Source organism: Myotis nattereri (genome assembly GCF_964212035.1).
Source record: "Myotis nattereri genome assembly, chromosome: 2".
Taxonomy (NCBI): domain Eukaryota; kingdom Metazoa; phylum Chordata; class Mammalia; order Chiroptera; family Vespertilionidae; genus Myotis; species Myotis nattereri.
In genome coordinates, this window is record NC_138076.1 from 211316763 (window position 1) to 211421313 (window position 104551).

General features: G+C 42.3%; 2 protein-coding genes across 2 annotated transcripts; both read left to right on the forward strand.

The window, feature by feature from the left end:
* Positions 1 to 512: 512 nt before the first annotated feature.
* EP300 (EP300 lysine acetyltransferase) lies at positions 513 to 70644 on the forward strand. Its single transcript, XM_081082546.1, has 31 exons — positions 513 to 1017; positions 17405 to 18024; positions 26705 to 26881; positions 28228 to 28489; positions 29329 to 29442; positions 30725 to 30970; positions 32856 to 32949; positions 33524 to 33661; positions 35704 to 35821; positions 36487 to 36661; positions 40749 to 40826; positions 41253 to 41362; positions 42908 to 43045; positions 43877 to 44314; positions 45770 to 45949; positions 46185 to 46329; positions 48320 to 48438; positions 50124 to 50363; positions 50782 to 50870; positions 52407 to 52487; positions 54519 to 54575; positions 55134 to 55211; positions 57605 to 57672; positions 58745 to 58895; positions 59014 to 59160; positions 59765 to 59878; positions 60916 to 61081; positions 62270 to 62434; positions 63630 to 63791; positions 67200 to 67481; positions 68317 to 70644. The coding sequence occupies exons 1-31, from the start codon at positions 924 to 926 to the stop codon at positions 70510 to 70512; spliced, it is 7242 nt and encodes a 2413-aa protein (XP_080938672.1). The 5' UTR covers positions 513 to 923; the 3' UTR covers positions 70513 to 70644.
* Positions 70645 to 77453: 6809 nt separating this feature from the next.
* On the forward strand, positions 77454 to 78583 carry LOC308514710 (actin-related protein 2/3 complex subunit 1A-like; the record flags this gene model as incomplete). The annotated part of the gene is given in 2 exon segments (XM_081084984.1): positions 77454 to 77474; positions 77477 to 78583. Coding segments are annotated over 2 exon segments (1080 nt in total). The 3' UTR covers positions 78536 to 78583.
* Between the last annotated feature and the right edge of the window lie 25968 nt (positions 78584 to 104551).

Consider the following 104551-nt stretch of genomic DNA (forward strand, 5'->3'; position numbering starts at 1 on the left):
GCCGGCGTCGACGCCTAGGGGGGACCATTACATAACCCCGCGCCCCGCGGCGCCTTCCCCGCCGCCGAGGGCGGCCCCGAGCGGAGCCCGGGGGGCGGGCGCTCCCGGCACCTGGCCCCGGGGGTGGGGGCCGGAGCGGCGGCCGTATTTATCTTCCGCGGGCGCGGAGGGCGAAGGAGAGCGCGGAGCGAGCGGAGGCTGCCTGCGCCACCGCCGTCGCCGGCCTCCTCGGTGGCTCGGCGTCCGCTCGGGCGGCGGCGCTGTTCGGCTCGGCCCTCTGGTCGGGGAGCTGCGCGCCCGGCGTCCTGGCCGCGCCTCCGCCGCGCGATGTGAGTCGGCGGCGCCAGCCTGGCTCTCGGCTCGGGCGAGCTCCGTGGGGCCATTAGGAGCCGGTGCGGCGGCAGGAGAGTCGGGAGGGTGGGGGCGCAGGTCCGGGAGGGGGCACCGGGAGGAGGTGAGTGTGCCTCGTCGCCTCCTCCTCTCCCCCCCTTTCGCCCCCGCCTCCTGGTGGCGATGAGAAGGAGGAGGACAGCGCCGAGGAGGAAGAGGCTGATGGCGGCGGCGGAGCTCCGAGGGACCTCGGCTCGGCGGGGACCGGCCGCGGCGGGCCGGGGACTGCGCCGCTAGAGCCGCGAGTCGTCGGGAATCGGCCGCGGCGGAGCCGCTCGGCGGATCGGTGTGCGCCCTCCTCCGGGCCTGCGCCAGGCCCGGCCCCTCGCACTTGCCCTTACCTTTCTGTCGGGTCCGCATCCCTTCCCAGCCACCGCGGCCCGGCAGCGAGAAAAAGGAACTTCCCCCAACCCCCCTCGGGGGCCGGCGGAGCCCCCCGAGCCCACCCCGGAGAGCGGGGCGGGGACCCCCTCCGAAGAAGAGATTTCCCCGGGATTCTCGTTTTCTCGCCTGGATCTCCGAAAGAATTAAAAATGGCCGAGAATGTGGTGGAACCGGGGCCGCCTTCAGCCAAGCGGCCTAAACTCTCATCTCCGGCCCTCTCGGCGTCGGCCAGCGATGGCACAGGTTAGTCCCGGAGCCTCGCCTTGCACGTTCCCTTTCATCTTTTCGGCTCCGTGCACCCTTATTCTTCTCTCTGTGTGTGTTTTCCCCCTTTTCTTTCTCCTCTTAGTTCTCTCTCTCTCTCTCTCGATTAATTTTAAAGGTGTTTGAATGAGCTGGTCGAAGACGTCCAGTCGCCCAACCATTTTCTTGGCTTCCTAATACATTCGTTGCAACATTATGTCATATCGGTGTGTGTTCTGGAATTGCTATAGAGATGGCCTTTATTATTGCTCCCGTGCTCTTTAATTTTGGAAATGCCAATGCATTTGTGTGTAAAGGTTTTTTATACAATTTCACTTTTTTAATTTTGTTGGTGGCAAATGAGGAATTGCAAATCTTTCCTCCTTGGTTTCTCTTACTCTGTTTCCACTACTTTTCACTCTTCCTTTTCAGTATTTTCGTTGCACAACATTTTCTGTTGAGAAGGAGGGTGTAAAAAAAAAAATAAATCTTTGTTTTATTTATTTATGTGTATGTGTTCCAGGATTTCAGGTTTGACGTGAGGTTTAACGTCAAATGTGAAATTTGGTTTGAATTATTTTACCTACCATTCTTAGCTTTTTTTTTTTTTTTTTGCTTTTTTTTTTGGCTTTAAGAGTCAATATGGAGCGCAGTTCATTTTACATCTTCCATTCTTTGGCTTAGGACCGAAATATCTGAAACTCTGCGTTTTCAAGTTGGGAGAGAGAGGGATATTTTATTTGCAGTTTGTAGTCACTTTCTCTTTGGGGTGGGGAAGAAAAGAGATAACTGATTTTGTGGAGTGAGTTACTTGGAAATCAAGATAAGAAATGGAAAGAGTCCCAATTGTGGACTGCAAACATGAATTGATCGAACATGTTTGAAATGTGCATTAGGCTTAGCATCTGCGCGTTTTTACCTTTTTATGCTTTAAACATATTTGGAGATTTCTGTTTAAAAAGCTCTACGAATTCTTTACTTCACTCAGTTGTGGACTAGCCCTTTCTCAAGAGATAATTCAGGGAGACTTTCTTCCATCATTCCTTCCTTGCAGTTAGTTTGGTGCTATCCTGGTGGCCACCGACCTTTTTTGCTGTCATAGTTGTTTGAGGTGCCAGGATAATGAAGAGGAAGAATGGCCACCTGACAGTCCACAAGATGTTCCCCCTTCCCAGGAGCATCTCTCAGCTCCCCAAGAACAGGCTCAGCGTCATCCCTCCATCCACCAGTGAGAGTGCTTAATGGAGTTAAATGGACCCTTTGAATTTGTAGAGAACTTCTAAGCACGTTTCTAAGTAGGCTTCATTTTAAAGGGTGAAAATGTAAGGAGACAGCAAATGCTTTCGTTTCTTTTGCTTTTATATGAAAGATAACCTGCACAATTTAAGGATTTTTGCAGAGTTCCTCTACTTTTGCAGAGTTCCCATTACTTCAGGATTGTAACATTGGCAATGCATGAACTTTGATCTGTCCTTATTCCTGTCGTCTTCAGGGATTTTTCTTAACCTGTCTTTTTTTCTCAACTCATGCACATAAATATTGTATTCCTTTGCACTTATTAAAGTCACTCAGAAATTCTTATAGATTACTATTAGACATGTTTTCACGTATATATTTTTGGATTGTTTCTTTAATTTTTGTGTAATGTGGTAATGGATTTTACATTTGAGTTAGCCAGTGACTTGGGACATTTTAGAAAAAAACTTCTTTTCTATGCATTATTTTGATGTCTCCTTATTTGAGCAGCTTAGTCTTGGAGTAATGCAAGGCCTGAAAAGAAGGCTCTGCTCAACTTCCAAACACCTCTGTTCAGTTGCACTACTGCGTTCTCCATACTTGATCTGTGTAGTTGGTAACTTCAGCTAACTCATTCTGGGATAGTGTTTCACATGTCTGTTACACAGAAACTATTTTGCTACTTGATATATCTTTGAATAGTTGAGTCCTAAATGTATCAAGTGGGTTTTTATAATAAAAAAACTCTCAACATGGAGATTAACTCAGTCTTGGTACTTGTTTATTTTTGTTAGCTTTCTCTAAATTTTATTGTGAAGGTTGGTTCCCACCCACCCCCCAAACACCCCAAGTCCCCCAATTAAGATTCTGTTCCAAGATTTTTTTTGTTCATTTTTAAAATCTTAATAGTCTGGGTTTTGTTTTGTGTTTTTGTTACTGTTGTAGGGGTGGGGAGGCAAGTGTCAAGAAAATACTGTCCCCCTGTGAACTTTAAGTTGGTTCCCATTACATTTTTATTTTTTTTGTCCACTAGTGTGTAGTATAAGTTTGCAGGCAACTTCTAACAGAGATACTTCACTTTTAACAACTTTAAAATTTCAAACTTGTAACTTCTACATTTTGAGTTCTGAGTTGTCACCTAGATATTTTATAAATGTGAAAGCAAGTTGTTCCTTATACTTGGTTGTGAATTTTATCCAGAGCTGGTCAAAATGATGCCATAATTCTAGACCTCAGAAACTTTTTTTTTCTCTTAATAGTATTAAGTAGAACTACCAAGAGTTTGCTTGTGCCAGTTTTATAGGACGGAAGACTAGAATCTAATTGGGTTGACATTCGAAAGCATTACAAAACAAATTAGCATAGGACTGGTGCAGAATAAAAATGTGTTACTCAACGATTGTTCTAAAAAATGTCCAGGTTGATTCAAATAACTTGAATTAAGTTTTCATGTGTTGGAATGAGGAGGAAGAGATTTATTTTTTAGCTTTTGCATCTTTATGTTCCTGTTTCAATATTTGCACTTGAGTCATTAAAAGTTTTACTTTACTATGGTTAGGTCGGAACTATTTGATAAATCAAATGACTTATTCTCTCTCCTCCCCCCCCCCCCCAAAAAAAAAGATCATAAAAGCCACTTGTAAAAAAATTTTGGTACAATTATTGACAGAAAAGATAACAGGTAAGTCCTGGAAGAATTTCTTGAACCTATTTCTAATAATAACCTGAGTGATGGGAATGAGGAGGATTACATGTTGCCTTCAGTGCACACTGGACATGTTCTGTCACTGCTCTGTAAACACTTAATGCTGTATGCACTGAAAGAACAGACTCCGAAAATATGGGTGACAGCAACAGCACTAGGATCTGGCATACTAAGTAGGCAAAGATCTTTCTGGTCCCTACTGTGTACTCCCATGTCAGAATTGGCTTGAGTTTCATGCCTGTTTTTCATTTTAAAGGCACAGGACAGCTAGAATGTAAAATATACTGCATTTTAAATATATATATATATTTTTATTGATTTCAGGAAGGAAGAGAGAGAGAAGCATCAATGATGAATCATTGAGTGGCTGCTTTCTGCACACTCCACACTGGGGATTGAACCCGCAACCCAGCATGAGCCCTGACCAGAAATCAAACCATGACCTCCTGGTTCCTAGGTCGACGCTCAACCACTGAGCCATGACAGCCAGGCTAAAATATACTGCATTTTAACCACTAGAATGTACACAATAGAGAAGTGGCAAGGATTTTTTTTTTTTTTTTTTTTTTGTAGGGAGTGAGGGTGGGGGGTGGACGTAAGGGGTAGGGAGAGAGGAAGAGAGGGAGGGCCAGGGAAAAATCATTGTGAGAGAGAGAGAGAGATAGATATTAATTGGTTGCCTCTCACATGCACCCATCTGCATGCCCAGATGGAGCCTGCAACCCAGGTACGAGCCCTTGACTGGGAATAGAACCTAAGAGCCTTCCCTGCAGGGGCCAACACTCTAACCACTGAGTAACACCTGCCAGGGCGTGGCAAGGATTTTTTAAATGTCCATTTTACTTCCTCAAAATACCATTGTATATTAGTCGCTTATCATCCTAACCAATGTTTTCGGTGGAAGCCATTTCTTTTTTCAGCTCTTAAACCTGCCAGATTATGTTTTAGTTTTTACACATTAATGTTTACATTAGAGTTCTGCTTCTGGAGTTTTTCAGTTATAGCTCTTTGACCCAGTGAGATATTGCTGTTAAAATTAAAGTGCAAGACATTTTACCAAGTGCCTTGAACTCTGGCAGTTGCTTATTCTCAAAGCTTTGTAAGTTCATTTATAGGGCTTCAGGAAGGCTATCTGTGCTTGATGTGAGGTAAAGTGCCTGTTGTTAAATTGTAATGTCGTCTATGTGTTACAACATGGGTGCCCTTTCCAGCGTAAGTTCATGTTCTGTTGCAGAGGTAAGAAAGGTATTGGCATATCCAGTGAATGGATGATGGGGATGGAGGAAAGGGTTCCTGTCTTGGTTGCCTTTTGGTATTTTCTGTTCTACTTTGCTTTTCTACCTTCTCCTAGTCTAGTCTATAAAAAGGGTGAAGGGTGTGTGATTAAAACAATAAATTGAGAATTGGTGCCTAGTGTTGTTTGTAGGGGCATTAAGTGATAAATAAGAAAGGAAAAAAATAGCAAAAATGTTGCAGCTATAGTGGGAATGTAACTTCCTGGTATATTTATAAAAGTATTTCAGGAGTTAATTCTGCTAAACACCCATCAATAATGGAAAAATAAGACATGCTTCTTTAGTGGGCTTTTTTTGTTGAGATTTTAGGGTTCTCTCCTTTTAGAGTTTTTGAAGTTGAATTTTTTTAGTGTGGCTTACATTAGAAAGATTAATGAACCATGGCCAGGTAACTCAGTTGATTAGAGCAGTGGTTGCCAACTGGTGGTCCGTGAGGTCCGAAAGGTTGGCAACCCCTGGGTTAGAGCATCATCCCATATACCAAGGTTGTGTGTTCCATCCCTAGTTAGGGAACATGAAAGAATCAACCAATGAATGCAAAAGTAAGTGGAACAAGTTTCTCTTTCTCTCCCTCCCTCCCTCGCCCCCTTCCTCTCTAAAATCAATCAATAAATTTAAGAAAAGAAATTAATGAGTAAGATAAAACTTAAATTATGCCAAGTGTAAAATTTTTACAATACTGAATTTTGCCAATGATTTTTTTTTTCATGTGATGGATGGTAGTTTTGAAATTTTCATGGGAATTTTTTATTCAGTTCTCAAAAAAAGGTTTAAGAGAATAAATATTAATTGAGGTGTTAAGTCTCTTCTAAACAATTTGGATCTTACTTGCTTTTATATGTAGATCTTTTTAGATAAATGGCCAGGAAGGTAATCAGAAGCAATTTAAAGTTGAGAGAGAGAGAGAGAGAGAGAGAGAGAGAGAGAGAGAGAGAGAGAAAGAGAGAGAGAGAGAGAGAGAGAGAGAGAAATTAAAACTACTGAAAAAAAAAGTGAGTGGTTAAAAGATTGGGTTTTGAAGTCAGACTACGTACTAGAGTTCAGGTCCCAGACCTGCCTTTATTAACTAACTGTGAGCCTTAGGCCAGTTTCTTAACTTCTCTGTATTAGCTTCCTCGCCTGTAGTACCCACATTATCGTATTGTGGCAAGGAATAAGGGAGAATTCTCTTTATCATATGCTTAAGATAGTGCTTGCTGTAGCATAGTATGTGCTCATTAATTGTTAACTGTTTTTAAATTAATAAAATATGGTAGATTTTAAAAACTTTTAAGATTTATTGATTTTTATAGAGAGAGAGGAAAGGGGGGAGAGAGGAAGATTGATTTGTTGTTGCACTTTTTTATGCATTCATTGGTTGCATAAAACTTTGGCATATCAAGACGATGCTCTCTAACTAATTGAGCTACCCAGCCAGGGCAGTGGTAGACTTTTTAATGACTATATAGAGACTAGAAAAAGAAAGCCAAGTGCATGAAGTTCAGAGGGTAGTCTTAGAAGTAAGGCTTATGGTACAGAGTTAGTCTATATATCACCTACTCAGATTAAGTTTTTTGAGAATATAAGAATGTGGCAGCAGAGATTAAAATAAAAGTACTACATATACTACTGTCACATAGGATGTCTTGTTTATGTAATTGAAATTAAAAATCAAAGTTTTAAGACATAATGATAAATCAGAAAACAGATTTTCTTGGAAATGCTCACGATAATGGCTTTTTGCTAAAGAATTGTGTGGTTGAGCACTATTTTTTCTGTTACGTATTTGCTTATCTGGGTCTTAAAAGAATACTTTCTTATAAAGGAGGAAGGAAAGTAGGAGCAGTGCAGTGCTTCTCAAATTTTTTTTTACTACAAGAACTACATTTTGCGTATAAAAATAGAGACCCTGTCTTAGCAAGTGAACACATAATACCCTTACTATTTGTAATATTTGCATTTTTATTTGTAATAATTGCATTTCATAGTTGTGACCCACTATATTGAGTTCTTGCCCCTCTATTGGCTTATGACCCACAACTTGAAAAACACTGGCTTAGAAAAGTTGACAAGGTAACAGTTGTCCTGTATTGGACCAACATTTTCTCTGTTCTAGGTATTTGTCTTCAGTACAGGGAATACTCTGATAATCCAGGCAGGCAGACCCTTCCTTCCTGTAACCTATAGATAGGGGAGGAGAACAACATTCAAGTCTGATGTGACCAGCATTGTACGTACTTGGGAAGTACAGTGTATATTGGGAGAAACAGGAAGACCTAACCTGTAATTACTATTAATCTGGTGGCTGTCTTTGAGGAATTGGTGTCTGATCTTGGGATCTGAAGGATAGATATGTGGTTAGTAAGAGCGAACCAAGCTGGGAACAAGAGAGTATGGCCTGTTCAGATTCCCAAATGTCCGGAGAGATGAACAAGGGGCCAGTTATGCAGAGCTTATAATGCTTATTGGAGTTTAGACTTTCCATTTTAGCTCTTTTCTTTTCTTTTCTTTTCTTTTCTTTTTTTTTAAAAATGTGGAACACGTCACAGGATTTGCTGGACAGCCTTACGCAGGGGCCATGCAAATCTCTCTTCTCTGTATCGTTCCAATTTAGTATATGTGCTGCCGAAGCCAACACTTAGCTCTTTTAAATGAATGGAGCAGTATTGTACCTTAGATGATTGACTAAGTGAGGAATTATTTGGATAGGAAGAGGGAAAAATATGAAGCTGAGTGACCAGTGAGATGCTTGTATTAGGTAGGATTCTAGCTGTGATGAGGGTGGCCTGGATTAGAAGACAGAAAGAAGTGAAAAAGATTTGAGGGAAGGTGATGGTCAACAGAACTTAGATGTTAGGATATTGCAGTGGAGGAATCAAGAATAAGTTCCAAGTTTCACGTTAGGGTAGCTGGATTGATAAGGATGCCATTTACTAAAATAGCAAACATAGGAAAAGAAGTATTTATGTGTAGCCATGGGAGTGGGGTGGTTATGATGAGTTAAATTTTGGACCTTTTGAAGTTGTGTGATTTTCCTAAATTGAGTAGTCACTGTTTCTATTTGGTATGCCTTTCTTTTATTTCAGCCAACAAACATTTACTACTCACCAAATTTTAGGCACTCTGAATTAAAGATGAATTAAAGTGTAGTTTCTGCTCTCAAGTCCTTTAGGATGTGGTGGGGTTGGTATACATGTATACACAATTTTCCCATAAATTATACTCTGGTAAGTTTTTTAAAATAATCTGAATAAAGGCAGAGAATAGGAATTATTTCTAACAGTGTGGGTTTACTGTATTTGGGAAAAACTTTATAAAGAAATGGGGCTAGAAGAGCTTGAAGGGTAACTTTTTCATAGAAGTAGGGAAAGTTGGATATTTCAGGTGGAACGAATACAAGTGATTCTTTTTTTATTATTGAAGATGTAGTCATTGATTTGAGAGAGAGAGAGAGAGAGAGAGAGAGAGAGAGAGACATTGATAGATTGCCTCCGAGAGGGAGGGGGAGAGAGAAAGAGAGAGAGAGAATGAATTGATTGATTGATTGATTGATTGATTGCTTCTGGCACGTGCCCCAACAGGGAATTGAACTTGTAACCTAGTTATGTGCCCTGACCAGGAATGGAACGGACAACCTTTTGGTGTACAGGACAATGCTGCAACCAACTGAGCCACCCAGTCAGGGCCAAATACAAGTGGTTCTTATATGACTGGACTATAGACTGTATGGTAGAGTGTTTTTTTGTTTTGGTTATTTTTTAAAATATATATTCTTTATTGATTTTTTTACAGAGAGGAAGGGTGAGGGATAGAGAGCTAGAAACATCAATGAGAGAGAAACATCGATCAGCTGCCTCCTGCACACCCCCCTCTGGGGATGTGCCCTCAACCAAGGTACATGCCCTTGACCAGAATTGAACCCGGGACCCTTTAGTCCATAGGCTGACGCTCTATCCACTGAGCCAAACCAACCAGGGCAGTAGAGTGTTTTAGTGGGAGACAGATTGAAAAGGATGTTGGGGTCCTTTTATGAAAAAACAGGCTAAGGAATGTGACATTCATCTTACCATCAGGATAGAAATCTATGAGCCAGGGGAGTGACATGGTCAGGGAAAGTGGAGAGAAGAATTGTGGTGATGGTGTACAGAATCAGTCGCAGGAAAAGATCCTAATGGCAAGAGGACCATGGGTACGTCATTTATCTCTTGAAATGCATTTATCATTTGCTTTTGCAGTTTTTAGTAAATTGTAATTACCAAAGTGAATTTTTTTAAGATCCAAGTTTTGCCTTGGCCTGGCTGCTCAGTTGGTGGGAGTGCCATCTGGTGCACCAAAAGATTGCGGGTTCAATCCCTGGTCCAGGCGTGTAGTGAGGGCAACTCATCAATATTTCTCTCTCACATAATGTTTCTTCTCCCCCACCCCTCCTCCCCCCCATCCCTTCCTTGGGTGAGGATTTAAACATATCCTTGTGTGAGGATTAAAAAAAAATGCAAGTTTTGTTTACCAGTTGTCATAATTGTAGAATATAGCAGATAGTCCTACCAATATAGAGTTGATTATTTACAGGTTGAGTTAATAGGGTTCATATTCAATAACAAAATAGTATAATCTTAGGGAAGCCAGTGTTAGCACTAGTTACTGCAGCTATACAATGATGAATCAGTCATTTCACACTTGAGTCTTCCCTAGCAGGGGCCGTGTTCTAAGAGAACTGAGTAAGATGGGTCTTTATTTTCCCAATTGCTCTTCAACCAAAACTGTTCTGCTTTTTAATTTTATTTTTTTGTTTCCATGTAAACACTACTAAGATGATCCCGAAGGATCCTTTTGCTCTAGGTTAATAAATTTACACATTTATATGCTTTAGAATCTTTAAGAGGCATTTCATTGGTTCTTTTTTATTTTTTAATATATTTTTATTGATTTTGAGGAGGAGGGAGAGAGAGAGATAGAAACATCAATGATGAAAGAGAATCATTGATCAGCTGTCTCCTGCACATCCCTACTGGGGATTGAGTCCACAATCTGGGCATGTGCCCTGACCGAGAATCAAACTGCGGCCTCCTGGCTCATAGGTTGACACTCAATCACTGAGCCATGCCAGCTGGGTTCACTGGTTCTTAAAACAATTCCATGAGGGAGGGAGGAAGAATAAGTGTTTTACTACCACAGTTGGAACGTGACGGCTCAATGAGGTCAGCTTGAAGACGGGTTTAAATCCAGGTCTTTAGACTCCTTGAGCAGTGCCAAGTTATATACCAGTGGTTGCTGATGGCATTTAGGAATCAGAAATGCCCAGAACTTTGAGGAACAATCAAAATAGCAAAAGAGTAATGACAGTCAGTGATATCAGATTAAATAATAGGGTCTGTTTGATTGGAGGTCAAAGTATATGTGACTTTTTTTGCATAGTCTTCCAGTTTTAATCAATATAGTTAAAAGTAAATGGTTTAAAGTTGATGTAAGAGAACTTTCTATAAAGTTACTACTAGTAGCCCTGCGCACGAATCCGTGTGCCAGTAGCTCTCTGTGGGGCCTGGCTGCTCCACGCCCGCTGCCCAGAGGCCCATCCGTGGCCGGGTGCGGAACGCTTGCCTCATGACGATGCAAGCGTGTCCCCCCCACCCCCACCCCCTGGCCGCTTCATGCCTGCTGCCCAGAGGCTCTCCATGGCCAGGGTGGAACGCTTGCCTTGTCGCCATGGACACTGCCCATTCTCTCTGGGCTCCCCCCCCCCCCCCCCGGGACTGGGGGACTCGGCAGGGCAGAGAGTACTGGGTGCCGCCATCTTGTGGCTATGGGCTCTGCCATCTTTGTGACGGAGTGACCATTAATTTGCATATTACCCTTTTATTAGATAGGATAATACCCAATTAGATACAAGTAATTGTAGTATGCAGTTGTAGAATTGCTAGAAACATCTTATTCCATGAGCATATCCTAGGTGCTATAGGAAATGTAAATAATAAATGAGACCCCTATTTTTCAGATACTTATAATTTGGTAAAGAAGTAAGATGTACACAAATACTATTTAGCTGTAACAAAAGATGGAAGATACGAAGTACATAGTTGAGGTTGTAACAAAGTGAGCCATCTTGGGAATTAGGACTACTGGGACCAGTCTTTGAGTTGAAAACCTGAGTGGTAACTACAATTAGGTCTGTTGAATGTATAGGATTGCCATTAAAAAAAGAATGACCCTAAACCTTTATTTTTCAAGATCTACCAATGTAAACTCTCCTGTCTGTTTGAAAATGGAGCCTAATTGTGCAATGTGAGGTCACATGTTTTTCATAAACATAAAACAGCAACCAAGTGCATTTGCCTTTAGAATCCTTCTATATAATAAAAGGCTAATATGCAAATTGTCCCCTCAACTGGGAGTTTGACCAGGGAACAGGGCCATCCGGCCAACCGCCTATGGTCAGTCGGCCTGGACCCCACCTGTGCACAAATTTGTGCACTGGGCCTCTAGTAGGTTACATGAAAATCGTAAAGACTCTAGGGCAGCCGTGGGCAAACTACGGCCCGTGGGCGGGATCCGGCCCGTTTGAAATGAATAAAACTATTGGAAAAAAAAGACCGTACCCTTTTATGTAATGATGTTTACTTTGAATTTATATTAGTTCACACAAACACTCCATCCATGCTTTTGTTCCGGCCCTCCGGTCCAGTTTAAGAACCCATTGTGGCCCTCTAGTCAAAAGGTTTGCCCACCCCTGCTCTAGGGCCTAGAGTAAGATTTCTATATTACTGAAGTTAATTTCTCCTCAGTGAACTCTGTATATGGCTGTTCTCTACTGACATTGAGAGGACTAATAAGAATAATACAATTATTTTTAAAAAAAAATAATACAATTATTGAGGTGTTAAGAACAACGCTTGCCTCATTGAAAGTGCCTGATGAAAGTTTGCTCTTCTTATAAACCAGTCTTATTTCGTAGTAGGGTTATGATTCTATTGAATAATAATACTTCGTAACATTTTCATATTTTTAATATGTGCCAGCCAATATTTTAAATACTTCAAATATATTAACTCATTTAATCTTCACAAATATCCAATGAGTATTGAAGTAATAAGCATATGGAAGTTCTCTATCCTATTGAATTGAAATTTCCAATACATGGATTTTACTGGCCATGTAAGTATTCACAAATAACTTTCTTATTTATACAGAGTTGGAAACTAGGTTCTTCTGTATATACTTTAGAATTATCTTGTCTGGTTCCCTTAAAAACTGTAAGAATTTTTTTATTGGCACTGCATTGAATCTATTGGGGCAGAATAGATGTCTTTATGTATTACCAAAGATTTGTGCCTAGATGTTTAGGATATTATTCTATTTATTTATGTAGTCTTTACTTTCACAATTTACATATATTTTATAGTAACATATTGTTAGATTTTTTTTCTAAGTTTTCCCCATGCTATCATAAATTGTATTAAAAAAATTTTTTCTAAACATCACTGATGTACAGAAATGTAGTTTAATTTCTTTATATTTGTGGTATATTTAATCACCGTGCTAACCTCTCACTATTTCCATTTCTTTTGGATTTTCTATATTGATTTATCTCAATAAAGTTGTGTTTCTTCCTTCTCAGTTTTTTAACTTATAGTGTTTTTTTTTAATATTATTGCTTTGGCTAGATACTCTAGTACAAGATTGAATAGAAGTGGCTGTCGTGAGTATCTTTGTTTTGGTCTGATGCTAGACTACTTTTAATGTTGGTCCATTATGCATATTTGCTGTCAGATTTTAGGTTTTGGAAGAAACTTTTTATCAATTTAAAGAAGTTCCCATCACTTTCTTGATTTTTTAAAATGTGATTTGGTATTGAGTTTTATCCAGTGCCTTTCTTGTTCCACTTATTTATGCATTCATTGGTTGATTCTTGTACGTGCCCTCACCGGGGTTCGAGCCTGCAACCTTAGTGCATCGGGATGATGTTCTTCCCTAGTGAGCTACCGGGCCAGGGCCTCCAGTGCTTTTCTTACAGCCATTGAGATTCATCTTATACTTTCTTCTTCATTAATATGGTGAATGACCATCTATATACCTATAGTCTAAGGTTACATGGCAAACCTTTCCCCCTTGGATTCCTGAGATATACCAACTTGATCATGACAATACATTTTTAAGGCGCTAATGAACTTTGTTGCTTTTTTTTTTTTTTTAAGGGTTTTTGCTTCTATGTTCATGGTTTTTACTGGCCATGTATGATTTTTAGAGTAGTCTGTTTTTTTAAAGATATATTTTTATTGATTTCAGAGAGGAAGGGGAAGGGAAAGAAGAGCTAGAAACATCAATGATGAGAGAGAATCATCAATTGGCTGCCTCAGTGAGCCCACAACCAGGGCATGTGCCCTTGTCCAGAATCGAACCTGAGACCCATCAGTTTGCAGGTCGACGCTCTATCCACTGGGCCAAACCAGCCAGGGCTCTTTCTATTTTCCAGAAGTGTTTGTGTAAGATGAAGTTGTCTTTTCCTTGAAAGGTCAGGAGGACATGTCTGTAAAAACATTTAGATCTGGTGTTTTCTTTATGGAAAGACTAATAAGTGATTTATTTTCGTTAATAGTAATGGGATTATTCAGGCTCTTTATATCTCCTCCTTTTGAACTTTTTAAATGGGAAATTTCAATTCAGTAGGATAGAGAACTTGCATATGCTTATTAGTTCAAGTTACCAGTATTTTTGTGTGCCTCTCTCCCCCTCTTTTTACAACTGGTTTGAATCAGAAGTTAAACAAGGTATATCTGGTTGTTGATTCTTACTTGATAATATCTTCTCTCATTCTCTTTTTTTGCCATTGGTTTGTTGGAGAAACTGGGACATTTATCCTTTATAATTTATTTTTGATAAGGTTTGGTGAGTGTTTTATCAGGAATTCATTCATTTATGTCTCTTCAATTTTTTTTTGCATGAAGTTGATTAGTATGTTGCTTTCTCATTTTGTTTTATTTTTTCCTTAATTTTCCCAGAAGTTTATCTTTATTACTCCTTCAAAGAATCAAATTCTGGTTTGTTGATACCTTCTCAGTTATATCTCTGTCTTTCTCATGTTAATAATTAACTGCTTTTTATCTTTTTAAAAAATATGTTGCCCTAGCCGGTTTTGCTTAGTGGGTAGAGCACTGGCCTGTGGACTCAAGAGTCCCAGGTTTGATTCCGGTCAAGGGCACATGCCTGGGTTGCGGGCTTGATCCCCAGTGGGATCGAACCAGTCAGTGATTCTCTCTCATCATTGATGTTTCTATATCTCTCTCCCTTCTCCCTTCCTCTCTGAAATCAATAAAAATATATTTTTTTAAAAATGTGTGTTTTTTTTTTAGTGACAGGAAGAGATAGGGAGAGAGAGAAACATGGATTGGCTGCCTCCTGCACGCCCTCCACTGGGGATCAATTCCCCGACCTCTTGGCACAGGGTATCTTGCTCAACCAACTGAGCCACACCAGCCAGGCTGCTTTTTATCTTTGATCATCTTCCTGCTGTTCTTCTAACTTAATCATTTGGATACTTAACTTATTAATTATTAGCTTTATTTTCTAATAAAGCCTTTAAGTTTTGAAATCTAGTGTTGTTGTTACTCAGTTTCTTTTCTGATTTCCTCTTTAATTTGTCACTTAGGTATATGTATGTTTTTTTAAATTTCTAAATGGGTAGAGATTTTTATTTTTCCGTAACTGTGCAACTGTAAAAATATATTTCTTTGTATACTTCAGGGGAAAAGTAGAATGCAAAATTGCTCATAAAGTATGTATGATCCCAGTTTTGTGAGTTATGTAAGTAGAAATGATTAAGGCAGGGGTTCTCAACCTGTGGATCGCGTAGAAATGATTAAGGCAGGGGTTCTCAACCTGTGGATCGCGACCCCTTTGGGGGCCGAACGACCCTTTCACAGAGGTCGCCTAAATACATCCTACATATCAGATATTTACATTACAATTCATAACAGTAGCAAAATTACAGTTATGAAGTAGCAACGAAAATAGTTTTATGGTTGGGGGTCACCACAACATGAGGAATTGTATTACAGGGTCGAGGCATTAGGAAGGTTGAGAACCACTGGGTTAAGGTAATATATCAATATATTAAAGGTTTTTTTTGAGTAATGATATCAAAAACATTTTGAGATTTATATTTCAAAACTATTCATAAGACATCTTTTATTGCCGAAACCGGTTTGGCTCAGTGGATGGAGCATTGGCCTGCGGACTGAGGGGTCCCAGGTTCGGTTCCGGTCAAGGGCATGTGCCTGGGTTGCAGGCGTATCCCCAGTGGGAGATGTGCAGGAGGCAGCTGGTCGATGTTTCTCTCTCATCGATGTTTCTGACTCTCTGTCTCTCTCCCTTCCTCTCTGTAAAAAAAGTCAATGAAATATATTTTTTTTTTAAAAATCTTTTATTATATGTATATGTATATGTGTATATGTATATATGTGTGTGTGTGTGTGTATATATATATATATATATATATATATATGTTTTTAGAGAGGGAGAGAGAGCAGGGTAGAGGGATAGAGAGATAGACACATCGATGAGAGAGAAACATCATGATTGATCAGCTGCCTCCTGCACACCCCCCACAAGGGATTGAGCCCTCAATCCAAGCATATGCCCTGACTGGGATCGAACCGGTGGCCTCTTGGTTCCTGGCTTGACGCTCAACCGTTGAGCTACACCAACTGGGCAAGACACTTTTTATTCTTATGATGGATGGGCACATATGATTTTTCAGAAGGAACGAAATTCTGTAAAAGTCTGGACTCTAAACAAGTCCTGAGATCCTGGGACCATTTGATTCAATTAAGATATGACCAGAATGCTTAACTGTGTTGGGCATTAGGCAAGGAGTTGGTCCATAAGTGATAAGATGTGTGCTTTCTAAAAGAGAGCTACATGGGTGCAGGAGTGGGTGGGGAGGGGAGATGGCAGTGGGGAGGGGAGGGAGAGACAGACACACTATTTCAGTGCTATGATAGAGAGCTATAAGAACTGGAAGGGCACGTAAAGGAGTTGTGCTTAAAAAGCAAGATTGATTGGACCAAATAGATCATTTAAAGTGGAACCTTCTTTAAGCAATGAACTATTTTTAATGGGATAGTCAGTTGTAGAGTCAGGTATATTTAATTATTAAATACCCAGTAATGCCTATTTAATATGAAAACTACTCGGAGAATTAAAAAGGAAGAAAACTCAGCAGTAAAGAGAAAAAAAAGACAACTCAAATACCTAAATATATAAAATGAGTTAGGACTGTCAACAGGTCAACCAGGGACAGTTTTGCCCTTCCAAGAGATATTTTAGTGATACTGAGGACATTTTTGGTTGTCACAGATGGGGTATGGATACTAATGGCATTGAGAAGAGAGCGGGGATCTGTGGATTATCTTAACAATGCTCCCTTCCCTCACAACAAAGAATTATCCAGCCCAAAATGTTTAATAGTAGCAAGATTGAGAAAAACCTGGGCTAATCTCTAATTTCATCCTCTTTTTGGTGGCAGTGGGGCAGGAGTGTAGTGTGGGAGTGATTTGTGTGTTTTTCTATCCTATTCCAGCTAGATTTTGGTTAAGGAAATCTAATCTGTAGGCTGAAGTCAGGTGAAAGCAAATTCACTCAGCAGATTGAGGATCTGTTTTGTGATAGAATTTGGCAAAGAATGGTAGACAGCCCCTTGTTTCATGGAGCTCACGCTGAATGTGCTACAAATGAAGGGTCTTTTGTATCAGTTGTCTTTATTATTATAATAGTTTAAACCTTTTGTTCTGAATTCATTTGCATTTGGTAAATAATTTTAACCTCTTCTATGGAATTCTGGAATATTGTCTAACTTAATTGTACATCTTTTTTCATAACTATTAATACAAACTTTTAGCAACTCATAATGGGTGTTGTACTGAGATCTAGTCCTTTTTCCTTGGTCTTATTTAAGTACAGTTCATTAAGTGTTTAAACTTGTTGGTATAATCAAACATTCTCCTATTTTTAAATATGTAAATATCAGAAAAGGCTTTTTAGTATAACATGAAAAACCTCAATAGATAGTATTCCATAGAGTGAGGTATAAAAATGCAATGTTTATCAATAACAAAATATAAAGCAGTTTTTAATTTTGATTTTGTCTAACTATAACCATTACCTTTTCTCTTGCTTTCAGATTTTGGCTCTCTATTTGACTTGGAGCATGACTTACCAGATGAATTAATCAACTCTACAGAATTGGGACTAACCAATGGTGGTGATATTAGTCAGCTTCAGACAAGTCTTGGCATGGTACAAGATGCAGCCTCTAAACATAAACAACTGTCAGAATTGCTACGGTCTGGTAGTTCCCCTAACCTCAACATGGGGGTTGGTGGCCCAGGCCAAGGCATGGCCAGCCAGGCCCAACAGAACAGTCCTGGATTAGGTTTGATAAATAGCATGGTCAAAAGCCCAATCCCCAACATGGGAATGGGCACTAGTGGACCAAATCAGGGTCCCACACCACCATCTGCAACAGGTATGATGAACAGTCCAGTAAATCAACCTGCCATGGGAATGAACACAGGGATGAATGCTGGCATGAATCCTGGAATGTTGACTGCAGGCAATGGACAGGGGATGATGCCTAATCAAGTCATGAATGGTTCAATTGGAGCCGGCAGGGGGCGACCTAATATGCAGTACTCAAACGCAGGCATGGGAAATGCTGGCAACTTAATAACTGAGCCCCTGCAGCAAGGCTCTCCCCAGATGGGAGGACAGGCGGGACTGAGAGGCCCCCAGCCTCTTAAGGTAAGTGCAGTTTGGGTTTGTGTGCACTATCAGTATGTTTTTTAGTGTTCCAGTGTTGGAGGGAGGGGTGAGGTCAGTTCATTTATTTTTATTGTTCATATTTAATCTTCCATTGTGTAGCGTTTTCCACATATTTTTTTGCCAAGGCTCTACAAACCCTAAGCATTGTCACAAATTTTACGAAGCTCTTCTATTAAATTCAGCACAACATTTTACACAACTTATTGGTATTGTATACCTTCACAGTTTGTTCCAAATTATTGCCAGCTAATTCCTGTTCTCTCTGGCACAAGTATTAGAATATTTTCATTTTATTTCTAAACCCACTTTAGTCTTCTTAGCCTCCTTATAAAAATACAATTTGAGATAGCTGCCATTATACTGTCTTCAGGTAGACATCATTTGTTACCACTGCTTTGAATGTCCCTGGTTTTTAAGAGATATTTCTTTATTATAAGATTTTTTTTAATGTTATTTTTCCTTATTGCTTGATGGAAATTAAGGTGTATTCGTTTACTATGAAACCTTAGCTAATATTCCAGGTGTTCCAATGCCTACTGCTAGTTTTATGAATTAGAGAATGCTAAGTATGTTTTCAAAAAAAACCTTAAGATGAGTTCTCTCTATTGATTAAGACATTTTAAATACATTCTTGATGCTTATTCTGCCATATTTTTCCTGTATATTTTATTCCTTTTTCTTAAGATGGTATCACACTGTAATTGCCACTGCCTGGCATGTGTTTAGTAAATACTTGTTGAATAAAAGAGATGGCTTTGCTTGAAAGGTATTATTGGAGATTGGTAAGATTCTCACAAGGAGTCAAGAGCAGGTTTTTTCTGTAAGAGAAACAATTTTTAGCAGGCATTAGGACTTTCGTGCTCCTGAGAATCATGATGGTGAGAGCCCTAGGATTAAATTAAGACATAGGCATGAATCAGGAATATGGGATCTAGGGTCACATGTAGCTGTATGAAAGCCCTTAAAGCTTTTTTTACTACACAGTAAAGAATATTGACCTTAAACTTGGGAAGGGATTCTGTTTGGCATCCCTACCTATGCTGTAGATTCTCTGTTGCTGGCACTTTTATGTTGCTGTGTTGATGTAGTTTACCTAGCATATTTGGAGTGAAAACCAGAAACAAGAGGTAAAATATTTATTAGGCACCTCTTCTAGGTTCTAGGAACATAGTTGTGAAGAGTCCCTGCCTTCCTGATACTTACATTCCAGTGGGGAGAAGAGGGATGACAGACAGTAAATCTTCACTGATTGATCAGATATTTATCGAGTACCAGCTTTGGTGCTGAAGATAGAGCAGTGAATAAACTTATTTCATGGAACTTACTTTATAGTGTTCACATAAGATGTAAATGTATAGTATTCCAGGTAAGTGCTATGAAAAATAAAGTAAGGGTAAGGCTCATGGGGAGAATGCCTCAGTTGGGAGTTGGGCACCGTTGTATTTATAATCTAAATCACAGATTTCTTTTTCCTTTTTTAAAAGATTTTAAAAATCGATATTTGGAGAGAGAGGAAGGGAGAGGGAGAGAAAGGGAAATACTGATCGGCTGCCTCCTGCACACTCCCTAGCAGGTATTAAGCCCAGAACCTGGGCATGGCCCTGACCGTGAATTGAATCCTTCGACTTTTGGTGCATGGGATGACATTTAACTGAGCCACACTGACCAGGGCAAAATCATAGATTTCTTGCATCGCCATTGTTTGAGGAACTGGGTGTATACAATGAATAAAACAGACAAAATTCCCTGTCCTTATGGAGCTTTAATTTCACAGGAAGGAGGGATCCAAATATAAAAACTTCATTATTAAAATATTTCCTTATTTCAGCCTTGGCCAGTTGCTCAGTGGTTAGAGAGTCGGCCCAAGGTCTGAAGTATCTTGGGTTCAATTCCCAGTCAAGGGCACATACCTTGGTTGCAGGTTGGAGCCCTGGCCCTGGTCTGGGCACGTATGGGATGCAGCCAATCGACGTGCTTCTTTCACATTGATGTGCATCTCTCTCGCGTGCACTCTCTCGCTCTGTGTGTGTATTACACAAACACACACACACACACACACACACACACTAGAGGCCCAGTGCACAAAATGTGTGCATGGGTAGGGTCCCTAGGCCTGGCCAGCGATCAGGGCTAATCAGGTACCCTGCCTCCCCGCCTCCTCCTTCCCCCACTCCTTCAGTGCCCTGCCACCACCGCTGGTTGCCTGCCATGTTCCGCACTGCCCCCTGGTGGTCAGTGCATGTCATAGCGAGTGATCGAACTCCCAGTCTCCCAAACTCCTGAGGGGACAATTTGCATATTAGGCGCTATATATATATATATATATATATATATGTATATATATGTGTGTATATATATATATATATATAAGTAAATTAAATAAAAGCCTAATACGCTCAGTGTCTGGTTGTCCATTCAACCAATCAAAGCGTAATATGCTAATGATATGCTAAGGCCACTCAGCCACTTGCTATGATGTACACTGATCACAAGGGGGCAGTCGACCAGTTGCTATGATGTGCACTGAACACCAGGGGGCAGACGCTCCAACCAGTAGGTTAGCTTGCTGCTGGGGTCTGACCGATTGGGACTGAGCGAGACTGAGTGAGATGTGCCAGACATGCCCTAGAGCCCTCCCGCGATCCCTCCCCAGCTGGCCAACCTCCCCTGTCCCTCCCTGGCCCCAGTCCTGCACCGGTGGGATCCCTTGGCCAGGCCTGTGCCCTCTCATAATCCAGGACCCCTCGGGATGTCAGAGAGACGGTTTCGGCCTGATTTCACAGGCCAGGCCGAGGGACCCACTGCTGCATGAATTTGTGCACCGGGTCTCTAGTGTGTATATATATATCTTTGCCTTCCTCCCTCCGTCCCTCCCTGCTTTCCATTCTGTCTCAAAATCAATGGAGAAAATATCCTCAGGTGAGGATTAAAAGAATACATATATTTCCTTGTTTTAAATGAGTGCCCAGATTTTGAACCATACTACCTGAAGGATATGGGCTACCCCACATCCTCCTCTAAATTGAGCTGCATTTTGTGAAGCTTCTTGGTTAAATCATTTCACAAGATATTATATCTGCCTCCTAAAAAATGCTGGTGACAACAGAAATTTACAAATTTGAAAATTATTTTTGTAAATAGCTGTCCTTTGTGTATGAAAGAAGAAATGAAGTTAACTCACACAAACATCATAATGAATGGTGTGGACTGTGGAGCTACACTACCTGGGTGAAACGTGGACCATCCGCTTACATAGCAGCCTGCCGTGCCTCCGTTGTCTCATCTGTAGAACGTGAATCGTCAGTGAGGTGCAGACCACCTCAGAACTGTTGAAGAACTAAATGAATTGATAAAATAAGCTCTTTATTAGTGCAGTAGGAGGAGGAGGAGGAGGAGGAGGAAGTGCTCAGTATTATTGTAGTTGCCATTCGTGATGATTTAAAACATTTTTATGGGGTAGGAAAGAAATCAAAACTACATCATATGGTTAAGCTACAGTCTTTTAGAAGGGCAGCTGTCAGCTATAATGGAGAATAAATCGATGTACCACATGAACAGCAATTGACTAGAGCCGTGGTCGGCAACTGCAGCTCGTGAGCCACATGCGGCTCTTTGGCCCCTTGAGTGTGGCTCTTCCACAAAATACCACGTGCGGGCACACACGTACAGTGCGATTGAAACTTCGTGGCCCGTGCGCCGAAGTCGGTATTTTGTGGAAGAGCCACACTCAAGGGGCCAAAGCCGCGTGTGGCTCGCGAGCCGCAGTTTGCCGACCACTGGACTAGAGGACGTGGAAGATGCTACTAGGAGAGACTTCAGTGTGTTAATACCTACTTTTGAAGGAAAGTTTACTTTCTTTGGAACTAAGGATTATTTTAAAAGTGTTCATTAATATTCTGGAGTTTTTAGTTTTTGGTTTTTGTAGAAATAAATACAAAGTAAATCTGTCTATGAAATAGCTTATTGTGATTAAGGTGACACTCAACCACTAAGCCATACTGGCCGGGCTCAAATTATTTTTAAAGAAAGAAAAAATAGCCCTAACCGGTTTGGCTCCGTGGATAGAGCGTCGGCCTGCAGACTGAAGGGTCCCAGGTTCGATTCCGGCCAAGGGCATGTACCTTGGTTGCAGGCACATCCCCAGTAGGGAGTGTGCAGGAGGCAGCTGATCGATGTTCCTCTCTCATCGATGTTTCTGTCTATCCCTCTCCCTTCCTCTCTGTAAAAAAAAATCAATAAAATACATTTTTTTTAAAAAGAAAAAAAAAACTAACCCCCTGCATGTCCTTTCTGTTTTAGCTTCCTAGAACTGTTTGTGATTTCCTGGTCATTTGCCTTTTCAGTTTAGGTGGTTATCTGTATTGCTGTGGTCTAGGTAGGTGATGGGTAGTTGGTCATCTGATCATGTTCACTATAGAGAAGGGAACAAGAGCATATCATTACAGTGTAGCAGAAATTAAATACAGTATATTCCCTTCCAATTATATTTGGTGAGGGAGTAGTTGGGTCTGGGGTTACTTTCTAACAGGGGCTGAGGAACTCTAAAGGAGACTGTAAAACTAAAGCCTGAGTCTGTTGGTCTGAGTGACCAAAAGTGTGGGGAATGAATACTATCAACTGACTAGCAGTCAGTATATTTGAGATCAGTCTGCTAGAGAGTAAACTTGGAGTTTCTAGGTAATGCATTGTGATTGAGGAAATAAGTAATTCAAGGAACTAATTGAAACTTTGTTAGTATAGGTAGGCAAGAAAGTGACTATATGAAGGACCAGATTCTGCTGGGATGTAGTATTTGAATGAAGACAGACATTATGCTTACTAACAAGAGACATTAAGGCAGCTTATAAAGCCTCTGCATTTTATTTATGTAAATAATGGGTACTTAAAAGCATAACTTATTATCTGTTGGTGTTTTATGGCCTGTCATGCAGGTTCTGTGATAGAATGGCTTTCATTTTATGTCGAGCACAAATTTCCATGCTAATAGCAAACACAATTAAGCGAAATATAACTCCCCCAGGTGTAGGTGTGCATATTATTGGAACTGTCTATCTATATATAAAAGCCTAAGTGACCATTACGACAGAACGACCAACCAGTCGCTTTGATGCACACTGACCACCAGGGGGCAGGCACTCAACACAGGAGCTGCTCCCTGGTGGTCAGTGCGCTCCCCAGAGGGGGAGGAGCGCCGCTCATCCAAAAGCCCTGCTCACGGCAGGCGCAGCAGGCCAGGGTGAGCAAGTGGTGCGGCCTGATTCGGGCTCCTCCCTGGCTGCTTGGTTCACTGCTACATCCCAGGCGGTGGGGTGGGGGGGTCCTGGATTGTGAGAGGGCGCAGGCCAGGCTGAGGGAATCCATGCACCAGGTCTCTAGTATTAGTATAAATATTAGTACTTTAAAAGCATATGTAGCAGCAGCAGTACTTGCAGCCACATTTGAAACTACCAAAAGGAACCTAAACTTGCATTGAAGCATATTTCTGTATCTGATTGTCCTTATAATCTTACTGGCCAGATACACTTAGGAAATTCCAATTATTGGAGACCAAATCAGCAAGTTTTTTACTTTGGATGCTTTTCCATTAGTCTGCCCCATTCTTTTTTTTTTTTTAATTCTTTATTATTGAAAGTATTACATATGTTTCCTTTTTACCCCCTTTGACCTCTCCCAGCCTGCTCCCGCCCCTTAGCACAGGCCTTCATCCCCTACTGTCAGTGTCCATTGGTTATGCTTATATGCAAGTCCTTTGGTTGATCTCTTACCCCTCTTCCCACCCCCCCACCCCCACCCCATTCTTTTATGCTTTCACCCAAACCATGCCACTTCCCTTTCATCATTAGAGCACTAGGCAAGTTACTTAACTCCTAGGCTCCAATCTCATCTGGAAAATATGAATGTGCTTACATTTTTTTCTTTATTATTTTGCCTTTCCATTAAAGGCAAACCTTTGAACTGATAAATATGTCATATTCTTATAATTTTGCAGAGTATAGATATTGCATATGATTTTAAAAACTGAATTTTATTTACGGAGGTTTATGCCATTTATTTTATGCCTTTTATAATTTGTTTTCCTGAGTTAACAAGCTCTGTTGTCAATCAGATTATGGTGGTGGTGCTATAAAGATAAAATAAGGTTCTTTCCCTTTTGTGCATTTTCTGGGAATAGAGGCATACATTTTAACAAATTATTTTGTCACCTGTATTGTATTATAAATAAAGTCATGAACATTTGTATCAAGATAGAAAGAGAGCTCTTTAGCTGTTTAGGACAATAAGCAGATGCTTCACATAGATGGTAACTTTTGGATGAGTAGAATATGTAGCTGCTTCCTAATGATAGTTGTACCAACTGACTAAGCAACCAAAAAGTGAAAATTGGACTGCCTCTTTGTGAACTTGACTATTTTATTTCTTTTATAGGTTAGAATTCAGGAGTTAAATAGGAAAGGAAGATATGCCACTGCCTAGTTTTAGGGAAAAGGAAAAGCTTAAGGCAAATACTGGAGATTTAAGAAGCATGATGCCCTCAGATTTGCAAGTTATAGGATACCATGGAGAAATAGTCAGGCCTCAGGCACACCATGAAGGCTCTGGTATACCATGATTTTTTCCCCCTTGCGAATTGAGTAAGTGAGGACAGAAGGCAAGAAAACCTGCTGGACACAGCCTCCATAGGCTGCGATGAGGGGTTTGAATTAAGACAGTGACAGTGGGCATGGATATATGGGAAGGATTTGGGCGTAGTGGTGTAGAGGTAGAATTTGAAGGACCCTCTGATAGAATTGGATCTGACTGAGGAGAATAAAAATCTGGTATGACTCCTTTTAATTGGACAGTATCTGTAGTGTCTTTAGTTTCTACTGAGTGCTTGCTGTATGTTTCTAGTAGGCAATGATTGGCTTATGGTGGGAATTTCTATGGAAGAATAGAATTGTAAGTTGCTTGCATTATCACCAAAACATTTGGCTCTTTGAATAATTAATACTCTGTTTCAAGTAATTATTATACAGTATGATGGCTCCAGATGGACTTACATAAACACAGGACCTGGGGAGGGGGTGGCGAGGGGTGAGGGGAGACTACTACTTTTTTTTTTTTTTATGTATTTTATTGATTTTTTTTTTACAGAGAGGAAGGGAGAGAGTTAGAGAGTTAGAAACATCGATGAGAGAGAAACATCCATCAGCTGCCTCCTGCACACCCCCTACTGGAGATGTGCCTGCAACCAAGGCACATGCCCTTGACTGGAATCGAACCCGGGACCCTTCAGTCCTTAGGCCGATGCTCTATCCACTGAGCCAAACCGGTCAGGGCAACAGCTACTTTTTAAAGTACATAAAGGCTGCAAAGAAAATCAAATTACTTTTAAGTACCAAGTAGGTAATTTAATGAATAAAGAAGCTAGGTTTAAGAGAGCAAGAAGTGTGTGGACTCTTAAGTTTACATGCTTTGTATAAAGGATTCGGATTCAAAAAGTTGAAATCGCTCTGCCATCATGTTCCTAAATAAAAAAGGACACATCCCCCGATCTATCAGTCTTCTACCTTATATAAACAAAATGCCTGGAATAAACATTCAAATGTTTTGACATATTAAACTCTTTTTTTTTTTTAATATATTTTATTGATTTTCCACAGAGAAGAAGGGAGAGGGATAGAGAGTTAGAAACATCGATGAGAGAGGTCGATCAGCTGCCTCCTGCACGCCCCCCAGTGGGCATGTGCCTGCAAACAAGGTACATGCCCTTGACCGGAATCGAACCTGGGACCCTTCAGTCCGCAGGCCGACGCTCTATCCATTGAGCCAAACCGGTTCGGCAACATATTAAACTCTTAATATGTTTAGGGATTAGGCAAGTTACTGAGTTGAATTCATTAAGCCCCATAGTTTGTACATTAAATGAAAGTGCATTTAATGCATTAAAAGTGGAGATGAATGATAAACCTTGCTTAGCAGGTATAGCTAAACAAAAAAGTTTGTAAGTTTTTATAAAGTGCATTTATCTCAAATATTTACAGAAGATAGCCCTGTAAATTTACTGTAACTTAGGATCTTAAATCTTAATTGTTATTTTCTTGAGCATACTTCTACAATGTGTTCATATATGCAGAGGGTATCTTTTATATTTTTCTTTGTTATTTAGGAATTGACAAATAAAAGGGTCTATTAATGTTCTATTAATACTAGAGGCCTAGTGCACGGGATTCGTAAACTGGTGGGGGACATGGACTCTGGGGATTGGTCCACTGTGGGAGCGCCGCTCATCCCAGTCAGCCTCATCCCAGTCAGCCGAGCAGCTATGGACCCACCCTCTGAGTGGTTCCGCGGAACTGGAGCACTCACCTATCCAGGGGACCCGGTTGGGGCCAGACCCAGGGACAATAGAACTGAGAGGCAATGGAGTAGGCCTCAGCCCCATGGTGGCCACGAATCAGCCTCCAGGGTTGTCTCTGCAGCCGGCGGCAGTGGTGGCTGCGCTGCGTGGCCTGCGAACCGCTCATCCCTGTTAGTCGAGCAGCGCTGCCCCTGGTGGTCAGTGCGCGTCATAGTGACTGGTCAACCAGTCATTCTGGTCGTTCTGCCATTCTGTTGCTGGGCTTTTACTGTTAGGATGGGGAATAAGATTTAATTTTTTTCTGTTTCTTGTTCTTAGATGGGAATGATGAACAACCCTAATCCTTATGGTTCACCGTACACTCAGAATTCTGGACAACAGATTGGAACCAGTGGCCTTGGTCTCCAAATTCAGACAAAGCCTGTACTGCCAAATAGCTTATCTCCATTTGCAATGGACAAAAAAGCAGTTCCTGGTGGAGGAATGCCCAACATGGTGGGTAGCAATCTATTTACAAATTTGTCTTCAAATTGGCATTTTAACAAAAGAATTATGTTAAACTTTCTTTCATCCCTTCTATGTACACACTACAATCACTGACCCTGTGATTGAGGAGACTTGTACCCTCCTTCTCATGGTTTTTTTGTCACTTGTGAACAGTAAGGGTGCAGGTCCAAATAGGAGTAAGTAGGGTTGCTCTAGTGAAAGTTTTGGAGGTTTGCTATAAGCTTCTCTTGTGAGCATGTCTGTAGGATAGGAAAGTGGAACCATTCTCCCTGGGAAAGATCTCTGGCAAAGGATTCCAACTCCCAGTGAACATATCTGCTGATTTGAATCTAATACTACTACACAAAAGGAACATCCCTCTTAAAGTTATGCATTGTTTTAAACATTGATTTTTTTATTTTTTTTTTTAATGAGAAAAATTTCTAACACTTTTAACGCTGCTCTTTTTCTGAAGTAAAACTATTTCTAGTTGTAACTGTGTCAAGTTGTCCACATTCACTTTTTGGAAAAAAATTGTCCTATAGGAATACTTTTTCTCAGATTTTTTTAGTTTTTTTTTTGCTTTGTGTCATGTATTTATTGAATGCCGCCTATATTTGATACTCTAGGAAGTGAGGCAGTGACGATAAAAGGATGACTAAAACATGGCATCTCTGTCCCCAGAAATGTTTGCCTTTTTATTGGGGAGAAAAAAACACACCAATTTCTTCCAGAATATTTAAAGCTAATTTTTAAGCTGCCTAGATGCTTCTTAAGAAGCTCCTTTGTTCTTTTTTTTTTAATATAGTTTATTGATTTTTTACAGAGAGGAAGGAGGAGGGATACAGAGTTAGAAACATCGATGAGGGAGAAACATCAATCAGCTGCCTCCTGCACACTCCCCATTGGGGATGTGCCCGCAACCAAGATACATGCCCTTGACGGGACTCGAACCTGGGACCCTTGAGTCCGCAGGCCGACGCTCTATCCACTGAGCCAAACGGGTTAGGGCTCCTTTGTTCTTCAAAACCTTACTTGGACATGCTCCTCACTATAGATGCCTTGCTTTTCCCTGTTCCCCTGGAGTTTACCATGTCCTTCTCTTTCTTCCCCTCTATGTTATACATTCTTTGATTATGTCATTTGGTAATACAGTATTTTGTTTTCTTACTAAGTTGAACTTCTCAATGGTAGGACCATTTATTTTGGAATCTCCTGTATCAAAAAATGGAGTCTGGCTTATAGTAGACTGTCCTTAAAGGTTTTAATTGAAAATGTCCAGGTTTGTATTTATTAAAGAGATAGCACATTGTAACACCGAACACTAAGTGTATCTTTATGGTTTTCTCCCTTAGGGCCAACAGCAGGCCCCTCAGGTCCAGCAGCCAGGCCTTGTGACTCCAGTAGCCCAAGGGATGGGCTCTGGAGCCCACACGGCTGATCCGGAGAAGCGCAAACTCATCCAGCAGCAGCTTGTTCTCCTCCTGCACGCTCACAAGTGCCAGCGCCGGGAGCAGGCTAACGGGGAGGTGAGGCAGTGCAATCTTCCCCACTGTCGCACAATGAAGAACGTCCTCAACCATATGACACATTGCCAGTCAGGCAAGTCCTGCCAAGGTGAGTGTTCTCAGAGGGTTTGTGTGCTCAGCAAGTAATACTTATATCAGAGAGAAGAGAGACAATAATGGTCAACTGTTCTGAGGCTCCTTTACTGATGTCTTCCTCTATGTAGTAGGATATTCTAAAATACAGTATCATTTTGTAAGTGAGTATCTAGGGATCTGGTAGGAGAGGAAAGTTTTAAAGGACTTCTTTTTTGTGTTGATACTTATTGACTTTGATTTGCCCAGCATAGTATACCTAAAATATAGAGGGTTTGCTAACTGACATAATATAATTTATGTATTTGTGGAATCATTAGAAATCTACTTTTATAGACTAAAGTACACTGAACAGCTTGATGATGAAAAGTATGGGGCCTGGCCCTTGCCGAGCGACTGCCCTACACCAAAAGGTTGCAAGTTTGATTCCTGGTCAGGGCACATACCTAGGTTGTGGGTTCCTTCCCCTGTCAGGGTGCACAATGGAGACAACTCACCGGTATTTCTTCCTCCCTCCCTCCCACCCCTTTCCCTTCTCTCTAAAAATCAATTTTTCAAAAAAACATATCCTTGAGTGAGGATTTAAAAAAAGTGTGTTTTTTAATATGGGCTGTGGAGCGAGACTGCTTGAGATTGAATCCCATTTTGGGTACTCTCTGACATTGTGCACATTACCCACTTTTTGCCTGCTTTCTTAACGATGAAATGTGAGTACTGATAGCTACCCTGTAGGACTGTTATAAAGATGAAATCAGTTAATAACATCTGTGGCACTTGTTAAGTAGTCAATAAGTTAGCTGATACTAATGTAAAGATGTAACCTGCACTTGAAAAAAAGTTTTTTCTTTTTTTTAGTGGCCCACTGTGCATCTTCTCGACAAATCATCTCCCACTGGAAGAACTGTACGAGGCATGACTGTCCTGTGTGTCTCCCCCTGAAAAATGCGGGGGATAAGAGAAATCAGCAGTGTAAGCGATTAAATCTTTTATTTTTTTTTTAATATATTTCTTTATTGATTTCAGAGAGGAAGGGAGAGGGGGAGAGAGATAGAAAGCAATTAAATCTTTTATACCAAAAGTATTCCTAGACACTCTTCATACAATTTGGTGGGATTTAGAGTATTTGATTATGTGAAGTTCCTTTAGCTGCCTAGTTGTTTTCAGTTTTCATTAACTTCATATTAATAAAGTTAGAATTGAACTGTTTATTACCTAAAATAAGATCCAGAAACTTAATCATTTTTTATGAAAAATGATGGCTGGCCTGGCTGGTGTGGTGAGGCTCAGTAGTTAGCATTGACCCAGGAACCAAGAGGTCACCCTTTGATTACCAATCAGGGCCATGCCTGGGTTGAGGCTCAATCCCCAAAAGGGGACGTGCAGGAGGCAGCTGATCGATGATGTTTGTCTCTCATCGATTTTTCTGTCTATCACCCTTCCTCTCTAAAAATCAATAAAAACATTGAAACAAAAATGATGGGTGAATTTATGTTCCATTTTTAAATTTTTAAATTCATGAAAATGTAAAAGATTAACGCTTTAACATTGGGCAAATCATTCCTCTATATCTATGATCTAAATATTTAGATAATTTGAAATTATTTAAAAAGAGTGAAAAAATGGAATTTTTTTAGAAACCTGAAGCGATGATATGCTTTTCATAGAGAAAAGGCAAGTCAAGAGTAGACAGATAGAAGTTCAGCTACCACATCTCCACACTAGAAACAAACCATTAAGCATTTAGGATTGAAAGACAAATTCAGAGATACATACAGAGCATGTGTAAAAGAAATTAAACTTCATAAATTAATGAAGAAATCATAAGTAGCCCAGTAGAAAATTTAGACTAGGAAACGGACAATTCACTAGCGAGAGGAAATACCAAAAAGTTCACTGTAAAGTAAGAAATGAAGTACCATCTCTCCCATCACATCAGCAGAAGCAGTGCTCCCTAGTGTTGGCGTTGGTTTGGCTCTGAGGGCTTCCTACACTGTTGCTGGGACATTAATACAGCTTTCAGGAAGGATTTTGGGTATTTTGGATCAAAAGCCTTTTCATGCCAATGAACTCCTTTGACAAGTCAGTTCTCCATCTAGAAATTTTTTCCAGGGAAATAATGGAGGAAAGATGCATGTACTGAGATGTTTCACAAAACAATGATTTTACGGTTTTAAAAGTCATTTAAACATGTTAGTCCTTTTTTTTAAAAAAAAAACCATCTTTAATATTGTAATTCTTTTTCTTTCTATAGCAATTCTGACTGGAACACCAGTTGGACTTGGAAATACTAGTTCTCTAGGTGTGGGTCAACAGTCTACACCCAGCCTAAGTACTGTTAGTCAGATTGACCCCAGCTCTATAGAAAGAGCCTATGCAGCCCTTGGACTACCCTATCAAGTAAATCAAATGCCGACACAGGCCCAGGTACAAGCAAAGAACCAGCAGAATCAGCAGTCGGGGCAGTCTCCCCAAGGCATGCGGCCCATGAGCAACATGAGTAAGTTTGTGTCCTCCTAGTGAAAAATGTGATGTTGTGTCTGTAATTGCCATGTAATATATAGGATTAACTCCTTAGATTATTTACTATATGTGTATGTACCTGTTTCTCCCACTCTCAATTTTTTTGTCACATGTTTAATTTTTGAAGTAATTTTTTTTTTAAAGATTGTAGTTGCCTTGTAATCCACATACCAGAGGCAACTGCTACTGGTTTATATCCTTCTAAATCCTTTTATGCATGTGTATCTTTAATTTCTAGAATAGAATCCCATGTGTTATTCTATAAGATAATTTATTTAACACAAACTTGCCATCTTTCATTTTTTGTACTCAGTATGTCCTTTTTAGTGGTTGCATAGTGCTTCATTGTATAAAACAATCTCTAACAGATGGATATTTGGATTTCCAGGTTTTTTGTTTCTTTGTCTTCTGTTGTTATTTTACTTTATTTTTTTAAATATATTTTTATTGCCCAAACACTGTCGAACTATGAACCAGGAGGTTATGGTTCAGTTCCTGGTCAGAGCACATGCCCAGGTTGTGCTTGATCCCCAGTGTGAGGCAGCTGATAGATGTTACTCTGTCTCCCTCCTTCCTCTCTTTCTAAAATCAATAAAAATATTTAAAAAATAATATATATTCTGGGTTCTTAATAGTCATTGCAGGTTTAAGGTACAAAGTAGTATTTTGGTGACTTCTTTCTGAGTACATTTTCTCCTAAATTTTCATTTGGACCAACATTTGTTCACTAATGTCATGTAATGTACAGTTTATATTTTAATTACTCCATTTGGTATGAACTAATTTTCATCTACTTTATGGAAATTCTGGAACTATTACCATCAAAAACTTCCCGAGTTTTGCACCCTCTTCTAAAAGCTTTGTATCTTGCCCTAGCTAGTTTGGCTCAGTGTATAGAATGTCAGCCTGCGGACTGAAGGGTCCTGGGTTCAATTCCAGTCAAGGGCACATGCCCAGGTTGCAGGCTCGATTCCCAGTAGGGGGCGTGCGGGAGGCAGCCAATCAATGATTCTCGTCATTGATGTTTCTATCTCTCCCTTTCCCTTCTTCTCTGAAATCAATAAAATATATTTTTAAAAATAAATAAATAAAAGTTTGTATCTCATTTATTTAGTAGATATCTCTATTTTATGCTTCCAAGCTGTTGGATTTTTAGAGAAAGTATTTATGTTTATGGGTCTGTGTCATAGTATCTTTATCTGAGGTGTGTAGTACTGGGGAGGATGAAACACCAAAGTTAACATTTATACTGATGCTTCCATGGGGAAGCTATATTCACCATAACAACTTGATATTACAAGTGTGTCTCTGTGGCAGAACTGACTGTAATGCTGGAATATTCTCAGAGTTAAAAATTTTAGGTACCTGTGATTGACAAGAGCATTTGGATAATTGAATAAGCAACATTCATTCAGATGTGATTTGTGCTGAAAAAACATACCATAGGGACATGTTCTTTACTTTGTAACATTTCTAGTCTGGATGGGCATGTAAGTGATTAAATAAACAAAAATACAGAATCTCTATTATGTGTCAGGTTATCAAGATTCTGTATCAGGGAGGGGAAGAAGGAATCCCCTCTAGAGCCCCAAATTAGAGATTTTTACTGTAAAACTTCCACAATCACATTCTCAATCTTCTAGTTCCTATTGAATTCACTTATTCTGTAAAGAATTTTTAGTGCCCAGCTGGTGTGCTCAGTGGTTGACCGTCGACCTATGAACCAGGAGGTCACAGTCAGTATAAAAATTTCTTGTGATAATTTCTTCAACACTTTTATAACTTTTCCTTCTTTTTTGGTGTTTTGCTGCTGTTATTACTGGTATTTAAAATATTATATCTTTTTTTTTGTTTTAACCTAGATGCTAGTCCTATGGGAGTAAATGGAGGTGTAGGCGTTCAAACATCAAATCTTCTTTCTGACTCGATGTTGCATTCAGCCATAAATTCTCAAAAGTAAGTTTTATTTTGGATGTGGTCTGTGTTGTTTTCTAAACATGTTAGAATTTCTTACAGTTTTCTTAGTTTCTTAGATTTGAAGATATTCTTAATGTATAAAGACAAATATGATATTTGAGACCATACTTTTAGGCTTTCTATAACATATTTGAAATCGTATTAATTATTTGGGGTAACCTACAACTTCCCATATACTTCCTGTAGGAAGTTGCAAGTCTGTGCAGCTACTTAAAAAATGAATTTGCTCTATCCCATTGTTAAGAATTAGTCCATTGTCCAACGAATTCCCTAGGATAATCTGTGTCAAAATGCCAACACAGTCTTACAATACAAGAGTTAGGTGTCTTCCTCCCCATCACACAATGAAATGTTGTGGGTTAACACTTTCCCTCACAGAAGCACAAACACATTTACACTGTCTCCCCATACCATCCAACCCCACCCCACCCCACCCTGACTTCTTTATGTAATAGATAGACCTGTCACAGTGTATTAGACCCATCACTTTCCACTCTACTTAAATGAGATCTCGCTCCTGTCCTCTTCACTGAAACTATTTCTCCTTTTTAAGCCCAATGATGAGTGAAAATGCCAGTGTGGCCTCCTTGGGTCCTATGCCAACAGCAGCTCAACCATCCAGTACTGGAATTCGGAAACAATGGCATGAAGATATTACTCAGGATCTTCGAAATCATCTTGTTCACAAACTGTAAGATTGTAGGCATGTCTTATTCATAAAGAGTTACCATGTCAGTATGCTTCTAATCTGCCAGGCACTTTACCACAAGAGGAATATTATTGATTTTTCTCTAGCCTGGCTGTTGTTGCTAATATACTTCTGCTCCTGTGGCATTCTTGCTTCTTAGTTTCTGCTTCTCAAGTTTTTCATCATCTTTGTTAGTATCTCAACTTTATTTTTTTATTTTTTTCTCAAGAAAAATTATTGTAAATATAATAATGTTACATGCAATAAACACCAATTACTCAAGAAAAATGATCTTAAATATAATAATATTACATGCAATAAACATTAATAGTAGTATCTCAACTTTAACTATTCTGCCTAGTGACAGTAATAAATATATTAATTAAAAATTATTCACTTTATTGTTACTGCTTTTACAAAATTCATAATTTTAAAAGAAAAACTAGGTCTCAGCTCATTAGAATGTGGCAACAATTTTTTGTTATCCCTGGTAAAGCTTTTATTATGTTGACAAGTTAAATCTGGTAGGATGTTTTTCTGATCCTCCAATAGTATGTGTGTGTGTGCGTGCGTGTGTGTGTGTGTGTGTGTGTGTATATATATATATGTATATATCAATAATTTGTGGAATAGTTCACACTATTTGTTGAAAAGTTTATATATTTCAGGCACTCTGCCTCACAAACACTGTCTTATTTTAAGAGTACTTGTTAGAATAAAGAGGGGAAAGGCAGATAGAGTGGGAAAATGTAATGCACCCAGTATCAAAAAGATAGAGCCTAGACCTCTCTGATTACAGAACTTACACTTCAGCACACAGCATTTTTATTTTTGTATAAATCCTTTTTCTCTTTTCTTCACTTAAAAGAGGGATTTTGTTCATTCCATCCACATTTTTATTTAATGAACAGAGATAATTATTTGGGGTTGGTCATCTGACTTGATGTTATTTTTTTTTTTTAAATATATTTTTATTGATTTTTTTACAGAGAGGAAGGGAGAGAGATAGAGAGTTAGAAACATCGATGAGAGAGAAACATCGACCAGCTGCCTCCTGCACACTCCCCACTGGGGATGTGCCCGCAACCAAGGTACATGCCCTTGACCGGAATCGAACCTGGGACCCTTCAGTCCGCAGGCCGACGCTCTATCCACCGAGCCAAACCGGTTTTGGCTGATGTTATTTTTTTTTACTAACTCAAGTATTCGTCTAAACTTCCACTTATTTCTTCCTCTTCTGGCTCTTCAAGTACTATTAAACTGAACATGAGATAGCCAAATGATAAAATTAGTGGCTTGAAATCACATTGATCAATTTTTAGGAATACTAGTGCCAAGCATTTTGTAGGAAATGACCAGAGAGTAAGAGACTTTTAGCAGAATTATGATGCATTTCTGACCCCTCCACTTCAAGTTTTTTATATTTTAAGATTTCATAGTGATGATTAGGTTTATTTACTAAGCTGAATAAATTTAGGAAAGTACAAGGATCTGAAGGCTGTTGCTAATTGATACTGTACCAAAGGTCAGGTTTCCTCACTTCCTTTATGCAAATGGTACAGTATAATTGTTACAAATTATAGTCATAGAGAGGGGCCAGAGTATTTTTATGGAGTCATTTCTTTATTCAAATCAGGAAAACCTTTTGTTTACCACAAAAGGACAATTTCATCTTGGTCAGTATTTTATATTAGAGCACATTCCACATCTTCCCTTTATTTATTTTTAAATGTTTTATTGGTTTCAGAGAGGAAGGGGGAGAGAAACATTAGTAATGAGAGAGAATCATTGTTTGGCTGCCTCCTGCACGCCCCACACAGATCGAGCCCAGCGCGTGCCTGACGGGGAATCAAACCATGACCTAATTCATAGGTTGATGCTCACCCACTGAGCCACACCCACCAGGCTCACCCCTCACTTTTAAATTTAATTCAGTGTGTACATTGTACAAAGATGAAAAAATTTAAAGTACTGTACTAGTATATTTCTATGATGAGTTCAAAAAGCCTTTGTGATATAACAGTGTTAGGATTCTCTATTCTTAGTGTTCAAGCCATATTTCCTACTCCGGATCCTGCTGCTTTAAAAGACAGACGGATGGAAAACCTAGTTGCATATGCCCGGAAAGTGGAAGGGGACATGTATGAATCTGCAAATAATCGAGTGAGCACCTATTTTTTTTTTTTATATAAAGTCAGAAATGGCCCTGTTCTGGTTGCTTAATTTATTTCTCTTTGTAATATGTACTTCAGAAGATACCTTTAGCTGTCCTGTCTTATTCTCACTGTGCATAGTCAAGATAACAAAGTAATTTTCTTAAAGTGTACATCATCAAGACTTTTACATTTTTCCTCTTACTAATACAGTCCACTCATGTGGCACTTTATCTGGGTTGTCCTTCTGTCAACTTAGAAAGTGGTTGAGCTGTTTCCAGCTCTGTGCTATTTTCACTAGAATATGGTGAATCAGCTGCTTAGTCAAGTAGTATTGCAGTTTCTCTGAATCATTTGAACTTTCTTCTCTAAATTGGCACTTCTTAAAATATGTAGCACAGTCTTTGCATGTGCTGTAAATTGCCAGCACATACTTTGTAAACCGACTTTGAGAAGTCATACTTACTTTATAGATTCATAGTGAAGCTGCTTTTCACATGATCATTCCAAAATGAGCTCATGTTTGGAATGATCCAAGAAAGGAGACTAGGTTCTTCCCACTTTTGGTTTCTGCCTACTTAAGTGAAGCTAAAATCTCTTCTTAGTTCATTTTTTCTGTTGCCAAATGGTAGTTCTTTTTTCCTCATCTCCATTTTATTTCCAAAATTTAAAAAGGCGGAATACTACCACCTGCTAGCTGAGAAGATCTATAAAATCCAGAAAGAACTAGAAGAAAAACGAAGGACTAGACTACAGAAACAAAACATGCTACCAAATGCTGCAGGCATGGTGCCAGTTTCCATGAATCCAGGGCCTAACATGGGGCAACCACAACCAGGAATGACTTCTAGTAAGTGCTTTTTGTTATATTTGATTTGGAGAAAATTTGGTAATAAATGATTTCTCACCAAAGTGATTAAATTGCATTAGCTTATGCAGCTATTCTAGTTTTCTTTGCATTTTTTGCCTATGCAAAGAAAATTTATCCTCTGGTAAAAAACATTAGCTGAGCAGCACATTTAAGATTTCTGAGCATGGTACTTAACATGTCCTGATAATCTGGCATCATTTGAGAGCCCCAGATACTCTTCTCTCATAGTGACACTTAGGAAATAATAGCCCACAGGTTTTCACTAACTTGTACATGGTAGGCAACCAATAAATGTAGACTGAGCAGGTTCAAAGGCCCCACCAGTTTTCATACATCCTAAACACACACATGTTATTTATGTTGACACAATATGTTCAAAGTCTAAGAACTATTTTTTAGAAGCATCATTTAAAATTCATCTTGACACTTTGTGTTCTGGTTATAGCAGCCTTCACAGCCTGATGATTGAACCAGATAGCCAGGATTGTTTACTTCCTTATTCATTCATTGACTGGTTGGTAGGTTTCAAGCAGTGGAGTTAGGGTACACAACAGTGAAAAAGAATATAGGTTATTTAAATGATGTGAAGAAAGGCTGTGATAGGGAAAACGCTGTATTTCTTGAGTCAGGATAAGCCTACTACCTATAGGTAGCACCAGCTGAGCCAGCAGGTACCAACTCTTACATGCCATTAGTGGATTTATAGATGGATTTAAAAATTCATCCTTCTCAGGCCTCAACATAGTAAAGTAGAGAACTGTTGGTTGCCACTGGCCTGTAGCAACCTCATTTGTTAACTGCCACGCGCTAGGTATGTTTTCTCATTGGCTTATGATATGAAAAGAATTGAGAACACTGACATTTCTGACTGAAGAAACAGTGTTGTACACAAGGTACACTGACGAATGAGAGAGTGGGTATATTTTGAGTAGGTAAAGAACAGATGTTCAGAAACAAAGTCAAGACTAGAGTTGACTCCTTTAGTGCTAATGGTGTGAACTAGGGGCATCACTAAGTTACAGAGACAGGTGGACAAACTTGAGATACTTGGGTATGGTGAATTCACTTAAGTTTTTTAGAAATTTGCGCCACGTTTACTGTCTGTCACATATTAAGTTGTAGCGCTGTGTTAAAGACAGCATGGTACAACGCAGGATCACGTGTTAGTAGAAGCACGTAGTCCTAAATATATGTTGACTTTTAGCTTATACTAAATCTGACATTTTGTAGAAGATTAAGAAGGAGATTCCTACCATACCCAATACACAGATATTAATAGTAGAGAATTAAAAGTTTTAAACTTTAAACAAAAAACTAAAAGTATAATATAGAATTCTGAAGAAAACATAAAATGAAATGAGAAAGGTCTCTAAACCAAATGTTACCTGAAAGCTCTGAGGAAAAAAATAACAACAAAAGATACCATAATCTTAATAATGGACAAACCAAGGAAAATTTTTTCTTTTTTTAAAAATTTTCACCCGAGGATATTTTTCCATTGATTTTTAGAGAAAGCGGAAGAGAGAGGGAAAGACAGAGAGAAATATTGATGTGAGAAAAACACATCGATTGGTTGCCTCCTGCACGAGCCAGAGAGGAGCTTATAACTGATTCCTTGACTGGAATCGAACCTGGGACCTTTTGGTCCACAGGCCGATGTTATGTCCACTGGGCCAAACCTGGCTAGAGTTCAAGGAAAATTTTTCCTCCCTCCCTCCCTCCCTCCCTCCCTCCCTCCCTTCCTCCCTTCCTCCCTTCCTCCCTTCCTCTCTTCCTCCCTTCCTCCCTCCCTCCCTTCCTTCCCTCCCTCCCTTCCATTGATTTCAGAGAGGAAAGGAAAGTAAGATAGAGAGAAACATCAATGATGAGAAAGAATCATTGATTGGCTGCCTCCTGCAAGCCCCCTACTAAGGGGGATCGAGCCCGCAACCCCAACATGTGTCCTGACTAGAATCGAACCTGGGACCCTTTAGTCCACAGGCTGACACTCTATCCACTGAGCCAAACCAGCTAGGGCAGTGTTCGGCAAACCGCGCCTCACAAGCCACGTGCAGCTCTTTGGCCCCGTGGTATGGGCCACGAAGTTTCAATCGCACTGTATGTGCACACCCGCACGTGGTATTTTCTGGAAGAGCCACGCTCAAGGGGCCAGTTTGCTGACCACTGAGCTAGGGCAAGGAAAGTATTTTCAGTAGTGAAGATACTAATCGAAGAAACATTTGTGAAGAAAAGTAGGAAAAGGAAATTAAAGAATAAGTAAAATCAGTACATACCTTTTTGGATCTCTAAAGGTTAAAATGGGCATTAGTGACAACATAACTTAAGATATGTACTGTTGGTAAGAATTTAAATGGTTCATTCTCTGAAATCTAATTGCTCCATTTCTAGGAATTTAATTCCAACCAATCTATACTAATAAAAAGTTACTATGCTAATTAGACCGGATGTCCTTCCGATCATCCTCCCTTCCGGACAAAGCAGGGGGCGAGGGCAGAGGCCCCGGCTGTGGCCACGGTGGGCGGGGGCCGGGGCCAAGGCCCTTGTTTGAATTTCATGCATTGGGCCTCTAATAATGGTATAATTGCACAGAAGTCATGGTAGCATAATTTATACTGTGGAAACATCAGAAATATCCTAAAAGTGCCCCAGCATTTAGCTTGGAGTACCCATGCATATTATTGACAGGAGAAAAAGTTCCTCTTATATTAAGTGAAAACTTTTTTTTTAATAAAGTGTATGTGAATACATAATGTGGAAGATTAAAACTATTAATAGAGGTTTATCTCTTTTTGCTATGTTTTCTAAATATTTATATAGTGAACACAGGTTACACATTAATTTTGCAAGTCTTGCACAGTTGCAAATAAAATTATATGACAGTGTTCAGCATTCTTCGGTTTTCAGTTTGACTATATTATTGTTTTATTAGGAGCAATATTAGTGATAAGTCCTTATGAATTTAGTAACTTGAGTTGCAATAAGCCACATAGTTATGGGATCATTTTATTAAATGAACAAAAGTTACAGTAAAATTTGAGAGTTGTCTGATGTGGTGGGTTTATCTTTACAGCACAGTGTGCCACAAGTATTCTGAAGGCTTGAGCACACAACACTGGGTCGGGGGTGTACGGGATAGAACTGTTTCACTTCAAGCATTCTGCCTTCCCCCCAGGGCTATAGAAATATTATTTTCTCTGTGCACTATGGTGTGAAATGGGTTGGGAATGTTGCACCAGAGGATGTGCACATAATCCAAGAAAATGTTAGAACCTTATATATTCACTAGAGGCCTGGTGCACAAAATTCTTGCACTTGGGGGCAGGTCCCTCAGCCTGGCCTGTGCCCTGTTGCAATCTGGGATCCCTTGGGGGATGTCCTAAGCCGTCAGTTAGACATCAGACATCCTTAGCGCTGCTGCACTCCCCCTGTGGGAATGCACTGACCACCAGGGGGCAGCTCCTGCGTTGAGTGTCTGCCCCCTGATGGTCAGTGTGCGTCATAGCTACCAGTCATTCTGCTGTTTGGTTGATTTGCATACTAGCCTTTTGTTATATAGGATATTTTCATTATATCTATTATTTTGTATTTATTTTAAGAGATGCATAATATGTAATGCTGTATAATAAGTATTTTATTTAAAGCCAATATTCACAGCACTTAAAAAAAACATTATTGGGGTACACAATCAAATTTTGTTACTGGGCAAAATCTGTGGCCCTTGTCTCTGGAGGTATTCTGCTGCATACAAACCAAAGAATCTGGCTTAAATAATAGCATATTAAGTGCTATAATAGCATTTTTTCTTTAAGATCTTCCTGTCCATACTGAAAGCACCATAGTTGATAAAGGAATGTACTGAAACCTTTTGGAGGCATTTTAAAAAATATTTCAGATCCAACATTTTCTTCTAATTCCTGTTTGAGTCATAATTTTTTTTGTGTGGATCAAACCAAATTCTTTAAAATATAACTAAAAATATTATGTGGGTTTTGTTTGTTTTTTCTTTTAAAGGGAAAGAAACCTAGCTGAAAGATGCTTTTCTAACCATTTCTCTGTTCCACTCTAGACGGCCCTTTACCTGATCCATCTATGATCCGTGGCAGTGTGCCAAACCAGATGATGCCTCGGATAACTCCTCAACCTGGTAAGTTATGGAAGAAAACCATGCATTTATTGTGACCTCTGTCAGAGTCCCTGGTTTACTACGAGATTATACTTGCACCTTAATTCTTGCCCCAGGCCAGCAGTAGGTATAATTGCCTGAGAAATCTGAAAACCTTTTGGTATTTGGAGCCCAGGGAGGAAGGGAGGGGTGAAGAGCAGGTTGGCTGGCAGGTTGAGAGGCAAAAGACATTAAAGTGGTCAAGCATCCATTTAAAAACAATGGGCCAATATGGAATTGATGATAACAATGCCCCTCTATTGCTATTGTGAATTACACAGATTCATTTACAGTTGAAAACAGGTTCATTTATTTGTCCTTATAAAATGATGTAGAATCAGAAATAAGACCTGTCTTTTATTCTTTGATCCCATGAAAGTGTTCAGATCTAATATTTTACACTTACAGGTTTGAATCAATTTGGCCAGATGAATATGCCCCAACCCCCTATTGGGCCCCGGCAAACCTCTCCTCTTCAGCACCATGGACAGTTAGCTCAGCCTGGAACTCTCAACCCAGTAAGTTTGGCCTGTTTGGGTCATCTCTTTTGACCTTTACCCGACAATTTTAAAATCCTTTTTTTCTTTGTTTCTACTTTGTATATAAAAATTCTGACACTTGCTTAAACAGCTGACTATAAGTGATTCTTGTGTAATTCTATTTTATTCTATGGCCCTAATATAGACATTATTAAATGACTATGTGTTTCAGAAATGAGAATAAATAGGCAGTCAACACTAAAATTAATTTTCACCTTTCTCTTTATCTACAAATTGTTTTTTCAGAATTTATCCTACAGAAATAATCACTTAGATACTAAAAGGATATACTTTGAAGAAAATTTGTGTGAAAGATGTTACATTATATACTCTCTTTTGAAATAAAACCATATCCTGAATGTGCATTGGGGGATTTGTTAGGTCAAATTATGGTACATCTGTAAATTACAATGCTCTGTGTCAGAGCTTATATAATGGCTTGAAAGCTTTAAATGGAAGAACCAGGTTTCTAAAGTGTGTGTGTGTGTGTGTGTGTGTGTGTGTGTGTGTGTGTGTTTGTGTGTATCCTGGGATTCAATATATATGTTAAGAACTGTCTTGATTGTAATCTATATAAAATACTATAGGAAAGATTTGCTTCCAACTACTCTTCATAGTCGTAGTATTGGAAAGCTTATAAGAATGGCCAGTCACCTTTTGCTGGAATCTCAGTGTTTGGTAGCTTATACACTTTTACATAATCACCTCTCTTCTGTAATGCCTGTCTTCCCTAGGAAGGTAACTGTCTTTTGCAATGGAGGGGCAGTTGCCTGTTCTTAGAGACTGGAGGAAAAGGACTCTTAACATCTCATTGCTCCTATTGCAAACTCTAAACCTATTATCAACCTTTGGTTGGCCTCAACCCTTACCTTGTCTTTGCATTAGCTAGTGCCTCTAATTCCTGAGTCTCTCTAGCATTGTGTAGCATAATGTCTTCCATATTTAATGAGGAGGCTTATTAATCTTCATTTTAATATGTACATAACTTTCTTAGATTATGGCATTTTGGGGCCTTTGGTACTCCATAATCCTTCATTAAAGGCCTGTATTTGTTTGAGATAATTTTATAAATGAAATGTAACAATTCATTGGGGACCATGAATGCTACACCTTGTTCAGCACAACTTGTAATATTTTACTTCTTTGTACCCATTATGGAATCTTACTATTTACTCTGTTACAATATCACTGACATAAGCAAAGAGCAAATGTCTCCTGAAATTTTTATTCATCCTTCTTCCTTAAGCAGCGTTTGTGAAGAAACAATTACCTCTCTCAGAGTTCTAGGTGCGTTTGTGTATCAGAGAATTCATTTGTCACCTCTTGTAATTTCTCTAAAGTAGGCTTAGGTAAACTGTGAGACTTTCCTCCATTATCTTGGCATGAATACAGCTGTTGCACCACTTTCTTCCTTTCTTGCCCTACCCCATCCTCCCCATAGCAGGGCCAGACCAGTTGGTGATTCCAGCTGCTCTAGTAGAATAACTGTAATGAAGCAATTTGGTGCTGTGTTTTTGTTTGCAGCCTATGGGCTATGGGCCTCGAATGCAGCAGCCTTCCAGCCAGAGCCAGTACCTTCCCCAGACTCCGTTCTCAACACAGGGAATGAATGTAACGAATATGCCTTTGGCTCCGCCTGGCGGTCAAGCACCAGTGTCTCAAGTATGTCTGACAAAATCGATTTTCTTGGTTTTGTGATTCTTGAACCTGAACCTCTGGTCTAGGTTTTATACAGGGGAGGGTGGCAGCAATAGTGGATAAGAGTAGGTGATTTTTTAAAAGTTTTTATTAAGAACAGTATAGCCCTAGCAGGTTTGACTCCGTGGATAGAGCATTATCCTGCGGACCGAAGGGCCCTGGGTTCAATTCTGGTCAAGGGCATGTACCTCGGCTGCAGGTTCCTCCCCAGTCGGGGCCCTGGACAGGGCACATGCAGGAGACAACCAACCGATGTGTTCCTCTCACATTGATCTTTCCCTCTCTCTTCCACACTCTCTAAAAAGAAGAATGGACCAATGTCCTCGATGAGGACTGAAAAATAAACAGTATAGACATGTGGTATTCTGAACAGTGAAGTGAGTACTCTGTGACATAGCCATGTTAATTGTTATAAACCAGGAAAGAAATTAAATTGATAGTTCATTAAGTAATGAACACATTAAAATGAAATCTTGTTACAACTGCTGTGCAGAAGGAAGAACTCTAGCTGAAGAGAGCATAGGAAGGCCAAAATCCACTGTATATGTGTACTCACCTGTTCCATGCCCCTGTAGAGACAGGCCATTCAGCTGAATTTTTTGCCGTTTACTTAATTGTACTATATTATCCAAAGATATATGCCCCCAATAACAAGTTTTATCACATTTTTAAATGGAGGCATTCATTGTCATTTTTGTTTAATCAGTTTGTGTCCTTAAATGCATATAGCCTGCCTATGTAAATATTGCTTTAATTCTCTTCTTAATTTCCATCTTATGTTTCTCATTTTAACAGGCACAAATGTCCAGTTCTTCCTGCCCTGTGAACTCTCCTATAATGCCTCCAGGGTCTCAAGGGAGCCACATTCACTGTCCCCCTCTTCCTCAACCAGCTCTGCATCAGAATTCACCCTCTCCTGTACCTAGTCGTACTCCCACCCCTCACCACACTCCCCCAAGCATAGGGGCTCAGCAGCCACCAGCAACAGCAATTCCAGCCCCTGTTCCTACACCTCCAGCAATGCCACCTGGGCCACAGTCCCAGGCTCTACATCCACCTCCAAGGCAGACACCTACACCTCCACCAACACAACTTCCTCCCCAGCTACAGCCTTCACTTCCTGCTGCTGCTTCAGCTGACCAGCTGCAGCAGCAGCCTCTCTCACAGCAGAGTACATCGGCGTCTGTTCCCACCCCAACGGCACCACTGCTGCCTCCACAGCCTGCCACTCCAGTAAGCAGACTTGGGTTTGGTGGGATTGTTTCAGCTGTACTGTGGTGTTAAAGTACTTTTGTGCTGTGTTAATTCTCTTGTCTCTTGTTGTCTGCCCAGCTAGACTAGATTCGACTTGCTTTTCTTTCTTTCTTACTTTCCCTACCCTTTTTACTTTTCTTTTTTCCTGTAGTACCTAGCATAGGTGGAGTTCAGAGACTTTGTTTAGGTCTGATGTTGACCATGCTGTTTCATGTTGTATTCTGAGGCTTTAAGGCATATAAGGGGACCATGAGGGGAGAGACTTAAGTACATTTAGCATACTCACAAATTTTAAAGAATCTTTTTCAAATAGTCTGAGCTGTAGTATATGAGGGCAAATGAACAAAACAAAATCATGAATTTATGAGTGTTTGTGGTCCTAGCCAAGGTTAGAAAATTATGATCTAAGATGAGAAAAGTATGGGCTTGGAACAGCTTGTAGCTTCCTTGTGAGAGGCTCGTTTTATATATAGTAGACATCTAAATTCACATCTAATAGTTGCATCCTACTAACAGAACTTGATGGGTGAAGGCTTAGAACCTTCTACTTGATCACTGATACTGTTTTTGTTCTCTGTCACTGTTGAGCTAAAAGTCTACTTTATAAAACACTGTTCACTACTGACTGGTTCATTCTGGCCTTTGATGGGCAAGAGAGGGCAGAGTGCAAAAGGAAACTTGATTTTATTCTACGTAGGGTAGTTCCTGAAAATATTAATCTCTCATTATGAGGTTTCTTATTGGAAGACTTCAGAGAATGGACATTTACCCTTTAGAATGTGATTATTCCAGACAGCCATGCAGTATGAGGGTTCATTACATTCTGCTTTTCTGTACATTTGAAATGTCCTAATGAGAAGTGTTAAAAACAAAACAAGGTAGGCAGTCATCCTTTTTTCTTTTCTTTCCATTTCTCTATAAATGTGAGCTCCTCTAGGCAGTCACCTCTGAAACCTTCACCCCTCACACACTACCACAGAATGAGAATCAACAAAAGCCAGTTGATGGCTCTTTTATGTGCAACCAGTCAACCAGTATTTTTAAGTCCTAAATCTCCTGTTCTGAAGCATAATTTACGCTGGCCAGAGTGACTTGGTTGAGCGTCTTCCCATGTACCAAAGGGTTGCTGGTGCAACTCTGTCGGGACACATCCTTGGGTTATGGTTTTGATCCCCAGTTAGGGAACATACGCAAGGCACCCAACCCATGTTTCTCTCTCACATCGATGTTTCTCTTTCTCCCCTCCTCTCTCTAAGCATATCCTCGAGTGAGGGTTTGAAATAAAATAAAGCATGCTTTATGTAAGTGAAAGCTCTATAAGATGTAATGATACCAGCCTAGAAATAGGGGGTTAACCATGCCATCCTATTGTGTAGCTTAAATTCTGGTTGTATAATTGGCAAATTTTTTGTGTCGTCCCCCCTCTCTGCCCAGCTTTCCCAGCCAGCTGTAAGCATTGAGGGTCAGGTGTCAAACCCTCCATCTACTAGTAGCACAGAAGTGAATTCTCAGGCCATTCCTGAGAAGCAGCCTTCACAGGAAGTGAAAATGGAGGCTAAAATGGAAGTGGATCAGCCAGAACCAGCAGATACTCAGCCAGAGGATATTCCAGAGGTGAGAGTAGGGCAATTACTGTGATTTGGTAAGGAACTCAGTCTAGAAGCCCAATTAAACATGTTACAGGAACGTATTCTGATAATTAAATCTCATTTCATTGATTTCCATTTGAAAAAAGAGTCTTTAGATACTCGTGGGGGCGGCTGGGGGAGACAGCGTCAGTCAGTCAGTGATCTTGACTGCTTCCAGTTGCATGTCTTCGGAATACTAACATACCTACCTTGCCTTTTAGACTAAAGCAGAAGACTGTAAAGTGGAACCTACAGAAACAGAAGAGAGAGGCACTGAAATAAAAACGGAGACGAAAGAGGAGGAAGACCAGCCAAGTACTTCAGTTACCCAGTCGTCTCCAGCTCCAGGACAGTCAAAGAAGAAGAGTAAGTCCCGGGCTCTGTGTTCCTGAAGGCAGGGACAGACAGAACTTGAGAAAATGGGATGAGGCTTCTTGGACCTCGGAAATGGACTCTCATGTGATTTCATTAAGCTTGGAGCCCTTGTCCTGGTCTTTTCGTTAACTAATGTTGGAAAAGGATTTATTTACTTATTTACTTAAATTATTTATTTTAAGGTATATTTCCTTCCTGGAATTACTGGGTCAGTCATACCCATCATTTCTTCAGGGTTGGGTGGTTAACACCCTGTCAAAATTGTATTTTCCAGAGGAGAGAAATAAAGTAATACTCTTGAAATGCAAAAAATAACAGCAATAATAACATTGTTAACCTACTGTGCACCAGGCATTATGCCACACAACTGCATTGTCTCATTTGATAAGTTTATAAAAACTCTGATGCTGTTGATCCCATTATACAGACAGGAAAACTGATGCTCAATAAGTAACTTGCCCCAGCTTACTCAGCTACTAAGTGAACCCAGATCAGCTATGAAGTCTCTGCTTTGAACCACCCTGCTGAATATTGATGAATCAAGTCGACAAAGCAGTGCTGCTTAACGCAGTGTTAAACTCAAATATTCCCACAGAAATTAGTGTAGGACTAGAACTTCCTGTAACTCTAGTGACCTCTTCAGTGGCACAGAACAGACAGGGCTTATCTCAAGGGAGAGTCTCCTGGCTCCTGGAGAGGATGTTTATAAAAGTGTTCCATTAATGTACTTTAAAATGTTGGGGTTAAGAAATTATTTTCACTTAAAAGTAAGGTTGTATATATTGAGGAGTTGTTTTAATGTGGGCTGCAACAAACCCAGTCTTACTATTTGGATTCTCTTTAAAACAGCTAATCACACAAGTTTGCTCAAAATCTGTTTATTTTGAATACAACCTAGTATGAGAGACAAAAGAAGCCATCTGTTTGTCTGATTTTCCTTTTTATGGCAGCCCCCATAATGAGGTGAAATATACCTGAAGTGCTAACATACCCTCCCGAAGATCAAATTTATTTGTAAATAGTAGAAATAAGGCCTGTGCTCTAAGTGTAATTTTAAAGCTCAAAATTGGACCTTTTATGGCTAGCTTCTTGAATGACAGCTTAAATTGATTCCATTTGGGACACACATGCAACTCTTTTCTGACTTTTGCAAAACACACTTGAACATAATTTGGTAAACTGAGTCCAGTGTTCTGGCAATAACAATTTAGTCTGTTTCCTTAGACTTAAACCTAACATTTGCCATTAAAATTGTAAATATGTCTTCCTCCTAAGTTCTGAAACATAATGAGCGACTATTCTTGGAGTGCTTCTGGTACCTTCAGCAATAAGACAATACCAGATCCAATTTCTAGCTTGTTAAATACTGATGTTGTGAATGAGTTCTTTCTATTCTTACTTGATAGCATCCTCCTCCTCCTACATTACTTTGACAAGTCTCTTCATAAATTTTTGGAAGGTTTGGGATTCTTTTTCTACTTGGTCAAGACCATCTTAACTACCCTGGCCATTGTGGCTCAGTTGGTTGGAGCATCGTCCCATACACTGAAAGGTCATGGGTTCCACTCCAGATGGGGCACGTACCTAGGTCCCAGGTTCAATTCCCTTTCAGGGCACATGTACCTAGGTTGTAGGTTCCTTTCCGGATGGGGCACATACGAGAGGCAACCAACCTGTTTCTCACATTGTTGCTTCTGTCTCTCTCTCCCTCTCTCTAAAAAATCAAATGGTTCCTTGGGTGAGGGAGAAACAAAAAATCTGAACTAAATTTCTGACTGAAAAATTAGCTGAACCATAAAAGGTGTTTAAGGATTACAAGACATGGTGTTTTGAAGGTGCTACCCACCCTTAGTGATACTTCCATGGGGACAACGTAGGCATTTTTGTATTTTGTGATTCTTGAGATATATTCATAGCTTTGACTTGAATTTTTTCTCTTTTTATGGTTAATTGGTAACTAATTTTAAATGTACTCTTAAAGTTTTCAAACCAGAAGAATTACGCCAGGCACTGATGCCAACATTGGAGGCACTTTACCGACAGGATCCAGAATCCCTCCCCTTTCGTCAACCTGTGGACCCTCAGCTTCTAGGAATCCCTGTAAGTATGTGGTGGCACTTCTGATTTTGTTTTTTCATTTGTTAACAGCTTTATTCAGATATAAGTCACATATGGTGTAAGTCATTCATGTAAAGTATATAATTCAGTGGTTTTGTGCATTCACAGAATTATGTAACCATCACCACAGTCAGTTTTGGGTCATTTTTACCAGCCCACCAAAGAAAAGAAACCCCATATCCATGAGCAGTCATTCCCATCTGCTTCACAGCCGCCACTACCAGTCCCCCCAGTCAACCATAAGCCTGCTTTCTTGCTTTGTCCATTCTGGACATTTCACTAAGTGGAGTTACACAGTATGTGGTGCTGGTGACTGGCTTATTTCACTCAGCATCATGTTTTCAGGGTTCATCCTGTGGTAGCACAAGTCAGTCTTTCAGTTCTTTTTATGGCCCAGGAATAGTCCTTTGTGTGGTTATACCATATTTTCTTCACCAGTTTATTTTTTGTTAGACATTTGGGTTGTTTACACATTTTTTACTGTTGACACTGGTGCTGCTGGGAATATCCGCATCAAATATTTGTGTGGTGTATGTTTGTTTTTTGTTGTTGTTTTTTTTAATATATCTTTATTGATTTTTTTACAGAGAGGAAGAGAGAGAGACAGAGAGTCAGAAACATCGATGAGAGAGAAACATCGATCAGCTGCCTCCTGCACACCCCCTACTGGGGATGCGCCCGCAACCAAGGTACTTGCCCTTGACCCAAATCGAACCCGGGACCCCTCAGTCCGCAGGCCAAAGCTCTATCCACCGAGCCAAACCGATCAAGGCAGTGTGGTAGATGTTTTTATTTCTCTTGGATATATACTTAGTGGGATTCCTGAGTCATATAGTTTATCACTGGAGTAGCAGTATTTTTTTTTTTTTTATGGAAAAGATAGACCCAAATTAGCTTCATCAGCTTTTATTTTAGCTTTTATTTTTTTAAACTGGAAGACCTTAAAGGCCTATTTCAATCAGCTGCTATCTTAAGTTCTCCAGAGGATTTTTGTGGAGTTCTTTTGTTTTTTACTTTATTTCAGAGAGAGGGAGGGGGAGAGAAAAATAGAAAAAACATCAGTGAGATTGCGTCCTGCATGCCCCTACTGGGAATCGAACTGTGACTCCTGGCTCATGGGTGGACGCTCAACTTCTAAGCCACATCGGCCAGGCAACTTCATCTGCTTTTAAAGTTGCCTTTACACCAGTCTGCTAGCAGGTTCCCTTTGAGGATTTTAAGTAGTAGTGAATAAGGCAATGGAGTGCTGCGAAGGATGGAAATCCATCGGGAATTCCCTCTCCCACCACCCACCCCCCTATATTTTTCTGTGGCCTTAGATGGAGCACTGATGTTGTGGACTTAGTTTCCTTCTAGTACTAAAATTTTAGGGTCTTTAAACTGATTGTACTTATACTATGTGGTAAAGCACCTGCAGTTGTTTCTGTAGACCATAAGCCTGGCATATGGAAAGTCTGTGGTAGCTCTGTTCTCTGCTCTTTCCTTTGACCTGCCTCACATCTCTGTAGACTAATGATTTAAAGGGTGTTGGATCAATCAACTCTTCTGAAATATAGACAGGTCAAAGACTCAACATTACCTGGAAATTAATGATAATAGGAAGATAGGCTATCTGCCTTAAATATACCGAGACTTTGAGTAATGTTGCTTGGTGTTACTTGTCCTAGGATTACTTTGATATTGTGAAGATCCCCATGGATCTTTCCACCATCAAGAGGAAGTTAGACACTGGACAGTATCAGGAGCCCTGGCAGTATGTGGATGACATTTGGCTTATGTTCAACAATGCCTGGTTATATAATCGGAAAACATCGCGCGTGTACAAATACTGCTCCAAGCTCTCTGAGGTCTTTGAACAAGAAATTGACCCAGTCATGCAAAGCCTTGGATATTGTTGTGGTAGAAAGGTAAGAATTTTTTGCACAGATAATTATTGTGTTGAAAACTTGACTAATTAGAATCCTGAATCATTACATTATAAATTCATCTGGAGTAGGGATTTGATCATAACCTCCTGTGGGTGCATGCCACCTGTCATGTACTGGTTTGCCTGTGCATACCAATTCACATTAAGCTCCTCTTGTCCTATTGAGTTCTTTGGTAAGTCATGAGAAGATATGACCACTAAGTCTACTCACAGTGATGAAATAATACATTAGTAAACTAGAATGGTTTTAGTTCTGTGAACTGTCTTGGAAACAGCACATTATGATTAACACAAATGAGAATTAAAACTTCACTGACTTGGTTTTTTATTTGCCCGTGTAAATATTCTAGCTTGTCCTTCAGGCCTGTGTACTACTTAATGAATGGTTTCTTTTGCAGTTGGAATTCTCTCCACAGACACTCTGTTGCTATGGCAAACAGTTGTGCACAATCCCGCGTGATGCCACATATTACAGTTACCAGAACAGGTAAGCTTGACCATGTGTGGCCCATGATCCATGTGTGTGCTTGTCTAGAGAGTGCATGCACATGGACCAACACACATAAGGTCATGGTTCATGTGTAACTTGCTTGAGAACAACTGTACAGCACAAGTTCTGGTTTTGCAATTTGCCTTTGTAGAAATACACAGTTTTATAGCAGAAAGTAGCCTTGCGTAACTTGTCTGGGCCCTGGCTTATAATAATACTAGTGTCCAGTGCACGAATTTGTGCACATTGAAAATAAACTGATTAGAAAAAATATTTTAATATTGCTATGTGCCCTTTCTCTATGATGTTTCCTTTTGGGCAGTAATTACAAAAATTTACTCACTGTTACCTTAACCATGATTTGTCTCCTGTTTTCAGTATGGGTATGGGAGTGTTTACTGTGGGCTCTGAGACAGTAAAGAGCAAGGCTAGTGATTAACACTCTTCTGTAATAAAACCAAGCCCATGGTGGTGTTTTTTCTGAACTTGTGTGCTACAGATGTAGTCCTAGCTTTGAAAGAGTCACTTAAACTTTTTGTTTTATTTACAAAAAGTTCGGTGCACTCCCTTAGTGCTTTGTAGTCATTCGTATCCATAGTGTTTTACTGATTAAAACCTGAAAAAGTGGGTCTCAAGTTGTTTTAAGCACCTTATGTTCAAAAAATCAAATAACAACCAGCATGAAACTTCTCATGCTACAATCTTAACATTCATACCATTTTTGTATTTTTAACATCAATTTACACTTTTTGTAATCTTTGTACCAAGGAATCTACACACACCACTGCCTTCCTTTTGTCTTTTTAACTCTATCAGTTGATGGTTACAATCCATATTTAACTGCTTGTGCAAACTTTTCATTGAAAAACGTGTGGGCTTTTTTTTAATGTGGCTTCCTTGGGATCAAAAAGAAAATTTTTTCCAACCCACAGTTGGTTTTGGATTAGTTGTTCCCTGGTACTGTATCCATAATGGATTTTTTTTTAAAGAAGTGGGGAGAAGTGTGTGAAAATGATGTTTAGGTAACAGGATGGCAATTATTCTCTCCCCAGTATATTCTCCTTCCTTCTGATTAATTTGTATCAATTAGCATTAATTACTAAAATGAAGGGTGTAGGTCTGTGTAAGTGAAACTTTATTTGCTACTTGTGATCCCATTTGAGATATTTAATGCTAATCTGTGCTTTGCCTTGGCTTTCTGCTTTGTGTTGTCTTGTCTTGCATTTAATGTTGTTTTGTTATCCTGCAATCCCTCATTTCTTCGTTTGTTTTGTTTTGTTTTTTTTTTCCTCCCTCATGCTTGTCGTTGTCTGCATTTGGCTTTGATTGCAAAAAAAAAAAACAAACAAAAAACAAAACCCATACTGTGGGGCCCATAAATCTGCATCATTGAATGTCCTTGTCGCCGTTGATGACCTGCTCTCTGCTCCCGTCCCCCTCCTTGGCCTGCTGTGATTGGTGGCTTCGTTGCTTGGCTTGGGCTGTGTTGTGTGAACGGAACAGTTCACCCCAGTATGGCCTTCTTGCCGACAGGTATCATTTCTGTGAGAAGTGTTTCAATGAAATCCAAGGGGAGAGCGTTTCCTTGGGGGATGACCCTTCCCAGCCTCAAACGTAAGTACCTGCTTCTTTTCAAAAGTGCCATCTTATTTCTATTTATTTTCAGGTGATTATGCTTAGCCTTCTGAGTAGTCTTGGATTATGCTGTCCAATATGATAGCCATTAGCCACAGATGGCTACTTAACTACAAACTAATTAAAAGTAAATAAATGTGAAGTTGTTTCTCATTGCACTCGCTACTTATTAAATGCTTAATAGACATCTGTAGTTAATGGCCGCCATATTGGTTAGCACAGATAAATTTCTATCGGTTCTGTTAGTGCTGATAGAGGGACTACATTCGCCCGGGGTGGCCATTTTAGATATACTTCTTCTCTAAGGAAACACTCAGCTTCTTTCCTAAATGTTGAAAGTGTGTAGTGCCAGGGAACTTCATTATTAACAGTTTTGAATTTGAGGGGAATTGAACAAAATCTTACAGCCTTCTCATCTTAGATAATAATACAGAAATCACTATAATTGTGAATAGCATTAAACAACCTTAGGGCTTTGTTAGAGTGACTTAGAGACTTCGTTGGGCTTTTTGAGATCTTACAAGTTCTTTTTTGGTAAATGCCAAGGAAAAAAATTTTCAAACATGTCCCTAACTGCCTCATTGTACTTATTTTTTTGTTTTTTGTTAATCCTCACCTCAGTATATTTTTTTCCATTGATTTTTAGAGAGAGGAAGGGAGGGATAGAGGGAGGAAGAGGGGGAACATCAATGTGAAAAAGACATATCGATTGCTTGCCTCCCACACACACCCTGACTTTGGCCAGGGCTCAGAGTACTTCTAATCTCTGAGATTTAGACAAACATTGTATTTCAAATTTGGACTGTTTTAGGAAGAAAGAACTGTTTGGTATACTTTTAATATTCTTCAGCTTCTTTTCTGGTTTAACCCATAATAAACAAAAGCTGCTCCGAGCACTCCAAAAAAATATGGAATTGTGTTATGTTACTAGTAAAACAGGGCTTCTTTGAAAAACTGATTAATTTTTCCAAATTGGGCTTTTTGAAGTTGCACTTTAACTTTAATCACCATTGAAGTACAATTTAGTACAGTCAGGCTTTGATCTGAGGAGTAGGTACTAGGTTCCTTGAGCCTTATGGAGATTTTCTGACCTTTGGCTAAACCAGGGAAGTCGGGACTCTAGCTCGGTTTCCCTGATGCAGGAAAGGAAGGCAGCCTTCCTATTGGCACTGTGGAGTGTCTTACCACGTGTTCTCACAGTGCATCTGTGGCTTTGAAGAGTGAAGAAACCTCCTGCTGATGCTGCAGGAATGCTGTGGACCTGAAAGTCTGCGTTCAGGTCCACTTGTGCTGCTGGTCTTCGGAGTAGCGAGGCCTCGAGCCATGTAGAGATGTACTGCTAGACTGTAACTAGTAGGAAACCGTTTAGATGTGGAAGTGCCCTCATTTTTGTGAAGAATCACCCCAGTAGGCAGAGTTGGGCCCCCTGAAGTTTATCCTGGATGAAGAATGATAAGAGTGTTAGCTTCTGTGTTTGTGAGTCTGTCAGTGTGTGTGATGTGTCAGTTCCAGATGGTTGGGAGGCCATGTGAATATTTTTAAATAAATACTATAAGATAGGGAATTTTCACCTTTAAGACTAAAATATGTTTTCTTGATATTGATATTTTTTTTTTAGACCTCTTTTTTTTTTTTAATATATTTTATTGATTTTTTACAGAGAGGAAGGGAGAGAGATAGAGAGTCAGAAACATCGATGAGAGAGAAACATCGATCAGCTGCCTCCTGCACATCTCCCACTGGGGATATGCCCGCAACCCAGGTACATGCCCTTGACCGGAATCGAACCTGGGTCCTTTCAGTCCGCAGGCCGACGCTCTATCCACTGAGCCAAACCGGTTTCGGCGATATTTTTTATTAATATAAAAAGTTATTTGGCTAGACGTCCCTGAAAAATGGACTTAAATAATCCACTTATCATATGAGATTTGTTCCTTGGGATAGAACGGTGGTCAGAATGCTCACCTTTCTACATCGCTTTTTCTCATTGTGTCCCTCTTCTCTCTTTAGTACAATAAATAAAGAACAGTTTTCCAAGAGAAAAAATGACACACTGGATCCTGAACTGTAAGTAGATTTCCTTGAATAGTCAGTACACTTTGATTTTCCTTTCTTCCCTTCATTTTCTTGGTTTGCATGGCCAGTGAGATGATTCTATATCCTTGGACTGAATCTATACACATACAACTAATAACATAGATGGTAGAAATGTAGATGTTTACATTACAGTTAGTATTTGTTTACATTTCACTAAAGCGACCAAATATTGGTCTTGCATAGGCCCGAGGGAAGCACCAAGCTACCTCTGCCCAGGGCCATGTGTTCATCCCTGTTGTCCTCCACATTTTGAAACAAGCTCACAGGCCCTCCTTTGTGGTGAGGCCTTGCAGAGCGCTGGCATGTACCATTGTGGTGGGCATTCCTAGAGTGGCCAGGGTGGTGGCAGACTCGTTTGGAAGCTTAAGCAGTAGGGATCATTCACATTTTACTGCCTTTCCAGTCACATTTTAAAATGTCACATTTAATTTCTTTGAAATTTGTTCTCCCTGTAACAGTAAAGAGCTTTTAAAAAGTTCTAAAAACTATTATTTCGAGTCTTTAGATATTTTGGCTTTTTTCTTCCAGGTTTGTTGAATGTACCGAATGTGGAAGAAAGATGCATCAGATCTGTGTCCTTCATCATGAGATGATCTGGCCATCTGGGTGAGACACCAGTATTTTATCTAGACTCTTTCTTTATCATGAGTCTTAATGAGTTTTTGTTTTTGCAGTTATTATATCTTCAAAGTTACTATCTCTGAAAATTGTTCTTTGGATTGGGAAAAGCTAATTTAAACCAAGATTTAAAACATTAATAACCTAGAATCAAAAAAATCATTATCTTGTTTGCATGCAGTTTTTTAATCCATATACAATTATTCTGCTGGTTTTTATTTTAAAGTAGAGGCCCAGTGCACAAAATTTATGCACGCGGGGCGGGGGTGTCCCTCAGCTCGGCCTGGGCCCTCTTGCAGTTCAGGAGCCTTGGGAGCAGGGAGCCCTCAGAGGATGTCCAACTGATGGCTTAGGCCCCCTGGAGAGAGGGCCTAAACCTGCAGGGGGACATCCTTAGCGCTGCCACGGAGGCAGGAAAGGCTCCTGCCACCACTGCTACAATCGCCAGCGGTGAGCCCAGTTCAGAGCTTCTACTGAGCGCACTCCCCCTGTGGGAGCACACTCACCACCAGGTGGTAGCTCCTGCATTGAGTGTCTGCCCCCTGGTGGTCAGTGCACATCATAGCGACTGGTTGTTCTGCCATTTGGTCAATTTGCATATTAACCTTTTATTGTATAGGATTATTTTGTGATCTTTGGTTACATCAAAAGTAAATGCTTTTTAAAGATTTATGAATAGAGGTAACAAGAAATCTCTAGCACCTGGAGACTAGCAAGGAGGTGTTAGATGCAATTAAATTTACCAAATTTTGAATGTTTGCTTGTACTGCATTAGAAAAATTAGAAGATACAAGCCCTAACCGGTTTGGCTCAGTGGATAGAGCGTTGGCCTGCGGACTGAAAGGTCCCAGGTTCAATTCCGGTCAAAGGCACGTACTTTGGTTGCAGGCACATCCCCAGTAGGGGGTGTGCAGGAGGCAGCTGATCGATGTTTCTCTCTCATCGATGGTTCTAACTCTCTGGCCCGCTCCCTTCCTCCCTGTAAAAAATTAATATTTTTTTTAAAAAAGATACAAATATAAGGGGGGCTAAGGGAACACCTCTTTTTCCCTTTTGAGAAAACATTACACTGAATAGTATATTAAATGGTGGCCCTGGTTAGGGTTAGACTTAAACATCTTTTGGGAGGTTGGGCAATAAGGTTAATGGCTGTAATAATAAGGTACATAGCTGTTGTTCAGTGAAAGGCAGAGTTGCATGAAGTGACTAGATACAGACTTCAGTTAACTAGCTGTTCTTGGGCCACATGTTCTGTTTCTGAATATTCTGCATATATTTATCCAAGCTGCCCAGTGTCACTGGCTTCGATGTGGATTTTTTTGGACACTTAACCTGCTATTGCTATGGGCCACTTCTCACTCTCCAATAATGGGGCTGGTCCCCGCTCTGTCCAAGGGAAGGGGACGAGTGGGAGAGTCTGTGCATCAAGTGACTTGTTAGGATGGGGCCTCTGTCTATACTGTCCTCTGCTCTTTCCTTGGATTATTGATGCTGGTTTGAAGGTCACAGGAAAGAGAAGGCTAACAAGTTTCCAGAAAATAACTCAGGAAACTCATAGTTAACTGATATTTATATAGCTTGTCTTTAGATAGGAATTTTTAGTGTTCTCCTTAATTACAGAGTGGGTGAGAATAATTAACAGATTGGCAGTGATTCCAGCAACTTCTGATAGTCAGCTAGCTAATGACCTCTCAGGTTTTTGTAAGAAATTCAGCTCAGGTACACATCCTATGTAACTGCAGGAACAAAAAGAATGTACATTTTGCCCTGGCCAGGTGGCTCAGTTAATTGGAATATCGTTCCGTGTATCAGAAGGTCTCCGGTTCAATTTCCCATTCAGGAAATTTACCCGGTTTGATCCCTGTATGGGAGGCAACTTCTCTCTTTTTCTCTTTCTCTCCCTCTCCTTTCCTCTCTCTCTCTATAATCAATTTTTTTAATTAAAAACAAAATCTCAGGTGAGGATTTTTTTAAATGTAAATTTTAAATCTATTGGTACTTCTGAATGTACTCACTTAAATACCTATCAGAAGCAAACAGACTGATACCAAAATTTTGCCAAAAAAACCTAAATTCCTATCTTAATCTGTAATCCTTCATCATTTTCACATGTAAGGCAGTTTATATGCCCTTCACATTTCTTCATGTCTTTTATTTTTCAATTAGGTTTTTCCTTTTGTGTGCGTGAATGGTATCCACAGGCTCTTCACATGTTGTTTGTATTAACTTTCTGTTGCATATTTAGAAATGTTTCTATTTCTCCCAGGTCATCTTTTGAATTTTAACTTTATACATACCAGTATATAAGCTAGATTGTGTAGTATACATTACTTTAAATGTTTCTCTAAGTTTTGTAAGCTAAGTCTTGGTTTACATTTTAGGTTTGTCTGTGATGGCTGTTTAAAGAAAACTGCACGAACTAGGAAAGAAAATAAGTTTTCTGCTAAAAGTAAGTTTCATTTTTACAGGTACAGCTTGGCAAAACTTCACTAAAGCATAGTTAAGAATAAACTATCTAAAATGAATGCTTTGTTTCAACCTTATTTAAAATATTTAACCAAATTAAAAATAAAACTTTTCTATACTGTATGTACTTAGAATTGAACTACAGTGTACTTTTTGATGTGAAATTCGTTAGACCTAAGAAAAACATTTCAGGGATCAGGGTTTGTAAAATGGAGAATTTGTTTTCTTGTTTCTGCATTTCTCCATATTTGGACCATTTCTTAATGGGGGCCAGGTGTGAAAATATTTGGCCAGAATTGCTATCCCATGAGTGGTTCTCTAAGTTTTGTCCATACCATTAGTGGGGGCTGCTTTTAGACCTGTGACTTTTTTAATGGGGGGGGGGGGGTGTTAAAAATTTTATACTATTAGTATTAATTTATCTTACAGTATTTGGTTTAGTTTCGTAAGTGCCTTTGCAATTCTTTGCTGACCTATAGGTCACTTTTATTCCTGCAAGGTTTCTCGTAATATCCAACATTTTCAAAAATTATTTTTGTAGCACTGTGGCCGTGTGGCTCAGTTGATGGGCGTCATCCTGTGCAGTGAGGGGGTTGCTGGTTTGATTCCCGGTCAGGGCATATGCCTGTGTTTCGGGTTAGGTCCCAGGTGGGGGTGTGTACAGGAGGCAACTGGTCAATGTCTCTCTGTCACATTGACATTTCTTTTTCTTGCTCTGAAATAAACTTTTTTAAAAATTAGTTTTGCAAATTGAGGCAAACTGCATATGGATATTTGGTCTATTTTTTAACTTCTGAAATTATAAAGTTTTTCAAAATAAAAAGTTGGGGGAAATAACATTTTAAAAGTATTGACTACCATGCTTGCTTTAACTGCATATGCACTAAATTGAAATGATTCAGACAAGACCAGCAGGGCCCCTGTGCAAGGATGAGTGCACATTCATGCAGTCTTCCTTGGGGGGAATGCTTTGAGTATTGACTACATTGCTTGCTTTTAACAGTAATGATTTTGCATCTTGGTTACTACTTAACTTTTAACTTCTACATTCCTAGGGTTGCCATCCACTAGGCTTGGCACCTTTCTAGAGAATCGTGTGAATGATTTTCTGAGGAGACAAAATCACCCTGAGTCAGGAGAAGTCACTGTTCGTGTCGTTCATGCTTCTGACAAAACTGTGGAAGTCAAACCAGGCATGAAAGCAAGGTATCTAGTAATTTACTTTTTTCTTCTCTTGTGGATCCACAATTGTTCATCCACAGTTACTATTGATGACTCTAATCTGAATGACATGTTGTTTTTCCCTCCAATCTGAATTGTGTAGATTTGTGGATAATGGAGAGATGGCAGAATCCTTTCCCTATCGAACCAAAGCCCTCTTTGCCTTTGAAGAGATTGATGGTGTTGACTTGTGCTTCTTTGGCATGCATGTTCAGGAGTATGGCTCGGACTGCCCTCCACCCAATCAGAGGTAAGGTTTACTAGGGTGGAAGTTTGTAGTTAGATGAAAGGCAAAATGGGCAAAAGAACGTGTTTGATGTACTTGGTTTGGAAATGCAAACTCTCAAGTGTAGTATTGAAATGAAACCAAAAACACAAAGTACTGCTCAATACTGCTTTTCTGTGGTCATAGTAATAAGGAAAGCGTTGTGAGTAGCAGCCTGGAATGGGAAACAAACACTACTTTTCAGAAAATGGGCTTAAATCTAGATAGTACCTTGCTGAGAGGTATGTGAATGAGTGTCATGCAGATCAGGTAGCCATATGGCTTAGAATTTGTTTCCAAAATAGTATAAAGGCCAGAATAAGAATGCTGCCAGAATACATTTGGATCCATAAATATTGGTTGATACACTATGTTCCAGGCACTACTGGGTGCTGAGATGATAATAGAGCCTTAGGCTCACTAAGCTCCCCTAAAGGGTTCACAGTCTAGTCATTTAAATACCTGACAATAATACAATGTTGACAAGGTGAGCTTTAAAAAACACGGAGAGAGAACATGTATTTTTAGCCGCATTGGTAAGAAATCATGTGATGACCTGACTTGGTTTCTTTCTCCCCACTTGTTACAGGAGAGTATACATATCATACCTCGACAGTGTTCACTTTTTCCGCCCGAAATGCTTGAGGACTGCAGTCTATTATGAAATCCTAATTGGATATTTAGAATATGTCAAGAAACTAGGGTAAGCGTATTAATAACAAATGGCATTTTTAAAAAATGGTTTAAATTAATTACCACTGTGGTATTGTGGTAAGATATAAATGGAAATATACAAATATATGACTTTTTGCCCTTTTTTCTCAGCTTTGGTTTTTATCTAATAGAATTGGAACCTCACTTTCGCTGGAGAGCTTTGATGTTACACCCATCCCAGATTAGTTTTATTTTGTCCAGTTAAGCTGTTTGGTACAGTTTTATTTCAGAGTTGATTGCTACTCATTTAGGATCAGAATCTTAACATTTGCATTGATCCTTTTACACCTAAGAATCAAAACCAAAAACAAAGGTCTGGAGATAAAAATTTGTCAGACTGGTTCCTTACACCTCACCTTGCAGGCTGTTCTCAACAACTTGCATTTTGTTTAGCTTTCTTATCAAAATGGATCTGTTTCCCTTTGCATTGTAGCTTTCATTTGATTTTTTTTTTTTTAATAATTTTTATTTCTTGAAGTATTACATATGTCTCCTTTTTTCCCCCCCTTGACATTCCCCCGGCCCCTACCCCCTAGTGTCTTGTGTCCATTGGTTATTCTTATATGCATGCATATAAGTCCTTCAGTTGATCTCTTAACCGCCCGCCCCCCCCCCCCCAAACCCTCCCCAGGCTTCCCACTGTAGTTTGACAGTCTGTTCACTGCTGCACTGCCTCTGCATCTACCCGTGTTCATCAGCCTACACTGGTCCCCATTGTCTGTCCCAACCTCACCGGGGCTGTTTCGGCCTCATTTGATTTTTAAATGCAAATTTGGGGTTTTGGGATCCCCCAAGAACTAGCCTCTGTGAAACCTCTCCAGCACTAGGCAATGTGAGCTCCATTGTTACTGCTGTGGGTTATGCTAGTTCTGGCCTAAGAACTGGGACCTAATGCTGGATTATATACTTTGTATTGTCTTGAGGGCGAATCATTGGTTTCCCTTTTGACTTCACCGTGTAGTTTAGTGTGTCATTCTTCCCTGAATGATCATTTCTCTTAAATGTTCCTTCTCTTTGTATTGTTAGTTATACAACAGGGCATATTTGGGCATGTCCCCCAAGTGAAGGAGACGACTATATTTTCCATTGCCATCCGCCTGACCAGAAGATACCCAAGCCCAAGCGACTACAGGAGTGGTACAAAAAGATGCTTGACAAGTCCGTGTCGGAGCGAATTGTCCATGACTACAAGGTCAGGAGGAGTGGGGGGAGTGATAGAAGAGGAAATTCACTGATCCTGCTGTGTTCTGTCACTTAACTGTCTTAAAAAGCTGCTATGTGTGCTCCCTCTTCCATGGAACTTAAAAAATTATGCTGATTTTGTAGTGTTTTTATTTTGCTTGGATTATTAAGATGACTTATATCTGGCAAAATGTTTAAAAACTGTTAAATCTAGTCAGTTGAATATATCAGTGTTTAATATTCTCTTTTGTAGAGTCAAACTTTTTCAAAGTAAGAAAAACAAGAGTCTTAAATCAACAAATTTCTGTTTTAAAGATTCTTAAAATGAATACATTTTAAGAATGTATTCTTAAAAGCCATTTGTTAATAATAGGGTCTCTCAAAATAAGAACTTGTACTGAATTTCGTACCTGTTTTTACTCTTGGGGAGGAAATCATTAGCTGGGTATTTTCCCAGCAGCACAACAGAATCTCTGTAGCCATTCAGTTCCTGGTATTTGTGTTGAACATATTGCTCAGTGAAAGCTGCTGGAACTCCCAAGGATGGGTCTGAGGCAGGCGTGCCTCACATGGCGCTGCCTTTGTCATCAGGAGAGGTCAAAGCCATGTGTAAATGATGATGCCTCTGCCATCGTTCCTGGCAGGATAACTTACCACTTGGCTATGTAAAGACAGATAATCTTCCTGCCTTCGTGGGTAGAGGAAAAAGAAAACCAGAAATACTAACTTGAAATAGCCCTTTACTATTTATGACACTAAATGTCTTCCTGGACATGGTGCTTAAATTAAAAAAAAAAATCTCTGCCATCATTTTAGAAGACCTTTTTTGGTAATCCTAACCGAAGGGTATTTTTTCTACTGTTTTGTTGTTGCTGTTTTTAAAGAATGAGGGGATGTGGGAGGGAGGGAGAGAGAAACATCGATGTGATTGGTTGCCTCCCACATGCACCCCTCCCCAGGGCCGGGGATTGAACCTACACCCCAGGTACATGCCCTTGACTGGGGATCAAACCCACGACCCTTGAGTGCACAGGCAGGCACTCACCACTGAACCACACGGCCAGGACTAGAAGACATTTTAATCTTTGGTGTTTTGTATGTGCATTAGCTGTGACTGCTTTTGTATAATACATGCCTTTGTAAAAAATATATATATATATATATAGAAATTTCATTTTGTGCATGGGTATTTTCACAGGATATTTTTAAACAAGCTACTGAAGATCGGTTAACAAGTGCAAAGGAATTGCCCTACTTTGAAGGTGATTTCTGGCCCAATGTTCTGGAAGAGAGCATTAAGGAATTGGAACAGGAGGAAGAAGAGAGGAAGCGAGAGGAAAACACCAGTAATGAAAGCACAGATGTAAGGGCTTTTCATTTTCCTTTCCAACTTGTACCTTGATTCTCACCTATAAACCAGAAGTGTGCGTAAGCTTTCAACTTGGTCTTACAGCTCTCGGGTGTGAAAGAGCTCTTTAATTTCTGTCTTTGTGAATCTTCACTGGAGGTTATTTTTAGAGAGTGGAAGGGAGCTGGGGGAGAGAGACATCAGTGTGAGAGAGCCACATCAATTGGTTGCCTCCCCAACAGGGGCAGGAAACCTGCAACCCAGTAGGTACCCTTGACTGGAATCAATCCCATGACCCTTTGATCCGGGGCCGATACTCTATCCATTGAACAACACTGGCCAGGGGCTGGAAGACCTCTTTAAATTGGGCAAGAAATACAGGCCAAGTTACCGAGGTTCCGTTTCTGTGGTTTTAGACCTTAGCATGAGACCCCTTTGTCAGTGGAATCTCGGATTTCCAGGATGGAAGCTGATCATGGAAACAGAGAGGAAACCTTGAATAACTGACACAAAATTAGAAGGGGGTTGGTAAACTTCAGTTTCTGTCAAAGTCCAGATTATGAATATTTGGGGCCATGTATTGTCTCTGACGCTTTTTTTTTCCTTTTCATAACAAAACAGGCCTGACCACAGTTTACTAGTCCCCTGTGTACAGAGCCTGGTTTTTTAGGAGGATCATCTGAGGAGCTCTTCCAGTCTGTTTACTCATAGCCTGTCTAGAATTGCCCTCATTTAGTTTGGCCTAATAAAGTCATCCTTAAATAGTCTGTAGAACTCTTTACAGCCTTATTGTTTAAATTCATTGATTGAATGTTTTTCAAGAGTTTTTTTCAAGTAGGTCCATAAAATTCTAGAATGTGAGTATAAGGCAATGAGTCCAGGTCCTTGGCTCACCACTTCCATGCACCCTTCACTGCCCCACACTGTGAGTCACTACTTGTTTCCTATCCTCAATTCTGAGAGAGGATTGCTGGATCTGAAGGGTCTCCAAACTATGGGGCTCTCCTGGTCAAAAGCTAAGATTGCCATAATGAAGGGTCTCATGAAAGAAAATGTTTACTGTAAATAACAGCTTAAAAACAGAGTACAGAGCATTTGATGGAAGACATAATATCTCTAGTTTCAAAGAAAGGAATCTTTTTTACCATTATTCCAATCACTTCCTAACAAAATATTAACATTTTCTTGTCTCCTTTCTGCTATCCTGCAGGTGACAAAGGGAGACAGCAAAAATGCTAAAAAGAAGAATAATAAGAAAACCAGCAAAAACAAGAGCAGCCTGAGTAGAGGCAATAAGAAGAAGCCAGGCATGCCCAATGTATCCAACGACCTCTCGCAGAAACTGTATGCCACCATGGAGAAACACAAAGAGGTAAGATGGTGCCTCCAAGAATAGGAAAAAAGCAGGGCAGGACTTCTCAAACAACTGCCCACCATGGTTGGCATGTACTATGTGAGCCCCAGATTGGAAATTCAGAACAAAGAAGTCATTTGAATTAGAAGGAAGGGAGGGGGGGGGATGGCTAGGGTGTGTGATAAGAACAGGAAAATAAGGATGCTTTGAGTTGCAGCTGTCATAAATCTAGATGGTGTTGGGTTGTGTCTTACACGATCATGTGCTGCCTTCTGACGTTTGGCCAGTGGTGGACTGCATCTACAGTGGTGGTCCCGTAAGATAATGAAGCTGAAAAATTCCTGTCACCTAGCAACATCACAGCTGGTGTAATGTCATAGCGCAACATTACTCACGTTTATGGTGATGTGGTATAAACAAACCTACAGTGCTGCCAGGCGTATAGAAGTATAGCATATACATCTAGGTTTGTGTAAGTACACTATGACTTCCGCATAATGATGCATTTCTTAGAACATATCCCAGTTGTAAGGTGGCACATGACAATGGATTTTGAAAGCATAGTTTATCTTGTTGGTGCACCATTGTTCAGGAGATTGTCTTAAACCAAGTTCCTTAGAACACCACTGGAATGAGACTTTGGCCAAACAAATGAATCAAAACGTTGACTGTTGACCTTCCTGAAAGTGAACTGGGAGGTGGAGAGAATTGAAGAAGAAAAGTTAAACTTTCATAAATATACTTGTAACCTCTTAGAAAAGTTAAAACTTTGGAATTATTTCATCATTTAAATTACCTATTTGTTGTAGGGTGTGTTAGGGTTCTCTTTCCTTTCAGCAGCATCATTGGTGAGAGGAGAAATCTTAAAGGGTAACTCATGTCAGATTTTTAATGTCACAGTTCAACTCTATTCAGACATAATCAAGTTCTTATAGGAAGTGACTAATTATGTGGGGAGGGAACTGAAGGCTGGAGTTTAAATATGGAATTACAACCAAATTAATTAAGCAAACTCCGAGAGAGAAGTGGTTATGGCAGAACCCTTCTTTAGAGTGTTACTTATTGTAGTGGTATTGACCTATACAGCTTTTGAAAGCATCTTTTCCCATACACCACTACTCTACCCCCAATGCCTTTTTATATATATATCTCTATATATATCTATATATATAAATGTGTGTGTGTGTGTATATATAAAAAAGCCTAAGCCACCGTTAGGACGAGTCAACCGATCACTATGACGACGCACTGACCACGAGGGAGCAGATGCTCAATGCAGGAACTGCCCCCTGTTGGTCAGTGGACTCCCACAGCTAACCTCCCACTGCCAGCCAACCTCCCGGATCCCTTGCCCCAGCGCTCCAGCCTGATCATCCCAATCAGGGCCTACCAGCCAACCTCCTGCGGTCCCTCTCCCCAGTCAGCCGGCCAGCCAGCCCCTATCGGCCCCAATGGACCCTGATCACTGGCCAGGCCGAGGGACCCCACCCATGCACGAAATCGTGCACCAGGCCTCTAGTGTATATATAATTTTCTTTTATTGATTTCAAGAGAGGGAGAGAGAGAGACAAGAGAGGGAGAGAGAGATAGAAACATCAATAATGAGAGAGAAACACTGATTGGCTGCCTCCTGCATTCCCTCTACTGGCGTTCAAGACCGCAACCCTAGCATATGCCCTGACTGGGAATCAAACCGTGCCCTTCTGATTCATAGGTCAATGCTCAACCACTGAATCACACCAGCTGGACCCCCATGCTTTCTTTGTTGAAGCCTAAAGAAGTGTAAAGTCAACAGGCTAGCCTGCAATGACAGAGGATGGTACCACTGCCTCAGCCATGCTAATGGAACGGAAGAATTTACTTCTAATGGGTGCCTTTCTGAGATGATAATTAGCTATTTAGAGCAATATGAAGTGTCACAAAATTCTAATATAACAGAGCAATTGGAAAAGGTCCTGTTGTGATTTGACTTAGATTGAATGTGTCCACTATTTAAGATGTAGGTAGTAGTAGTCACCTGTTAGGAATTAAAATCTAAGGTGGTCGATTCAGGTTAAATTCCAGTACTGTCTTAGCTATAGAGTGGCATACAATGGAATCAATCATGGTTGTTATTAGAGGGTTGGCCATGGTGCAAATTTCCTAGGGAGGCACGGGCTGGTTTTTGTTCGCCTCTATTTTGAATGGGTTAGGCATTCCCCACTTGTTAGAGTCAGTGTTTTCCTCTGTGTCACATTTTCAAACGCTATTTCTTGCTTTATGAGTGCTTCCTTTGAGCCACAATCTTAAACCCAATATTACACAAACACCCATCACAGTCCTCCCTTTATGCTTTTAACTTCCGGCATCTGGTATTTGCCTCTACTCAGTGTGTGTTCTCTTCTCCTGTGTATCTTATCTGAAATGACTTGTATTATGTGGACATGGCTTCCCAAGCTTATTGTGAGGCTCCCTGCTAGTTTGCACAGGCTTTAGTCTCTGGGAAACTGGCACAGCACAGAAGGCAGTACAGCACCTGCTCACAGCATCCTGGTCTCAGGAAGGTGCCATTTTACATTTCCTTAGGTTAATAAGAATTTATAGTTTATATACTAATTAACTTCAAACACATATATACCAGCTTCTTATGGCAGCCTTTCCACTAATGGTAATGAGAATTAATGGGTGTTGTGTGTTTTCTAACTCCCATGAGCAAAACATTTGCTGCTGCTACAGCAAGGAATAAGATTTTGCTTTGTTTATCTTTCCCACCCCCATCAACATTTTTGTTGTTTCAAACTTATAGGAAAGTTTCATAAAGGACCTCCTCCCACACCCTTCACTTAGAGTCACCAATTGTCAACATTTTGCTACATTTCCTTTATCTCTATTTCAGCAAGTATCTTCTAAAAAAGAAGACCACCTCTGCCTGGCCAAGCGATGGTTTCGTACTCAGTGTCACTATATAATGTCTGGTCCTTGTATGATCCAGTTCAGGAGTATGTTGAGCTGCCATGCCTTAGCTCCCAGCCTTATTTTCTTTCATGACATGAGCATTTGGTTGAAGTGTGCAGGCCAATTGTTTTGTAAAATTTCTTTTTTTCTTTTTTTTCTCGTGATTAGATTCAGATTAAACCATGGGGTTGCATCTTAAAAGTAGACTTTTCTGAGATGAAATGTCCACTGTACATGTACTGTACCTGACCTGTTTGTTCTTTATTTTAAAGAAATTATTGAATAAGGTAGAAAAGATCAGGTGTAGATTGTAGGCCCATTGTAGACAATCTCAGAGAAAAAGACCAGAGACATGTGAAGGAGGGGGACAGTATCACGGACTGTGTTCATCGGCCTCACGGGGTCCAGTCTGGCTCACCTGTCCGCTGCTATTGACCCAGCACTATGCGGTGCTCTAGTTCCAGAGTCAGAATGAGATCATCTGTTTTGCAGGTTTTCTTTGTCATCCGTCTCATCGCCGGCCCTGCCGCCAACTCCCTGCCTCCCATCATTGATCCTGACCCCCTCATCCCCTGCGACCTGATGGATGGGCGGGATGCCTTTCTCACCCTCGCCAGGGACAAGCACCTGGAGTTCTCATCCCTCCGGAGAGCGCAGTGGTCCACCATGTGCATGCTGGTGGAGCTGCACACCCAGAGCCAGGACCGCTTTGTCTACACCTGCAACGAGTGCAAGCACCACGTGGAGACGCGCTGGCACTGCACGGTCTGCGAGGTGGGTTCCAGGGGCCTGGCCTTCATATTTGAGTGATAGAACTAAAGGGGGCTTTTGAGCTCGAGCAGAATATGTAAAACTAGAGGCCCATGCACCAGTGGGGTCCCTCAGCCTAGCCTGCGGGGATCAGGCCAGAACTGGTTCTCTGACATCCCCTAAGGCAGTGGTCGGCAAACTCATTAGTCAACAGAGCTAAATATCAACCGTACAACAATTGAAATTTCTTTTGAGAGCCAAATTTTTTAAAGTTAAACTATATAGGTAGGTACATTGTTAGGCTTAGGAAGAGCCACACTCAAGGGGCCAAAGAGCTGCATGTGGCTCGCGAGCCGCAGTTTGCCGACCACAGCCCTAAAGGGTCCCAGATTACGAGAGGGTGGTTCTTGGGTGACACACAGCAGAATCGGGCTCCCTCTCTGGTTCCGGGTGTATCAGAACCGCAGCTGCCAAATCACCACAGCTCAGCAGCTCCTGCATTGAGCATCTGCCCCCTGGTGGCCAGTGCATGTCACAGCACCGGTTAAACCAGGGGTGGGCAAACTTTTTGACTCGAGGGCCACAATGGGTTCTTAAACTGGACCGGAGGGCCGGAACAAAAGCATGGATGGAGTGTTTGTGTGAACTAATATAAATCCAAAGTAAACATCATTACATAAAAGGGTACGGTCTTTTTTTTTTTTTAGTTTTATTCCTTTCAAACGGGCCGGATCCGGCCCGCGGGCCGTAGTTTGCCCACGGCTGGGTTAAACGGTTGCTTAGGCTTTTATACATATAGGTGCTTTTGAATGACTTCAGCCTTAGAGAGCTGACCTTACACCTGTGTTTTCCCCACCAGGATTATGATTTGTGTATCACCTGCTATAACACTAAAAACCATGACCACAAAATGGAGAAACTAGGTCTCGGCTTAGATGATGAGAGCAACAACCAGCAGGCTGCGGCCACCCAGAGCCCAGGAGACTCTCGCCGCCTGAGCATCCAGCGCTGTATCCAGTCTCTGGTCCACGCCTGCCAGTGCCGAAATGCCAACTGTTCCCTGCCCTCCTGCCAGAAGATGAAGCGGGTTGTGCAGCACACCAAGGGTTGCAAACGGAAAACCAATGGAGGCTGCCCCATCTGCAAGCAGCTCATTGCCCTCTGCTGCTACCATGCCAAGCACTGCCAGGAGAACAAGTGCCCTGTGCCGTTCTGCCTGAACATCAAGCAAAAGCTCCGGCAGCAGCAGCTGCAGCACCGGCTCCAGCAGGCCCAGATGCTCCGCAGGAGGATGGCCAGCATGCAGCGGACAGGTGTAGTGGGACAGCAGCAGGGCCTGCCCTCCCCAACTCCTGCCACTCCAACCACGCCGACCAGCCAACAGCCCACCACCCCGCAGACACCCCAACCTCAGCCCCCTTCCCAGCCTCAACCCACCCCTCCCAACAGCATGCCACCCTACCTGCCCAGGACTCAAGCTGCTGGCCCTGTGTCCCAGGGTAAAGCACCTGGCCAGGTGACCCCTCCAACCCCCCCTCAGACGGTTCAGCCACCCCTCCCAGGGCCCCCGCCTGCAGCAGTGGAAATAGCAATGCAGATTCAGAGGGCAGCTGAGACGCAGCGCCAGATGGCCCATGTGCAGATTTTTCAAAGGCCAATCCAGCACCAGATGCCCCCCATGGCCCCCATGGCCCCCATGGGTATGAACCCACCTCCCATGGCCAGAGGTCCCAGTGGACATTTGGAGCCAGGGATGGGGCCCACTGGGATGCAACAACAGCCACCGTGGGCCCAAGGAGGATTGCCTCAGCCCCAACAACTACAGTCCGGGATGCCAAGGCCTGCCATGATGTCAGTGGCCCAACATGGTCAGCCCTTGAACATGGCTCCCCAACCAGGATTGGGCCAGGTCGGTGTGAGCCCTCTCAAACCAGGCACTGTGTCTCAACAAGCCTTACAAAACCTTTTGCGGACTCTCAGGTCTCCCAGCTCTCCCCTCCAGCAGCAACAGGTGCTTAGTATCCTTCACGCCAACCCCCAGCTGTTGGCTGCATTCATCAAGCAGCGGGCTGCCAAGTACGCCAACTCTAATCCGCAAAACCTCCCTGGGCAGCCTGGCATGCCCCAGGGCCAGCCAGGGCTACAGCCCCCTGCCATGCCTGTTCAGCAGGGGGTCCACTCCAATCCAGCCATGCAGAACATGAATCCCATGCAGGCGGGTGTCCAGAGGGCCGGCCTGCCCCCGCAGCAACCACAGCAGCAAATGCAGCCACCCATGGGAGGGATGAGCCCCCAGGCTCAGCAGATGAACATGAACCACAACACCATGCCTGCACAGTTCCGAGACATCCTGAGACGGCAGCAGATGATGCAGCAGCAGGGAGCAGGGCCCGGAATTGGCCCCGGGATGGCCAACCACAGCCAGTTCCAGCAACCCCAAGGAGTTGGCTACCCCCCACAGCAGCAGCAGCAGCAGCAGCAACAAAGGATGCAGCATCACATGCAACAGATGCAACAAGGGAACATGGGACAGATGGGCCAGCTCCCCCAGGCCTTGGGAGCAGAGGCTGGAGCCAGTCTGCAGGCCTACCAGCAGCGACTCCTTCAACAACAGATGGGTTCCCCTGCTCAGCCCAACCCCATGAGCCCCCAACAGCATATGCTCCCAAATCAGGCTCAGTCCCCACACCTACAAGGCCAGCAGATCCCTCCTTCTCTCTCCAATCAAGTGCGTTCTCCCCAGCCTGTCCCTTCTCCACGGCCGCAGTCTCAGCCCCCCCACTCCAGCCCTTCCCCGAGGATGCAACCTCAGCCTTCTCCACACCACGTTTCCCCACAAACCAGTTCTCCACATCCGGGGCTGGTAGCTGCCCAGGCCAACCCCATGGAACAAGGGCATTTTGCCAGCCCGGACCAGAATTCAATGCTCTCTCAGCTCACTGGCAATCCAGGCATGGCAAACCTCCATGGTGCAAGCGCCACGGACCTGGGACTCAGCACCGATAACTCAGACTTGAATTCAAACCTCTCACAGAGTACACTAGACATACACTAGAGACACCTTGTAGTATTTTGGGAGCAAAAAAATTATTTTCTCTTAACAAGACTGTTTTGTACTGAAAACAATTTTTTTGAAACTTTCTTAGCCTAAAAGACAATTTTCCTTGGAACACATACGAACTGTGCAGTAGCTGTTTGTGGTTTAAAGCAAACATGCAAGATGAACCTGAGGGATGACAGAACACAAAGAATATATTTTTGTTAGTGCTGGTTACCACCAGCCTCTTCCCCCTTTGTGTGTGTGGTTCACGTGTGCACTGGGAGGACGCTAAGGCCTGTGAAGCCACCCACGTGCTCCTGCCTTGCACCTCCAATAGGTTTTATTTTTTTTTTAAATTAATGAAAATATGTAATATTAATAGTTATTATTTACTGGTGCAGATGGTTGACATTTTTCCCTATTTTCCTCACTTTATGTAAGAGTTAAAGAACATTTCTAAAACCAGAGGACAAAAGGGGTTAATGTTACTTTAAAATTACATTCTATATATATATATATATATATATATAAATATATATAAATATATATTAAAAAACCAATTTTTTTCTCTGGGTGCAAAGATGTTCATTCTTTTTAAAATGTAAAAAAAAAAAAAAAAAATCCTTTCCTCCCCTCAAGTCAACTTTTGTGCTCCAGAAAATTTTCTATTCCATAAGTCTGAGCGTAAAAACTTCAAGTATTAAAATAATTTGTACATGTAGAGAGAAAAATGACTTTTTCAAAATATACAGGGGCAGCTGCCAAATTGATGTATTATATACTGTGGTTCTGTTTCTCGGAAGATTTTTTTTGTTATTTTTACATCTAACAAAAAAAAAATTAAAAAGAGGGTAAGAAACAATTCCATTGGGATGATTTTAACATGAAAATGTCCCTGGGGTTTCTCTGCTTGCTTTCTCCCTCCTGACCCTGCCCCCCGACACACACACACTTTCTGTAAAACTTGAAAATAGAAAGCAGAAACCCTCCACTGTTGTAAATCATGCAATTAAAATTGATTACTTATAAATATGAACTTTGGATCACTGTATAGACTGTTAAATTTGATTTCTTATTACCTATTGTTAAATAAACTGTGTGAGACAGACAGCTAACTTTGTTGCACTTCTTTCCGACACACCTTTGTCTTAGAAGGCATCAGTGTAAGTCCCTGATGCATAGGGTTCAGAGGAAAAAGCAAAGCCACTAACACACAGCCTAGCCTCTCTCTATATTCAAGTGAACTTAAAAACAGACTTTGGTAAATTTGTCCAACATTCAGGGAAAAACACTACAAGTACCAGCCAAATGTTAATTTTATCTATTTAAGTTGGTATTAATTAGTGTTTAACATGTTCTATGATGCCCTATGGATGATTCATGGTCTTCCAATGAACCTTATCGGCATGAAAATGAGCAACTAAGTCACAGCAGTTTCCGGAAAAGGAGTAAAGGGCTACAATACATCCATCTTCTGTCACTCTGTGGCTGCTGCCAACCAAGAAGACAAGGAGTAGGGGAAAGAAAACGGGTGAAAATAAGACTGGAAGGCTAAGCGAGAGCTTAATTATAACAGGGAGACCAGGACTTGCCAGGTATTAAAAAGAACTGAGGTGCTGGCTGGTTGCTCAGTGGTTAGTGTTGGCCCACAGACCAAAAGCTTGCGGGTTCGATTCCTGGTCAAGGGCATGTACCTTGGTTGCGGGGTCTCAGTCCTGATAGGGGCTTGAGTGGGAGGCAACCAATCATGTCTCTCCATGTCTCTTTCCCTTCCACTCTAAAAATCAACGGAAAAAATATCCTAAGGCAGTGGTCGGCAAACCGCGGCTCGCGAGCCACATGCGGCTCTTTGGCCCCTTGAGTGTGGCTCTTCCACAAGCTACCACGTGCCGGCGCGCAGGTACAGTGCGACTGAAACTTCGTGGCCCATGCGCAGAAGTCGGTTTTCGGCCTGGGCGAGTCTATTTTGAAGAAGTGGCGTTAGAAGAAGTGGGGGTACGTTCGCTGAGGTGGACTCCTCAGATTGAGGACGTTTTTAGCAAAGGCCAGCTTAGGAGAACCCTAATTAAGTTAATAACACTGTACCTACCTATATAGTTTAAGTTTAAAAAATTTGGCTCTCAAAAGAACTTTCAATCATTGTACTGTTGGTATTTGGCTCTGTTGACTAATGAGTTTGCCGACCATTGTCCTAAGGTAATTTTTAAAAAGCCCTAGTCAGTTTGGCTCACTGGATAGAGCATTGGCCTGTGGACTGAAGGGTCCCAGGTTTGATTCCTGGTCAAGAGTACATGCCCAGGTTGCGGGCTCATCCCCACTGGGGGAGTGCAGGGGGCAGCCGATCGGTGACTCTCATTGATGTTTCTCTCTCCCCCTCCTTCCTCTCTGAAATCAATGAAAATATATTTTAGCCCTGGTTTGTTTAGCTCCATGGATGGAGTGTCGGCCTACGGACTGAAGGGTCCCAGGTTCGATTCCAGTTGGTGGCACATGCCTGGGTTGTGAGCTCGATTCCCAGTGGGATATATGCGGGAGGCAGCCGATCCATGATTCTCTCTCATCATTGATGTTTCTATCTCCCTCCCTCTCCATTCCTCTCTGAAATCAATAAAAATATATTTTTTAAAAGTTTTTTAAATAAAAATAAAATTATATATTTATATATATATATATATATATATATATATATTTTTTTTTTTTTTAATTTGCCCCCCTGGTGTGGCTCAGTGGTTGAGCATCAACTTCTGAACCAGGAGGTCATGGTTCAATTTCCCATGAGGGCACATTCCCGGGTTGTGAGTTCGATACACGGTGTGAAGCATGCAAGAGGCAGCCAATCGATGATTCTCATCATTTCTATCTCCCTTCCTCTCTGAAATCAATAAAAATATTTTTAAATAAATAAAAATAGAGATAACTGGTCCTCCAACTTCATATTACATTGGCTATGAACAAGTTTGAAAAATTAGAAAAATACGGTTAGCAAGCTGCTTTGGCATCATTTGGCAGGTCTTGTTTTTGTTATTCAAACTCCTTTTCATTCCTATTTTATATTGTCTCATCAAAAATAACTAGTATCGCCGAAACCGGTTTGGCTCAGTGGATAGAGCGTCAGCTTGCGGACTGAAAGGTCCCAGATTCGATTCTGGTCAAGGGCATGTACCTGGGTTGCGGGCACATCCCCAGTAGGAGATGTGCAGGAGGCAGCTGATCGATGTTTCTCTTGTTTCTCTCTCATCGATGTTTCTAACTCCCTCTCTCCCTTCCTCTCTGTAAAAAATCAATAAAATATATTTTTTTAAAAAATAACTAGTATCTTTATGTGAGGTAACCTTGTACACTCAGTATTTTTAGAGTCCTCCCCAGGAAGTGTATCAAGCATACACCTGCTCAGGTCAGCGGTCCAGCAGATGTACATGAAGCTGCAATCTGTGCCAGGCCAGAGTACACATGGACAAGACGTAGCCCTGCCCTCAAGCAAGCCAGATTGCGATGCAGAAAAGAGATAGAATGATGCTGAAATAAGATGAAATAGAAAATGTTCACTGGTGTAAGCAGGAACAAGGTTCAGAGAATGGGGGTGGGGGGTGGGGGGGAACCTGGCTGATGGGAATTGGGAGAGTTTCTGGAAAGGCTAGTATTTAAACTAGATTGGAGAGGAATGGGGAACTTCACCCAGAAGCGTGCAGAATTAGATCCTGTTGAGGAAAGCACTTCAGAACCACTTGGCTGAGGCCAGATTGTAGATGATGATGAATGCCTGTCACAGAGAGACATCCCCCCACTTTGCTTCCTATACTAGGGGCCCAGGATCTGAATCCCCAAAAGGGAAATATTTAGAATTCCAAGCAGTAAATTTCTGGCTTTTATAGTTCTAGCCTCTGACTAAAGACATGAAGGTTGCAGCATTAGACCACATTTCACCACAATGTTGTACAGAAGTGAGGGAAGAAACGTAATTAAATAGGAAAGGGGGAAATAAAGCTGTCCTTGCCCGGGCCAGAGATAGTGCTGGTGCTGAGGAGGGGCAAAACAGAGATTATTCTAGAGCAGTGATGGCGAACCTTTGAGCTCGGCGTGTCAGCATTTTGAAAAACCCTAACTTAACTCTGGTGCCATGTCACATATAGAAATTTGTTGATATTTGCAACCATAGTAAAACAAAGATTTATATTTTTGATATTTTTTTAAATATATTTTATTGATTTTTTTACAGAGAGGAAGGGAGAGGGATAGAGAGTTAGAAACATCGATGAGAGAGAAACATTGATCAGCTGCCTCCCACACACTCCCTACTGGGGATGTGCCCGCAACCCAGGTACATGCCCTTGACCGGAATCGAACCTGGAACCCTTCAGTCCACAGGCCAACGCTCTATCCACTGAGCCAAACCAGTCAGGGCAATATATTTTTGATATTTATTTTATATATTTAAATGCCATTTAACAAAGAAAAGTCAACCAAAAAAATGAGTTCATAGGTTCACCATCACTGTTCTAGAGTCAGGAATACAAGAACATGATTTCAATACTAATGAATATTTTAAAATTACCACAATGAAAAGCTGGCAAGAGCTAAAAGCCACAAATTGGGCTGTTTCTAACATATCAACCTAGGAAGTGACCCACTGGGGCTGGCAGTACTCCAGCTGCTCTCACTGATTCAGCTCACTAAATCCCCCAACAGCCCCAGCGGAACAATGAGAAAACTACAGCGAGGATGAAACAACTTGCTCAAATCTCACAGCCAGTAAAAGGCTTATCAGAAAGTCAGTCATCTCCCGTACTGTAGAGAAGCCCTAGTGATGGCTGCAGATTAACTAATACATATGACACGGTCCTGTTCCTGTTCCAAGCAAATTTAAAATACAGACAAAATGAAAGGTTTGGGGCTAAGGAATCATAAAGGTAAGATTTCCAGGCTTCTTTTTTTTCATTCCTCACCTGAGGATGTGCTTACAAAGGGGACTAGAAGAAGGGAAGGAGGAAAGGAGGGAGGGAGGGAGGGAGGGAGGGGCTGGGGAAGAGGGAGAGAGAGAGGGAGAGAGAAACATCAATGTGAGAGAAACATTGATCAGCTGCCCTCAACACACACCTCAAATGGGGATCAAACCCACAACCCAGGTATGCACCCTGGCAGGGACCGAACTGGCAACCTTGCAGCGCACAGGACGATCGATGCTCACCCAACTGAAGCTCCCCAGCCGGCACTCCAGGCTTCTTCTACAACCAAAGAAACTGGCCTCCATACAGATGGTTTCCTGGAATGTTATGTTCCTGATGACGTCACCTTAATTACAAAGAACCAAGACCAGCATCAAAAAGAATAAAATTTAACAAAAGAAGTATAAGACGTGCACACTGAAAACTACAAAACATCACTGAAAAAAATCAAAGACCTAAATAAATGAAAAGACATCCATGGATGGGAAAACCAGGAGGACCTAATGTTGTTAAGAAAATACTACTCCCCAAATTGATCTAGAAATTCAATGTAATCAGTATCAAAATATCTGCTGGTTTCTTTTTATAGGCAAAATTGACATGCTGATTTTAAAATGCATATGGAAATGCAAAGAAGTAAAAGTAGCCAAAACAAATCTTTAAAAAGAAGTATAGGGAGAACCAAGATGGTGGCATAGGTAAACACCAGAGAACGCTGCCTCGCACAACCACTTCAAAAATACAACTAAAAGACGGAACGGACATCACCCAGAACCACAGGAAAGCTGGCTGAGGGGAAATTCTTCAACTAGAAGGAAAGAGAACAGCATACCGAGACTCAGAGGCGGCGCAGTGCGGAAAATACAAAGGTGTGGAGGTGCGCGCGGAGCGGCTGGTGGCTGAGGGTGCGGTTGTTGTTTTCAATCGGGAGGGAGGCTCAGGCCCTGAGCTCCAGTTCTGGGCGAGTCTCTAGGGACCCAGACTCAAACGGGAGAAGCGGGACTGTCTGGCATCGGTTGGAACGAGAGGGCAGCTTCCTCTCCGAGGTTTGCAGTGGTTGCTGGGACTCTGAGAGGCAGAGCCTCTGGGGACGGGACTGAGAGCAGCCATAACTGCTCCCTCCACCCGCCCTGTTGATCCCGTGAGACCCGCCCTGCCCAAGCCCTGCACAGAGCCATTTGCCAGATAGCCTCAGGCAAAGGCTGGATTAGCACCTCCCCAGAGGACAGAAGTTTTCCCACTGCAGACACAGCTGATTCTCACAGCCAGTTGGCCTGGAGGTCAAATGCCCCCAGTATTAACTACAACAATCAAGGCTTAACTACAACAAGACTGTGCACAAAGACCACTAGGGGGTGCACCAAGAAAGCATAAAAAATGCGGAGACAAAGAAACAGGACAAAATTGTCAATGGAAGATATAGAGTTCAGAACCACATTTTTAAGGTCTCTCAAGAACTGTCTAGAAGCCGCCGATAAACTTAATGAGATCTACAAGAAATATAATGAGACCCTCGATGTTTTGATAAAGAACCAACTAGAAATTAAGCATACACTGACTGAAATAAAGAATACTATACAGACTCCCAACAGCAGACCAGAGGAGCGCAAGAATCAAGTCAAAGATTTGAAATGCGAAGAAGCAAAAAACACCCAACCGGAAAAGCAAAATGAAAAAAGAATCCAAAAATATGAAGATAGAGTAAGGAGCCTCTGGGACAGCTTCAAGCGTACCAACATCAGAATTATAGGGGTGCCAGAAGATGAGAGAGAGCAAGATATTGAAAACCTATTTGAAGAAATAATGACAGAAAACTTCCCCCACCTGGTGAAAGAAATAGACTTACAGGGTCCTCCGCCTGCGCCCGCCGGAGCCTGTTCGCGTCGACTGACCAGAGTCCGGGAATTCGCCGCTCCGAGCCAGTCTGGACCGCCCCGACCCCAGCTTTCTATCCTTTGAAACCACTAAGAATAATGTCCCTGCATCAATTTTTACTAGAGCCAATCACCTGTCATGCCTGGAACAGGGATCGTACCCAGATTGCCCTTAGCCCCAATAATCATGAAGTCCACATCTATAAAAAGAATGGGAGCCAGTGGGTGAAAGCTCATGAACTCAAGGAGCACAATGGACACATCACAGGTATCGACTGGGCTCCCAAGAGCAACCGCATCGTCACTTGTGGGGCAGACCACAATGCCTATGTCTGGAGTCAGAAAGATGGTGTCTGGAAGCCAACCCTGGTGATCCTGAGAATTAACCGTGCAGCCACTTTTGTCAAGTGGTCCCCACTAGAGAACAAATTTGCTGTGGGAAGTGGAGCAAGACTCATTTCTGTTTGTTACTTTGAGTCTGAAAATGACTGGTGGGTAAGCAAGCACATTAAAAAGCCAATTCGCTCCACGGTCCTCAGCTTGGATTGGCATCCCAACAATGTTTTGCTGGCAGCAGGATCATGTGATTTCAAATGCAGGGTGTTTTCTGCATACATTAAAGAAGTGGATGAAAAGCCAGCCAGTACACCCTGGGGCAGCAAGATGCCTTTTGGTCAGCTGATGTCAGAGTTTGGTGGCAGTGGTAGTGGTGGCTGGGTGCATGGCGTCAGCTTCTCCGCCAGTGGAAGTCGACTGGCCGGGGTCAGCCACGACAGCACCATGTCCGTTGCCGATGCCTCAAAAAGCGTGCAGGTCTCAACTCTGAAAACAGGGTTCCTGCCTCTGCTGAGTGTGTCATTTGTTTCGGAGAATAGCGTTGTAGCCGCTGGCCATGGCTGCTGCCCAATGCTCTTTAACTATGATGACGGCGGCAGCTTGACTTTCGTCTCCAAGCTAGACATTCCAAACCAGAGCATCCAGCGCAACATGTCAGCCATGGAACGCTTCCGCAACATGGACAAGAGGGCCACAACCGAGGACCGCAATACAGCCTCTACAGCCTCGGAGACGCTGCACCAGAATAGCATCACTCAAGTATCTGTTTATGAGGTGGACAAGCAAGATTGTCGCAAATTTTGCACTACTGGCATCGATGGAGCCATGACAATTTGGGATTTCAAGACCTTAGAGTCTTCCATCCAGGGCCTCCGGATAATGTGAAGCTGAGTGAGCCTCCCAGATCCAGCATGACAAACTGACAGACGGACAGACCGCCCCACGACAGCTCCACCATGTGCATGATGGTGAGGAGAGCCAGCCGCAAGGAAACACTGAAGACACATATCGCGCAAATGTTGTTTGTGTGGTTTTGTTTGAATATAATTGGTGAAAGTGTTGGATTTTTAAAAGCAGCAGTGATTGAGTTTTGTTTGTATTTTGGTTTTTTGTTTGTTTGTTTTTTTGGTTTTTGTTTTTGCTATTTCATTCCATTTTTGACCAAAGCTTCTCTTTTAGTAGTTTATTATGAAAATTGTCACACTAACTTAAAGGGTGGAGAGATACGTAAATTGCTAAAAATTTAAATAAAAATACTGAATATGAAAAAAAAAAAAAGAAATAGACTTACAAGTCCAGGAAGTGCAGAGAACCCCAAACAAAAGGAATCCAAAGAGGACCACACCAAGACACATCATAATTAAAATGCCAAGAACAAAAGACAAAGAGCGAATCTTATAAGCAGCAAGAGAAAGAAACTCAGTTACCTACAAGGGAATACCCATACGACTGTCAGCTGATTTCTCAACAGAAACTTTGCAGGCCAGAACGGAGTGGCAAGAAATATTCAAAGTGATGAATGCCAAGAGCCTACAACCAAGATTACTTTATCCAGCAAAGCTATCATTCAGAATTGAAGGTCAGATAAAGAGCTTCACAGATAAGGAAAAGCTAAAGGAGTTCATCACCACCAAACCAGGATTATATGAAATGCTGAAAGATATCCTTTAAGAAGAGGAAGAAGAAGAAAAAGGTAAAGATACAAATTATGAACAACAAATATGCATCTATCGACAAGTGAATCTAAGAATCAAGTGAATAAATAATCTGATGAACAGAATGAACTGGTGATTATAATAGAATCAGGGACATAGAAAGGGAATGGACTGACTATTCTTGGGGGGGAAAGGGGTGTGGGAGATGCGGGAAGAGACTGGACAAAAATCGTGCACCTATGGATGAGGACAGTGGGTGGGGAGTGAGGGCGGAGGGTGGGGTGGGAACTGGAAGGAGGGGAGTTATGGGGGGGAAAAAGGAGGAACAAATGTAATAATCTGAACAATAAAGATTTAATAATAAAAAAATAAATAAATAAAAAATAAAAATAAAAATAAATAAATAAATAAAAAGGAAGTATAAATTTGGAGCCCTGGCCAGGTAGCTCAGTTGGTTAGAGCATCATCTCCATACACCAAAGTTGCAAGTTCAATCCCCAGTCAGGGCACATAGAACAATCAACCAATGAATGCATAAATAAGTGGAACAACAAATCAATGTTTCTCTTTATCTCTCCCTCCCCCCCCTCTCTCTCTAAAAAAAAAATCAATAAATAAAGTGTTTTAAATAAAAAAATAAATTTGGAGAACTCACACTTTCCAATTATAAAACTTAAAACTACAAAGTTACAGTAACCAAGATTATAGTAGTGGCATAAGAACAGACATTCAGACCAATGAAACAGAGTCCAGAAATAAACCCACATATTTATAGGCAACTGATTTTCTACAAGTATGCCAAGACAACTCAAAGGAGAAAAATTAATCTTTTCAACAAATAATGCTGGGACAACTAGATATCTGCATTCAAAAGAATGAAGTTGGATCTCTAACACCAAATATGAAAATTAATCTAAATGGAAGAGCTAACCCTAGCTGGTTTGGCTCAGTGAACAGAGCATCAGCCTGCAGACTGAAGGGTCCCGAGTTCAATTCCTGTCAAGGGCACATGCGTGAGTTGTGTGCTCGATCTAAAGAAGGGGACATGCAGGAGGCAGCCAATCAAATGATTCTCTCTCATCATTGATGTTTCTATCCCTCTCCCTTCCTCTCTGAAATCAATAAAAAAAATTTTTAAATAATAAATAAATAAATAAAATGTAAGAGCTAAAACTATTAAAACCATAGAAGAAAACATAGGTATTAATCTGTATGACCCTGGATTAGCCAGTGGTTACTAACATATTATACCTGCAACAAAGATGACTGTAAATTTCTCATCAAAACTATGCAGCCAGAAAAAGAGAAAGAGAAAAAGAATAAAAATGTCAACTTAGAATTCTACAATCAGAAAAAATAACCTTCAAAAATGAAGATAAGCAGACCTTTCAAATGGAATTTTTTAAATTACTAAATTAATGTAAAAGATAACAGGGCAAAGGAGAAAATGTAATAAAGAACAGATAGAAAAACGAACAGCAAGATGTAAGATTTAAATTCAAACATAATAATTATAGTAAATGCAAATGTCCCAAAGTCTCCAGTTAAAAGGTAGACACTATTGCCCTGGCTGGTTTTCCTCAGTGGTTAGAGCTTTGGCCTGTGGACCAAAGGGTCACAGGTTCGATTCCCGGTGAAGGACACATAACTTGGTTGCAGGTTCCCCAGGCCCTGCAGGGGCGTGTGCAGACGGCAACCAATCAATGTGTCTCTTTCACATTGATGTTTCTCTCCGCCCCCCCCAACCCTCTCTAAAAATCAATGGAAAAAAATATGCTCAAGTGAGGGCTTTCAAAAAAGGTAGACAGCCCTAGGTGGTTTGGCTCAGTGGATAGAGCGTCGGTCTGCGGACTGAAGGGTTCCGGGTTCGATCCCAGTCAAGAGCACATGCCTGGGTTGTAGCCTGATCCCTAGTAGGGGGTGTGCAGGAGGCAACCAATCAATGATTCTCTCTCATCATTAATGTTCCTATATCTCTCTCCCTCTCCCTTCCTCTCTGAAATCAATAAAAACAAATTTTTTTTTAAAAAGGTAGACATTATCAGACTGGATTTTCAAAAAGACAAGACCCAACTATATGCTCTCCATAAGGGCATATTTTATTTACTTTTTTAAATTTTATTTATATTTTATTTATCCTGCTTAGGGCTCTAACCACTGAGAAAACTGGCTAGGGCAGAAACCTGCTTTAAATGTAAAGACACAGGTTAAAAGCAAAAGATGGGAAAAGATATATTTGCAAATGTTAAGCAAAAAAAAAAAAAAAGAAATGCCAATCTATATATGTAAAAGCCTAAAATGCAAATTGTCCCCTCAGGAGTTCGACAGAGAGACTGGGAGTTTGATCACTCACTATGATGTGCGCTGACCACCAGGGGGTGGCACAAAACTAAGGAAGGCCCCGGCCAGCAGCCAGAAGGCCCCGATCCACCCTGATTGCCAGCCAGGCCTAGGGACCCTACCCATGCACAAATTTCGTGCACTGGGCCTCTAGTGTTAATATAGAAAAAGAACAAAGAACATCATAAGGGATAAAGAGGGACATATCCTTGGCCCTGGCCAGGTAGCTCAGTTGGTTAGAGCGTTTTGTCCACATGCCAAGGTAGCGGGTTTAATCCCTGGTCAGGGCATACAAAAAGCAATTAATAAATGCATAAATAAGTGGAACAACAAATTGATCTCTCTCTCTCTCTCTCTCTCTCTCTCTCATCAATCAATAAATAAAAAATTAGCCCTAACTGGTTTGGCTCAGTAGATAGAGCATCAGCCTGCAGACTCAAGGGTCCCAGGTTTGATTCCGGTCAAGGGCATGTACCTTGGTTGTGGGAACATCCCCAGTAGGGAGTGTGCAGGAAGCAGCTGATCAATATTTCTCTCTCATCAATGTTTCTAACTCTCTATCCCTCTCCCTTCCTCTCTGTAAAAAAATCAATAAAATATTTTTTAAAAAAAAATTAAAAGGGATATTTCCTCATGATAAAGATGTTAACTCATCAAGAAGATGTAACAGCCCTAACCAGTTTGGCTCAGTGGATAGAGAGTGAGCCTGTGGACTGAAGGGTCCCAGGTTCGATTCCGGTCAAGAGCATGTACCTTGGTTGCAGGCACATCCCCAGTAGGGGGCGTGCAGGAGGCAGCTGATCGATGTTTGTCTCTCATCGATGTTTCTAACTCTCTATCTGTCTCTCTTCCTCTCTGTAAAAAATCAATAAAATATTTTTTTTTAAAGAAGATGTAACAATCCTATGTGTACACCAATATATCTGACAATTTCTATGAAACAGAAACATTCCCTGAAACACAAAATTACCAAAACCAATATAAGAAAAATAGAAAATCTGAATAGCTCCTAACCTATTTAAGAAATTGGATTTATAATTAAAACCTTCCCACAAACAAAATTCCAGACCAGCCAAGGTTATTTCAATGATGAATTCTATCAAACATATAAGGAAGAAATAATATAAATCATATACAAATTATTTCAGAAAATAGCAGGAACACTTCTAATTTTATGAAATCAACACTACCCTGATTCCAAAATATTTTTTAAATTATAAGAAAAGTAAAGACCAATTGCCCTCATGAACATAATATGAAATAATCCTAAGCAAAATATTAACAAATTAAGTCCAGCAATATATAAAAAGGATACTGTATCATAATCAAGTGGGGTTTATCCCAAGAATTCTAGGTTTGCTTAATATTCAAAAATCAGTCTAATCCACCGTACTAACAGAATGAAGGAAACAAACAATATGATCATCTCAATAGATCACCTATTCATAATAAAAACTCCTGAGCAGCCCTATCTGGTTTGGCTCAGTGGATAGAGTGTCGGCCTGAGGACTGAAGGGTCCCAGGTTTGATTCTGGTCAAGGGCATGTACCTTGGTTGTGGGCACATCCCCAGTAGTGGGTATGATCAATGTTTCTCTCTCATCAATGTTTCTAACTCTCTATCCCTCTCCCTTCCTCTCTGTAAAAAATCAACAAAATGTATTTTTTTAAAAAAAAAAAACCTTCTCAGCAAACTAGGAATAGAAGTGAACCTCATAGCCTAAAAATCTGCATCTACAAAAAAACCCACAGTTAACACCATCCTTCCTATATAATAAAAGCCTAATATGCAAATTGTTCCACTGGGAGTTCAACCACTTGCTATGATGTGCACTGACCACCAGGGGGCGGCTGGAACAGGGCAGGTGATGGCGACACTGCACTGGCAGTGGGCGACAGTGAAGGCGCTGCCGGCCCAGATGGGCGCTGAGGAGAGCAGGACCACAGGACCGCAGTGGGATGGTGGAGCAGGTGAGCGGGCGGTGCCAGACCAAGGCCAGTGTGAGCAGGGGGCCCAATCGCCCCAATCGATCGCCCCGCAGGCGAGATGGTGGAGCAGGTGAGGGGGCGGCACCAGCCCAAGGCAGGGTGCCAGGTGGGGCTGCGGGACTGCAAGGCTGGGGGCAGGAGCTGGGGCTGTGAGCCTGGGGGTGTGAGCTGGGGCCTGATACCTGCAGGCCATCCCAAGGGACCCCCCCCCCCCCGTGCACGAATTCATGCATCAGGCCTCTAGTATATATTATAAAGAGCAAATGCTTTGTCCCTACTCTAAGGAAGGAAGCAAGAATCTCCATCCTCACCAATTCTTTTCAACATTATGCTGGATATTCTAGCCAGCAATATAAACCAAGAAAAATAAAGACAAAATTATTGAAAAGAAAGAAGTAGAAAAGGTGTCATAATCATGTAAGTAAAAAACCGTAAGGATCTACAAAAAAGCTACTCAAACTAATTAATGAATTTAACAAGGCTGCAGGATACGAGAAAAATTTACAAAGATCACTTGCATTTCTATATACCAGCAATTAAGTTAGAAAATAAAACATATATTCCAGATATGAATCTCTGTCAAATATGTGGTTTGCAAATATTTTCTGCCTGTTTATAGTTTGTCTTTTCATCCTTTTAGCCAGGTTCTTACAGAGTAAAATTTTACATTTGATGAACTCCAATAACATTATCATTTTTTCTTTTATAAATCATGCGTTTGGCCCTAGCTGGTTTGGCTCAGTGGATAGCGCATCAGCCTGAGAGCTGGAGGGTCCCGGGCTTCATCCCCAGTAGAAGGCGTGCAGGAGGCGGCCCATCTACGACTCTCTTACCATTGATGTTTCTATCTCTCTCTCCCTCTCCCTTCCTCTCTGAAATCAATGAAAATACATTTTAAAAAATTATGCTTTCTCCATTGAATTGCTTCTGCACCTTTGTAAAAACTCATTTGGTTGTACTTTGTGTGGAATTTGTGGGTTCTCCATTCTGTTCCATTGATCTGTTTGTCTATCCCTCTGCCAATACAACCACAGTCTTGAATAATGTAGCTATAAGTCTGAAATCAGATAGAGTGGTTCTTCCCACTTTATTAATCTTGTTCAGAATTGTTTTAGCTCTTCTAGTTCTTTTGCCTTTACATATAAATTTTAGAATAACCTTATATATACTTATAAAATAAATCTTGCTGGGAGGCAGCTAACCAATGATTCTCTTTCATCATTCATTTTCTGTCTTTCTCTCCCTCTCCCTTCCTCTCTGAAATCAATGAAAATATGTTTTTTTAAAATCTTGCTATTTTTAAATTTATCTTGTAGTTTTAATAGGAATTGTGATAAACCTGTTTATCAATTGAGGGAGAATTGACATCTTTACTACGTTGAATCTTCCAATCCATGAATACAATGTCTGTTTATTGTAGATCTTCTTTGATTTCTTTCATCAGCATTTTGTAGTTTTTAGAATACAAGTCCTGGACATGTTTTCTTACATTTACACTTAATTTCTTTCCTTCCTTCCTCCCTCCCTCCCTCCCTCCCTTCCTTTCTTCCTTTTTCTTTCTCTCTTTTGTGATTGTAAATATTATTGTACTTTTTAAAAAATTGATTTTAGAGAGAGGAAGGGAGAGGGGGAAGAGAGAGAACATTGATTTGTTGTTCCATTTGTTTATGCATCATTGGCTGTTTCTTGCATGTGCCTGACTGGAAATGAACCCGCAACTGGCATTTCGGGAGGATGCTCTAACCAACTGAGCTATCTGGCCAGGGTTGTACTTTTAAGTTTGATTTCTATTTTTAAGGTTCTTAAATTTTCAGCCTCATGAATAGAATTGATTTTTGTATGTTTATCTTGTATCCTGTAACCTTACTAAACTCATTTATTAGGTCTAGTGAGTTTTTGTTTAATTCCATGGGATTTTCTATATAGACCATCATGTCATCTGCAAAAAGAAATATTTCTTCTTTTCTAATCCACATCACAATTTTGGCCAATCCCTCAAGTATTGGTGTTTTTTAGATTGCTGCTACTGTCTTGGACGACCTCCTCCTCTTTCTAAGTTTTACATAATAACCTCTATCTTGGGCCCAGATCTGGCCCATAAGCTTCAGGCCCACACTTTTCCCAAAGGTAAGGGAAAGAGTTCCACCCCCAAAGTGCTATAGGCTCCTCCGCCTCCATGTGCCCTGTACCAGGCCAATCACCCTCTCCGTAAACATGCCATGGGGCCATAAATGACCACTGGCCCTCCCTCCAATGTGCTATAGGCTCCTCCACCTCCATGTGCCCTGTACCAGGCCAGTCGCCCTCTCCGTAAACATGCCATGGGGCCATAAATGACCACTGGCCCTCCCTCCAATGTGCTATAGGCTCCTCCACCTCCAAGTGCCCTGTAGCAGGCCAGTCGCCCTCTCCGTAAACATGCCATGGGGCCCGTAAATGACCACTGGCCCTCCCTCCAATGTGCTATAGGCTCCTCCACCTCCATGTGCCCTGTAGCAGGCCAGTCGCCCTCTCCGTAAACATGCCATGGGGGCCCATAAATGACCACTGGCCCTCCCTCCAATGTGCTATAGGCTCCTCCACCTCCATGTGCCCTGTACCAGGCCAGTCGCCCTCTCAGTAAACATGCCATGGGGCCCGTAAATGACCACTGGCCCTCCCTCCAATGTGCTATAGGCTCCTCCACTTCCATGTGCCCTGTACCAGGCCAGTCGCCCTCTCCGTAAACATGCCATGGGGGCCATAAATGACCACTGGCCCTCCCTCCAATGTGCTATAGGCTCCTCCACCTCCATGTGCGCTGTACCAGGCCAGTCGCCCTCTCCGTAAACATGCCATGGGGGCCATAAATGACCACTGGACCTCCCTCCAAAGTGCTATAGGCTCCTCCACCTCCATGTGCCCTGTACCAGGCCAGTCGCCCTCTCCGTAAACATGCCATGGGGGCCATAAATGACCACTGGCCCTCCCTCCAATGTGCTATAGGCTCCTCCACCTCCATGTGCCCTGTACCAGGCCAATCGCCCTCTCCGTAAACATGCCATGGGGGCCATAAATGACCACTGGCCCTCCCTCCAATGTGCTATAGGCTCCTCCAACTCCATGTGCCCTGTACCAGGCCAGTCGCCCTCTCCGTAAACATGCCATGGGGGCCATAAATGACCACTGGCCCTCCCTCCAATGTGCTATAGGCTCCTCCACCTCCATGTGCCCTGTACCAGGCTAGTCGCCCTCTCCGTAAACATGCCATGGGGGCCATAAATGACCACTGGCCCTCCCTCCAATGTGCTATAGGCTCCTCCACCTCCATGTGCCCTGTACCAGGCCAATCGCCCTCTCCGTGAACATGCCATGGGGCCCGTAAATGACCACTGGCCCTCCCTCCAATGTGCTATAGGCTCCTCCAACTCCATGTGCCCTGTACCAGGCCAGTCGCCCTCTCCGTAAACATGCCATGTGGGCCATAAATGACCTCTGGCCCTCAGTTGCTCAACTAAGAAACCAGGAGATCTTCCTGTGTTCCTCCCTCCCATTAGTTCCCCCATCTAATGCACGTCTTGCTATTCTTTTTTTTTAAATATATTTTAATATATATTTTTTTTTAATTGATTTTTTTACAGAGAGGAAGGGAGAGGGATAGAGAGCTAGAAACATCGACGAGAGAGAAACGTCGATCAGCTGCCTCCTGCACACCTCCCACTGGGGATGTGCCCGCAACCCAGGTACATGCCCTTGACCGGAATCGAACCTGGGACCCCCCAGTCCGCAGGCCGACGCTCTATCCACTGAGCCAAACTGGTTTCGGCTTTTTAAAATATATTTTATTGATTTTTTTACAGAGAGGACAGGAAAGGAATAGAGAGTTAGAAACATCGATGGGAGAGAAACATTGATCAGCTGCCTCCTGCACACCTCCTACTGGGGATGTGCCTGCAACCAAGGTACATGCCCTTGACTGGAATCGAACCTGGGACCTTTCCGTCCACAGGCCAACGCTCTCTCCACTGAGCCAAACCAATTAGGGCAAGTCTTGCCTATTCTGAATCATTCATGAAATTTCCCCTTCTGTCCACCCCCACTGAGCTGGGTCAGGACCTCAAAGATTCTCTTTCCTAGTCTATTATGGTAACTTCCAAACTCGTCTCCTGATCTCCAGCCCTTCTCCCTCCAACACATACTCCTAACGACGTCCAGATTACCTCTGTCATTCTCTTGATTAAAAACTTTGTAGAACACAGCTTACCTATAGGTCAGATTCCAAATTCCAAATTAGCATGGCATTCACATCCAGTCTTGCTTCCTTCTCCATTATCACCTTCTTCCAACATCATCTTGCAACAATTCCAACCCATAAAACATCCACTATTTCTCATTAAACCATGCTTTGGATGTGTTTTCTCTTCCCTGGGCTCATGTCCCCTTTTTCTTCAATGCCTTGGCCATTGTTTCCTGGTAAACAATTCCCACTCATCCCTCAGGACCCAGTACCATGCTCCCTTTCAATGCTCTCAGAACATGTGACACCTGTATTCCCTCTGTCAGCATGTATCACCCTGCATGACCACTCTCTGCTCTTGGCTCTGTCTCCACTAGACCGTGAGCCCCTAAAGCAGTCTCTCTCTCAGGCATCTCTGTTCCTCCACAGCCTGGAGCACACAGCACAGTGCTCAGCACAGAGTAGTTGCTCAGTAAATTTGGAATAAATAAATAGATGGGTAGACGGATGGATGAATGACTAAATGAAGTAAGGGAAGCCTAACCGGTTTGGCTCAGTGGATAGAGCATCGACCTGAGGACCGAAAGGTCCCAGGTTCGATTCCGGTCAAGGGCATGTACCTGGGTTGCGGGCACATCCCCAGTAGAGGGTGTGCAAGAGGCAGCTGATCGATGTTTCTCTCTCATCGATGTTTCTAATTCTCTATCCCTCTCCCTTCCTCTCTGTAAAAAATCAATAAAATATATTTTTTTAAAAAATAAATGAAGGGAGAAACTAAGATGGCGGCATAGATAAACACCGGGAAATAGTCGCCTCCCACAACAATTGAGAAATATCCCAAAGGACGGAGCAAACATCGTCCAGAACAACAGGAAGGCTGGCTGAGTGTAATTTCTACAACTAGAAGAAAAGAAAAGCACGCTGAGAGCCAGAGGAGCTGCGGAGGCTGAGTGCAGAGGTACGGCGGCGGCTCGTGTGCGCGGAAAGGGGGTGGCACCTGAGGACGCGGCTGTCTTTTTGAATCACAAGCTCCCGACTGCTCTGAACTCCGGTTCCGGGAAGTCTCTGGGGACCCAGGACTCATACGGGGAGAGGCTGCTCTGTCAGGCGGCAGCAGGCGAACTTGAGGGCGGATTTCCCTCAGAGGTGCTTGCAGCCGTTACCGGGACACTGAGACGCGCGACTCCGGGCGCAGAGAATCAGCCATAGCTTCTTTCTCCGCCCTTTTGACTCCCTGAGACCCCGCCCCACCCAGGCTGCAGCAGAGGCTTTAGCATGTGAATGTACCTAACTACAGCCCAGCCAAGCAGACCCGGAACTTCCAAGAGAAGGCCCAAGGCCCCGCAGCGGCTTGCATTGCTTCACAGCTGAGCCTCTTCGTGGCGCTGGCTGTGTGGCCTCAGGCAGGGGCTGAATTAGCACCTCCTTAGATCCAGGAGCCACTGTACCCAGTGGTCAGAGGGGGACCATTCTCCCACTTCAGACACAGCTGCTTCCCACAGCCAATTGGCCTGGAGGTCAATTCCTCCCAGTGATCCTACAACAACCAAGGCACCAAGAGTGCACCAAGAGTGTCCACCCCAGGTAACTGGAGAGGCTGAGCCACTGGGCCCTACAGGACACCTGGCGCGCAGGGCCACTCTATCAACACAGGGAAGCAGCCAAAATGCGGAGACAAAGAAACAGGTCACAATTGGCAGAAACAGAGGAGGGCAGACGACTGGATATAGAGTTCAAGGCCACGTTTATAAGGTTTGTCAAGAATTTTATGGAAACCGCCGATAAATTTAATGAATCCCTCAAGGAGTATAGTGAGACCATGGAGGACATGAAAAAGGACCAACTAGAAATTAAGCATACACTGACTGAAATAAAGAATAATTTACAGAGATCCAACAGCAGACAAGAGGATCCCAAGAATCAAGTCAAAGATTTGAAATACAAAGAAACAAAAAATACCCAACCGAAAAAGAAAAAAGAAAAGAGATTCAAAAAATATGAAGATAGTGTAAGGAACCTCTGGGACAACTTCAAGCGTACCAACATCAGAATTATAGGGGTACCAGAAGGAGAGAGAGGGCAAGATATTGAAAACCTTTTTGAAGAAATAATGACAGAAAACTTCCCCCACCTGGTGAAAGAAATGGACTTACAAGTCCAGGAAGCGCAGAGAACCCCAAACAAAAGGAATCCAAAGAGGACCACACCAAGACACATCATAATTAAAATGCCAAGAGCAAAAGATAAAGGGAGAATCTTAAAAGCAGCAAGAGAAAGACAGTCAGTTACCTACAAGGGAGTACCCATCCGACTGTCAGCTGATTTCTCAACAGAAACCATGCAGGCCAGAAGAGAGTGGCAAGAAATATTCAAAGAGATGAATAGCAAGAACCTGCAACCAAGATTACTTTATCCAGCAAAGCTATCATTCAGAATGGAAGGTCAGATAAAGAGCTTCACGGATAAGAAAAAGCTAAAGGAGTTCATCACCACCAAACCAGCATTATATGAAATGCTGAAAGGTATTCTTTAAGAAGAGGAAGAAGAAAAAGGAACTCTTACCATTTGCCACAGCATCGATGGAACTGGAGAGCAGATAAATACCACAAGATCTCACTTATTTGTGGAATATAATGAACAACATAAACTGATGAACAAGGACTGATCCAGAGACGGAGAGGCTTGGATTGGACTGTCGGGCCTTGGAGGGAAGGTAGGGGAGGGTGGGGGCAAGGGGGAAGGATCAACCAAAGGACATATATGCAAGCATATAGGCCTAACCAATGGACACGGACAACGGGGGGGTGAGGGGATGAGCGGGGAGGGGGGGGGGGGTAGAGGGTACACATATGTAATATCTTAATCAATAAAAAAATATTAAATAAATAAATAAATAAATAAAGGGAAAAAGGAAGTTCTTGGACCCCATGATTTCTACCTCATAATATTACACATCCATCTTCAATTCACTCCTCCTAAATATTCCTCTGATCTTTTCTTTCTGTTATATTTTATAAACAACTGAAAATTCTTGTATAAGCCATCACAGTGTTGGCCTGGTCAAGCAGTTGCCATGGAAACAGGAGAATTATTGCACAAACATCTCGAGATCCCTGATGCTCTTTACATCAACCCTATTTCTTCTTCCTTCCCTAGCCAGTGGAAGTGCAGAGAAAATCTTCAAGGGCAGCCAAGGGGATTCAGAACTTTGGCCCAAATTTTCCCTTGCAGCTGATGAGTTCCAGGAAAAATCTGAAGTTAGAAGAAGCAACAAAGGAAGAGCAGGTACAAGGAGAAGTCTGGATGGTTTTCTTCTTAAAGAACTAAAGCAAGGCCCAGCTCAAGTTCAGCTTCTCCATGGAGCCTACCCTACCACCCCCTCCAGCACATGCCCAGTCCGTGTTGAACTCCAGCACATGCTGAACTCCATGCCATGTGCTGTGTTTATACACTTCATTGCACTGAACTCTCTAGATAGGACATTCTGTGATGGTGAAAAGTTCTAGATATGCACTGTCCAATACAGAGCCACTGGCCACATGTGGCTACTGAGTACTTGAAAGATGCCTAGTGAAAGTGGGGAATTGAATTTTGTTTAATTTTTTTAAAAATATTTGTATTGATTTTAGAAAGAAGGAGAGGGAGAGGGAGAAGCATCACTGAAAGAGAACCATCAATAGGCTGCCTCCCACCTGCCCCCCACTGAGGGTTGAGCCTGCAATGCAGGCATATGCCCTGACCAAGAATCAAACTGGCAATCTATCAAAATGGCAATCTCTCTTCTTAAATATATATATATATATACATACATATACATACATATATATATATATATATATATATATATATATATATATATATATATATATAAATTTCAGAGAGGTAGAAAAGGGAGAGAGAGATAGAAACGTCAATGATGAGAGAGAATCAGCTGCCTCCTGCACACACCCTACTGAGGATTGAGCCCAAAACCCGGACATGTGCCCTTGACTGGAATTGAATCCAGGCCGCAGGCTGATACTTTATCCATTGAGCCAAACTGGCTAAGGCTTAAATGGATGAATTTTATTGAGAGAATTTGATTAGGATTGAATTGAATCTATATAGATCAAGTTGGGAAGAAATTACAACTTGACAATATTGAGTCTTCCTATCCATGAACATGGAATATCTCTCTGTTTAATTAATTATTTGATATCTTTCATCAAAGTTTTATAGTTTTCCTCATACAGATTTTGTATGATATAATTTTTAAAAATGCAATAGATGTATTCAGTACATCAATTGCATTTTGTCCATGTAATCACTATCAATCTTTGAGGTCAGAGCCATGTCTGCTTAAGTAACAGATGGTCATGACAACATTTGCACATGTGGGTGTCAGAAATACTGATGAAAAGGAAAACAATCTGATGGATTCCATTAGAATCTGGATTCTAGTTCCAGGTCAGCACCTAACTTCCTATATGACCTCTGGCAAGAAATATCCCTTGTAGTGTTGTATGAAAGGAGAGAAGGTTAGCACCCCCCTTGACAAGGATGGAAGAGGCTCTCGGGCCTAACAACATGCATATGGTTAAGGCCTTGCCACCTACTTCGTGGCATCTAACCACTGTTTTTAATAGATACAGAGGCAGAGCAGCATCGAACAGACTGTCAAACTACAGCGGGAAGGCCGGGGAGGGTTGGGGGGCGGGGGGTAAGAGATCAACCAAAGGACTTGTATGCATACATATAAGCATAACCAATGGACACAAAACGCTGGGGTAGGGGAGGCCGGGGGAAGGTCAAGGGGAAAACAAAAAGAGAGACATATGTACCACTCTTTGTAATATTTTAAGCAATGAAACAAAATTTTTAAAAAATATCCTTTGTAGGCCTTAATGAAGGAGTTCAGCTAGACCAGAGGATCCCAAAACTGAACCAGGTTCCTAGAATCAACTTCCAAATGTTTTTTCAATAGGTCTGGGGTGGGTCTTGAAACAAAATCTGTGTAATTAAAAATTTCCCCTGGTGTTTCTGATCTCTGGGATCCACTAACTTATTGGAGTAAAGGTTCCCAAATTTTCTCCATTCACATTGGCTTTGATGTTTCAATAACTGTTTGATGATACTCCTAGGCCTATAGAAATAACAGTCTGTTCATTAAGAAGGTAAGTCCAGCCCTAGCTGGTTTGGCTCAGTGGATAGAGTGTCAGCCTTGGGACTGAAGGGTCCCAGGTTTGATTCCAATAGAGGGCACATGCCCAGGTTGTGGGCTTGATCCCCAGTAGGGGGCGTGCAAGAGGCAGCCAATCAGTGATTCTCATCATTGATGTTTCTCTCTCTCTCTCCTTCTCCCTTCCTCTCTGAATTCAATAAAAATAATATTTTAAAAAAGGGTAAGTCCAAAGAAACAGTATTTATGTCCTAAGAACACAATGCCTTTGGGACACCACACACCTTCTCGAACCTGGAATCACACAGGACACTGCTGTTGTTATTTCTTATTCCATATTAATTTGTACACAATACTTGCTTTTTACCACAAGAACATCCAAAACCTCAGCTTCAAAAAGATATGACATTATCAAAAGGAATTAGTGCGAGCTAATGCAAAAATTGCCTCAAGCTAGCAGCCTGTGCAGGATCAGACAGATGTCACTGTGTTGTGAGCTGAATTATGTCCCCCCGTCAAATCCACATGTTGAAGTCCTAACCCGCAGTACCTCAGACTATGACGTATTTGAAGACGGGGCCATTGAAGGAATAATCAAGGTCAACGAGGTCATATGGGTAGGTCCCAATCCAATATGACCGGTGCCCTCATACGAGGGGGAGATTAGGGTACAGATACGCACGCACCCAGAGGAAAGGCCATGGGAGGACACAGTGAGAAGCTGGCCCTTTGTAAGCCAAAGAGAGAGGCCTCGGAAGGAACATAACCTGCCAACACTTTGATTTTGAACTTCTAGCCTCCAGAACTGTGAGAAAATTAATTTCTGCTGTTTAAGCCCCTGGCAACCTAGCAAACACGCACGCTAGGTATCCCCTAAGATTTTAAACCCCCCTCAGCACCCCTGTGAGTTCTCCAACTGTGAGCACCTCAACACACAATTGGAGAGCCACGACCAGGGGGCTTACATATGCCATGGGTCTGACCCCACTCAAACCACTAATGGAAATAAATGGACATATTGCCAGGGTATAAGTCAGCTAGCAAATTTCATTCAACACAAGTCAACATTTCTGCCCTAACACACCTGGTTCCTGGCTTCAGCAGGTATTAATCACCAGCTGGAAGTTGCCCCAGGCCAGTGACTTAGGGAGCCCATTGGGAGGCTGCTGTGGTGGTCGAGGAGAAAGCTGGTTATGACCCGGACAGGATGGTGGCAGTGAGAATGCAGGACAGGGGGCATATTGGGATATATTTTGTGGTGAAGTAGTTCTGACTCAGAACTTGCAGATGGATTTGTGAGTGGGAGAGAGCAGAATCAAGGATAATTCCTAGGGTTTGTTTATAATGGAGTCTATTTCTATTGTGACTGCACAATTTTTATTGAGAGCCTGCTTACTGCCATGCTATGTCCAAGGTGCTGGGCCACCGGGGTGGGAAAAATAGTGAAGTATCCATCTTATATAAAAACTGCTGTTTGAAATTTTAACCCTGATAGTATGGCTTCTGTCTTAAATAATAAGGAAAGTAAGACTACTCCCATTCCAGAGAGGCCGTAAACTATGCCCCAGACAGAGTTGTCAGTGCTGACACCCAGACAGTTGCCAGGCCTTGAGATACGGTCTCATGGCCCCTTCCCAGCACGCAGGCCTTCTCTCTCAGAAGGCCCGGAAGTCTCATTCCAAATTTGGGAGACAAAGGACTGGAAAAAGTATAAATAGAGTTTCCTCCATACTGGGGGGCCCAGAATTTGAAAGACACATTTTTCTCTGGGCCTCCACAGAATTTAATAATAAAATGTAACTCCTGTAGTCGGCACTGCAGTTCAGCCTTTGTTTCGGCAGGGTGCTGTAACTGTAGTCGCTGGCCAGCTTAATAAAGGCTCCTTAATCTTGATTTGAGTCCCTGGTAGTCATCTCCACGGGTTGCCCCATTACAATAGAATTCTTACTTTTGCTTGATTAAGAGTGTGGATGTTGGAGCTGGACTGCCTGGGTTCAAATCCCAGCTCTGCACTTATTTGCTGTGTGGCCTTGGGCAAGTTACTTAACCTACCTGGCTCAGTTTTCTCATCTGTAAAGTGGGGATAATAAAGGTATCCACCTTCTATTAGAACTGTTATAAGGATCAAATTAGATAATATATTAAAACACTTAGAATAGTGCCTAACCAGTATAAGCATTCTATAAGTTTTAGCTTTGATAGTCCAGGGAGCTTTCATTCTAGTGGAAAGAGGCAGAAAATAAGCAAACAATATTATATCATGACTAGAGGCCCGGTGCACAAAAATTTGTGCACTTGGCGGGGGGTGAGGGGGTCCCTCAGCTCGGCCTGTGCCCTCTCGCAGTCTGGGACCCTTCAGGGGATGTCCACCTGCTGGCTTAGGCCCGCTCCCTGGGAGATCGGACCTAAGCTGGCAGTCAGACATCCCTCTGGCAGCCCAGGAGCCTTCAGGAGATGTCCACTTGCCAGCGGGGAGCAGGCCTAAGCTGCAGTCGGACATCCTTAGCCCTGCTGAGGAGGCGGGAGAGGCTCCCGCCACCACCGTTGTGCTGGCTGCTGTCAGCCTGGCTTGTGTTTGAGCAGAGCTCCCCCTGTGGGAGCGCACTGACCACCAGAGGGCAGCTCCTGCATTGAGCATCTGCCCCCTGGTGGTCAGTGTGTGTCATAGTGACTAGTCATTCCCAGTCGTTCTGCTGTTAGAGTCAATTTGCATATTACCCTTTTATTATATAGGATAAGTTTAATGAAGGAAATTTGAAAGGGTGATAGAAGACTTCATGAACTTTGGGTGCTCACGAAAGGCCTTTCAGAGGAGATGACATTTAAACTAAGACTTAGAGATGGCAAGAAGGAGCCAGGCGTGAGCATATCTAGGAAAAGAATAGTCTAGAAGGAATCAAATGTAAATTCCCTCAGGCAAGAACAAGCTTGGCATGTGCCAGTGACGGGAAGAAGGGCAATAGGGCTAGAATTCAATGAGGGAGCGAATGATGCCAAATGAAATTGGCGAGGCTGGCAGCTGACAGATCAGGGCAGGAAATTCAGTTTTATTTTAGGAGGCATGGGAGCCAGGGGGATGTTTTGAGGAGGAGGATGGTGTGGTTTGACTCACATTTTAGAGACCAGCTGGACGACTGTATGAGCAGGTTTTGGGGTGGCCAGAGAGGACGCAGGGAGACCAGTTGGGAGACTACTGAATGATGGCTGCATCTGCGTGGAGGGGCCAGGCAGGAGGACAGGTCTGGGATGTGTCTCAGATGTAGCATCAGCTAGACTTGGACTTTACACTCGGTTCTGCTGGACACAGTTCTGGAGAGTCCGCCCAGCAGCGTCTTGGTGTTTCAGGGTGCAGCACAGACTTAGGTAAAGTTGAGGACAGACCGGAGCAGGTGGAACTGGGGGCAGGGAGGCCAGGAAAAGAACTCTTGCAGTTAGTTCAATGGAATGAATGTGGAAATGTCCAGTGACTGATAAAAATGTAACAGCCAGCATTCGCTGAGCTCTTTCTGTGTGGCCGGATTCCGAGGGAAGTGCTCTGTGTGCATCATCTCGTTCAACTTTCACAACTACCCTCTGAGCCAAGTATCAGTATCCCCGCTGGACAGGGGAGGAGCTGTGAAGATGACTTGTGTAAGGGTCACACGGTGATGGAATTCAAAGCCCAGTTTTAAAAAAAGATGTTGTTTATATATATATTTCAGAGAGGAAGGGAGGGAGGGAAGGAGAGGGGGGAGAGGGGGGGAGAGGGAGAGAGAGAGAGAGAAAAAAAAAACATCAACAATGAGAGAGAATCATTGATTGGCTGCCTCCTGCACGCCTTGTGCTGGGGATCAAGCCTGTAACCTGGGCTTGTGCCCTGACCAGGAATTGAACCGTGACCTCCTGGTTCACAGGTTGATGCTCAACCACACCGGCTGGGCGCACCCCTCTTTTTGGGATGTCAGGAGTGTATTAATGGAACCGATGCTGTTGGCACCCCACAGCACCATATTACTGTTAGAAGGGGAACTCTAACTTAACAATGGATTTACAAATGCTTATCTCCCGTGCTGTACAGGCTACATTTTTAAGGCTCACTAATTGATTTCAATGTGATCAGCTGAAATGAGCCGAAGGCATGGTGGGCTGTCACGAGGACTCAATACAATACTCAAAAGCACCTGGCCTAGGTGGGTGTTCATTAAATATCTGTCGGCTCTGAACCTGGATCAACAACATAAAAAGTGTTGTTTAGGCCCTGACCGGTTTGGCTCAGCGGATAGAGCGTCGGCCTGCGGACTCAAGGGTCCCAGGTTCGATTCCGGTCAAGGGCATGTACCTTGGTTGCGGGCGCATCCCCAGTGGGGAGTGTGCAGGAGGCAGCTGATCGATGTTTCTCTCTCATCGATGTTTCTAACTCTCTATCCCTCTCCCTTTCTCTCTGTAAAAAATCAATAAAATATATATTTTTTTTAAAAAAGTGTTGTTTAGTGAAAAGGTGCCCGCACATCCTCTCTGCCTGTTTTATTAGTGAATACACTCCTCAAAAATGGGCATGTGAAAGGCATCTACCAATGAACTTTATACATCCAGAAATGGTACCACCAAATTTAAGGTTATTACCCTATAAATAAACAATTTCAGTTCCTTTAACGGATACTTCAAAATCTCTACTTACACTTCTCACGATCCTTCCAAGAATCTGCCAGAAGGTGGTCCTGTCAATAGAAAGGACACAAGCCATTATTTACCACCAATGCCGTCAAGATAACTGTTACTGAGAAAACCCAAAACGCTCAATGGGAATTTTCAGAATTCAATCAACACACCGCCACCCCCACCCAACGACCTCCCCACTTTGCCTAAAGGACTCCTCACAGTTGATCCAGCCCAAACCACAGAGGAACATTAAGAAAATAACCATCATCAAAGCTGCTGTGTCCTGGTCATCTGGGTTGCTGGGCTGTGGTGGTTGGTAGTTGGGGAGGGGCAAGCAGATCCGGCAAAAGTGTTGTTTTAAACTGGTAGCTAGGAGCTCGGATAATGAGGTCCCAGGGTGGTTGTGTTGTGGAACTTTCTGCTCGTTCAAGGCAGTTGTCCCGAAAAGCCTTCGAGTTGGTGTGTGGCGCTGCCCCATCCTGCTCCCGGGCGCATGAGCCGCTGGAGGACAGAACCCCTTCTTCCCTAACCGGCGGCTGATCAGCGCGCCCGCTCGGCGAGTCAGCGTGAGGCGTCGCCTATGACAACGTCGCGGGAAGCGCTTTCCGAGTCGCACAGCACGACTTGCAGGCGGCTCCCAGTTCTCCCGAGTCCGGCCGTTCTCCGGGGAGGAGACGGGGCCCGGAGATCACACGGCTTCCCACGGCCTCCGAGGAGCAGGGCGGAGCGCGCCCGGGCGCCCCTCCGTCCACCCATCAGCCCTGCCCACCGCGCCCGGCCCCGCTCCTCCCCAGCCCAGCGCTGGGGACCAGAGCGCAGCGCCCCAGGTTCGCATCCCGGCTCCGCCGCCTGCAGGACCCGCGGCCCCTGACGGCTCCTGCCCGCCCGGGTGCGGGGCGGCCCCGGGGCAGCGGGGGCTGGATCATGGCCGTTGCCCGGGAGCTCAGTTATCGAACCCTCCCGCCCCGGGCGGTGCCCGCGCTGCGGCTGCAACCCCGGCCGGGACCCGCGGGCCCGCTCCGCGCGGGGCACCGAGCTGCTGGCTCCGGCCCCGCTGCTGGCGCGGCCCTCACCTCGGGGCCACTGACTCGGGACGGGGTCTCGCCGTCCGCTCCTGGTTCTCCGGCTTCGCCGCCCGCCACGCCCCCCGCGCCTCCCGCCGCCCCGGCCATCGCGGACCCCCCGCCGGGACCCAGCCGCCCAGCGAGCCCGCGCCGCGCTCCAAGCCGCGGAGACCCGGCCGGCGGGGGCCGACGCTCGGCTTCCAGAAGCGAGTGGGGGCGCCGGGGGGCCGCGCGGGGGCGCCGGGGGGCGGGGCGGGGCGGGCGGAACGGCCGGCGGTTGGATTCCGCCCCGACGCGCGCCGCCCCGCCACGTGACGGTCAGCCCCGCCCCTCGGGCCGGGAGTTGGCGGGGACGGGGGTGGTGGGTAGTGTAACCACCACCTACCACGGGGCCCGGGGGCCGAGCTCCCTGTTATCAGCCCATTTTGCAGATGCGGCGAACTGAGTCCCGCCCAGGGGAGCCGGGAGCAGGCCGTGGGCCAAGGCCGTCAGCGCCCCGCCGCCCGTCGTTTGGACCTGAAAGCGCTGGCCTCCTTTCCCATCCGGTGATCACAGGACCCGGCGATCATATTGGGATGGAAGCCCCATGAGAGCAGGAACTTTGCTGTCCTCTCATTCACTGCTCCCTCCCCAAAGATTTTTTTAAAATATATTTTTATTGATTTCAGAGAGGAAGGGAGAGGGAGAGGGAGATAGAAACATCAATGATAAGAGGGAATCATTGATTGGCTGCCTCCTGCACGCCCCACACTGGGGATGGAGCCCACGACCCAATATATGCCTTTGACCAGAATGGAACCTGGGACCTTTCAGTCCACAGGCCGAAGCTCTATCCACTGAGCCAAACTGGCAAGGCTCTAGCCGCTAGGGCCCTCCCCAAAGAGCTTATAAAAATAATTGGGGGAAAGCCAGACAGAAGAGAGTGATATGATAAAGAGCATCCAGCCCTGGCCGGTGTGGCTCACTGGTTCCAGCATTGTCCTGTGCATAGAAGGGTTCCGGTCAGGGCAGGCACCCAGGTTGCCATGTGGTCCTTGGTCTGGGCGCTGCAGGAGGCAATTAATGGATGGTTCTTTCTCACATCAATGTTTCTCTCCCTCTTCTTTTCTCTCTCTCTCTCTCTCTCTCTCTCTCTCTCTCTCTCTCTCTCAAAATCAATAAACTCATGTGAGGATTAATTTAAAACAAAAGAGCACCCAGCCTATAGGTTTGGGGTAGTTAATTGATCCAATTTATGGGGCAGCTAGAACGCTTCAGTGGAATATAGAGGAGGAATGATGGTGGTCTGGAGTTGAGGGGTGGCAGTGGAGACAGAAAGAAGTGGAAGTTGCCCCAGCCGGTTTGGCTCAGTGGATAGAGCCTCGGCCTGCAGACTGAAGGGTCCCAGGTTCGATTTCGGTCAAGGGCACATGCCCAGGTTTTGGGCTCAATCCCCAGTAGGGGGTGTGCAGGAGGCAACCAGTCAATGATTCTCTCATCATTGATGTTTCTATCTCTCTCTCCCTCTCCCTTCCTCTCTGAAATCAATAAAAATATATATTAAAAAAAAAAAAGAAGTGGAAGTATTTGAGGAAGGTTGGGGAAAAATAAAAGATTTGCTGGTGGGTAGAAAGTGAGGGATGGAGAAGGAGGAATCAAGAGGTTCCTGAGTTGGTAGTGCTGTGCACTGACATGGTTTGGGGTAAGGAAATAAAGTTCTGTGGTTTCTGATGCAATGTCGAGTGGTCATCTCTACAGAAGGATATAGGAATCTGGAGCTCAGAGGACAAGCGCATGGGCTGGAGATGTGAATCTGGGGCATATGAATGGTATTTACAGCACTGAGAATGAAAGACATCACTTATGGTGAAAAGTGAAAAGAAGAGGACTCAGGACAGAGTCCTGGAGAATGCCAGCCAATACTTAGCATTCAGTTAGAAGAAAGGAAAAAACAAATAAAAAGAATTCAGGTAGAAGAGGAAGGCCCTGAAAAGGAGAGAGAATTGGCCAGAGAGGCAGGACTAAAACCAAGGGGCCCAAGGAAGGACAGCGGGTCATGAAGGAGGGGCGTGGCTATGCATCAGAGAAGCTGTGTGTGAACGTGACCAAGCAGTTTGGGTGGAGTGTGAGGATGCAGGGACTCTCGTTCTGTCTTAAAGGGAGGATGCCAACATTGCAGAATTTAGATCTGCAGTCAGGGCTCTCTGATGAGCCCCAGCTGCCTTCTTGCCCGCCCCCTTTTTTTTAAATCCTCACCCAAGGAGTGAGGATATTTTTTCCCATTTATCTTTAGAGAGAGAAAGAAACATTGAGGTGACAGAAATACAGCAATTGGTTGCCTCCCACCACCGGGGCCAGGGACCAAACCCGCAAATAAGGTACGTGCCCTTGACTGGGAATTGAACCCTCAACCCTTAGGTCCAAGGGCTGATGCTCTAACCACACTGAACAACCAGCCAGGGCCCTTCTTGCCCTCTTGGAGACATCTCAGATGAAGTAAAATTCTTATGCCTCTATTCAGCTACCCAAACAATGTTTTTAATTTTTGTATTGATTTTTCTTTTTGTATTTAAAGAGAGAGGGAGGGCAAGAGAGAAAAACATCTATGTGAGAGAGAAACATTGGTCTGCTGCCTCCTACACACCCCCTACCGAAGACAAAGCCTGCAACATGGGCATGTGCCCTGGCTGGGAATCGAACCGTGATCTCCTGGTTCATGGGTCAATGCTCAACCAACTGCGCCACACCGGCCAGGGCCCTCCTAAAATTGTTAACGGTTACAGATCTCACTGTCTACCCAACTGCCATGTTTGGAGTGATTCTGGATTCCTCCCTCTTCCAAACCCACTCCATGCAACTAATTACTGCTTCCAACTTTTTTCTCAAATTCCTCTACTTCTCTGCATGCGCTCTGCGCCTGCCCTGGTCCAAGCCATGATCACCCTTCCCCTGGATCATTAGAAGAGTCGCTGCCTCTCTCCATCCTCTTCCAACCCATTCTCCACACGGCAGCCAGAGAGGGAGCAATTAACACACAATCTGAGCCCTGGCTGCTATGGCTCAGTTGGTTAGAATGTTGTCTAGGACACCGAAAGGTTGTGGGCAACCGATCAATGTTTCTCTCATATGTCAGTGTTTCTCTCTCTCTCTCTCTCTCTCTCTCTCTCTCTCTCTCTCTCTCTCTCTCTCTTCCTGTCTCGATCTCTCTTCTATTCCTTCTCTCTCTAAAGCAATAAAAACATATCCTCTGGTGAGGAATGCAAAAAAACATAAATCAATTCACTCCCCTGCTTAAAGCCTTCACAAGTTTCCCATTATATTCTCCTGCGACTGGAGCAGTTCACCTCCTTCCCTCAATTCTGTATCTCTGCCTGGGATGCCCTTCCCCTCTGCTCCTAACTGGCTCCTTCATATCCTGTAAGTCAAGGCTGTTTCTTAGGTAGCAGGCCTCCTCTGGACATCCCCGAACCGGCGCTCCCTTCCCGTTTCTCCCGCACAGCGCCCTGCTCAGTGCCTTCCCGGCTGGAACTAGCTGTTTTCACTGTCTCCCTGCAGCAGGCAGGAAACTCCCGGAGGAAGAAATACACACCCAGGTCTTCTCAGAGTGCAGCACAGCCCTGGCACACAGTAGGCACTAAATAAATATTTAATGAGCACGGTGATTCGCCATGAGTAGATTCTCTACCTGTGAGATGTGCGGTTGCTCTCTGATAAAAATTAAAAGATTAAGTAAACCATGCCCTGACCAGATGATTCAGTTGCTTAGAGCATCATCACCATATGCAAAGGTTGCAGGTTCAGTCCCTGGTCAACCAGTGAATGCAACCGATATTCTTCTGGTTGCTGCCATTCTAATGTCTAGGACAGTGATGGCGAACCTATGACACGTGTGTCAGAGGTGACACGCGAACTCATTTTTTTGGTTGATTTTTCTGTGTTAAATGGCATTTAAATATATAAAATAAATATCAAAAATATAAGTCTTTGTTTTACTATGGTTGCAAATATCAACAAATTTCTATATGTGACACGGCACCAGAGTTAAGTTAGGGTTTTTCAAAATGCTGACACGCCGAGCTCAGAAGGTTCGCCGTCACTGGTCCAGGAGGATGATAGTAGCTGCCATTGACTGCGTCCAGTCTATGCAACGGCAAGTGCTGCACATTTTGATTTCTAACAACAACCCAATGAGAGGGGCCCTGTATTTCTATTTTACAAATTAAAACCTCGACTCCATTTATTTATCATGTTTGACGTTTAGTCTTTTAGTTTTTTAAATATATTTTATTGATAGAGGGATAGAGAGTTAGAAACATCAATCAGCCGCCTCCTGCACACCCCCCCACTGGGGATGTGCCTGCAACCAAGGTACATGCCCTTGACTGGAATCGAACCTGGGACTCCTCAGTCCGCAGGCCGACGCTCTATCCACTGAGCAAAACCGGCCAGGGCTGACGTTTAGTCTTGAATTGCTTATTGTACTCTGAAATCATGGAACTCTTCAAGTTGAGTGAGATGAGCTCAATCCCGTTTACCTGATGAGGCAGGTGAGGCCCAGAGAAGGAAAGCCTAGCTCTCTTGGTGGGGGATCTGGGCCTGGCCCCCGTTAATGGTAAAACAAAAGAGTCTGCAAGCGTCAGGAGAGCAAGCTACCCCTCTAGTGTTCTCCCTGCAGGCAGCAGCGTGTTGTCAGACACAGAGAGACAAATACCGTACGACTTCACTCTTATGTGGAATCTAAAAAGAAAACAAGGAGACGAAGCCAAACAGAAACAGAGATTCATAGAGACAGAGAATAAACTGATGCTTGCCAGAGGGGAAGGGGGCAGGGCAAACAAGGTGAAGAGGATTGAGAGGATCAAACTTTTAGTTATCACATAAATAAGTCGCAGTGATGTCATGTACGGCACAGGGAGTACAGTCAATTATAATGATTAATGTTGTTCGGTGACCGATGGTTACTAGACTTACTTCATAAAGTATAAGAATGTTGAATCACTTTGCTGTACACCTGAACTAATATAATATTATATGTCAACTATATACTTTAATTTTTTTAAAGCAGCGGCCTGCTTTAATCCTAGAAGTCTTATTATTTAGCTCTTTAGTTATTAAGCACCTCCTGTATGCGAGGCTCTGTTCTTGGCTCTGGAAATACAGCAGAGAACAAGAGAGACGGGGTTCCTGCCCTCATGGGGCTTACAATCCAGTGGTGGGAGAACGGCAATGAACAAGTAAATAAATGAACAGGATAATTTCAGACAGAAACAAGTGCTACCAAGGACTGTAGAACAGGTGAAGGGATACACAGCGAGGGGAGAGAACAGCTACTTTAAATAAGGTTCCTGAGAAGGTGACTTTGAGCTGAAACCTGAAAAATGAAGAGCCATCCTTGAGAAGAGCCATGGAAAGAATTTCCTGCACAAATGGAACAGCGAGTGCTAAGGCCCTGAGGCCAACTCCAGCCAGGCAGTCAAGAACAGGATGGACACAATGGAAAGGTGGAGAGGATGGTACAAGAGGAGGTTGGAGAGACAGCTGGGGCCAGTCACTTAGGGTTCTTGGAGTGTTTGGATTTTATTCGTCAAGTTTTAACCAAGAGAATAAACATGAACCAGTTTATGATATTAAAAGAGCACCTGTGCGGATTAAAGAAGGTGAGTTTTTCAAATAAGGAGACCAGTCAGATGGCTGTTGCAGGTGGCTTATATTAGGATGGTGGTCGTGGAGGAATAAGGGTATATATTGGAGATAGAACAATCAACAGTACTTATTGATAGCATGAAGGTAGAAAAGGTTGAAGGAAAGAGTTCAAGGAAGACTTTCACTTCTATGTAGTGGAACACAAATTTAGAAATATAAT

Excerpts from the sequence above, each read along its gene's own strand:
- EP300 (XM_081082546.1), top strand. The coding sequence starts at position 924 with ATGGCCGAGAATGTGGTGGAACCGGGGCCGCCTTCAGCCAAGCGGCCT. Across the intron at positions 55,212-57,604 it reads GAGATGATCTGGCCATCTGG|GTTTGTCTGTGATGGCTGTT; the intron begins GTGAGACACCAG and ends TTTACATTTTAG. Across the intron at positions 59,879-60,915 it reads GAATATGTCAAGAAACTAGG|TTATACAACAGGGCATATTT; the intron begins GTAAGCGTATTA and ends TTGTATTGTTAG.